The 144179-nt window shown below is 42.8% G+C and overlaps 1 protein-coding gene and 2 non-coding genes across 3 annotated transcripts; 2 read left to right on the forward strand and 1 right to left on the reverse strand.

The window, feature by feature from the left end:
• Nucleotides 1–5863: 5863 nt before the first annotated feature.
• Nucleotides 5864–79502, reverse strand: DBX2 (developing brain homeobox 2). Its single transcript, XM_038765269.1, is given in 9 exon segments — nucleotides 5864–6440; nucleotides 15907–16094; nucleotides 27671–27766; nucleotides 55764–55777; nucleotides 55779–56339; nucleotides 57938–58101; nucleotides 62319–62497; nucleotides 78295–78314; nucleotides 79378–79502. Coding segments are annotated over 9 exon segments (1677 nt in total). The 3' UTR covers nucleotides 5864–6110.
• LOC119924443 lies at nucleotides 19571–19708 on the forward strand. Its single transcript, XR_005449156.1, has one exon. It is a non-coding gene; the product is annotated as a small nucleolar RNA SNORA7 (small nucleolar RNA).
• Nucleotides 79503–99625: 20123 nt separating the features above from the next.
• On the forward strand, nucleotides 99626–99763 carry LOC119924600. Its single transcript, XR_005449305.1, has one exon. It is a non-coding gene; the product is annotated as a small nucleolar RNA SNORA7 (small nucleolar RNA).
• Nucleotides 99764–144179: the final 44416 nt, after the last annotated feature.

The following is a 144179-nucleotide window of genomic DNA, read 5'->3' on the forward strand; positions in this document are numbered from 1 at the left end:
ATACTTAGGTCAGGGGCAGTTTCTCTAAATCTATAGCCCCTTCCTAAACCAGAACAGAATAGTTGATGCGTAATCTTGGGAATCAATAAATTCTACACCTTCCCAGGAACCAGAAAGGAGGAATATGTCACATAGGTAAGAGCAGTGTACACTTGAGAAATCTTTAGCAAAGTTACAGGGAAGAGTGAATAGCTGTAGATTGTTGGGTTGAACAAAGGAGAAACCACCCAAAGACCCATCCTCAAGGCAAGGAAGGGGAGTTCACTGGCTGTTCATCTGATTTTAAAGGAACTATGAGGTGCATCTGACTTAATCTTGCTCCGATGAAGTTAACTAACTGCCTGAAGGTTTTTCTGTAGGGTGAGACTGGAGGGAATGTGTTCTCCTTTGGTGAGCTTTGCTACTTCACACTTTAACAGTATGTGTTAGAAAAGGAGAATTTGTTGCTTTTTAATCTCTTCTTCTCCAAGTGTTAAATGGGAGTTACTATTTCACAGTAACATTGCAAGGAAAAATGAGTCTATAAAACACACTGGTCCTCCATGTACAACATATTCTGTAATTGTGGCATGTATTAATAGCTTTGTCTTGTTTGTTGGACTGTATACTACAATTCAGTCTCTGCTCAATGGCTCTTAATCCAGGCAAAGAATGAATTTATCACCAGGCAGAATTCTATTACCAATTGATTATATAAATCAGACATTCATTACCGCTTGACTGTGTGACTAGAAAGATAGGTATCAAACCCCCGGAAATTACTTTTGGCTTAAGCACTGCAGTATTCTCTTTCTACCTTGCTATTGCTTGCGTTCTTCATCCGTGGAAAGAAGATTAATGCTGCCAATCCTATCTCATAGAAACAGCGTTATCAATTGCCAATTAGTAAATGGAAATACCAAATGCTATTTAAATTCACAGAAGTTGCATGTGTCATCTCAAAGCATCTGTAATATTTTAATCCGAAGTATGGTTTTTCCTAGCTCTCAAAATCCTCCTAGGTCAAATGCTTTTGTAAGATCCGTTATTGAAAAAAATACACGGACTGAGTTCCAGCAAAGAGAATCAAAGGTTGTGGTCCAGTTATACTTTTATCACTTAGTGGCAGTGTGATTGGAGGCAAATATTTCTGTGTTCAATATCAAACCTCATATAAAAATACTGATTTGTCATGAACTTCATGAGCTCTTTTAAAGATCATTAAATTCATTGCAGATTTTTGCCGGGGGCAGGAGGAAAATCATTGCCTTTCCTCCCCACGCCCTGTGCAGTAGTGTGGCCTTGCACAGAAGACTCTCTGTTTGTGTTAGGCCTGCTATGAGAGCCAGTGGGCCTTGTCAGGGTCATGAACCATTCCCAGGGGTCATGCTAACAGGCCTGTAGCAGCTGTAACATCATTATCCAGGAGGAGTTGAGGAGAGAGGAAGGGGGAAGAGAGCCATGTACTATTCACCCTCCCAGAAGACATACGGGAGATGTGTTTTTTTGAAATGGGACAAATATAAACCGACTGTTTCATTTCAACAGACTTAGAGGAGCAGCGTGGCTCAGTGGAAAGAGTACGTTCTTTGGAGTCAGGGGTCATGGGTTCAAATCCCGGCCCAGCCAATCGTCAGCTGTGTGACTTTGGGCAAGTCACGTCACTTCTCTGGGCCTCAGTTACCTCATCTGTAAAATGGGGATTGAGACTCTGAGCCCCCATGGGACAACCTGATCACCTTGTAACCTCCCCAGCGCTTAGAACAGTGCTTTGCACATAGTAAGTGCTTAATAAATGTCATTATTATTATTGTTAAGAGACTAAGGCACTGTCATTCCATTTAAGCCAACTTAAGACAAAATACATTATAAAGATAAGCACTCCTTCAAAAACATGGAGAGGGTGACACCTAACTTGACAGTATATGGTCCAGTGGTCAGGCAATTTGAAGAGTGGCTTGGCAGGAATCTTATTTTCAGGCTGAACAAAACCATTTTCTAGTGCAAAGCCCAAACTGCCTTCCATAAGTACAATTTCTGATAGTAATAACATGATGCTAGAGGTAAAGGGAAAAACAAAATCAATGGCCTTTCTGATTTTTGGGGTATATGATAAATTTTGTAATGTCCCCCTAGTAATTTTTCTTAGATTAATAACATAATAGAAAAGTACATTCCTTTTTCTTTTTGCTTCTCACCCTTCAAAATGAAGCATAGAGGCAGCTTGGCCTAGTGAATACAGCACAGGCCTGAGAGTCAGAAGGACCTGGGCTCTAATCCTGGCTCTGCCCCTTGTGGGCTCCGTGACCTTGGGGAAATCACTTCACTTCTCTGTGCCTCAGTTACCTCAGCCGTAAAATGGGGATTAAGACTGAGCTCTATGTGGGACAGGGACTGAGTCCAACCCAATTATCTTGTATCTAGAGAAGCAGCGTGGTGCAGTGGAAAGAGCCCGGGCTTGGGAGTTGGAGGTCATGGGTTCGAATTCTGGCTCTGCCACTTGCCTACTGTGTGACTTTGGGCAAGTCACTGAACTTCTCTGTACCTCAGTTACCTCATCTGTAAAATGGGAATTAGGACTGTGAGCCCCACCTGGGATGACCTGATAATCTTGTATCTACCCTAGCGCTTAGAACAGTGCTTGGCACATAGTAAGCACTTAACAAATACCATTATTGTTATTATTATTATTATTATTATTATTATTATCTAGAGAAACAGCATGGTGTAGTGGACAGAGCAAAGGCCTAGGATTCAGAAGGTCATGTGTTCTAATTCCAGCTCCGCCACTTGTCTGCTGTGTAACCTTGGGCAAGTCACTTCACTTCTACCTCATCTGTAAAATGGGGATTGAGACTGTGAGCCCCACGTGAGTCAGAGACTATGTTCAACCCAATTTTCTTGTACTCAACCCAGAGCTTAATACAGGGCCTGGCACAGAGTAAGCACTTAACAAATGCCATAATAATAATTATTGTCTATCCTAATGTTTAGTACGGCGCCTGGCACATAGTAGGCCCTTATGAAATACTACCATTGCTATTATTATCACTATCATTTTTTCTTGGATCCCACAGAGATATTTCTAAAGAGAAGCTAAATTATATAAATGACTGTGAGAAAAGTAATTTTAACAATACTATTTCAGGTTCATTAAAATTCATAAAATATTCATTAGATATTATTTATAAATGAAAATAACCTAATACAAAGGAAACTAGTCCAGTCAAAAAATATAACTTGAAGACTAGTTGAGAGCCATTATGACAAAAAATACCTCTGGGACATTTTGTTTTGGTAAAATAAGGTAGAGGCACTTCAAGAACTACTGATTTTTTTTATGGTATTTGTTAAGCACTTACTATGTGCGAAGCACTGTTCTAAGCGCTGAATTTCTTGAGTTTAGGCCAATCCAAATAGACAGTGGTCACCGGTGTGGACTACTACCATATTATAAATCAAGGCAAGAAAAGATGCACTCCAGAAGCCAGATAAAAATAATAACACTGAATTGTTTTTGTCCCAAAATATAAGCCAAATCTGAAATTCCTAGGCATTATTCATTTTCTGATTATCTATCAATGTCAGTCAATGGTATTTATTGAGCACTTACTGTGTGCAGAGCACTGTACTAAATGCTTAGGAGAGTACAATATAACAAACTCGGTAGACACGTTCTCTGCCCACAAGGAGCTTACAGTCTAGAGGACTTAATTTAAACATAATGATTTTTATGTTTATTCTACATTGAATTATTTCATTAGGCTAGTTCAGCCCTTACCCTACCCTGACATCTGGTTTCTGCTGTAAATCAGACAGAAAACTATTAGAACATGCACATATGTTTACAAGGGGAAACTAGTTGTTACAGTATCACATATCTACTTGATGTTCAAAAATTAGTGTCTTTAGACAACAGATAATTATTTTAATGGAAGGAATGAACTGGTCTGATTGAAACTGCCAAGAAAACACATTTCCTGCTACTGTGTGGTGTGTGTGTGAGTGTGTGTGTATTTGTGCTCTGTTACCTGGCATGTTTAAGAGATTCATTCAACCGTATTTATTGAGCGCTAACTGTGTGAAGAGCCCACGGTAAGCACTTAAACACGTGAGGTGACTGCTAGTTCAAAAATACTAATTAGTAAATGGTTATTGTTACCAAAAAAAGGGGTTATATACATTTATACAGAGTTAAAGTAATATTTGCTCCCTTAATTCATCCTCCCCCCAGCCCCACAACTCTTGTGTACAGATCTGGAAATTTATTTACTTATATAAATGCCTGCCTCCCTCTCTAAACTTGTAAGCTTGTTGTGGGTAGGGAATGTGTCTGTTATATTGCTATATCGTACTCTCCCAAGTGTTTAGTACAGTGCACTGCACACAGCAAGTGCTTAGTAAATACAATTGACTGACTGAGGAGGAGCATTATTGGATGTTGTGCAGAAGAACCTGGGGTGCAGAAGAAAAGAGACGTCTTCGGAGTGAACTCTAGCCTTGTTTATATTTAAGTCTAATGGTATTTATTTTAGTGGCCACTAGACGCAATGTGCTGTACTAAACATATGGCCAAGAACAACAAAAGCACAGGACACATTCTAGCCCATGGTGTCCTTTCACTCTAATAAGTGTTAGACTGTACCTTGTGGAATGTAAATCGAGACTGGTGATCAAATTAGGCAGTAAGTTTGCTGCTGAAGCTGTTGGAAATAAATTACTCTGAGTTAATCATATTTACAGAGCAGCAAATTAGAATAGGAAGGTGGGATTAGATAACTCACTGGTAAGCAGATAGACGTGTTTGCCAATTAAATTAAAAGAGAGTTTTGTAAATAATAATAATAATAATGTCATTTATTAAACACTTACTATGTGCAAAGCACTGTTCTAAGCGCTGGGGAGGTTACAAGGTGATCAGGTTGTCCCACTGGGGGCTCACAGTTTTAATCCCCATTTTACAGATGAGGTAACTGAGGCCCAGTGAAGTGAAGTGACTTGCCCAAAGTCACACAGCTGACAAGTGGCAGAGCTGGGTTTTGAACCCATGACCTCTGACTCCAAAGCCCATGCTGTTTCCACTGAGCCACGCTGCTTCTCCCAGTGGGGCTGTTTTCCCAGGGATGAAGGACTCATGCATTATAAATTCCTTCTTCGCAAGGGAAAGAATTCATCATGTTTGTTCCCCATATCAACATTGGTTTGGGGGTTGTGGGGGGGTGATTGACCCAAAATACCAGTTAATGGAGATTTCCAGTTGGCAAAGTAATGAAAACCAGAGTTTTTACTGAGTGTCTTCATGGATGTTTCTGTGTCTCTTTATATATGTGAGAATGTGTACATATATATTTATATAAGCTTATATACATAGATGTATATGTGTGTGTACGGATTTTGTGGTTAGTGATAGGTGTAGGAACTCATGTTTGCTTCAGGGAGAGTGATGTTCACTGAAATGTCAACAAAACATTCCTTTTGCAAACATACAGCTTAGCTCAGTGGAAAGAGCACGGGCTTTGGAGTCAGAGGTCATGTGTTCAAATCCCTGCTCTGCCACTTGTCTGCTGTGTGACCTTGGGCAAGTCACTTAACTTTTCTGTGCCCCAGTAACCTCATCTGTAAAATGGGGATTAAGACTGTGAGCCTCCCATGGGACAACCTGATCACCTTGTAACCTCCCCAGAGCTCAGAACAGTGCTTTGCACACAGTAAGCGCTTAATAAATGCCATCATTATTATTATACATCAAAATTAGGAAGCTGCACATATGCAGCTTCATACATATATATGAATATATATATATGAATATATATGTATGAATATATATATATATATGTTCATACACACGTACACGCACAGATAATGAAATTTAAATATGCCTTCTTCACTTCATTTATTGTTCCGAACAGTTTCAATTTCAGTTAAAAATTCAGGTCGAGACCGGAAGAAAAATGGATAAAATGAATGCTAACGAATGTTCTTAACGCATTAGTTCCTGTATCATTTTAATGGTGTTAGGTTTTAAACAAACAAAATAATTTTATTTAGAGTGCTGCAACATTGTTAGTTTGAGAAGAGTACCCACTTCAAGTCTGTATACTTTAAGCAAAGTACAGAACTTTGTTATTCTTTTAAATGGCTGTAGTAATTCCCTTGTCTCCAGTGCCCTCTTCAGAGTACAGATATAAAGCACTTTGAAGTGAGTTTTCTTGTCGAGAGGGCTGCATTGAATCCTCGAGATTCAGTCTTTCTGAAGTTTCTGGTGAATTCTCCCTCCATTTTGAATTTGACTCTTGTTGAGACACTTCCCATACTGTTGGGCACGGAGAGGTAAAACTCAAGGCAGACCTTGAGACATGTTTCTCTTGAAGGCCTTCTTCCTGGATACATTTATTGGAAAGCACTTCTTTCTCTTTGGAGTTTCGCCATTTCATCCGTCTGTTTTGAAACCAAATTTTCACCTGATAAAAATAGTTAAACACCATCATCAGCCTTTGTCCATTCTCAACATTAATTCTTCCAGTTTTTACAAAACACCATTGTGATTCTTTTCGATTTGATGTTGGACTTTTCACATTTTATTTTCTAAAAATCTTGGGCTAAGAAGATTAGTGGCTTGTTTTGTTTCTCCATGTCTGGCTTTTGCTTAATCCTCGGTTTTTGCAATAAAGTAGAAATGATCCCCAGACCTTTATTATGCCACTAAGAATATCATTTTCAGTGTTGATTTATGGAATGATTTAGTGAACAGTGGTAATGAAGATATGGCTACAATTCTTGAGACAATAATAATAACAATAATGATGGTATTTGTTAAGTGCCTACTATGTGTAAAGCACCGTTCTAAGCACTACTCTATTGAAATGTGAAGAATGATGACAAAGTCCTAGATTGTCCAAAAAGATGGAGTTCAATTTGGAATCAACCGATCAGTAGTACTAGGGAAGCAGCACGATTTAGTGGAAAGAACATAGGCATGGGAGTCAAAGGACATAGGTTCAAATCCTGGCTTTGCCACTTGTCTGCTGTGTGACCTTGGGCAAGCCACTTAACTTCTCTGTGCCTCAGCTACCTCATCTGTAAAATGGGGATTAAGACTGTGAGTCCTAAGTGGGACAACCTGGTTATCTTGTCTCTATCACAGTGCTTAGAACAGTGCTTGGCACACAGTAAATGCTTAACAAATAATAATGATAATAATAATAATAATTGAATGCTTAACAAATACCATAATAATAATGTTCGAATTATTGTTATTATTATTGAATGATATGAGTGAATATTGCGTGAAGAACACTGTACTAAGCATTTTGGGGAGTAATAATACCAATAATCGTGGTATTTAAGTGCTTACTCTGTACCAAGCATTTATAATTTTACTTTCCCAAACGCTTAGTCCAGTGCTCTGCACAAAGAGAGCACTTAACAAATGCTAATCATTGATTAACTGTACCAAGCTCTGAGGTTGATACAAGTTAGGTCAGACAGAGTCCCCGTCTCACATGGGTGGGGCTCACAGTATGAGTAGAAGGGGGAACAATATTTAATTCCCTTTACACAGATGAGAAAACAGCACAGAACTTAAGTGACTTTCCCAGAGACATGCAGCAGGCAAGTGGCAGAGCCAGGATTAGAATTTCATTCATTCATTCATTCAAGCACATTTACTGAGTGCTTACTGTGTGCAGAGCACTGTACTAAGTGCTTGGGAAGTACAATTTGGCAACATATAGAGACGGTCCCTACCCAACAGCAGGCTCACAGTCTAGAAGGGGGAGACAGACAACAAAACAAAACATATTAACAAAATAAAATAAATAGAATAAATATGTACAAGTAAAATAAATAGAGTAATAACTATGTACAAACATATATACAGGTGCTGTGGGGAGGGTAAGGAGGTAAGGCGAGGGGGAGGGGGAGGGGGAGGACGGGGAGAGGAAGGAGGGGGCTCAGTCTGGGAAGGCCTCCTGGAGGAGGTGAGCTCTCAGTAGGGCAGTCTTAGTCCTCTGACACCTGGGCCTGGACTCTGTTCATAAGGAGTTGGTAGACATGAACCCTGATAATGAGGGACTTTCATCTAGAGGGAGTCTAGTCTAGAGGGAGAGACAGATATTAAAATGAAATACACATAAGGGAAATGGCAGAGTAATGGCACCACAGAAGTGCTGTGGTGCTGGGTTGTGGGAGGTCTATACTGAAGTGCAAAGATGGCTCAGAAGGAAAGGCGAATACTTTCCAGTACTTCCAAGTGCTTAGTACAGTGCTCTGCACACATTTAGTGCTCAATAAATATGATTGAATGAATGAATGAATGAATGAATGAATAGCATGAGGAGAAGGGGGCTTAGTCATGTAAGGCCTCTTGGAAGACAAATGATTTTAGTACTGCTTTGAAGATGTCACCTACAGAGAAGGGAATTCCAGGCCAGAGGGAGGACATGGGCAAGGAGTCAGCAGTGAGACAAACATTAAGATACAGTGAGTATCTTTGGTGTGTTAGGGTCAAAGTGCGTGGGCTAGGTTGCAAGAGGAAACTGGCAAGGCAAGGTAGGAATGGGGTAATTGACTGAGTGCCTTAAAGGCAAGGGAAAGGAGTTTTTGTTTGCTCCAGCGATGGATGGGTAACCATTGGAGGCTTTTGAGGAGTGGGGAGATGTGGATTGAATGTGCTTTCAGAAAAAAATGAACTGGGCATTAGAGTAAAGTGTATGGACTGGAGAGAGGAGAGAAAGGAGGCAGGGAGGTTAGTGAGGAGGCTGATGCAGCAATAATAATAATAATAATAATAATAATGGCATTTATTAAGCACTTACTATGTGCAAAGCACTGTTCTAAGCACGGGCGATGTTGCAAGGTGATCATGTTGTCCCACGGGGGGCTCACAGTCTTAATCCCCTTTTTACAGATGAGGTAACTGAGGCACAGAGAAGTTAAGTGACTTGCCCAAAGTCACACAGCTGACAATTGGCAGAGCCAGGATTTGAACACGTGACCTCTGACTCCAAAGCCCGGGCTCTTTCCACTGAGTCATGTTGTGCTTGGCACATAGAAAGTGCTTAACAAATACCATCATTATTATTGTTATGTAATAGGTGCTTGGATCAGCATGGTAGGAGTAGGATAGAGAGGAAAGGTCTGTTCCTACAGATGTTGTAAAAGTAGAACTGATAGGATTTGGTGACATGTGGACATATGTGGGTTGAATGTAAGAGATGAGTTCAGCATAATGTCCAGGGTTTGTAAGACTAAGGGTGGTGGTGTTGTCTACAGTGATGGGAAAGTCATGGGGAGGACAGAATTTGGGTGGGAATTGAGGGGCTCTGTTTTGGATCTATTAAGTTTGATGCTCATTCATTCAATTGTATTTGTTGAGTGCTTACAATGTGCAGAGCACTGTACTAAGTGCTTGGGAAGTACAAATCGGCAACATATAGAGACGGTCCCTACCCAACAATGGGTTCACAGTCTAGAAGGGGGGAGGCAGACCAAAAAAAAAAAAGTAGATAGATGTCAATACCATCAGAATAAATATAATTATAGCTATATAAACATCATTAATAAAATAAATATAGTAAATATGTACAAATAAAATATAGTAAATATGTACAAATAAAATAAATATAGTAATAGATATGTACAAATATATACAAGTGCTGTGAGGAAGGGAAGGGGGTAGGGCAGGGGGAATGGAGAGGGGACGAGGAGGAGGAGAGGAAAAAACCGGGGGGCAGTCAGGGAAGGCCTCTTGGAGGAGGTGAGATCTCAGGGCTTTGAAGGAAGGAAGAGAGCTAGCTTGGCGGGTGTGTGGAGGGAGGGCATTCCAGGCCAGGGGGAGGACGTGGGCCGGGGGTCGATGGCGGGAAAGGCAAGAACGAGGTACGGTGAGGAGATTAGCGGCAGAGGAGTGGAGGGTGCAGGGTGGGCTGTAGAAGGAGAGAAGGGAGGTGAGGTAGGAGGGGGCGAGGGGATGGACAGCCTTGAACCTGAGAGTAAGGAGTGTTTGCTTGATTTGTGGGTTGACAGGCAGTCACTGGAGATTTTTGAGGAGTGGAGTGACATGCCCAGAGCGTTTCTGTACAAAGGTAATCCGGGCAGCAGAGTGAAGCAGAGTGGCTCAGTGGAAAGAGCACGGGCTTTGGAGTCAGAGGTCATGGGTTTGAATTCTGTCTCTGCCAGTTGTCAACTGTGTGACTTTGGGCAAGTCACTTACCTTCTCTGTGCCTCAGTTACCTCATCTGTAAAATGGGGATGAAGACTACGAGCCCCACCTGGGACAACCTGATCACCTGTAACCTCCCCAGCATTCAGAACAGTGCTTTGCACAAAAATGCCATTATTATTATTATTAAGTAAAGACTGAAGCGGGGAGAGACAGGAAGATGGGAGATCAGAAAGGAGGCTGATGCAGTAATCCAGTCGGGATAGGATGAGTGATTGTACTAACATGGTAGCAGTTTGGATGGAGAGGAAAGGGCGGATCTTGGTCATGTTGTGGAGGTGAGACTGGCAGGTTCTGGTGATGGACTGGATGTGTGAGGTGAATGAGAGAGCGGGGTCAATGATGACACCAAGGTTGCAGGCTTATGAGACGGGAAGGAGGTGTTGGATGAATATCCATATACAGATTCCTGAAGGCAGGAGGAAATGTGAGTTGGCAGAAAAAGAGAGGTACAGGTTAGAGAGAGAGATTTGGTAATCGTCCACGTAGAAATGGTAAAGCTGTAATACTGAATGAGTTCTCCTTCAAGGGAGTAGGTGACATTGGAAAATAGAAGGGGATACTTCAAAAGCAGCATCATGGCCTAGTGGGAAGAGCATGGGCCTAGGATTCACAGGACCTTGGTTCTAATTCTGGCTCTGCTACTTTCTGCTGTGTGACCTTGGGCAAGTCACTTAACTTCTCTGTGCCTCAGTTACCTCATTTGTAAAGTGTGGATTAAGACTTAAGACTGTGAACCCCATGTGGGACAGTGACTGCGCCCAACCCAGTTACCTTGGATCTACCCCAGTGCTTAGTACAGAGCCTGGCACATAGTAAGTACTTAAAAATACTATTATTAGTAGTAATAGTAACCTTCACTTCACTGAAGGTTAAATGATGTTTCCCAGAGAAATGGGGTGGTCCACAGTACTGAAGGTAGCTGAGAGGTCAAGGAGGATTAAGAAAGTGTAGAGACTATTGGATTTGGCAAGAAGGAGATCTTTGACAACCTTAGAGAGGGCAGAAGACAACAGACTTGAGGACATAATTTATCTTCAGAGACTTTAACATGGGACCTACTTCCCTTTGTAAGAGCTGTTTGTTCCCCACAGACCAAAAGCAGCATGGTGTAGTGGATAGAGCAAGGGACTGGGAATCAAAATTACATTCTCAGTCTCCTTCATGGGCTCCTCCTCTTCCTCCCAACACCTTACTGTAGGGGTTCCTCAAGGTCAGTTCTTGGTCCCCTTCTGTTCTCTATCTACACTGACTCCCTTGGTGAACTCATTCACTCCCACGGTTTCAATTATCATCCCTACGCTGATGAAACCCAAATCTACATCTTCACCCCTGTTCTCTCTCCCTCCATCTAGGCTCGTATCTCCTCCTGCCTTCGGGATATCTCCATCTGGATGTCTGCCCACCATCTAAAGCTCAACATGTCCATGTCCTTATCTTCCCTCCCAAACCCTGTCTTCTCCCTGACTTTCCCGTCACTGTAGAAGGCACTACCATTCTTCTGGTCTCACAAGCCCGCAACCTTGATGTCATCCTGGACTCCGCTCCCTCATTCACCCTACACAGCCAATCCGTCACCAAAACCTGCTGGTCTCACCTTCACAGCATCTCCAAGATCCACCCTTTCCTCTCCATCCAAACCGCTACCTTGTTGGTTCAGTCACTCATCCTATCCTGACTGGATTACTGCATCAGCCTTCTTTCTGATCTCCCATTCTCCTGTTTCTCCCCACTTCAGTCTATTCTTCAGTCTGCTGCCTGGATTATCTTTGTACAGAAATGGTCTAGGCATGTCACTCCCCTCCTCAAAAATCTCTAGTGGTTGCCTGTTAACCTTAGCATGAAGCAAAAACTCCTCACTTTCGGCCTCAAATCTCTCCATTACCTTGCCCCCTCCTACCTCGCCCCCTTCTTTCTCTCCTTCTACAGCCCAGCCCACACATTCCATTCCTTTGTCACTAACCTCCTCACTGGGCCTCGTTCTCGCCTGTCCCTCCATCAATCCCTGGCCCACGTCCTACCTCTGGCCTGGAATGCCCTCCCTCCACACATCCACCTAACTAGCTCTCTTCCTCCCTTCAAAGCCCTAATGAGAGCTCACCTTCTCCAGGAGACCTTCCGAGACTGAGCCCCCACCTTTTCCTCTCCTCCTCCTCTGCCCTATCCCCTTCCCCTCCCCACACCACTTGTGCAAATTTGTACATATTTATTACTCTATTTAATTAATGATGTATATATAGCTATAATTCTATTTTAATGGTATTGACACCTGTCTACTTGTTTTCTTTTGTTGTCTCTCTCCCCCTTCTAGACTGTGAGCCCATTGTTGGATAGGGACCATCTCTCTATGTTGCTGATTTGCACTTCCCAAGCACTTAGTACAGTACTCTGCACACAGTAAGTGCTCAATAAATACGATTGAATGAATGAATGAATGAATGAAAATGTCATGGGTTCTAATCCCAGCTCTGCCATTTGTCTGCTGCTTAGCCTTGAGCTAGTCACTTCATTTCTCTGTGCCTCAGTTACCTCATCTATAAAATGGGGATTAAAACTGTGTGCCCCCTGTGGGACAGGAACTGTGTCTAACCTGATTTGGTTGTATCCACCCCAGTGCTTAGTATAGTGCCTGGCACATAGTAAGCACTTAACAAATACAACAATTATCATTCAAAGTCTTACTGAAGGCACATCTCCTCCAAGAAATCTTCCCTGATAAAGCCCTCCTCTCCTCTTCTCCCACTCCCTTCTGCATCACCCTGACTTGCTTCCTTCATTCATCCTCCCTCCCATCCCCGCAGCATATATGTATTCATCTGTAACTTATTTATTCATTTATTTATATAACTTAATATCTGTCTCCCCTCCTCTAGACTGTGAGCTCATTGTGGGCAGGGAATGTGTCTGTTGTTGTGTTGTACTCTCCCAAGGGCTTAGTACAGTGCTTTGAACACAGTAAGCACTCAATAAATACGAGTGAATGAATTGAATGAACTAGCACACTTCCCCCTCTTCAAACTACTGAAAACTCACCTCATCCCGGAGGACTTCCCAGATTAAGCCCGCCTTTTTCTCTGCTCCTCCTCCCCTCCCTATCTCCCCGACTCCCTCCCTCTGGTCTACGCCCCTCTCCTCCCCACAGCACTTGCATATATATGTACACATTTATTATTCTATTCATTTTATTAATTATGTGTATATATTTATAATTCTATTTATTTATATCGATGCTATTGATGCCTGTCTACTTGTTTTGTTTTGTTTTGTTGTCTGTCTCCCCGCTTCTAGACTGTGAGCCCGTTGTTGGGTAGAGATGTCTCTATTTGTTGCAGAACTGTACTTTCCAGTTGTGTGCTCTGCACACAATAAGCACTCAATAAATACAAGTGAATGAATTGAATGAATGATTGATTGACTTGCACTGCATCTAACAAATTTAAATTTAGAAGAATGACATTAAGAGGTAAGTCATCATAGGAACACTGATTTTGATAATGGAATGCTGATGATGGGGACTCCCATCAGGAACAATGGACTAGCCTCAGTTGGTGAAGTTGGAACAGTTGGAAGAGTTGGAACAGTTTTTTTCACATTGATGATAAAAACTGTGGTATTTCTTAAGTGCTATGTGCCAAGCTCTGTGATATATGTGATGCAATCAGATTTGACACAGTCTCTGTCCCACATGGGGCTCACAGAAGGAGAACGTATATTTAATTTCTATTTACAGATGAGGAACTGAGACTCAGGGAAGTTAAGTGACTTGCCCAAGATCACACCGCAGGCAAGTGATGGAGCCAGGATTAGAACACAGCCCTTTCCATGAAGTTTCCTTGGTGGTTACTTGGTTACTTACTACACTATTTTCATACTCCTCTTAGCTTCGTACATATGCAGTAATCATATTCACTTAAGACCATACAGAAAGAAAATTATTATAGTATGTAGGACTGGGAAAGCACAGACTCTACTATAAAGCACAGGATGGAAGACTCTTTCCATTGGAAAACAGATTTTCAAATTACCACTCTTGGCCTCCCAGTTGATTGATTAAGACTAAACAAAGTAGTTGCATCTGACTACAGGATGCTATTTTATATTTCCTTTACACATGATCTTCCTGCTGAATACAGTGTGAGGAATAGAGAATGAGAGCAAAGGTCAATGGGATTAGGTTGTGTGAAGAAAAATGCTTAACATTTGCACAGAAGAATACTTGAGGTTTTCCGTGGTATTTATTAAGTGTTTTCTACCTGCCAGGTATTGTAATAAGTGCTGGAGTAGATAAAAGGTAATCAGGTTGGACAAAATTCATGTCCCACATGGGGTGCACAATCTTAATCCCCATTTTACAGATGAGGTAACTGAGGTACAGAGAAGTTAAGTGACTTGCCCCAGATCACACAGCGGACAAGTGGCAGAGCCAGGATTAGAACCCAGGTCCTCTGATTCCCAGGCCCATGCTCTTCCCATTATGCCATGCTGCATCTCCTGAACGATTCCCTTCTAATTTCCATCTTCACCCATTCCCTTGGAGAACTCATTCACTCCTACAGCTTTGTCTAGCATTATACATGGATGATTACCAAAGCTCTCTCTCCAGCCTGGACCTCTCAGTCTTAATCCCCATTTTACAGATGAGGGAACTGAGTCACAAGAAGTTAGGTGACTTGTCCAAGGTCACACAGAAGACAAATGGTGGGGCTGGGATTAGAACCCAAGTTCTTCTGACTTTCAGGCCCATTGCTACATTAATCCTTCCTTCAAACACACAAATAATCTGTGGACATTTAGCAGCTAGTCAGCAGAACTGTGTCAATTCCCACTATGTGCAGAGAGTACTCTGTACTAGGTGATGGGAAACGCATCTCTTTTCCTAAGGAAGTTACAACCTTACAGGGCAGACAGTTTTATATATAATAGTTTAGGAAAGGGCTTATAGATGCAAATATTGGAGGAAGCATGGCCTCACGGGAAGAATTGAGGGCTGGGAATCAGAATAATAATAACAATTATTATAATTATCATTATTATTATGGTTCTTGTTAAGCACTTACTATGTGCCAAGCACTGTTCAGGTTGGACACAGTCCCTGTCCCACATGGGATTCACACTCTGAATCTCCATTTTACAGATGAGGTAACTGAGGCCCAGAGAAGTTAAGTGATTTGTCCAAGGTCACACAGCAGACATGTGGTGGAGCCAGGATTAGAACCCAGGTTCTTCTGATTTCCAGGCCCGTGTTCAATCCACTAAGCCACACTGGAGGTTCTAGTCCCAGATGGCTCTAAGAAACCTGTTCACCCTATGTCTTAGAATATAAGACAGAATCTGTCACTGATCTGATTCTATTATGCCTACCTCAATCCTTAACAGATAATTCATTCTCCATAATTATCATTAATCATTTAAAAATAATAAACATAATGCATAAATTAATCAAAAGCAAACACAGGTACATACACTGGGGCTGAATCAGTGGAGATCTCATGGCAGAAGTGATGGGTGATTAATCAGGAAATGCATCAGGGGTGATGGGTGATTAGTCGGGAAATGCCTCAGGGATGGAACAGATATAGAACAGTGCTTTGAACACAGTAAGCGCTTAACAAATGCCATCATTATTATTATTATTTAGAAGGGCAGTGAAGGAAAGGAGGGATGTGACTGGACAAAGCTGAAGGGGAAGGGTTCTTCTTAAATACCTGCGACTCCTTCAATCCCAAAGTGATGGCCAATTTCTTTCGGTCTGTTTTGCTTATATACTTCTGCTTCTGAAACATTTTCTCCAGGGCTTTTCTCTGGTCTTCAGAAAAGACAGCTCTTCTTAAAATCCCCCTTCGTGCTTTGGATGTAGAGTCTGGTGTCAGGAGAGGCAGCATGCTCTCTTCCCCTATTGGAAATTAAAAATAAAAAAATGAATTTACTGCTGCCTACAGTCAATACCCAAAGTATTATATTCTGACTTACAACCAGTCTTGTCCATTTTAAGTTAAAAAAATCAAATAATTTATATTGAACAAATCCCCATATTACTCCCCAAAATAGATGATTGAGTCAATTATTAAACAATTTGGGTTTAAAAAGCCGTCCATGTTTTTCCTGGGAAACTGCTTCAGAACATGCTTTGATTTGGTTGACGATGGCTGGAATTGAAAGTGTTCAGAACAAAATACAAATCAGGCCCATTTAACCTAAGACTAGCATTAATAATATAAGCATAAAAGGCCAAATTCTCTCTCCTACTTCCTTTATAGCTCTGACATTTTGTAGGTATGGTCAAAATCAATCGACCAATCAGTAGTATTTATTCAGCACCGAATGTGTGTAGAGTACTGTGCTAAACTTTTTGAAGAGTATAATATACTAAACAAGCATGTTCCTAGCCCGTGAGGAGTTATAAACTAGCAGATGTGTTCATGTGTCCCCTTGTCTTGTTTTATGCTGTCTAGTCATCTCCGATCCATAGCGGCTCCGTGGACACATCTCTCCCAGGACGTCCCACCTCTATCTGCAATCATTCTGGTAGTGTAACCTAGAGTTTTCTTTGTAAAAATATGGAAATAGTTTATCATTGCCTCCTTCCATTCAGTAAACTTGAGTCTCCACCCTCGAATCTCTCCCACGCCGCTGCTGCCCAGCACAGAAGAGATTTGACTTGTAGCAGATTGCCTTCCACTCACTAGCCACTGGCCAAGCTAGGAAGGGAATGGGTAGCCCTCTGTTTGACTCTCCTTCCAGTAACCGAGCCTGGTAGAATCCTGGAAAGCTCCAGGTGCGATCCTAAGAGTGCGGGTTCATGTGTCCTACCTCTGGGTAGATGATGCAGTGAGAGTGAAATCAACTTCAAATGTATCATAAAAAAGATAACAGACTAAAAGTTGTTTTTCCCATTAAAAAAGCCCAATTCGATTCTTGATTTAGTGATTTTTATAATCATGATCACCAGAAGGCACAAACAAAGGCATGGAAGAAGGCCATGGTAAACCATTTTATTTTTACCAAGAAAAGTCACACTGCCAGAATGATTACAGGGGGAGAGTGGGGCATTCTGAGAGGCATATGTCCATGGAGTCGCGATGACTCGACAGCATAAGACAAGACAAAGCAAAGCAGAATATTCTGGGAAATCTTGTACAGGAGGCCAAGGTAAATCAGCTCCAGCAAGTAGCATTAATACCTAGTACAGAATAGCCAACCACCAGGCAAGGAGGACCCCACCCCATTAGCAGAAGGTGCCGGAGAACTTGGCTTCCCTCCCAAAATGAAGGTGAAATACAGAGAGGAGTAGAACTAGGTAGGAGTAAATACTTGTCCCAAGCAACCCCGCCCAACACCCTTGCCGAAGGGAAAGAAGGGTCCCTCTTGATGAGCAATATGAACTCAATCCACAGCTTAGCTCCCCTCCAAAGAGGGAAGAAAGAAAGAGAGGAGTAAGACCAAGTACAGGATGCTTTTTTAAAAAATGGTATTTGTTAAGTGCTTACTACGTGCAAGACACTCTACTAAGCACTACGATAGATACAAGGTAATTAGGTTGGACACAGTCCCTGCATGGGGCTTACAGTCTTAATCCCCATTTGACAGATGAGGGAACTGAGGCCCAGAGAAATGAAGTAACTTACCCAATGTCACACAGCAGACAAGTGACTTTTGCCCCCTTTTTCCTCTCCTCCTCCCCATCCCCCGCACTACCTCCTTCCCCTCCCCACAGCATCAGTATATATGTTTGTATGGATTTATTACTCTATTTTACTTGTACATATTTACTATTCTATTTATTTTGTTAATGATGTGCATCTAGCTTTATTTCTATTTGTTCTGACGACTTGACACCTGTCCACATGTTTTGTTTTGCTGTCTGTCTCCCCCTTCTAGACTGTGAAACCACTGTTGGGTAGGGACCGTCTCTATATGTTGCCAACTTGTACTTCCCAAGCACTTAGTACAGTGCTCTGCACATAGGAAGCACTCAATAAATCTGATTGAATGCATGAATGAGTGAATGAAAGTGACTGAGCTGAGATTAGAACCTAGGTCTTTTTTACTCCGAGACCCATACTCTATCCACTAGGCCAAATTGACCCCTCTCCATGAGCAGTAGGAGCTGAACCTTTCCTCTCTTATAAAGGGTGGTGGGTTCCCCTTCCAGGGAGGAGGGACAAAGAGAAACAGACAAGATGAACCAAAGGAGTAAGGAGTGCTAAGGATGAAGCTCATTTGGGGCAGGGAATGTGTCTAGTTATTGTTGCATTCTACCCTCCCAAGCACTTAGTACAGTGCTCTGCACACAGTAAGCGCTCAACAAATAGGAATGAATGAATGAATAATAAAGAATAATAGTAATAATTATGGTATTTATTAAGTGCCTACTTCGTTCATTCATTCAATCGTATTTATTGAGCGCTTACTGTGTGCAGAGCACTGTACTAAGCAGTTGGGAAGTACAAGTTGGCAACACTGAGAATTGCATACGTAGCCTGCAACGGGGACACATTAAGCTGCCTCCCGGAGTCACAGCTGCGAAACCTTTTCCCCTTGGAAAGACAAACCTTGGCAGGTCGTTGAAGATCGAACGGGTAGTTTTCTGGAACTTTCCAGCCAGTGTAGGGCAGGGGGGGGCTCTTGGAGCTGAGCTGGCCCTGCTGCCTTCTGAATTGCCCGCTGTGTTTCATGTGGTCATGTGACTCATTGCCAATAAAGGGGGCACTGTGATTCATTCAGTCACATTTATGGAGTGTTTGCTGTGTGCAGAGCACCCTACTAAGTGTTTGGGAGAGTACAATATAACAACAAACAGACATGTTCCCTGCCCACAACAATACTAATAATAATAATGGTATTTGTTCGCACTATTCACCATCTAGAGGGGGATGGCAACTGTGATAGCAACTTGTGATTTCTGAGGTTCTCCCATCACACCACAGTTAGCGCTTTTTGTTTCTCTCCAGCTAACCTACTCACTGCAGCTCGTTCTCATCTCTTCCACCTGTGACCTCTTCCCCTTCCCTGAAATTCCCTCTCCCTCCAAATATGCCAGAGCACAACTCTCAGGACATTCTTCCTCTAGGTGCTATGGGATCTCCTCCAAAGACAAGCCAGTGCTGGTCACATTCTTAAACCCTGAAAATGCTAATAATAATGATAATAATAATTATGGTACTTATTAAGCACTTACTATGTATCAGGCACTGTTCTAAGTGTTGGAGTAGATACAAGTTATTTAGATTGGACACAATCCCTGTCCCACGTGGGGCTCACATTCTTAATCCCCATTTCACAGATGAGGTAACTGAGGCACAGAGAAGTTAAGTGTCTTGCCCAAGGTCACACAGCAGACAGATGGTGGAGCCAGGATTAGAACCCAAGCCCCTCTCAGGGTCGCCCCTGGAGAGTTTCTAGTACTCTACTAGTCCCGACTGTGGGAGGGAGAGTCAAGCAGAGGAATATCCATTCCATTCCTAGCGTGGGCAGTGGCTAGCAAGTAGAAGGCAATCTGCTACATGTCAAAGCTCACCTGTGCTGAGCAGCCGCGGCATGGAAGAGAGTCGAGGGCAGAGACTCAAGTTTACTGTGAGGAAGCAGGCAATGGTAAACCACTTCCATATTTTTACCAAGAAAACTCTATGGGTACACTACCAGAATGACTGCAGATGGAGGTGGGATGTTCTGGGAGAGATATGCCCATGACATCGCTATGGGTCAAACATGACTTAACAGCGTAAGATAACAACAACAACTCTTCCAAGAGCTTACTATAGTATATTGCCTCGAGTGGATGCTCAATGTTCCATGATCAATGCTCAATGCTCAGTGCTCCATATTACTACCACTTATTCAGCCTATGTAGGAACTCTGGAATATCTGTGAATATGGGTGCAAACCAGTGCATAAGGATTACGCGAAGGTTAGGTAAGGATTATGCAAAGACAGGGACATATGTCTGCTCCCATATATGACTCTATGAAACACAGAAGACAGCTAAATTGCAGGCTTCCTCAGAGACCATTCAAAGCAGGTGAAACTATTCTCCCAAGCTTTAGTACAGTGCTCTGCATTCAGTAAAAAGCACTAAGTGATGGGAATTCTTGTTTGAGAAGAGAATCCAGGAGCTATAAAGGTTGTTCCTATTCTTTGCAAGTTCTCACTGATGTATGATTGTGTTCTCCAGAGCTGCAAGTGGAGAATTCAGCTCATTATATTTTATGTCTTTCCACTTAACCTTACCCTAAGAATCACAGCTCAGCCAAACATATTTTCTGGCATTTCAGGATGGCATCATGACCACTGGCTCCAATCCAGGCACAAAAACTATGGAAAAGCTTCGGTTTCTTTGGAAGGAGAGAGGGCAAAGCCATTTTATACATAGCAGAACAATGTGGAAATTCCTTCCAGTTATAAAAGTATAGCAACTCTTAGGCACCGCCTCATAACCAAACCGAATGACTTCATTTTGTCATCCTAATCCTCATTAACCTCTTGGCTGTCTTTAACATTGCGGACCACTCCTTTCTCTTTGAAACACTTTAAAATCTTGGATATATCAGAAAAACTGGAGCAGCAGCGTGGCTCAGTGGAAAGAGCATGGGTTTTGGAGTCAGAGGTCATGGGTTCAAATCCTGACTCTGCCAATTGTCAGCTGTGTGACTTTGGGCAAGTCAGTTAACTTCTCTGTGCCCCAGTTACCTCATCTGGAAAATGGGGATTAAGACTGTGAGCCCCCCGTGGGACAACCTGATCACCTTGTAACCTCCCCAGCGCTTAGAACAGTGCTTTGCACATAGTAAGCGCTTAATAATGCCATTAAAAAAAACACTATCTCCTGGTTCTCCTTCTATGTCTCCTTCTATGACTGTTCCTTCTTAGTCTTCTTTATTTCTATCTCTCACCCCTTGACTTTGGGGTCCCACAAGGCTTCGTTCTGGGTCTCCTACTCTTTACATCCTAAAGTCACTCTCTATTTTTTAATGGTATTTGTTAAGTGTTTACTATTTGCCAGGAACTGTACTAATCACTGGGGTAGATACAAGCTTATCAGGTTGTACACAGTCCATGTCCCATATGCGGCTCACAATCTTAATCACCATTTTATGGATGAGGTAACAGACAAAGAGAAATTAAGTGATTTGTCCAAGGTCACATAGCAGAGTAATGGCAGAGCCAAGGTTTAGGATCCAGGTTCTCTATTTCCCAGATCTGTGCTCTTCTACTGGCCACACTGCTTCTCAGGAAGCTAGTCTTAGGGAACTATTCCATTCTTTAGCTAACACCTCCACATCAACAATGACCAAATCTCCCTCCCTAAGCCCAAATCCCCATCTGATTTCCAATCCCCAATTTTCTCTTGTCTCCTGCACATCATTTGGAAAGCAGCATGGCCTAATGGAAAGAGCATGGATCTTGGAATCAGAGGACCTAGGTTCTAATTCCGGCTCTGTTGCGAATCTGCTCTGTAAACTTAGGCGACTCAATCATTCAATGATATTTATTGAGTCCTTACTGTGTGCACAGCACTGTCTTACGTTCTTGGGAGAGTACTCTGCAACAGAACTGGTAGATCTGTTACCTGCCTACAATGAGCTTACAGTTGAGAGGACCGTGTCCATCCTGATTATCTTGTGTATATCCCAGAGCTAGGTACAGTGCTTGGCACAAAATAAGCCTTTAACAAATACTCTAATAATAAAACATATACTCCTTAGGGGGGCTTCAGATTATTTTGGTCTGACTGGGAACAAAGAACCAAGACCCTGTTCCCAGGGTCTTCCCAGAGTGGCTTCCACTCACTCTCTGAACTCCTGTTTAGAGCTATCATCTTGGAAAATCTATTGTCTTGGGTCTATGGCTTCTTTAAAAATACTCTGTGGTTGATCGCATGCTCTTGCTATACCATTTATATGACCATCGCACCCTCCAGTATTAGATGTATTTAGTGTGACTTGAACATAATTTGCCTCAAAGTTCAACTCCCTCACTTGACAAGCCTTATTAGTCTGGATGCAGCCCACACAGGTTCTATTGTCTATCAGGAGACAAAGGGTTGCAAAGCTTTTGGACTCAGCTAATCAACAGCCTTCTCCCTATTCCAAGCAGTTTCAAAGATTTTGTCACTTTCCAAATTCCATCCCTCCGGCTGCTGGCTCTGAAATAGAACACAACCAGGCAGGTGGTGAATGAGGAATAACTCACCAAGGTCTCTCCCCCCGCCCAATACACGCACCAAGCATTACTGAGACAAGGTCACAAAGAAAGGTCTGTACCTGACAAAGGACCTACCTTCCAGGGGTAAGTAAAATGCCCCACCCCTGCAATCTCCATCCAAATCCTAGATGCAGCCAAAACCTCTTGTGAAAGTCCCTATGCCTAAGCATCTGCAACAGTAGGTCTTCTGGTTCTAATATACTAGTGGGGCTTACATTCTTGATGAAGTCCATGTTAAGAAAAAATAAATCAATCTAATCCCAGTTCGATCACTCTCCTGCTATATGACATTGGTCAAGTCATTTAACTTATCTATGCTTCGATTTCCTATCTGTAAAAAAGAGATTCAATGTCTGTTCTCTCAATCTTACTTAGACTATGCTCCCCATTTTGGACAGGGACTCTGTCTGACCCGATTAAATTGTACCTACTTCGAGTTTTTGGTTCAATGCTTGGCACATATTAAGTGCTTAACTGCATCACAACTTTTTTTTATTGGTATCTGCTAGGCACTTTACTATATGCCAGGCACTGTACTAAGCACTGGGGTAGATACAAGCTACTCAGGTTGGACACAGTCCATGCCCCACATGGGGCTCACAGTCTTAATCCCCATTTAACAGATGAGGTAACTGAGGCCCAGAGAATGAAGTGACTTGTCCAAGGTCAGAGAGCAGACAGGTGGCAGAGCTGGTATTAGAACCCAGATCCTTCAGACACCTAGGCCCGTGCTCTATCCACTAGACCATGCTACTTATCATTATTATTATTATTACATTTACTGAACACTTCCTCATGGATAGCACTATAATAAAGTCATGTTATAATATGTACACATTGACCAAAGCTACCTGTGTACACTTCCATTCATTCAATCACATTTGTTGAGTGCTTACTGTGTGCAAAGCACTATACTAAGTGCTTGTGAGAGTACACTATGGCAACAAACAGACAAATTCCCTGCCCATATGTTCACATTCTAGAGGAGACAGACATAATTAAATAATAAATAAATTATTAATTTAATAAATAAATTAAATAATAAATAAATAAATACAATAAACATTTAAATATAATTTAATACTATTTTACTATACTATATATAATCCTATGAATAATATAGGATACTACTACTATATATAATACTATAAAATTTAAATAAAATTTAAATATATTTTAATATAAATACAATAAATATAAATAAATAATAAGTACATAAATAAATTACAGATATATGCATGTGTGCTGTGGGGGTTGGAGGGAGGATGAATGAAGGGAACAAGTCAGGGTGGCACAGAAGGGAGTGGGAGAAGAGGAGAGGAAGGCTTAATCAGAGAAGGCTTCTTGGAGGAGATGTACCTTCAATAAGGCTTTGAAGTGGGGGAGATCAATTATCTGTCTGATATGAGGAGGGAGGGTATTCCAAGACAGAGGTAGGATGTGGGCGAGAGGTCAGCGGCAAGATAGATAAGGTCGAGGTACAGTGAGAAGGTTAGTATTAGAGGAATGAAGTGTGCAGGCTGGGTTGTAGTAGGAGAGTAGTGATGTGAGGTAGGAGGGGGCAACGTGATTAAGTGCTTTAAAGCAAATGGTAAGGAGTTTTTGTTTGTTGTGGAGGTGGATGGGAAACCACTGGAGTTTCTTGAGGAGGAGGGAGATATGGTCTGAATGCCCACTGTTGGGTAGGGACCGTCTCTATATGTTGCCAACTTGTACTTCCCAAGAGCTTAGTACAGTGCTCTGAACACAGTAAGCGCTCAATAAATACGATTGAATGAATGAATGAATGAATGTTTTTGAAGGAAAATAATTCGGGCAGCAGAATGGAATACGGACCGGAGTGGGGAGAAACAGGAGACAGGGAGGTCAGCAAGTAGGATGATACAATAATGTGGTAGCAGGTAGGATGGAGAGGAAAAGGTGGATTTTAGCGATGTGGTGAAAGTGAGACTGACAAGATTTAGTGACGGCTTGAATATGTGGGTTGAATGAGGGAGAGGAGTCAAGGTTAATGCCAAGGTTATGGGCTTGAGAGACAGGAAGGATGGTAGTGCCATCATCAGTGATGGGAAAGTGAGCAGGAGGACAAAGTTTGAGGGGGAAGATATGATGGTCAGAGGGAGTCCAACCAAATAGAGATGTCTTGAAGGCAGGAGGAAATGTGAGACTGCAGAGGGAGAGAGATCAGGGCTGGAGATGTAGATTTGGGTGTCATCAGCATCCCAACCTCTCCTTCCAACACTGTATAATGCACTAACCTAGATGATGCATGTTGTTTTAAGAATGTTCCCTAACACCCTAACAATGTTCTATCCAAAACATACAGTGAAAATACATGAAAGAAGTGAGTGATGAAAAAGAGAACACAAGGTGTTTAGAAGAAGAGAGGTGGAATTTTATGCTATGGAGTTCTGTTACTTGAAGGATAGAGTTTTAAATAAATATGGTATTTGTTAAGCGCTTACTATGTGCCAAGCACTGTTCTAAGCACTATGGTAAATACAAGGTAATCAGGTTGTCCCATGTGGGGCTCACAGACTCAATCCCCATTTTACGGATGAAGTAACTGAGGCACAGAGGAGTTAAGTGATTTGCTGAAGGTCACATAGCAGACAGGTGGCAGAGCCGGGAATAGAACCCACAAACTCTGACTCCCAAGCCCTGTTTGGGAGTGTTTGGGAGTGGGCAAGAGCCCACTAAACAGCCTGGCCTAGTGCACTGAAAGTAAAATTATAAAGACAGATGTAAAAGTGAATCCTATTGCGTGATGGAAAAATTTAAAAATAACCATCTATGGGAAAGATCTCTTAGACAAATTAAGTACCTTAAGTGAAAACTTCATTTTTGTGCAGTTGAGTTCATTTTAATAAATCGTCTCTTTCACAATTTTGTCTAAAAGTTAATATTTGCACAGGAGGGATTTATTGACATAATTCCACAAAGTGACCTTTTTGTCATTTTCTTGCTAATAAAAATAAATGTTCTGAAAGGCAAAATAAGTAGTCTTTTTGGAAATTGCACCTAATAAGGAGAAATGCCATATTTTATTAGCTAGGAGGGCGGCGTCTTGAAAGCAGTATGAAATGCCAACTTTGAAAATGACATGCAAAGCAAGTCTGGTCTTCTCTAACCTATATCTGCATGACACTTACTTATACATATACACATGTATGTGCACAGAAAGAGAGCATTCATCCAGAGAGAGATAACTCCACAAATTACAGTAGCAGATTATTCAAAAGACCAAACTGAGCAACTGAACTGGACATAATAATCAATAGTAGACGATGAGTCCTGTGGAACAGATCCCTTTTTATTACCATTTGAGAAGATGTCGCAAACAGTAACCAGGAAACTTCTGAAAACCCCTTTAATTGCTATGTTCACTAAATTAAACGAAAGGCAAAACTTTTTATATAAGTAAAACACGAGTAGTGCGAAGAGTCTTCTTTAAAAAATAAAATAAACAGTATATCTAATGGCCAGAGAATCTAGCATGCAAGATCAAAGTTACTATTGCCCTAAAGTAAGTGAAGTCAATTTGCAATTCTCATTCTCAGAACACATTCACAAAGATTGAATTCTACTTTGCTATTAGCACTTATTCAGTACCAAATATTGGAATTTTTGACATTACTATTAAAGTCCTTCCCTCCAGCTCTATGGTGTATGGAGATAAATGTCTTCTTAATCAGTGCACTAATCTTCACTTGCCTTCAGGGGAGACCACCTTGAAGGAGCGAGTAAAAGGTTTAGTCATGGTTTCTATTTTTTCGTTTGAATTCAATACATTCTAGTTAAATGGACAATTAATAGGTCACTTCCAAAATACTAGTGTATCAGTCCTGGTTAATAAACAATCCCCAGAGTCGATAATGGGCCCAATGTATTCAGCAAATCCCTGTACACACTCAGCTCATCCACTAAATCCCTTTTCAGGTAGACAGGGTTATATGGGAAGATGAGCTAGAATGAGTCTATAAAAGTCAGTTTCATTCACTGCTTTATTTTTCAGTCGAGTGCTTTAAACAGTGTCCAGAAATTCACTTGGAATGTGAGACAGGAGAAAAGACTGGCACATAGAGCGTTGCTTTATGACCATACAAAAGGGCGACTGACCCTTGACAGAGTCTTTTCAAGGAGAAATGGTTCCTAAAGTTCATCTGCACAGTGAAAAATTGTGGTGAGGTCGCGTGTGGATGACTAAAGTGAAAGTGATGATTGGTCATGGAGCTGTCATCCATTGTGCCGGAGCCAGGACCATGTTGAACGCTCTGTGGGAAAGTCTCAGCCCCATTAAGCAATGCTCAGAAACTTGCAGCTCATTAAACTGCCAGAATTTGCTGCCTCACTTGTCAAGAATCATTCAATTTAGCAACTGCTCTCCTGAAACATTCATAAAACCCTTGTGCCTAGTCAGATCTAACTGTGGTAGCAGTTCTTGCACTTTGAAATAACTGGACCTTCATTTCACTTTTGTTTGGGCTGCAACAGCAGCTTGGAATGAGGTCATAGTTTTGAGACGTCGAAAATGAGCACAGCATCAAATCTCCTCCTTAATTCCAAACATCAAAATACTCTAAAACAGAATCTTTAATGATCTGAACAGCTCTCAAGATCAAGGTTAACTTTAGCAGAAATTTTGAAATTGGGTACAGAGTTAGATTGGGGGTTTCGAGGTTCTGTTTTTAGAGCATGAGGCAATTGTTATTCAGAATATTTCTCAATATTTCTAGAAACATCTTTTTTAATATACTACTGCTTTGTTATGTTGGATTTTTTTCCTTTTTAGAAACTAGGGGAGTTCAGGGGAGTTCACCTCCTGTTAGAACTTTTTTTTCATAAATTACTAATAGATTTCTGAATCATTATTATGTCAATTCCAGTTTTTGCCAATATCTAGAATATAACTTTCCTGGCTTTGCAATATTTCCACTTCTCTTTTTCAAATGAGTATCGCTCAGATTTTTTTTAAAAAAGGGTTAAATTGATGCTTCAGCGATCTTTTTCTACCACATTGAAAACAAGTAACTTTCCAGAGTTAGCTTGGTGTGAATGGCTCAATGCCATTAGAAGCCCCTCACAATTGCAACAGCGTGCTTAAATTTGATCAATCTTTGCAAACCTCCTGAATAGGATTGCTGTGATTTTCCTGAGGAATCAGCTCCTTGCCATTGAATTACCAATTAGTTTTCCAGAACACATTAAATCCTGCTGCTTTGGTTTACAGAATAACTCAAGCATCACTGATGAAGCATAAAAACTTACTTGGAAAAGCAGTGGGGGAGGCAAGGCGCTGACAGAACCCACGGCAGCATGCTGAGTAGAATGGCAGGGCTCTCAGAAAAAAAGGTTTGGAAGGAGCTGCAGATAAAGCATTGATCTCATTGATTATCCATTTCTTTCAGATGATATTCATAAGCACCCATTTTCCTAAATGTCTCCAACTGAAGAACTTCTCTCGGGAAACAATTATTCTAATAGCCATTATTCAGTAGCAAGATAGACTCAACCAAATAGTTCGTTCAGATTTCTGGGACTTTGTTGATGGATTCAAATGCATTAGGAAAGTCACCCAATAAACTCCATTTTTCATGGAGACAGAAGTGTGTGGATTAAATATACATTCTTGTTGAGCACCCTGGACATTTTGCTAAGTGAAAAACAGATATGAATGTGTTTAGTATGTAGATCATCTCTGTTTCTTTCACATTACTGAATTCCACATTTCTGAGAAACTTGAAAACATTTGGAGCCCCAAGTCACAGACTGGGATCTGTTTGTTTTCATAAGCAACTAAATAAGTTAAAAGGCGCATTCTTTGACCACACTTCTGATTATATTTATGTTTTCTAGCACCAATCAAATGAGTTTACAAAGACATTTTGTTCTAATTAGTTTTTCCTTCTGGTGAAAATATAAAAAAAGTTTTGGAAGGAGCATGTACGCATTTGAAAAGACTTACTGAAAGTACCGAATAATAACAATAGCATTTGTTAAGTGCTTACTATGTGCTAAACACTGTTCTAAGAACTACAGTAGATACACGTTCATCAGGTTGGACACAGTCCCTGTCCCATGTGGGGCTCACAGTCTTAATCCCCATTTTATAGACGAGGTAACTGAGGCACAGAGAAGTAAAGTGACTTGCCCAAGGTCACACAGCAGCCAAGTGGCGGAGCCGGCATTAGAACCGAAATCCTTCTGACTCCCAGGCTTGTGTTGTAAACCACACAGATAGTTTCATGAGAGCTTTAAAATATAATTTTCTTAACTTTTCAACAAATGAGACAAGGTGTTTCTCATTATGGGGTTGTTTTTTTTTTTGTAGTATTAGGGGATGGGAAATAAATCAAACTACTTTCTCCTACTATCAAAGAATTTTAAAAGCAGTCAGTAAGGTTGATGGGCACTGGGATCTCATCCCTATTTTATGGATGAGAAACCAAGAGAAGAAAGTCTTCTTTTCTTATCCTCTTTGACCGTATCAGGTTCAGTGTTGGTAACATATTGAAGGTCTTAAACTCCCAGGTCAGTATGTAATCAACTGACTGGTAGGCTATCTAGTGATGAATTTGGGATTTTTAAATTGACTAATGCTTCTCAGTACACAAGGATCTCAGCTATTTTTTTTCCTTTAATGAATGCATGCAAATAAACATATACCTTCATTATTTACATTCTCCTCAAAAGCCTTAAATGGAAAGTAAATAGATGGAGGGAGATTAAGTATCTTCCTTAAAATTTCTCTACAACTCAGTCAGTATAACACAGAATCCTTGAATTCTAGCAAAGTCTAGGTGATATGGATTTGAATTAAGCCATTTTTAAAAAAGTATTTAAGGCCTCCAGAATATGAATGAATATAAATGGGACTAAAAGTTCATTGTGGGCAGAGAATATGTCTGTTATATTGTTATAGTGAACTCTCCCAAGCACTTAGTACAGTGCTCTGCACACTGTAAGTGCTCAATAAAAACAATTAATTGATTGATAAAAGTTGCCCTCAGATTTTTAGTGCTGGTGAGAAACATTCATATGTATATCAAAGCAGAGTTCAGTCAATTGCATCCATGTTGTACCATATATAATGGCTAAGATTTAACAGTATTAACTCAAAAATTAACATTACATGGAAAATCTAAATTTAAACTCCTATGCTGGCCTAAGTCAAGAAAAATGAATAGGAAAATAAAGAAAATTAAACAAAGTGTTTGAAAATCTGCTTTGGCATTGATCCAAACTGCATTAGGGACTGACCACATATGCTGAAAGTGCAGATGTGGAAGCCTTCTCACCACTGAGGTGCATCAGGAAAGAGCCATGAAAATTAAAGAGCTGAATTTTTCCTGTTCTTTCCACAGGCCAAATTTCCTAGCCTCTCCCCACCAGCTCTTGAACTGTCAACTGAAATGCTAAAAGTGACGCTAAGAAAACTGAATAACAGATTTCTGGTGGGGAAAAGGAAAACTGACGAAATGAAGTTGGAACAGAATATACTAGATATTTTCTAAATGCCGAGGTATACAAAATTAGAGTTGTTGGTTTTAACCATTTTTTTTAATTTAAATATCTACTGGATCACATTTTCAAACAGACCGGAGCTCCAAAAGCATGCTTAAACTTCAGAGTGAAATCTCTCCATCACAGGAGTTAACATCCCAGCTTGGTTCATTCCAAATTCTGGTACACAAATATACCTTGTTTGAACTGATTTACGTGGAAATCACTGTGAAATCCCAATTAAGTGCTCCATTTCCTTCAAAGGCTTTGACTCTGACATGAGTCAAGTGGCAATCTAGTTAAACATGTGATTATGGGTATGTTGAAAGGTCAGAAACTAATAAAAGTATACATCAAAAAACTACTTTCAAATTGACATTAAAAATTGAATGTTCAGAAATTAGTAAACCATTCATCCTTTCAAAGAATCTTTCTGACAAAACAAAACAGCAAAATCTGTGTAGCAGGAAGTGAGAAGTTCACATTAAATTAATAGTTCTGAGGTGACACTTCAGGCTAGAGGGAGCCAAGAGGTGTCCATGTAGACATCACTTTCACACTGTATCATTCATGTTTTCATGTTTCCATATTGTTACTACTGCTCTTATTTCTTTTAAGCAATCTAGCTAGATAGAGAGTGTCTATTCACCAGTGTAGCAGGACACAAGTACAATTGGCAAAACTGTCTCCAATGCTCTTTAAAGTAACTATGCAGTTGTCAAGAGCAAAATTTAATGTTTTGTTGTCCTGAGGCTTATCATTAATGACCCCCAAACTTGTAGCCAATCAATAGCAGACTTAGACTTTGAACGAAGTCCACAATTTTCCATCTCGAAGACATTACTTTCCCCCAAAGCTATATACTATCTAAACAGGAAAACAGAATCCTTTGCTTTCAAATACTTTAGAAGGTATGGTGCTTTCAGCCCTTAGAACAGTGCTTTGCACATAGTAAGTGCTTAACAAATACCATCATTGTTATTTTAATTTTAACACAATTGTTTGCCAAAATTCTGACCATCACTGGAGTTTTCATAAATCACATATAAATATGTTCCCCAAATAGTAATGTCTAATTTCTTATGATATTATTTTTCCTCATTCATCCCAGAAAAAAACTTATCTCCGTATTCATGTGACATTAGAATGAGTTATTTCATTACTACAAGAGAAAGAATTACTAATTGCTTTGTGCTGGTATTCTAAAAGAAGAATAAGAAAGACAAGCCCAAACAACTTCAAGCAGGATACAGAAGCAATTTGGGGGTCCAAAACATAAAAGGAATTGAGAGAAACTGGAAGGGGTACAGTATAGGACAACCAAAATAAATAAATGGATGGAAAACAGTATCCATGAGGAAATATTAAAGGGTTATTTAGTCAGAACAAGAGAAATTCAAGGCTCCCCATTCCAAATTGCCTTTAAGCATAAGGAGAGTTTGTTACATAATACTTGTGGTATTTGTTAGGTGCTTATTATGTGCCAGAAACTATATTAAATGCTGGGGTGGATAGAAGCAAATCAGGTTGGACACAGTCCATGTCCCACGTGGGGCTCATAGTCCAAATCCCCATTTTACAGATGAGAGAACTGAGGCACAGAGAAGTTAAATTCATTCATCCAATCGTATTTATTGAGTGCTTACTGTGTGCAGAGCACTATACTAAGAGCTTGGGAAGTACAAGTCAGCAACATATAGAGATGGTCCCTACCCAACAACGGGCTCACAGTACAGAAGGGGGAGACAGACAACAAAACAAAACATGTAGACAGGTGTCAAAATTGTCAGAACAAATAGAATTATAGCTATATGCACATCATTAACAAAATAAATAGAATAGTAAATATGTACAAATAAAATAAATAGAATAATAAATCTGTACAAATATATACAAGTGGTATGGGTAAGGGAAGGCGGTAGGGCAGGGAGGCTGGGGGGGAGGAGATGAAAAAGGGGGCTCAGTTTGGGAAGGCCTCCTGGAGGAGGTGAGCTCTCAGTAGGGCTTTGAAAGGAGGAAGGGAGATAGCTTGGCGGATATGTGGAGGGAGGGCATTCCAGGCCAGGGGAAGGATGTGGGCCAGGGGTCTGTGGCGGGACAGGCGAGAACGAATCACAGTGAGGAGGTTAGCAGCAGAGGAGCAGGGGGGGGGGGGGCTGGGCTGGAGAAGGAGTGAAGGGACGTGAGGTAGGAGGGGCCGAGGTGATGGGGAACCTTGAAGCTGAGAGTGAGGAGTTTTTGCTGAATTCGTAGGTTGACAGGCAACCAATGGAGATTTTTGAGGAGGGGAGTGACATGCCCAAAGCGTTTCTGTACGAAGATAATCCGGGCAGCAGAGTGAAGTATAGACTGAAGTGGGGAGAGACAGGAGGATGAGACATCAGAGAGGAGGCTGATACAGTAACCCAGTTGGGATAGGATGAGAGATTGAACCAGCAAGGTAGCGGTTTGGATGGAGAGGAAAGGGTGGATCTTGGCGATGTTGCGGAGCTGAGACCGGCAGGTTTTGGTGACGGCTTGGATGTGAGGGGTGAATGAGAGAGCGGAGTCGAAGATGACACCAAGGTTGCAGGCTTGTGAGATGGGAAGGATGGTAGTGCCATCTACAGTGACAGGAAAGTCAGGGAGAGGGCAGGGTTTGGGAGGGAAGATAAGGAGTTCAGTCTTAGACATATTGAGTTTTAGATGGCAGGCAGACATCCAGATGGAGATGCCCTGAAGGCAGGAGGAGATATGAGCCTGGAGGGAGGGAGAGAGAGCAGGGGCAGGGATGCAGATTTGGATGTCTTCAGCGTAGAGTTGATAGTTGAAGCCGTGCAAGTGAATGAGTTCACCAAGGGAGTGAGTGTAGATAGAGAACAGAAGGGGACCAAGAACTGACCCTTGAGGAACCCCTACAGTAAGGGGATGGGAGGGGGAGGAGGAGCCCACAAAGGAGACTGAGAATGAATGACCAAAGAGATAAGAGGAGAACCAGGAGAGGACAGAGTTTGTGAAGCCAAGGTTGGATAGCGTGTTGAGGAGAAGGAGGTGATCCACAGTGTCGAAGGCAGTTGAGAGGTCGAGGAGGATTAGGATAGAGTATGAGCCATTGGATTTGGCAAGAAGGAAGTAATCGGAGACCTTTCAGGGGTCAGTTTCAGTGGAGTGCAGAGGATGGAAGCCAGATTGGAGGGGGTCAAGGAGAGAGTTGGCATTGAGGTATTCGAGGCAGCAATTGTAGACTACTTTTTCTAGAATTTTGGAAAGGAAGGGTAGGAGGGAGATAGGGCAATAACTAAAAGGGGAGATGGGGTCAAGAGAGGGGTTTTTTGGGTTGGGGGGGACGTGGGCATGTTTGAAGGCAGAGGGGAAGGAACCAGTGGAGAGTGAGCAGTTGAAGATGGTAGTTAAGGAGGGGAGGAGGGACAGGGCAAGAGATTTCATAAGATGAGAGGGAATGGGGTCTGAAGCACATGTGAATGGAGTAGCACTTGAGAGAAGGGAGGAGATCTCATCTGAAGATACAGCTGGGAAGGATGGGAGAGTAGTGCAGAGGGTTCAGAGCAGGGGTATAGAGAAGGGGGAGGGGTGACTTTGGGGAGCTCAGACCTGATGGAGTTAATTTTACTAATGAAGTAGGAAGTCAGATTGTTAGGGGCGAGGGATGGAGGAGGGGGAGGAACAGGAGGCCTCAGAAGGGAGTTAAATGTTCGGAACAGCTGACAGGAATGATGGGCATGGGTGTCAATAAGGGAGGAGAAATAGTTTTGCCTGACAGAGAGGGCAGAGTTAAGGCAGGAAAGGATAAACTTGAAGTGAACAAGGTTGGCTTGGTGTTTAGACTTTCGCCAACAGCGTTCAACACGAGAATAAGAGCGAAGGAGGCGGACAGTGGCAGTGATCCAAGGCTGTGGGTTAGTGGTACGAGAGCAATGAAGGGAAAGGGGAGCAAGAAAGTTGAGTTGAGTAGAGAGGGTGGAATTGAGAGCAGTAATCTGGTCATCAAGATTGGGTAGAGGGGATAGGGAAGCAAGGTGGGATATGATGTGCTGAGAAAGATGGATAGGGTCGAGAGGGCAGAGTCTCTGTGGGGTAGTAATATAGATTTACAGGGGGGAGGAGTGTGAGTGAGGAGGCAGGTGAGAAGGTTATGATCAGAGAGAGGAATTTCAGAGTTGGTGAGGGCGGAGATGGTGCAGGAGTAGGAGATGATGAGGTCGAGGGTGTGACCAAGTTGATGAGTGGGCGAGGTGGGGTGGAGCAGGAGGTTGGCAGCATCAAGGAGAGATAGATGGCGGGCAGCAGAGGAGTCACCAGTGACATCCATGTGGATGTTGAAGTCTCCGAGGGTCAATGTGGGCATGGAAAAGGAGAGAAGGAAGGTGAGAAAGGGGTCAAAATTGTGAAAAAAAGTTGGAGGTGGGGCCAGGGGGGTGGTAGATGACAGCTACAAAAATCTGGAGGGTGTGGTAGAGGCGAATAATATGCGCTTCAAAAGAGGGGAAGGAAAGGGAAGGGGGAGGAGCGATAGTACGAAAGCGATATTGGGGCGCGATTAGCCCAAGGTCACACAGCAAACAAGTGGTGGAGTCAGAATTAGAACCCAGGTCCTTCTGACACACAGGTCTGTGCTCTATCCACTAAGCCACGCTGCTTCTGATGGTCAATGGAAACTTGCTGTAACCTGTGATGTTAGATCTGGGTTTCCAGGAGGAGGGATTTGAGATAGACATAAGGAAGAACTTTGTGACAGGAAAAGTTCCAAACTATCTTCACCTACGGATGTATTAAGATTAGGGCAGACAATTTGTCTTCTTGGATAATTTAGATACTGTCCTCATTAATGGTGTTCTAAATTGCTTGTGTTACTCTCTCCCAGGTGCTTAGCACACTGTTTTGCATTGGTAAGAGCTCAATAGATACCATTGAATAATGGACAATGATTTCAAGGGACCACTTATCATTATCATACTAGAATACCACCTAAAAACATTACAAAGGAAAATTTACACTATAAAGGAAGATGGAAATGTTATGTTTTCTTCTTACCAGATGGTTAAGTCAATGACTTTTTAAATGAGATGAGGAAATTGGGACTTCCTGGTGCAGTAGAACAAGCCAATTTTTCACTGCCCGCTCTTCAATTTCAAACCAAGGGAAGCAAGTTGGGTGATTTCATCTTCATTTTCATTTATGCACATCAGAAAACCACAATACTCAGCAGTTTTCTCCCAAGAATACTTTAGAGTTGGGGCCATTTAATAAGGATCCTGCAAGCCAGGATCTTAATTATATTGGCACAGCCCTTGAGACCATTAGTTCAGTTCAAAGCTTATTTGCTCCAGATTTGGCCTTAATCAGAAATACAGGTTCATTACTTGATTGCTGAGGTAATCTGAGGTTGTCGGAGCAACGAACTCTGAATCTGACTACATTTCTCACGATTCAAAAATTTCTATGCCACCAATTGTACACATTTCATACTTCTGCGTTGATCCTGTTCACATTTTTCAATCGAGTCCAAGGGAAAACTGTTTTCCTTGAATGTGACAGTCCAACCCATCTTAAATGGGAGTCATGAATTCTGTGTTCCATTCAGCCACAAAAAAAGTTTATGGCAGGACTTGTTAATGTCCCACTTCTGAGTGGGTGGGAGCAGGGAATAAACAGCAGTGATGACACCCAGTAACAGCAGCAGCAGGGAAACAAGTGGAGCAAGGAATTGATAGCCTCTCTATCCACTCCCTTTCTTTGCTCAGCAATAGCCACCTTCGGGCCAAGTAAAGGAGTAGCTACTTTCTAGCCATTTCTCATAGACTAGGACCTGGTCACTGAGACAGTGAGAGCTTTCCTGACAATCCCAGGCTGGAGAAACCACCCCAGGTTTCCACCATCAGGATACCAATGCCACAGTCAGGTTGGGAAATCCCCACCCCAACACCGTCTAGACAGTAAGCTCACTATGAGCAGGGAGTCTGTTTATTGTTATATCGTACTCTCCCTAATGCTTAGTACAGTGTTCTGCACACAGTAAGCACTCAATAAATAAGATTGCCCAACTGACTGATTCTGTACCCAGACCTTTGCAGCAGGACTCTGACTGTCAGTGCCTGGAAGCAGTGGAAAGTTGGTATGGTGGAGAAAGAAAGAAATTAGTGGAGAAAGACTCTCCTTAACTACCATTCTTAGCTCCTCTCTCTCTCTTCTTTACTTTATTCCACTCTCCAGTGTGCTCCTTTCCCATTCCCATCCCTATTTCCCCTATTTCCTGTCCCCACTTCTTCTTTTTCTCATCTTCCTCTTCCCTGCCTCTTCCTCCCTCCACCCTTCCATCCCCTTTTTTTTGTATTTTTTCTCCTCTCTTTTTCCTTTTTTGCCCTCTCTCTTTCCTTTCAGCCTACTGGCCTTGCCAAAGCCCATTACCACAGCAAGATGAAGAAATATAACAAGAATGGTGAAGAATACCATGCTTTACCTTACTGCTATTTTGTTCCCTCCATAAAACTATCTCCACAGTATTGCTAGTTCCATAAATACTAAAATTAAAATGGCTTGGATGTGCAAAAAAATGACTAAGAGAAAAAGTTAAAACATTTAGGAGATGATTTTAGAATATAAAAGACCATGGTGAATATCTTCTAAGCAACTATTAGAGGTGTTGCCTGCTTGCTCTATAAATTTTCAAAGAACGCCTTTCACTGTCAGGTCAGGGATAAACCAGATACCAAGTACTTGGAGTTTAGGGCTACTCCATCTTAGCAATAAACCCATACAAAATTAGTTTTCACTGTTTACAGCAAGGCTAACTGTGAGCAAAGAGGCCACAGATAAACCACAGAGATACCAAAGAGGCCAAAGAAACCACAGAAAAGCTACAGGATCAGTGAGGCATGCCCTGCTAGGCTAGACAGATGTGAGGTAGAGTGGACTCCCCTTCATCTCTGTCTCTCATGCTCTCTCCTTTCTCTCTCTCTTTTCCCCTCCAGCTGTGCACTGACAGTTCTAAGAGGACTGTGAATGAGTCTGTGTTTGTCCTGTTTTTATGAAGTGTACTATGTGCCTTGTAGGAGTCTGAAACATCTGGTTGGAGGGGTCGCTTTCTCTCACTCTTCCCCCTCCCTACTTCTTTCATCTATTTAAAAAATGTATTGGATTGCTAATTCTTCTATGAACAAGTACTAGGAATTAGTAGTTTTTAAAAAGTGAGCTTGAATAGAAATGTGTAATCAAATAAATACACAGTCTAGCCACAAGAATAGATTAACATGCCTATACTATAGAAATAAAATAGGGGAATGAGAAGAAAGCTCACTGAGATGTATCTAACTGTCAAGAACTATAAATGGATGGATGTTGGATTATAGCAACCTCGCACTAGGAGTCATAGATAGAAATAAGGAAGAAAATATAATTAAGTTTAATAATTCCAATGTTTACTTCTGGATATTAGCAGAAGCTTAAGTTGTTAAGGCCAATTTCCAGTGCTAAACCTTTTTAGACATTTTCTTCTTTTAGAGTTGTGGAATTTAAGAAATAGACTAGTTCATATAATTTTGTATCTTTTTGTTTGTGACAACAAAGAGAAGGACTGGTGACTCTTAGCTACTACATCTTTGTCCCATTGACCATGTTTGCCCAAAAATACCTTTGAAAAGATTTATCTTTGCTTTCCTGAAAAGCAGTGTGCCCTAATGGAGAGAGCATGCACCGGGGGGGGCGAGGGGGAGGAGGGGGCTGGGGAAGGAGAACTCCTTGTGAACAGGGAATGTGTATACCAACTTTGTATACCAAGTGTATGCATTTACCAAGTGCTTAATATAGTATTATATATACGGTAAGTGCTCACTATATGCCATTGATTAATTGATTGATCCATTGATTGCCTGCTAGTTGACTTTAGGCAAGTTGCTTTACCTCTGTGCCTCAGTTTCCTCCTCTATAAAATGGATGTAAGAACTCTGTTCTCCCTTCCATTTGGACTGTGGGCTCCATGTGGGATAGGGTGGGTTCTTATATTGTATCTACTTCAGTGCTTAGCACAGGGCTTGGTACATCATAAGTGCTTATTAAATATCATAATTTTCATTGAGATAATTCTGGGGTTAAAAAAGGCAAGCCTAGCACTAAATCCATCTAACAATGATGGAGATTGTCATGTGCATAAAAAGCTGTAAGGGGTCAGGTCTTACCAGGCTGTCTCTGAATCCAGGCATGAAATCCTGAAATCAGGTAATAATAATAATGATAATAGTAGCATTTGTTAAGTGCTTACTATGTGTCAGGCACTGTACTAATCACTGGGGTGAATACAAGCAAATCAGGTTGGACACAGTCCCTGTCCCATGTGGGGCTCACAGTCTCAATCTCCACTTTACAAATGAGGTAACTGAGGAACAGAAAAGTGAAGTGACTTGCAGAAAAGTAGCAGAGTGGGGATTAGAATTCCCAGGCCAGTGCTCTATCCACTATGTCATGCTGCTTCTCAGTTTGGTCTCTTTGATCAGCATAGCAGTTTGATCATCATCATCATCATCAACAATCGCATTTATTGAGCGCTTACTATGTGCAGAGCACTGTACTAAGCGCTTGGGAAGTACAAATTGGCAACATATAGAGACAATCCCTACCCAACAGTGGGAGATAAGAGTGAGCCCCAGACCAGTCTCCCATCACCACCCCACTAGCTAGTCAATTAAAAATATTTATTGAACGCTTATTGTGTGCAGAGCCCTATATTAAGTGCTTGGGAGAGTCCAGTACAACAGGGTTGTTAGATAATGATTTTATAGTCTAAAGCCCTGGTGTACCCAAATTGAGATTGGAGAAAATGAGGAAGATAGGGAAGGAAGGGAAGGGCACCTCAACTGTAAGTCCACTATGGGCAGGGATTGTCTCTCCTTATTGCTGTATTGTACTTTCCAAGCACTTAGTAACATGCTCTGCACACAGTAAACGCTCAATAAATACGATTGAATGAATGAATACAAGCCCAGAGGACAAGCAGGCTGACACCTGGCGAGTTGATGGAATTGGGTGTGGGTGGCGGGAAAGATAGGACTATCAGCCCACCCAGGGAACAGCTCTCAATCAGGTGCTCTCTGGTCCCTATTGAAAAACAATTCCAATGATAATTAATGTTAATTATGGTATTTAATAATTGTGGTATTTTTTAATAATGATATTTATAAAGCACTTACTATGTGCAAAGCACTGCTCTAAGCACTGAGGAGGTTACAAGGTGATCAGGTTGTCCCACGGGGGGCTCACAGTCTTAATCTCCATTTTACAGATGAGGTAACTGAGGCACAGAGAGAAGTTAAGTGACTTGCCCAAAGTCACACAGCTGACCATTGGCAGAGCCAGGATTTGAACCCATGACCTCTGACTCCAAAGCCTGTGTTCTTTACACGAAGCCATGCTGCTTCTCATAGCGCCTACTATGTGCAAAGCACTGTTCTAAGCTCTGGGCACTGTTCTAAGCTCTGGGCACTGTTCTAAGTGCTGGGGTAGGTATAAGGTAATCAGGTTGGACACAGTCCCTGTCCCACGTGGGGCTCACAGTCTTAATCCCCATTTTGCAGGTGAGGAAACTGAGGCACAGAGAAGTTAAGTGACTTGCGCAAGGTCACAAAGCAGATACATGGCAATACCAGGATTAGAACCCAGGTCTTTCTGACTCCCAAGCCCCTGCTCTATCCACTAGGCCATGCTAAACCCACTTGTCTACCCAGCCCCGGCAATGTTGAATTGCTGCACTGCAACACCAAGGTCTAATAGCAACTTTCCTATTGTTAATAAGTTTAATACTATTAGCACCTTCAGATCCCTGGACCTTTTTCAACTTACACTTAGATTTGCCTTTGGCAAAAATGGGTACAAGGAAAAATTCTTTTTGAAAATTATGGATTTTTATGGCACAAAAGTTTTTCAAATAAGACTAATCACCTCATTATGTCTTTCAGAAAAGACAAACAAAATCAAATTTTCAATTGGACACAATCTGAGCTATCCGAGGAGTAGGCATCCCAAACATACACCCTCTTTCTGGTCTGGCTGTTGGCCATCCAGAATGCCCAGGTGGTTAACCAACATCCAATCAATAAAGTAGAAGGAAAGATAAGGCCGAGAATGCCCTTCCTCCTCCCTTGATGGCAGTCCCAGTTCTTTGTTTCAGGCTGAAGGAATCACTGTCTAAGTAGGAGGGAGTAATGTTTAATCCCCATTTTACAGATGAGGAAGCTGAGGAACGGAGGTTTGTGATTTGCCTAAAATCACTTGGCAGGCAAGTGGCAGAGCGAGGATTAGAACCCAGGTTCTCCAACTCCCAGGCCTGTGCTCTTTCCTCTAGGCAATGCTGCTTTCCTTAGGACACAATGCTGCCCAAATGCTGCAGTGGCCTTTCTTACCTGGAGCAGGTGAGGTGTTGCTAACCCATTGAGTCATGAACTAATAATTTGTTGAGATTGCTCTCTAGTCTTGTCCTAATGTACCACTTTATAATGACTCTGGGCAAGTCACAACGTCTCTGTGTCTTAGTTTCCTCATCTGTAAATTGGGGATTAAAAATCTGCCCTCCCTCCTACTTAGTCTTTTAGACCCTTGCAGGATGGGGACTGCATGATCTAATTACCTTGTAACCATCACAGCACTTAGGTCAGTGCTTTGCACATAATAAATGCCTAATAAATGTCATTATTGTTGCTATTATTCACCCATGACACTTATGGATATACGCTCGCTAAATTGCACATTCATTTGTTTACTTTGATTATTCCTCAATACTTTCCATGTCGGTCTCCCCTACCGTGAGCTCCTTCTGGGCAAGGATTGTGTCACTAGCTTGTTTTGTACTTTGAGAGCCTTTCGAAGAGTGGGTTCATTATATCCAGTGGGTGCTCAATAAAAACTACTACTGCTACCATTACCCCTACTATTTCCTACCATCCTCAAAGAATGAGATGTAAACTCTTTCAGCAGGGATTGTGTCTCCCAGGGGCAAGGAATGTGTCTACCCATTCTGTCATATTGTACTCTTTAGAGCACTTTGTACAGTACTTGGCACACAGTAAGTGTTCAAAAATATGATTATTGGTTGCTTGACTAAATCTGCCCTACTCTCCTAAGCACTTAATACTGTGTTCTGTCACGGAAAGCTCTCAACAAATACTAATAGTTTGCTTGATAATTAATAAAAATAAAGATTATGGTATTTGTTAAGAGCTTACTATGTGCTTGGCACTTTACTAAGCACTGGGGTAGATGCAAGCAAATCAGGTTGGACACAGTCCTTGCCCCATATGGGGCTCAGAATTTAATCCCCATCATCTGAGTCTGTATGTGTGTGTGACATTTATTTATGCATCTGAGTGAGAAGTGTATGCATGTTGGGGGGGGTGCACAGGCACACACATGTGAGGGAATGACTGGCAACCCCTTCTTCATGGTCATGCATTTGTAAAACATGTCTTTTGCTACAGTGTGACATTTGGTAGATGTGGTGTCTGCCATTTTTTTGTTCTTTCAGCTTGGTGTCATGATCTTCCTAGGGTCTCTAATCCAGATTTATTTGTTTTGGTGACTATTAAGCTAATCGAACAAAACGAAATGGAAGAATTTGAGTTCTCTGCAGCTTTATATAAGTGCTGCCAGAGTACAAATGAACAACTAAAGAAATGGCTCACACATAGCTCCTCCTCTAGATTGTAAACTCATTGTGGGCAGGGAATGTGTCTGTTTATCACAATATTGTACCCTCACCAGTGCTTAGTACAGTGCTGTGCACATCGTAGCACTCAATAAATATGATTGACTGACACAGGAAAGAGTTGAATGTCTTTAATCCAGAGAAGAGACATCCTCTCCCCTCTCAAGTCTTCTTGCAGTATACTCAGAAGTCTAGCTAACTTTCACTCTTCCAGGTAATTCTTAATTATTAAATGACATCTCAGGGTTCTGGTCCAGTCAGTGAGATTGTTTCCAATCATTTGGATGTCCTTCATGAGTGATAGATGACCACGATGGCCAGTAAAAGCACATTTGGCTGAATTAAAGGTTCTAAAAAGAACATTTTGTTCTTTAGAGAGCTTGGTCAAAATTAAGATATTATGGTTCTGGAAATCACTCAAGCTTGACTAGGCTTAATCTTCTGGGGGTTTATGTTTAAACTCAAAAAGAATTTCAATGCTTTGAAAACATTCTCCTTTCAGAAACCTGTTTCATACATTCCTAAATGATAGCTGGTTGTCAAAGAGGATACTGTTATTAAAGATGAAACTGGTTACAGTATCTTCATGCAAATATATTTAATCAAGAATTTACTAGGTGCTGAAGACCCTGAAAAGTGAGAAGTGTCAAAATGGAAACATTGCTTAATGTAGGAAAAAATGGAAATGAATGAGAAAAAATGCTCTAGTAAAATATGTTATAGATTAAGGCAGAAATATAACCTCTTAATGATTCTAAGTAGCTTTCCAAATATCTTTATTAATACTAAACAGTAGTAAACGTGCTTTTCATTAGTATTTACCCCTTCAGGAGTATTTTGTTTGTGCTTTAAATCTGCATGAGAATAAAATAGTCTCAACTAACTTTATAAACTCCCATATCCTTATACTGGAAGTAAATAATCGGTAACAATCAGAGATGCGTTTATTCTAAATCTTTTAAGAGACTCAAGACATACTAGATACAAAGAGTGTTAAAAGCTGTAAATCAAATCCCCTTAAACTGTAATGAAGGGAATTAAAAATCAGGCAAGGAGACATCACTGATGACATGTAACACAAAAATGCAGGCAATAACTAAGCTGTAGTGTGATGAAATGTCATCTGCTGCTCTGTCCAGATGTTGTATCAAAAACACTGAGTGAGGAAAAGGACACAACCAGTTACCTCGTACCACTGAAAAAGAATAATATCCTTCAGTTGGAAAGATATGTGCTGACAATATACATTGAGATAGCATTTTATGTCAAACACCCCAAAGCACTCTACAAACATGTTAGAAATGCACAGAATGGAGGTCACTCTACCCACCTCTTTAAAAAATTGCAAGCAATAAAGTAAAACACTCGAAGCATTGTAATAATAATTGCGGTATTTGGTAAGCGCTTACTACCTGCCAAGCACTGTTCTAAGCGCTGGGGGAGATAGAAGACAATCAGGTCCCGCACGGAGCTCACAGTCTAAGTAGGAGGGAGAACAGGTAGTGAATCCCCATTTTGCAAATGAGGAAACTGAGGTAAAGATTAATTAAATAATTTAAGTTAGAGAAGCAGCATGGCTCAGTGGAAAGATCTCGGGCTTTGGAGTCAGAGGTCATGGGTTCAAATTCTGACTCCACCAATTGTCAGCTGTGTGACTTTGGGCAAGTCACTTAACTTCTCTGTGTCTCAGTTCCCTCATCTGTAAAATGGGGATTAAGACTGTGAGCCCCCCCGTGGGACAACCTGATCATCTCGTAACCTCCCCAGCACTTAGAACAGTGCTTTGCACATAGTAAGCACTTAATAAATGCCATCATTAATTCATTAATTCAATGACTAGCTCAGCAGGTATGTGGCAGAGTCAGGATTAGAACCCAAGACCTCTGACTCCTAGGCCTTTGTTCTTTCTGCTAGGCCACACTGCTTCCAGGGGGTGCAACAACAGCGTATTATTCATTCAAACCAGGATGAGATCTGTCCCTGGAGACTGGATTTGTTCAATGTGTTTCCTGCTTATCGTCTGACATTTACTGAGCACTTACTCTGTGCAGAGCACTGTACTAAGGACTGGTCCAGTCCCATCTCCGGGTGAGATAGCTCTTTCTGCCATATTTCTGCCAGGGGACATTTTTTCCGTCCCAGTCTAACCATAATTTGGAACAAGGAGGACAAATTGGGCAATATGAAAATGTGTTCATGAGTGAAAACCAAACCTTTTCCATTACACAGTTTCCCGCACGGATTGATTATGGAAACATTTAATTTTTTTTTGCTAGTTTGCACTCAAAAGAACTCCCTATTGCCTACAAAAGTCCCTGTAAAGTGGAAAATAACATCTTTAGTTTATTTTACTCCTTTCACTACTCATTAAAGGGGGTGGGGGAAAGGAGCTGCACCCAAAGTGTTTGGCTGAATTGTTTTAAAACATAGATATGTGGAGCACAGTTTAAGAGCCACTGTGGATAAGTCACCATTTTTAATAAAGAACAAATGTAGATTTGTGGCGCACTAAACAAATCTAACGAGGTGACAGAAAAATAAAAGGAAGTATGAATACAGTTCTAAGTTGTTCCAAAATAACTTTATAAGAAGCAAAGTTCATCTTTCCAAGATAGCAGTGACTTTCTGCTGATTTGTTTTCCCTGAATACAATTTGAACAACCAAGTGGCATCATGCATAACAATAGTGGCTTAATAAATAGCAAAAGATACACTCAGGAAATTTCCTTTTATGTGAAACATTTCCTAACTTCCTTTTATGATGGAAAATCGTTTTAAAACCCATTCTTTATGAATTTCAATGCCTCTGTAGAAAAGTGATGGATGTTTTCAGTCTGCTTTTGATTGATTAAGATTAACCTTCTGTATTCACAATTTTTTAATCACACTGCTTTTTTGAATCACGTAAAATTCTGCATTGCCTTTATTATATCACAATTTGAGATGTTGATGTCAGAAGTGAATATTTTAGGGTATCTATACATATCCAAAATAGCAGAAAATTGACTGTATTTCCTCTTGTTCCCATAATTTGCTACATTCAGATGGCCATCACCATTAAAACGAAAAGGGGTGATTGGAAAGAAAATTTTGTTTTCTTGTTAAATGAATATCGACACTCCCTTGCAGATTGAATGAGGAATTGTTCATTAAAAGAATTGGTAAGAGAACTTCCCTTTCTGCATTTCTTAAAGAATGTGAAAGCTAACATAAATACCCTCTAGACTGAGAGCTCGCTGTGAGCAAGGATTGTCTATCTTTATTGCTCTATTGTACTTTCCCAAGTGCTTAGTACAGTGCTCTGCACACAGTAAGTGCTCAATAAACATGATTGAATGAATGAATGCTGCTGATCATTCTCATTGGGTAACTATTGACTATTTTCACTATTTTCTGTTATTCTTCCTCATAAAATTAAATTGGGCAGTCCATGAAGAAAACGATTTGGATAGACTCCTAAAATTGGCTGACAATGTTTCCTCTCAAGAGTATAATTAAAGCAATTAATACAAACCCACAAGATGGTACAGATGTTCTGGTTAACTGATTTGTTTCAATGACAAGATTAATTTGTATAGAAATCCCCTAGGGTATGGGGTGGATCTTCTTTTTATTTTGTTCAATATTAAGGAAAATACTGTTAACACTAAACAAGTAGCAACAGAGGTAAGAGAAAGTTGAAAGGAGGTAGATGACATACTCAAATCCTTGCATTGCAATGCTTTGTGCACCCAGTCAAGTTAGGACTTAGTTACAGGGTGACTCTCATTTTCCCGAATTTAGAGTTCAGGTAATAGTCATGGGGTTCAGCAATCACTTTTACACTGACTACAACATTTACTTAAATATTAACTCTGATGGGTGGACCCAATTTTTAACTGAGTTGAAAGACTTCCATATTCACACAAAGTTTCAGAAAATGATAATTTGATTCCACCCCCATTAGACTGTGAGTGGATTGTCTCTCCTTATTGCTGTGTTGTATCTTCCAAGCACTTAGTACAGTGGTCTGCACCCAGTGAGCACTCAATAAATTCGATTGAATGAATAAATGAATTCACTCAAATGCCATTAGTGAGATTTTCAAGACGCAATTTTTCCTTTGGAATTTAGGAATAAATTAATTTACTCTGCTATTAAGAATAACAGGATACATATTGTACAACAGAGAAGCAGTGTGGCTCAGTGGAAAAAGCCCGGGCTTTGGAGCCAGAGGTCATCGGTTCAAATCCCGGCTCCGCCAATTGACAGCTGTGTGACTTTGGGCAAGTCACTTAACTTCTCTGGGCCTCAGTTCCCTCATCTGTAAAATGGGGATTAAGATTATGAGCCCCACGTGGGACAACTTGACAGCACTTGGAACAGTGCTTTGCACATAGTAAGCACTTAATACCATCATTATTATTATTATTATTATTAGGGGAAGTGTTCTCATAAAACCTATGTCTTTCTTTAGTTTTGAAACTCATTTAAGGGTGTTGGTATTTTTTTAATTCATTCATGCATTCAATCATATTTATTGAGCATTTACTATGTGCAGAGCACTGTACTAAGCACTTGGGAAGTACAGCTTTTAATGCTTTGGATTATTTCACTTTGAAGGTTTAAAAATTTAAGGTGTTTCACAAACTCAAAATAACACTATGAACTATTAATTGCAAATCCCAACGTTAATCCTAGTGGGCTTCCGTTAAATATTTATAATATTTTGGGACATCAAATAAATACACAAAATGCATTTTAAAACAGAATAATGTTGGCATAAATGTTGGTTTCCATAGCTTCTATTTTTTTCCAAGAAACAGTATTAAATGCCTGAACTTTGAATTTAAGTAAATAAAAAATGACAGGCTTTCTGAAAACAAATATATTACTACAAAGTATTGATTATACACCAGATATGCATTTCAATGTGGTACAATTAAATCAATACATACACAAAATCATAGTGAACTTCCTTTATAGTAAGTTGAATATTTTCATCATTACTTCAATTTTTTAAAACCTTTTACCCCAAAAAAGGCAAGGCCAAACTAGAAGAAACTAATTGGGAGCTGGGGGGAAGAGCATAAGGATGCAGATGTTTGGAATAGGTAATGGTTTGTCAAAATCATTGCATAATTAAATCAACCTCCAAAAGTATGCTAGACAATGATCTGAGGAAATGAATCAGCTCTAAATAATAATAATAATAATAATAATAATAATAATAATAATAATGGCATTTATTAAGCTCTTACTATGTGCAAGGCACTGTTCTAAGCGCTGGGGAGGTTGCAAGGTGATCAGGTTGTCCCACGGGGGGCTCACAGTCTTAATCCCCATTTTACAGATGAGGTAACTGACACACAGAGAAGTGACTTTTTTTAATGGCATTTATTAAGTGCTTACTATGTGCACAGCACTGTTCTAAGCGCTGGGGGGGGGGATACAAGGTGATCAAGCTGTCCCACGTGGAGCTCACAGTCTTAATCCCCATTTTACAGATGAGGTAACTGAGGCACAGAGAAGTTAAGTGACTTGCCCAAAGTCACACAGCTGACAATTGGCGAGCCAGAATTTGAACCCGTGACCTCTGACTCCAAAGCCCGTGCTCTTTCCACTGAGCCACGCTGCTTCTCTAAAACAACCTAAGTATTTGTTCTGCAAAATAACTTGCATGTAATTCACCTGTTTTATAACCCTGAAGCTCGATCTGAGCCGTGATGCTCTGGAGAGCAACTCGTGTGTCCGGCCCATTTTCAGCGAAAGCCAAATGCTGCGTCAGTGGGCTCGAGGTTTCCCTTTATGATAATACCCATCATACTAATTGGGGTATTTGGTAAGAGCTTACTTTGTACCAGACACTGTACTAAGCACTGGGGTGGATGCAAACAAATCAGGTTGGGCACAGTCACTGTCCCATGTGGGGCCCACAGTCTCAATCCCCCTTTTAGAGGAGTTTAGCACTGTGCACTGTGTTTCCGACTGGACTATTGCACTGCACTTACATACCACTGCATTGCACTTCGCTACACTAAACAGAGTGGTTTAGTGGAAAGAGCACAGACTTGGGAGTCAGAGGACGTGGGTTCGAATCCCGGCTCTGCCACTTGTCAGCTGTGTGACTTGGGCAAGCCACTTCACTTCTCTGGGCCTCAGTTACCTCATCTGTAAAATGAGAATTACGTGAGCCCCACGTGGGACAACCTGATTACCTTGTATCTACCCCAGCGCTTAGAACGGTGCTTGGCACATAGTAAGCGCTTAACAAATACCATCATCACCATCCTAGAGAAGCAGCGTGGCTCAGTGGAAAGAGCCTGGGCTTTGGAGTCAGAGGTCATGGGTTCAAATCCCGGTTCTGCCAACTGTCAGCTGTGTGACTTTGGGCAAGTCACTTCACTTCTCTGTGCCTCAGTTACCTCATCTGTAAAATGGGGATTAAAATTGTGAGCCCCCCGTGGGACAGCCTGATCACCTTGTGTGTGTCCCCAGCGCTTAGAACAATGCTTTGCACATAGTAAGCGCTTAATAAATACCATTATTATTATTATTATTATTCTAATTATTATTATTATGATTATTGTTATTGTTATCTCCCTGTGCCTAGATCTCGCCTGCCTTGCTGCTAACCTCTAGTCCACATCCTCCCCACGGCCTAGAACGCCCTCCCTCCTCAAATCCACCAGACATTGACTCTCTCCCCCTCTTCAAAGCCCTACTGAAGGAGCACCTCCTCCAGGAGGACTTCCCAGACTAAGCCCCACTTTTCCTCTGCTCCCACTCCCTTCCACCTTGCTCCCTTTGCTCTTCCCCCCTCTCCCCACCCCACAGCACTTATGTATAGATCTGTCATTTTATTCATTTATATTGATATCTGTTTATAATCATCATAATAATAATGATGGTACTTGTTAAGCGCTTACTATATGCCAAGCACTGTTCTAAGTGCTGGGGTAGAAACAAGGTTATTCATTCATTCATTCATTCAATCATATTTATTGAACACTTACTGTGTGCAGAGCACTGTACTAAGGTATTTAGGTTGTCCCATGTAATAATAATAATAATAACATCTATTAAGTGCTTACTATGTGCAAAGCACTGTTCTAAGCACTGGGGAGGTTACAAGGTGATCAGGTTGTCCCACAGTCTTCATCCCCATTTTACAGATGAGGGAACTGAGGCCCAGAGAAATTAATTGACTTGCCCAAAGTAACACAGCTAATGAGTGGTGGAGCTGGGATTTGAACCCATGAGCTCTGACTCCAAAGCCCGTGCTCTTCCCATTGAGCCACGCTGAGCTCACAGTCTTAATTCCTATTTTCCAGATGAGGTAACTGAGGCACAGAGAAGGGAAGTGATTTGCCCAAAGTCATACAGCTAAATGGCGGAGCCGGGATTAGAACCCACGACCTCTGACTCTCAAACCCGTGCTCTTTCTACTGAGCCACTCTGCTTGATGTCTGTCTCCCCCACTCTCCTAGACTGTGAGCCCGTTGTGGGCAGGAATTGTCACTCTTTATTACTGTATTGTACTTTCCCAAGTTTAGCACAATGTTATGCCCACAGTAAGTGTTCAATAAATACATTTGAATGAACGAATACGATGGCACTGTACTGCTTTGCCCAATACTGCGCCTAAATGATGGTCAGGGCCAAGGGAACTCGTGGTGCCCAAATTGTGCCCCGGGAGCAAGACCAGCCAGGGGTTACGGCAGTGAAACATCGTGGCTGAGTGTCAAAAGCTCGGGCTTGGGGGTCAGAGGACGTGGGTTCTAATCCCGACTCCGCCACTTGTCCCCTGTGTGACCTGGGGCACGCCTCTTAACTTCTCTGAGCCTCAGTTCCCTCATTTGTGAAATGGGGTTGAAGACTCTGAGCCCCACGTGGGACAGCCTGATTACCTTGTATCTACCTCAGTGCTTTGCACAGAGTAAGCGCTTAACAAATGCCATAATTATTAGAGAAGCAGCATGGCTCAGTGGAAAGAGTGCGGGCTTGGGAGTCAGAGGTAATGGGTTCTAATCCTGTCTCCGCCACTTGGCAGCTGTGTGACTTTGGGCAAGTCACTTAACTTCACTGTGCCTCAGTTACCTCATCTGTAAAATGGGGAATAAGATTATGAGCCCCATGTGGGATAACCTGATTACCTTGTATGTCCTCCAGCACCATCATTATTATCCTAACAATTACTACCATAATAATGATAAGTATGGTATTTATTTAGCGTTTAGTATGATACTATTATTACCGTTTCATGTCGTTTCAAACTCCAGGGGTCCTGCCGACCTTGGCTTCCCCTCCTTTTCTCTCCCCCCCACCACAACCAGGGAAGACCCCTCTTTTCCTCTGAGGATGTCAGTGTGGGGGCCGTTGGGAGCAACCAGACATTCCCGCAGGTGGCTGGAAGCTTCTTAAGCACCTTCACCACAGAAGAGACCCCTTCATTCATTCTTTCAATTGCATTTATTAATAATGATGGTTTTTTTTTAAGTGCTTTCTACATGCTGAGCACTGTTCTAAGCGCTGGGGGAGATACAGGGTAATCAAGTTGACCCATGTGGGGCTCACAGTCTTAATCCCCATTTTACAGATGAGGTAACTGAGGCCCAGAGAAGTAAAGTGACTTGCCCTAGGTCACCCAGCAGACAAGTGGCAGAGTCAGGATTAGAACCTACATCCTCTGATTCCCAAGCCCATGTTCTTTAAGCGCTTACTGTGTGTAGAGCACTGCCCTAAGCGCTTGGGAAAGTTCAATACGGCAATCTTCTAGACTGTGAGCCCACTGTTGGGTAGGGACTGTCTCTATATGTTGCCAACTTGTACTTCCCAAGCGCTTAGTACAGTGTTCTGCACACAGTAAGCACTCAATAAATACGATTGATTGATTGATTGATTGAATAGGGACAATCCCTGTCCACAATGCGATCGTCCTCTAATAATAGTAATAATAATTGTGGTATTTTTTAAGTGTTTAGTCGGTGCCAGGCTGGGGAGCATACAAGCAAATCGGGTTAGACACAGTCCCTGTCCCACGTGGGACATAATCTCAATAAATACGATGAAATGAATGAAAAATTTCCCTTAGATGAGGGAACTGAGGCATGGAGAAGTGAAGTGACTTGCCTAAGCCCACACAGCAAGCAAGTGGTGAAGCAAGATGAGGGAACTGAGGCCCAGAGAAATGAAGTGACTCTCCCAAGGTCACACAGCAGGCAAGTAGTGAAGTCAGGATTAGAACTCAGGACCTTTTGACTGCTAGGCCCGTACTCTGTCACTACACCACGTGGTTTCTCATAGACTGTGAGCTCGTAGTGGGCAGGGATTGTCTCTATTGTTGTAGTGTATTTTCCCTAAGTGTTTAGGACAGTACTCTGCATACAGTAAGCGCTCAATAAATGGGGAAGCAGCACGGCTCATCGCGATTGTAATCCCGGCTCCACCACTTGTCAGCTGTGTGACTTTGGGCAAGTCACTTCACTTCTTTCTTCATTCATTCATTCCTTCAATCGTATTTATTGAGCGCTTACTGTGTGCAGAGCACTGTACTAAGCGCTTGGGGAGTACAATTTGGCAACATACAGAGACGGTCCCTACCCAACAGCGGGCTCACAGTCTAGAAGGGGGAGACAGACAACATAACAAAACATATTAACAAAATAAAATAAATAGAATAGTAAATAGAATAGTAAATGCCTCAGTTACCTCATCTGTAAAATATAGAATAAGACAGTGAGCCCCACTCGGGACAATTTGATAACCTTGTATCTACCCCAGCGCTTAGAAATAATAATAATAATAATAATAATAATAATAATAATGGCATTAGTTAAGTGCTTACTATGTGCAAAGCACTGTTCTAAGTGCTGAATAATAATATTGGTATTTGTTAAATGCTTTCTACGTGCCAAGCACTGTTCTAAGCGCTGGAGTAGATACAGGGTAATCAGGTTGTCCCAAGTGGGGCTCACAGTCTTCATTTCTGGACTGTGAGCCCGTTGTTGGGTAGGGACCGTCTCTATGTGCTGCCAACTTGTACTTCCCGAGCGCTTAGTACAGTGTTCTGCACACAATAAGCTCTCAATAAATACGGTCGAATGAATGAATGAATCCCCATTTTACAGACGAGGTAACTGAAGCACAGAGAAATAGGCGGGATTAGAACCCACGACCTCTGACTCCCAAACCCGGGCTCAGTGTTTGGCACATAATAAGCGCTTAATAAATACCATCATCATCATTAATGGGATGGAATGAAGAGAGGGAGTGTGCCTTGCCTTCGGGGATGCAAAGGAAAATCCAGCCTCGCCCAGGGAGGAACCGAGCTCTTCTTCCCGGCGGACGCATTAGGGAGGGCGGGAGGGAGCGGGAAGGCCAGGACGGGCCTGGTAAGGGATATTTTCCGCCTCGGTTGAACTTCTCCTCTCCCGCAGGGAAGAATTCATTCATTCAATCGTATTTATTGAGCACTTACTGTGTGCAGAGCACTGTACTAAGCGCTTGGAAAGTACAATTCGGCAACAGATAGAGACAATCCCTACCCAACAACGGGGTCGCGGTCCAGAAAGCCCCTTCCTTCCTCTCCCCCTCGTCCCCCACTCCATCCCCCCCCCATCTTACCTCCTTCCCTTCCCCACAGCACCTGTATATATGTATTTTGTTTGTACATATTTATTACTCTATTTATTTATTTATTTTACTTGTACATATCTATTCTATTTTATTTTGTTAGTATGTTTGGTTTTGTTCTCTGTCTCCCCCTTTTAGACTGTGAGCCCACTGTTGGGTAGGGACTGTCTCTATATGTTGCCAATTTGTACTTCCCAAGCGCTTAGTACAGTGCTCTGCACATAGTAAGCGCTCAATAAATACGATTGATTGATTGATTGATTTGGTTACAGTGTACTAAGATACTAAAAAAACCCAGCTAGTGTGAAAGCACATACGACACTGTAACAGGTATCACAGCACATGTTTTCTTAAATGGGGGGTAATAATAATAATTGTGGTATTTGTTAAGTGCTTACGATGTACCAGGCACTGTTCTAAGCACTGGGAAGGATACAAGCAATTCAGGTTGGACCCTACCTCTGTCCCACGTGGGACTCACGATCTTAATCCTCATTTTACAGATGAAGTAACTGAGGCACAGAGAGGTAAAGTGGCTTGCTCAAAGCCACAGAGCAGACACACAGCGGAGTCGGGATAATAATGATGGTATTTGTTAAGCTCTATGTGCCAAGTACTGTTCTAAGCGCTGATAATTATTATTATGGTATTTGTTAAACGCTTACTATGGGCCAAGCTCCGTTCCGAGCGCTAGGGTAAATACAAGGTAACTGGCTTGGCTCCACGGGGGGCTCACAGTCTTAATCCCCATTTTACAGATGAGGTCACTGAGGCCCAGAGAAGTTACGTGACTTGCCCAAGGTCACAGAGCAGACGAGTGGTGGAGTCGGGATTAGAACCCATGACCTCTGACTCCCAAGCCCGTACTCTGGATTCTAATAATAATAATAATAATAATAATAATAACAATAATGGTATTTGTTAAGTGCTTACTACATGCAAAGCACTGTTCTAAGCGCTGGGGAGGATACAAGGTAACTGGCTTGGTTCCACATGGGGCTCACAGTCTTAATCCCCCTTTTACAGATGGGGTCACTGAGGCCCAGAGAAGTTACGTGACTTGCCCAAGGTCACAGAGCAGACGAGTGGTGGAGTCGGGATTAGAACCCATGACCTCTGACTCCCAAGCCCGTGATCTGGATTCTAATAATAATAATAATAATAATAATAATAATAATAATAATAATAATAGCAATAATGGTATTTGTTAAGTGCTTACTACGTGCAAAGCACTGTTCTAAGCGCTGGGGAGGATACAAGGTAACTGGCTTGGTTCCACGTGGAGCTCACAGTCTTATTCCTCTTTTACAGATGGGGTCACTGAGGCCCAGAGAAGTTACGTGACTTGCCCAAGGTCACACAGCAGACTATGTTGCCGATTTGTACCCTCCCAAGCGCTTAGGCACATTGAAGCACTTAACAAATACCACAATTATTATTATTACCCCCCATTTAGGAAAACATGTGCTGTAATACTCACCTGTTACAGTGTCATATGTGCTTTCACACTAGCTGTTTTTTTTTTTCTAATATCTTAGTACACTGTAACCAAAAGGTTTAGGTTATCTGGACTGCGAGCCCGTTGTTGGGTAGGAATTGTCTCTATCTGTTGGCGAGTTGTACTTTCCAAGCGCTTAGAGAAGCAGCTTGTCTCAGGGGATAGAGCCCGGCTTGGGAGTCAGAGGTCATGGTTTCAAATCCCGACTCTGCCACTTGTCAGCTGTGTGACTTTGGACAAGTCACTTAACTCCTCTATGCCTCAGTTACCCCATCTGTAAAATGGGGATTAAGACTGTGAGCCCCACGCGGGACAACCTGATCACCTTGTATCCTCCCCAGCGCTTAGAACACTGTTTTGCACATGAGAAGCAGCATGGCTCAGTGGAAAAGAGCATGGGATTTGGAGTCAGAGGTCATGGGTTCAAATCCCGGCTCCGCCAATTGCCAGCTGTGTGACTTTGGGCAAGTCACAACTTCTCTGCACCTCAGTTACCTCATCTGTAAAATGGGGGTTAAGACTGTGAGCCCCCCGAGGGACAACTTGATCACCTTGTAACCCGCCCCCAGCGCTTAGAACAGTGCTTTGCCATAGTAAGCGCTTAATAAATGCCATTATTATTATTATTATTATTGTACATAGTAAACGCTTAACTAATGCCATTATTGTTATTATTATTAGGACAGTGGTCTGTGCACAGTAAGTGCTCAATAGATGCAGTATGCTAAGCGCTTGGGAGAGTACAGTAAAATAAAAATGATGGCATTTATTAAGTGCTTACTATGTGCAAAGCACTGTTCTAAGCACTGGGGAGGTTACAAGGTGATCAGGTTGTCCCACATGGGGGGCTCACAGTCTTAATCCCCATTTTACAGATGAGGTAACTGAGGCACAGAGAAGTTAAGTGACTTGCCCAAGTCACACAGCTGACAGTTGGCGGAGCAGGGATTTGAACCCCTGACCTCTGATTCCAAAGCCCGTGCTCCATTCATTTATTTTATTTGTACATATTTATTCTATTTATTTCATTTTGTTTTCGTTTTGTTCTACGCCTCTGTTTTCTAGCCTGTGAGCCCACCGTTGGGTAGGGACCGTCTCTATATGTTGCCAACTTGTACTTACTACAGCGCTCTGCACACAGTAAGCGCTCAATAAATGCGATTGAATGAATGGATAATAATGATGGCATTTTGTTAAGCGGTTACTATGTGCAAAGCACTGTTCTAGGCGCTGGAATACGACTGAGTGAATGAAGGCCTTCATTCCCCCTTCTAGACTGTGAGCCCACCTTTGGGTAGGGGCCGTCTCTATATGTTGCCAACTTGTACTTCCCGAGCGCTCTGCACACAGTAAGCGCTCAATAAATACGATTGAATGAATGAATAATAACGATGGCAATTTGTTTAAGCGGTTACTATGTGCAAAGCACTGTTCTAGGCGCTGGAATACGATTGAATGAATGAAGGCCTTCATTCCCCCTTCCAGACTGTGAGCCCACTGTTGGGTAGGGACCGTCTCTATATGTTGCCAACTTATACTTACTACAGTGCTCTGCACACAGTAAGCGCTCAATAAATACGATTGAATGAATGGATAATAATTATGGCATTTTGTTAAGCGGTTACTATGTGCAAAGCACTGTTGTAGGCGCTGGAATACGACTGAATGAATGAAGGCCTTCATTCCCATTCCCATTCTTCTAGACTGTGAGCCCGTCTTCTAGACTGTGAGCCCGTTGTTGGGTAGGGACCGTCTCTATTTGTGGCCGAATTGGACTTTCCAAGCGCTTAGTACAGTGCTCTGCCCACAGTAAGCGCTCAATAAATACGACTGAATGAATACCCCCTTCTAGACTGTGAGCCCACCGTTGGGTAGGGACCGTCTCTATATGTTGCCAACTTGTACGCTCTGCACACAGTAAGCGCTCAATAAATAGGATTGATTGATTGATTGATTGATTGAAGGCGAGAAGACCCAGGAGGGCTGGTGTCCCGGGGGTGAAAGAATCAATATCGATCAATCGTATTTATTGAGTCTAGAAGGAAGAGGGGGAGGCTCACCTGGGGCTGCAGGAGGGAAGCCGCCGGGTCGGTGCCCGTCTGGGGTGCGATGCCCATCCGGGGGGGTGCGATGCCCATCCGGGGGGGTGCGATGCCCACCCGAGGGGGTGCGATGCCCATCGGAGAGCCTCCCGCTGGCCCCGGGGGCGGGCAGCAGATGCAGAGCCCAGCGGGCGGCGAAGGGCGGGCTCCCCGAGGGGCCTGCGGTGGGCACGGGGGGCACGGGGGGCACGGGGGGGCGCGGCGGGCGCGGGGGCAGCCCCGCCGCCGGCCCGCAGCAAGTTGTCGATGAGGAAGCTCTTGCCCAAGGTCCCGAAGCCCGGGGCGGCCGGCAGGTCGAGCAGCGCCGAAGAGGCGCCCACCAGCGCCCAGCGGGCCCCCGCGGGGGCAGCGCCGGGGCCGGGGCCGGGGCCGGGGCCCGGGCCCGAGGAGGACACCCAGCGGGGCAGCATCGTCGCTCGGCCGCCTCCGGGGAGACCTCCGGGGAGACCTCGCGCCGGGGGGGCCCCGCGCCGGGATGGGACAGGGCACCACTTGGGCCCCGGGAGGGCAGAAGCGGCTCGGAGCGGTGGGACTCTTTATTTGGGGCTGGTCGGGCCGGGACGGGTCGGGCCGGGGCGTCTTCTACACAGGCGGGAGGGAGGAGCGAGGCCTGCCCTGCTCCCACCGGACAGGGGACAGATCTCTGCTCTAAAGCACTCTCTCTCTCTCCCCTTCTCTCTCCCTCTTCCTCCCTCTCTCCCTACCTCTTTCTTCCTCTCACACTTTCTCTCTCCCTTTCCCTTTTTCCCCACCCCCTCTCTCTCCCCCCACTCTCTCCCTCTCTCTCTCTTCCCCTTTCTCTACCCCCGACCCCCTCTCTCTACCTTTCTTCCTCACACTTTCTCTCTCCCTCTCTCTCCCCCCTTCTCTACCCCCACCCCCTCTCTCTTCCTCTTTCTTCCTCTCACACTTTCTTTCTCCCTCTCTCTCCCCTTTCTCTACCCCCACCCCTCTCTCTACCTCTTTCTTCCTCTCACACTTTCCCTCCCTCTCTCCCTCCCTCCACTCTCTACCTCTTTCTTCCTCTCTTTCTCTCCCCCTCTCTCTCCCTCTCCCCCTTTCTAGCCTCCCTCTCTCTCCCCCTCTCTCTACCTCTTTCTCTCACACTTTCTCCCTCTTTCCCTCCCTCTCTTTCTCTCTCTACCTCCTCCCTCTCAACCTCTTCCTCCCTCTCACTTTCTCTCTCCTTCTCTCTTTCCCTCTTTCTCCTTCTCTCTTTCCCTCTCCCTACCTCTCTCTCCCTCCCTCTTCCTCTGTCTCTCCCTCTCTCTCCCTCTCTTTCCTTTCCCTCCCTCCACTCCCCTTTTCCCCTTCTCCTCCCCTTTACCTTTTCTCCTTTTTTTCCTGCCGAGCTGGAAGTTGTGCCCAAGCCATTCATTCCGGCCAGCCGGACTCCAAAATGACAGTCCTTCCCGAGCAGCAACAATGCAGCGTGGGCCGTGGGCCCCCCGACCCTCAGGTTTGGGAAGGGAGGGAGGGGGGCCCAGACCTCCTCTGTCCCCCAACTCCCCCCCCCCCGCCTGTCCCCTTCACCAGGCCCTCTTTTCACGCCCCCCCCAAAGCCCGCTCCACTCCTCCCCGATGGCCAGCGCTTAGTACAATGCTCTGCACACAGTAAGCGCTCAATAAGTACGATTGAATGAATAACCTGGCTTCAACTCCGCTCCCTCCCTGGAGTCCTCTGGGATTTAATGGACAAATATCAACCACGAACTCTCTCTCATCCGCTGCGGGGTGGGACACGGAACGACCCTTAGGTGAAATTCCAGGGCCTGAAACCCTCCCGGCCGGGCCCCATATGTATATACACATATAGATGTGTATGTATCTATAGTTTTATAATTCTATTTATCTATTTTAATGATATTGACACCTGTCTACTTGTTTTGTTGTCTGTCTCCCCTTTCTATACTGTCAGCCCCTTGTTGGGTAGGGACTGTCTCTGTTGCCGAATTGTACTTTCCAAGTGCTTAGTACAGTGCTCTGTACATAGTAAGCGCTCAATAAATACGATTGAATGAATGAATGAATGGTCCCTACCACGGAAGGGATGGTTTTTAGGGGACAGTTTTAGAAGAACGTGCTAACCGGGCACTGGTCTGATGGAGAAACCTAAATGATGTCCACTTTACATAATCCTTTGCTGGATTTGCTGGGACGGCAAATAGGACAGCTCTGAAGGACGACTTCGTTCCACCCTTCCAAAAAAGCTAACTCTCATAGCAATCGGGGCAAGGGGGGGCTCCAAGCCCTGGTCCTTTCGTTTCTCTATTTCGAGGAATTTGGGATCGATCTGCTTTCAATTTTATGTCAGACATTTCAAGGAGAAACATCAAAACTCAACTCCCCCTCCTTTTTTTCCTCCTCCACACCATTCACACACAGAAAGTTTTCCATAATAGAGATGAGGTACGTTATTTTGGAAGGATTGGATCCCCTTGATTTGAATCCACAGGTTAAAAATGTCCTTGGACAATCTAGTAATAATCTGCAAAATACAGACCAGTATGGCAAATAAAAATGTTAGTATTTTTAGCCCCCTCTAGATTGTAAGCTCCTTGTGGGCTGGGAATGTGTCTGTTATTTTGTCATATTCTGTACTCTCCCAAGCACTTAGTACAGCACTCTGCACACAGTAAGCACTCAATAAATACAACTGACTGACTGACAGACTTTGAAGGAGTTTCTTTAAAGAGCCAATACCGAGGGCTGTCAAGCGTGACTTCACCATTATCAGCACTTCACATTGTCATGCTGCTCTTCAGTTTTGTTGAGCATACAGCATTCAGACTAAAGGCATTTCAAGATGTGTGAAAACCTTGAGATACATATCTACTTATGATGTGGTTTGGCAGCACAAGGCCACCTATCTATGAATGTGATCTCTGCCAGGGTCATTCTACCTCCCATCTCTACAAAACCTGCCAGAACATTACCCATCCCATCTTTAAAGGCCTCATTACATCCCACCATTTCCAGGAAGCCTTCCCTAATCGATTACCAGCACTCCAAGTTACTTTAAGCCGACATCTACAGGCATCCTCAACATATGCATACCTATATAAAGTTATTTAAGTACTTACTATGTGCTAAGCAATGGGGTAGATATAGTATAATCAATTCAGACATAGTCCCTGTTCTACATAGGGTTCACAATCTAAGAGTGAGGGAGAACTCATATTTAATCCCAATTCTTCCATATCACAATTGTTCAGCTCTCACATTCATCTACCACCAAATCCTACTGTTTATTCTCTAAGTTGACAAATGTACCACCTGAAGTTCAGTATCAACAGACCAATTTTCAACAGATCCAATCGTTGATCTCTAGCTGTAATCTCTAGCATCTAATTTTAATTCTGATTGAAGCCTAATCTACTCCAAGGTCAACATTATCCTTAAACCCAGCCATAACTCTGACCCCTAACTCTACTACAGGTTTTTCAATAATTGAAGGATTTTTTTTAAGAAACATTTATGATTTGAATTCACAAGGGTTGAACTTCAGTGAAAGTTGCTCCCACATCTTAACAATAAATCAGTGCAGACTACTTATGGTCTTTAAGCAAACACAAAACTATTACCTCCACAAACAATTTTACTTCTATCCCTAAATATTCTATGTCAAGGATTGTACGTACTAACGGAGAAGTATGTACTGTGAAGAAGCGGTATGGCTCAGTGGAAAAGAGAATGGGCTTTGGAGTCAGAGGTTATGGGTTCAAATTCCAGCTCTGCCAATTGTCAACTGTGTGACTTTGGGCAAGTCACTTAACTTCTCTGTTTGCCTCAGTTACCTCATCTGTAAAATGGGGATTAAGACTGTGGGACAACCTGATTGGGACAACCTGATCACCTTCATCATCATCATCAATCATATTTATTGAGCGCTTACTAAGTGCAGAGCACTGTACTAAGCACTTGGGAAGTACAAATTGGTAACATATAGAGACAGTCCCTACCCAACAGTGAGCTCACAGTCTAAAAGGGGGAGACAGAGAACAAAACCAAACATACTAACAAAATAAAATAAATAGAATAGATATGTACAAGTAGAATAAATAGAGTAATAAATATGTGCAAACATATATACAGGTGCTGTGGGGAAGGGAAGGAGGTAAGATGGGGGATGGAGAGGGGGACGAGGGGGAGAGGAAGGAAGGGGCTCAGTCTGGGAAGGCCTCCTGGAGGAGGTGAGCTCTCAGAAGGGCCTTGAAGGAAGGAAGAGAGCTAGCTTGGCGGATGGGCAGAGGGAGGGCATTCCAGGCCCAGGGGATGACGTGGGCCGGGGGTCGATGGCGGGACAGGCGAGAACGAGGTACGGTGAGGAGATTAGCGGTGGAGGAGTGGAGGGTGCGGGGTGGGCTGTAGAAGGAAAGAAGGGAGGTGAGGTAGGAGGGGGTGAGGTGATGGAGAGCCTTGAAGCCAAGGGTGAGGAGTTTCTGCCTGATGCACAGATTGATTGGTAGCCACTGGAGATTTTTGAGGAGGGGAGTAATATGCCCAGAGCGTTTCTGGACAAAGATAATCCGGGCAGCAGCATGAAGTATGGATTGAAGTGGAGAGAGACACGAGGATGGGAGAACAGAGAGAAGGCTGATGCAGTAGTCCAGACGGGATAGGATGAGAGCTTGAATGAGCAGGGTAGAGGTATGGATGGAGAGGAAAGGGCGGATCTTGGCAATGTTGCGGAGCTGAGACCGGCAGGTTTTGGTGATGGCTTGGATGTGAGAGGTGAATGAGAGAGCGGAGTCGAGGATGACACCAAGGTTGCGGGCTTGTGAGACGGGAAGGATGGTAGTGCCGTCAACAGAGATGGGAAAGTCAGGGAGAGGGTAAGGTTTGGGAGGGAAGACAAGGAGTTCAGTCTTCGACATGTTGAGCTTTAGGTGGCGGGCAGACATCGCTCGGGGGGTCGCGTAACTATCACCTTGTATCACCTTGTAACCTCCCCAGTGCTTAGAACAGTGCTTTGCACATAGTAAGCGCCTAATAAATGTCATCATCATTATTATTATTATTATTATTACTAATGCTACTGTACCCTCCGAAATGCTTAGATGGTGCTCTGTATCCAGTAGGCACCCAATTAATACTATTTATGAAACAGTTTTCATAAAAGTCCTTATTTCTCCTTAGAAAGATTATCACTATTTTCAAGGTATGAAAAATGGACCCAGAGAGTGAGGGCATTTTAATTGTTTGAAGAGCAACCTCATTTTCAGAAAGATAGGCACCCAATAAATACTATTTATGAAACGGTTTTCATAGAAGTCCTTATTTTTCCTTAGAAAGATTATTATCACTATTTTCAAGGTATGAAAAATAGACCTAGAGAGTGAGGGCATTTTAATTGTTTGAAGAGCAACCTTATTTTCAGAAAGAATGTGTGTGTTCTAAGTATTAGTAATTAGGAATAGTAATTATTAATAGAACCATTCCATTTCCCAGTGCTTCACTATCACTGAGTCCTTGACCCCAAACCTAAAATTGGCATTCTGGGTTGACAGCATTTATCACCGTGCTGTCGGTTTTAGCCTGCCTGACCATCCACTGCTGTCCGGTGTCCTACTTTTCCTGCACAGGCCTTTTATGGCCAAGCACATTTAGGTTTTTGTGGATTACTTGGCCATGCCTCATGTGTTGCTCTATGTGCTTTGAATCTCATCTTGCAGCTCTATTTTGCCATCTTTCTCCCTCACTCCCTCTCTTTTCTCTCTCCTTTTTCTAGCATTCTCTCTATCTCTCCCTTTCCTCCTTTCCTCTCCTCTCCATGTCTTCTCTCTCCCTCCCTCTCTTTCTTCCTCTCTGTCTCTTCTCTGTCTCTCTCTCCCTCCCTCTTTCCCTCCCTCTCTCTCTCTCCCTCTCCATCTCTTCTCTCTCCCTCTCTCCCTCCCTCTCTCTGACTTTCCATTCTGTTTTTGGGAGATGTCCCAGTTCTCTTTCCAGGCCATTCATAGTCTCTTTTCTCCACTGGCCCACAGATGATTTCTAACTGTTGCGCTCCCTCCACTGTCAGCCCTAAAGTTCAATTTGACAGCTTTGGTAAGTGTGGAGAGATATCCAGTGCACCCTTCTTGTTTCCCTGTTTCCTACTTCACAGGACACTAGACCCCAAATGCCTAGGTGTTTACTGAAATGTTTCTAGGGTCCTTAGTTTGACCTGATTCTAATGCTGCTTGGTACACATTACCACTTGTATTGCACAGGGCTTTATATGAATGGTTGGTCCAACTCCTCCAAGCAATTCCAGAATTGTCTCTGCTCGGAGCCTCGGTGCCCATACCAATAAGGGCAAACTAATCTGGACTTCTCTCAGTTAGGGGACTGCCAGAAACCTTAATTGCTCTGATTTCAATTTAGAACCTTTTTCCTCTCCCTTCAGGAGTATGTTCTTTCTCTGATGGGAATTGCTTCTTACAGAACACATTCATTAAGCATTTTAAGCACACAGACAGCTTGAGTCCTAACTCTTTCTCACTCTTTCCCTCAACATTCCGAGCCCCTGGTTACCTTTTCTTTCTCTGGCTTTGATGTTTTCAGAGCCAACAATGTCATGTTGTAGTAACATCTTAAAATGACAAAATTAATCCTTGACACTTGGATCACCCAATTTTCCTTGTGCTGGGCGACCCCCACACCATACACACACACACACCCCCCGAAAAAAGGCAGGAAAATAAGGCCAGTCTCTAGGAATAAACAATGATTTGATACACTTTAGTCATGTATACAAATTGTGAAGCTTCTTTTACTCATTCAGGTTCTATTGAATAGTACTCTAGTGGCCTGAAAGAGTAATCATGCTTCCAAAACTTGTAAAGTTCTAGCAAAGGCAAAAAAACTGTGCTTCATGCAGGTTTCAAAGTGTCACCCAGACCTACATATTCAGACAACCAATTGATCGTTCAAAGGTATTTAATGAATGTCATGAAACACTGAACTAGGCACTTGAGGTGGCAGAATGAAGATAAAAATGACAATCCCTACCTTCAGGGAGTTGACAATATAAGGATGGAGCTAGGCTGGCATCAGTGATTTATAAATAGTGAGAGCAGGAAAAAAAATAAACCTACAACTGACTATGAGCTCGTTGTGGTGGGGAGTCTCTCTGTCTTTATTGCTATATTGTAGTTTTCCAAGCCCTTAGTACAGTGCTCTGCACACATTAAGCACTCAATAAATACAATTGAATGCATGAATGAACTGAACTCACTCACCCGGTCTCGACAGAATCGCTACCAGGTCATAGAGCCCAGTGACTGACCCTTCAGTGGAGTCTTCTAAACCACATCGCTCATCGATTTATGCAACTCTATGAGGTCTCTATCATTGGGAGAGAAGGTTGTAAGTTAATACATCAAAACGTAGACCCTTCTCATCATCTAATAATTATAAGTCTTTAAGGTCTATATAAGTAAATAAAGATCTTTGAAGGGGAGATACACTGTTCTTTTCCATTTATAAATTAGCCTTTGGGTAGAGTGAATAATTCAGCAAGAAAAAATTATATGTTTTCAGACAATTTCCCATACTGATGAGCAGAGTGTGTTAAGATGTACATAGTTCCCTGGGCAAGCATGAATAAAAATGTCTATTAGTAACTAAGCATTCTCATCGTTAACCTCCTTTATTTTGGATGGGACCAAACAGACTAAACTCTGGACTTTTAGACTGTGAGCCCACTGTTGGGTAGGGACTGTCACTATATGTTGCCAACTTGTACTTCCCAAGTGCTTAGTACAGTGCTCTGCTCACAGTAAGTGCTCAATAAATACGATTGATTGATTGGACTTTCCCCGGACCCTTGAAAATGAATATTGTAGGGAGGAAATTTTTCAAACTGTGTTCTCCTTCCCCTTCCTCTCTGGGGTATGCCAAACACAGCCTTGAGCTAAGGTATGAAGGAAGGAATTCCAGGTAAGAGGTGAGGGGACTTTGGGTTGCTGCCTTTCCCTCTTCTTGCCCTCTTCTCTGCATCCCCCTGAACACATGGCCTTCTCCTGAGCCAAGCGTTCTGGGGAAAGTGGATGAGAAGACTCTGGCTTCCTGTCTTCCCCTCTCTTTGTCTTTCTCTCACCCTCCCTCAAACAGAGCCTGAAGTAGAGAGCCAAGGATTCTGGAAAAGCCGGTGAGAGAACTCTGGATGGGGTGTCTTCCTCTCTTCACCCACCTCTCTCCAACCCCCTGAACAAAGCCTTGGCCTGAGGTATGGAGCCAGGAACACTGGGGAAGCCGTTGAGAGAGCTCTGTGTGGCTGTCTTCCTTTCTCCTTGCCCTCCTCTCTCCATCCCCCAAAATGTTGCTGTGTTTTTTCGAGGTGCTTCTGTTTGCAGACGTGGCGGGGAACAGCCCTGTCACCCGCTCCTCATGCGAACAGTTCATGTGGTTCAAGTGAGCCGAGCTGGGAGTGAGGCCTGGCCTCGCTCGTTTCCGACGTTTGGAAAACTGGCTTGCCCGAAGCTCAATAAATACGATTGATATGTTGCCAACTTGTACTTCCCAAGCGCTTAGTACAGTTCTCTGCACACAGTAAGCACTCAGTAAATACGATTGATTGATGGATTGGCGGAGCCGGGAACTTGGGGAGCTGTGATCTGCCATTTGGAGAGGTATTCACTGTACATTAGTCTCATCTGTTTCGTCGCCAACCCCTTGCCCAAGTCCTCCCCTGGCCTACACTCCTAAAACTCCCTCCTCTTTCATATTCCTTATCAGATAGAGAAGATTGTCGGGGAGGTCAAACCCAGAAGTTGCAGCAGTTAAATAGTATGCCGGCAGTCTCTGCTTACTACATAATAATAGTAATCATGGCATTTGTTAAGCGCTTACTATGTGCCAAGCAGTGTTCTAAGCACCGGGGTTGGTACAAGGTAATCAGGTTGTAATCACTTCCCCCCTTGAGTGAGCCTGTTGTTGGGTAGGGATCATCTCTGTATGCTGCCAACTTGTACTTCCCAAGCACTTAGTACAGTGCTCCGCACACAGTAAGCGCTCAATAAATACGATTGAATGAATGAATAAATACGATTGAATGAGTGAATATTCCACAGACCACCACTCTCCCTTCCTTCAAAGCCTTGGTAAAGTCCCATCTCCATGATGCCTTCCCCAACAAAGTCCTCATTTTCCCTCCTCCCTTTTTCATCACCTACACACTGGGATCTGTACTCTTTACCCCACCCACAGCCCATATCCCTGATTTATTTTAATGTGTCTGCCCCTCTAGACTGTAAGCACTTTGTGGGCAGGGAATGTGTCTACCACTCTATTGAATTGTACTCGCCCTGGCTGTTAGTACAACACTCTGTGCACGGAAGCTCTGAAGAGATACCACTGGTTGGTTTTCTCGCCGAAAGGCCCAGACCTGCCGTAGGTGAGGCTGGTATATGTTTTCCCTTCCACAGGTCAGTGAGATTTTCAAAAAGTAGATATAAAGTGCCAGGGAGAAAAGTAAGGATGCTTAGAGAAAAAATAAATCGCACAGGCTATTGTAAAATTATGTGACCAGAGACTGCGATGGCATCACAGTCTTTTAGACTGTGAGCCCACTGTTGGGTAGGGACTGTCTCTATATGTTGCCAATTTGTACTTCCCAAGCGCTTAGTACAGTGCTCTGCACATAGTAAGCGCTCAATAAGTACGATTGATGATGATGATGAAGAAGGTAAGCGCAGGCTGGGGGTTGGACTCCCAGCTTCTCCTCGGGTGCCTGCTGCCGCAGTTGGAACACGTGCTCACCCCATGAGAAAGGAACCCCGTTCAGCTCAGAGCTCAGCACAGAATTGGAGAGGCGTGCCCCAGAAACCCTTCAGCTCAGACTCTCAAACCCTAGACCCTTCAGCTTGAGGGTCTTTGGAAGCAGTGGAGCCTAATGGAAAGAGGCTTGGGAGTCAAAGGACCTGAGTTCTAACTGAGGCTCTGCCATTTCCTCAAAAATCTCCAGTGGCTACCAATCAATCTGCGCATCAGGCAGAAACTCCTCACCCTGGGCTTCAAGGCTCTCCATCACCTCGCCCCCTCCTACCTTACCTCCCTTCTCTCCTTCTACAGCCCACCCTGCACCCTCCACTCCTTTGCCTCTAATCTCCTCACCGTGCCTCGTTCTCTCCTGTCCACGTCATCCCCCAGGCCTGGAATGCCCTCCCTCTGCCCATCCACCAAGCTAGCTCTCTTCCTCCCTTCAAGGCCCTACTGAGAGCTCACCTCCTCCAGGAGGCCTTCCCAGACTGAGCCCCTTCCTTCCTCTCCCCCTCATCCCCCTCTCCATCAATCAATCAATCAATCAATCAATCGTATTTATTGAGCGCTTACTATGTGCAGAGCACTGTACTAAGCGCTTGGGAAGTACAAATTGGCAACACATAGAGACAGTCCCTACCCAACAGTGGGCTCACAGTCTAAAAGGGGGAGACAGAGAACAGAACCAAACATACCAACAGAATAAAGTAAATAGAATAGAAATGTACAAGTAAAATAAATAGAGTAATAAATATGTTATTACTCAACAAATACGACTGAGTGAATGAATAGCATTGATGAATTTTAGGGAAGAAGCCTCACCTCACGGAAAGAGCGTGGGTCTCGGCTCTTCTCCTGGTTCATCGTAATGGCATTTATTAAGCACTTACTATGTGCAAAGCCCTGCTCCAAGCGCTGGGGAGGTTCCAAGGTGATCAGGTTGTCCCACGGGGGGCTCACAGTCTTCATCCCCATTTTTGCAGATGAGGGAACTGAGGCCCCCCATCTTACCTCCTTCCCTTCCCCACAGCACCTGTATATATGTATATATGTTTGTACATATTTATTACTCTATTTATTTTACTTGTACATATCTATTCTATTTATTTTATTTTGTTAGTATGTTTGGTTTTGTTCTCTGTCTCCCCCTTTTAGACTGTGAGCCCACTGTTGGGTAGGGACTGTCTCTGTATGTTCCCAACTTGTACTTCCCAAGCGCTTAGTACAGTGCTCTGCACACAGTAAGTGCTCAATAAATACGATTGATTGATTGATTGATTTGTCCGATAAGCAATCTTTCTTGGGTAATTCTCTTCATTTGCCTGAGCCACCTTGTCCTCATCTGTAAAATGAGAAATAAATCCTACTCCCTCCCACTTAGACTATGTGGGAGAGAGACTGTGTTTCACCTGTTTATCTTATATCGACCATGCTTGCTTAGTTCAACGTTTGGTACATAGTAAGTGTTTAACAAATGCTACCATTATGATTATTGTTATGTACGTGTTTAACCAATACTATGATTATTATCATATGACTGTTTCAACAAATATCATGATCATTTTTAGCATCACTCTTCAAAAGGAAAGAATTTCCGTCAAGGGCACAGATCGGAAAGAAGTGTGAAGACTACCAACAACATGGAATCGTAGGGAACGTGTTCCAGTGCAAAAGCCTAGGTAAGCATGAAATTTGTGGCATCAGTGATTTGTAAATATTGGGAGAAGGAAAAAAAATAAACCTACAACTGACTGTGAGCTCATTGTGGCAGGGATTTTCTCTCTTTACTGCTGTATTGTAGTTTCCCAAGCCCTTAGTACAATGCTCTGCACACAGTAAGCATTCAATAAATACAATTGAATGTCTTCAAAGCTCTCTATCACCTTGCACCTTCTGACCTCACCTCCCTTCTCTCCTTCTATATCCCAGCCCTCACACTCCACTCCTCTGGTGCTAACCTTCTCATTGTGCTTTGTTCTTGCCTGTCCCACCATTGACCCCTGGCCCATGTCCTACCTCTGGCCTGGAATGCCCTTCCTTTTCAAATACACCAAACTTGCACACTTCCCACCGTTCAAAGCTCTAATGAAAGCTCACCTCCTCCAGGAGGCCTTCCCAGACTGAGCCCCCCTTTTCCTCTGCTCCTCCTCCCCTCCCCATCACCCCAACTCCCTCCCTCTGCTCTACCCCCTTCCCCACCCCACTACACTTGTGTATATATGTACATATTTATTATTCTATTTATGTTATTAATGATGCATATATATATCTATAATTCTATCTATTTATATTGATCCTATTGATGACTGTCTACTTGTTTTGTTTTGTTGTCTGTCTCCCCCCTTCTAGACCATGAGTCTGTTGTTGGGCAGGGACTGTCTCTATCTGTTGCCGAATTGTACTTTCCAAGAGCTTAGTACAGTGCTGTGCACACAGTAAGTGCTCAATAAATACGATTGATTGAATGAATGAATGAAGATAATGAGGTCAGATGCAATTCCTGTCTCACCTGGGGCTCACGTTCTAAAAGGGAGGCAGAGCAGGCTTTCATTCCCATTTGACAGCTATGGAGATTTGAGGCACAGGGAACTAAAGTACCTTGCTCAAGGCCACATAGCAGACAAGCAGAAGAGCAGGGATTAGAACCCAAGTCTCCTGGCTCCAGGGTCCATGCTCTTTCCACTAAAATGTAAGCTCCTTGAGGTCTACCTATATTGTACTCTCTCAAGTTCTAAGTACAAAGCTCTGAAGCAGCGTGGCTCAGTGGAAAGAGCCCAGGCTTTGGAGTCAGAGGTCATGGGCTCAAATCCCCGCTCCACCAATTGTCAGCTGTGTGACTTTGGGCAAGTCACTTAACTTCTCTGGACCTCAGTTACCTCATCTGTAAAATGGGTGTGAAGACTGTGAGCACCCCCTCCCCGTGGGACAACCTGATCACCTTGTAACCTCCCCAGCCCTTAGAACAGTGCTTTGCACATAGTAAGTGGTTAATAAATGCCATCATTATTATTATTATTGTAAAAGCACTTAATAAATGCCATCGATTGATTTATTGCTTATTATAGACCGGTGGACTTCAACTGGAAGTAAGTTCTAAGCATGTGAATTATGAAAACGATGAGGGCTGGAGGCAAGAGAGGTGAAAACAAGTGAGAAAACTCCCTTGGGAATAAGGGAGGAGTAGAGGGTGAAGGTGGGAATATGTAAGAAGGAGAGAACAGGTAAAGCCTTGAAGCCAGTGGTCAGGCCTTTTTACTTGATGCAGAAGGACACAGATAGTCCTTGCAGGTTCTCGAGAAAGGGAGAGTCCTGTACTGAATGATGTTTTACAGAGATATCCCAGGCCACTGAATATAATATAGACTGAGCAGGAAAGGGTTTGGAGTCATGGAGACGAAGTGGCCAAGTGGATAGACTCAGGCATAGAGAAAATGGGGGAGACAGGAGGAACTGAGGAAAGAGAGGGAGAGAAGGAAGCACAGAGGAGAGGATCGGGTGATTCAGTGAGGAAAAGAGTTGGTGGGGGACAAAGTTAGGAACCCCACCTGGGTTGGGGACTTTGTCCAACCTAATTATCTTGCATCTACCTCAGTGTTTAGTACAGTGCCTGGTACATAGAAAGTGCTTAACAAGTAGCACATAAACACACACCCACAAAAAAAACAATGAATCATATTTATTGACTGCTTACTGTGTGCAGAGCATTAAGCACTTGGGAGAGTGCAATATAAAAATAACAGAGTTAGTAAACATATTTCGCGCTTACTATGTGCCAAGCACTGTTCTAAGCACTGGGGTAGATACAAGGTAATCAGGTTGTAATCATTCCCCCCTTCTAGACTGTGAGCCTGTTGTTGGGTAGGGACCATCTCTATATGCTGCCAACTTGTACTTCCCAAGCACTTAGTACAGTGCTTTGCACACAGTAAGCGCTCAATAAATACGATTGAATGAAAGAATGAATATTTCCTTCCCACAGTGAGCTTACAGTCTGGAGGGGGAGACAGATATTAATATAAATAAATTACAGATATGTACATATGTACTGGAGTGGGGAGAGACAGGAGGCAGGGAGGTCGGCAAAGGGGCTGATACAGTAATTAAAGCAGGATGGGATAAGTGCTTCGATTGACATTAGAGCAGATTAATCTGCTACCCTGTTACAATCTCCTAATCGTGGTTTGGAGATTGAGGTGGACACAGGGAGCAAGAGACCGGCCTTTGTTGCTTCTGTCTCCAGAATAGTTATTGGAGTCAAAATAGGGACAGTGATCACAGTCTTGAATCCACTACTGCGGGTAAAGAGGCTAATATTGTGGCAACATCCCTGTCAGCCGGTTACAACGGACAAAAGTGTGAGCCAATCATTCATTCATTCAATTGTATTTATTGAGTGCTTACTGTGTGCAGAGCACTGTATTAAGCACTTGGAAAGTCCAATTGAAACAGACTTTTCCTTTTCCCTTTTATATGTAAGGAATATATAGGAGTCAGAGGTCATGGGTTCAAATCCCGGCACCGCCAACTGTCAGCTGTGTGACTTTGGGCAAGTCACTTAACTTCTCTGTGCCTCTTACCTCATCTGTAAAATGGGGATTAAAACTGTGAGCCTCCTGTGGGACAACCTGATCACCTTGCAACCTCCCCAGCGCTTAGAATAGTGCTTTGCACATAGTATGCGCTTAACAAATACCATCATTATTATTTTTGTTATATACTGGAATATATGTAACAAAGTGATCATATTTTTGTGCATATAGAAATATATTTTAAATCAATATCCTTTTGTATGATACAATACGTTAAGTGTGAGGGTCTATGATTGTTACAGTGATCAGAAATTAGAAAGTTAAACAGCTCAAAGAGGAGACTTTATCTGACATATTTATAAATTCAATTTCCAGATAGGGAGGGGAAATTTAGACTGATAATAGCCCAACCTTTTTGGTAAGTAGGAAGTTGGCTTCCATAAACATGCATTGGTACTGGTCTTTCAAAAATCCTGCACTGCTACTTAACCACATAACTGCAATAGTTTGAAGTTTTTACTCTCTAGTCCCTGTTTTTTTCTTGTTTCAATTTCTACTCATTTCAGTTCTGATGAGCTCCCTGTGGTGGTAGTAAAAGTATTAGTAGTATTCATTAAGTACTTACTGTGTGCAGAGCACTGTACTAAGTGCTGGGAAAGAATACACAGTTAGGAATAAGACATGGTCCCTGTCCCTGCATAGCATTTCTGGGAAAAAAGAGACTCCCAAATCAAATTTTCATATTGGTTATATGATGTCAGATTCTTTAATACAATTTTTAAATGTGGTTTATGCATTCTTTATTCAATCTCACAAATCTTGTCCTTCTAAAAGATGTTAAGTGCAGTCTAGCTCTGCAGCTAAGGACCCAGAAGAATGAGATTTTTCCTTCTTCAAATTTTATTATTTTTTTTAGCATTAAAATGGAGTGTGAAAAGTATTATACCCATTAATGGGAAATTAGGTAAGTAAATGAGACACTATCCTAAAAGAAAATGTCATTTTGGCAAATTATCATTATGATCATCATCCACAATTTATATTTTCTAATCCTCCCCAAAGTGGTCGGCATGGGCTGTAAAAAAAAAATAAAAATGTACCTCGTCCTTATATAGTTTCTTATGTAAGATGCAAAAAACTCACAAATAGCAGGCTATGCAAAGTCATAAAAGCTATTTTGGATTATTAGTCATCATTACTATGCACACTGAATTTTACAGCCTGCAAAATCCTTGCTCTTTGCAGTGAAGACCTGAATTCTGGTCCAGATGAAGTCACTTGATCTATTCTTAGAGACACACAGTGAAAAGCTCTTGGCTGTGGCCATTAAGTCAGAAAAAAAGGGCTTGGTTACATTTGTCATAGACATCTGTGGCTGCAGTCTTAAAAAACATTCAATTTTAAGAGATTAATTGGAAATGGGAGATAGCCATTAGAAAGCTGAGGCCTTAATTAGGTGTCCGTATAAAGTTCTTCTGGGCTTACATTGGGGGGGATTTGAATAAAACGAGGCAGAAACATAGCTGTTCCCCTCCCTTATTTCAAGCCCTCAGAAGAGGGATGTTTCATGTCTCCAAACAAGCGAAAATAGAAGGAGGGGATGAGGAAAGAAAGGGGAGGAAGGAAAGTGAATTAGCTAGATTCTAATCCCGGCTCCACCACTTTTTTGCTATGTGATTTTAGCCAATTCACTTTACTTCTCTGTGGCTCAGTTCCCTCATCCACAAAATGATGATTCATTCATTCAGTCATATTTATTGAGCACTTACTGTGTTCCCTAGTACTTAGACTGCGAGCCCCATGTGAGATCTTATTATCATGTACCTATCCCAGAGTTTAGTACAGTGCTTGGCACATAGTAAGCACTTAACAAATAGCACAAATTATTATTAAGAATAGTAATAATAATAATTGTGGTATTTGGTAAACACTATGTGTCAAGCACCGTTCTAAGCACTGGAGAAGATACAAGATAATCAGATTAGACACAGTTCCAGTCCCTCAGAGTGCTCATTTTACATATGAGGGAAGTGAGGCATAGAGAAGTTAAGTGAGTTTTCCAAGGTCAGGTAGCAGACACACAGTGGAAGCAGGATTAGAACCCAGGTTCTCTGACTCCCAAGCCCAGACTCTTTCCACTAAGCAACACTGCTCCTCAAAATGGGTGGGATAGCAGTAGGGGAACTGGGAGGTGACACAGGTAGTAGTAGTCATAATAGTAGTATTAGTATCAGCACTTAAAACAGTGCTTAGAACAGTGCTCAGTACTTAGAACGGTGCTTTGCACATAGTAAGCACTTAATAAATGCCATTATTAGTAGTAGTAGTAGTAGCAGCATAATTATAGATGAGTGAGAGGATTGGAGACAGACACATCGGGAGCAATGAGACAATAAAACATTAAAACAAACTAGAAAACAAGGACAAATACACAACACAACAATTGAAAAAATTCAGCATTCTGTTGTGGGCACGGGGGCAGAATCAATCAATCAATAGTATCTATTGAGAGCTTACTGGACACAGAGCACTGTACTAAGTGCTTGGGAGAGTACAATAAGATAGAGTTGGTAGATATGATCCTTACCCACCAGGGACTTTAAGTCTAGAGAGAAATTCAGACTCCTTATGACTCAGAATCTATAGTATACTCATAGACATAGCAACAGATGGAGAAGCACCATGGTCTAATGGAAAGATAATGGGCCTGGAAGTTAGAGGACCTAGGTTCTAACCCCAGCTCTACCATTTGGGTGCTGCATGACCTTGGGCAAATGACATAAATTTTCTGTAGTTCTCTCATCTGCAAAATGGAGATTCAATACATGTTTGCTTTCCTACTTGTAGGGCTTGATGACCTTCTCTCTATCCCAGTACCTAGTACAGGGCTTGGCACATAATTATTAATAATAATGGAATATGTTAAGCACTTACTATGTGCAAAGCACTGTTCTAAGCAATGAGGGGATACAAGGTGATCAGGTTGCCTCGTGGGACTCACAGTCTTTATCCCCATTTTACAGATGAGGTAACTGAGGCACAGAGAGGTTAAGCCACTTGCCCAAAGTCACACAGCTGACAAGTGGTGGAGCCGGAATTAGAACCCATGACCTCTGACTCCCAAGCCCGTGCTCTTTCCACTGAGCCACGCTGCTTCTACAATGATGATATTTGTTAAGTGCTCACTACGTGCCAACCACTGTTTTAAGCACTGGGGTAGATACAAGGTAATCAGGTTGTCCCCACGTGGGGCTCACAGTCTCAATCCCCATTTTACAGAAGAGGTAACTGTGGCATAGAGAAGTTAAGTGACTTGCCCAAAGTCACACAGTTGATAATGGCAGAGCTGGGATTAGAACCCATGACCTCTGACTCCCAAGCCTGTGCCCTTTCCACTAAGCCACACTGCAAATAATAAACACTTAACAAAAAACAAAATTATTGCTATTATTATAAACATTATCATTAACAATAAGAATAATAATACTTGTTAAGCACTCACTGTGTGCCAAGCACTGTCCTCAGCGCTGAGGTAGATACGAGGTAATCAGGTTGGACAAAATCCCAGCCCCACATGGGGCTAACCCTTTTTCCCCTCCTCCTCCCCCTCTCCCCCACCCTACCTCCTTCCCCTCCCCACAGCACCTGTATATATGTTTGTACAGATTTATTACTCTATTTATTTTACTTGTACATATTTACTATTCTATTTATTTGGTTAATGCTGTGTATCTAGCTTTATTTCTATTTATTCTGATGACTTGACACCTGTCCACATGTTTTGTTTTGTTGTCTGTCTCCCCCTTCTAGACCGTGAGCCCATTGCTGGGTAGGGACCATCTCTATATGTTGCCACCTTGTACTTCCCAAGCACTTAGTACAGTGCTCTGCACACAGTAAGCGCTCAATAAATACGATTGAATGAATGAATGAATGGATTTCTCGAGGTTTTATGGAGGCTTCATGCCACAGGTATTATGGTAGTCAGAAGGACTTGGGCTCTAATCTTGGCTCCGCCACTTGTCTTCTGTGTGTCCTTGGGCAAGTCACTTCACTTCTCTGTGCCTCAGTTCCCTCTTTTGTGAAATGGGGATTAAGACTAGGAGCCCATGTGGGACAGAGACTGTGTGCAATCTAATTGCTTTGCATCTACCCCAGTGCTTAGTAAGCACAGTGTTTGACTCATAGTAAGTGTTTAACAAATACCACAATTATTATTATTGTTTCCTGCTTGGGTGTAGGAAAGTAGGATGGGATGGAGCCTCCTTAACGGTGTGGAAAAGAGTGGGCGCTGGTTCCCAGAAAGCAGTGTGACTGGCTTACAGGGCAGGCCAAGGGCAGGGACCTAGGTGAGTAGGGAGGAAAGCCATTTTCCTCAATGGAGAGAGTGGTCAAGAGCACTCAGGGAGGTGACACTGCAGTTACTGGATGTTTCACTGGGCAACCATGAAGAGTGTGGATAGCAGAGAAAAAAGGAGAGAGCTACAGACACAGAAACACAGAGATTGACATGGAGAGAAGCAGAGAGAAGTTTAGGGAGAGAGAAGCAGAGACTACCAATTCTAACATGCACTGAATGCTTACAATATAATAATTATAATAATAACAGTAATAGTATTCATTAAGTGCTTATTATGTGCCAAGCACTGTACTAAGTACTAGGGTTGATTCAAGATATCCAGGTTGGATACAGTCCCTGTCCTATATGGGGCTCACTGTCTAAATAAAGCGAGGTGTACTGTTCTAAGCATTTGGTAAAGTCTAATACAACCGAGTTGGTAGACACGATTCCTGCCCACAAGGAGCTTACAGTCCAGAGGGAGAGACAAAGATTAAACTAATTTAGGGAAAGAGGAAATGGCATAAAGTGCTGTGGGGCTGAAGGTGGAGTGAATAGACTGTAAACTCATCGTGGGCAGGGCATGTCTGTTTAGTGTTGCATTGTACTTTCCCAAGGGCTTACTACAATGCTCTGCACACAGTAAGTACTCAATAAATATGATCTAATGAATGAATCCATTAATTACTATCAAATGCTAAAGGTATACAGATCTGAGTGCCTAGTCAACACAAAGGTTAGGGCTTCTAGGGGAAATGAGGGCTTAGTCAGGAAAGACCTTTGGGAGATGTGATTTTAGGAGGGTTTTGAAGGTGGGAAGAGAGGTGATATGAAGGGGAAGGGAATTCCAGGCCAAATGGAGCGCATGCCCAAGGCAGTGAGATAGATGAGATCAAAGTACAATGAGTACGTTGGTCTTAGAGGAGGAAAGTGTGTGGGCTTGGTTGTAGTAGGAGATTGGCCACTTATGGTAGGAGGGGGTGAGCTAAATGAGTACATTAAAACTGGGTAACTATAAATTCATTTTCTATTTGATTAGTTTGGGATAAAATTAAGCTTAAATTTCAAAAAATTAAAAAATTCAAGTTTTATTTTAGGGGTCTTTGTTTTCTAAAAATGATTCTCTATTCCAGGTGGAGTGAGAGGGTGGCACCAATGCCACTTAGTTCAGGTGTGGACCACACCCAACCTAAGCATTTAGTCTAGTCAAAAGAGAAATGGGCCTGGGAATCAGAGAATCTGGATTCTAAACCTGGTTCCCCTGTTTGCCACCTGGGTAAATTGGACAAATCATTCAACTTCTCTGAGCCCAGATTCCTCCTCTGTAAAATGGGGATTTAATACTTGTTCTCCCTTTGACTATGAGCCCCACTTGGGATGTGTCCAAACCACTTATCTTTCAATAGGTTATCTTCAAGTTCTGAGGGATGTCCTCTCTTCCAATCAATCAATCAATCAATCATATTTATTGAGTGCTTACTGTGTGCAGAGCACTGTACTAAGCGCTTGGGAAGTACAAGTTGGCAACATATAGAGACAGTCCCTACCCAACAGTGGGCTCACAGTCTAAAAGGGGGAGACAGAGAACAAAACTAAACATACTAACAAAATAAAATAGAATAGATATGCACAAATAAAATAAATAAATAAATAAATAAATAAATAGAGTAATAAATATGTACAAACATATATACATATATACAGGTGCTGTGGGGAAGGGAAGGAGGCAAGATGGGGAGGATGGAGAGGGGGACAAGGAGGAGAGTTTAGTGGGATTTGGGAAACAACAATTTTGTGTTCAACCAGAACGAACCCCTTATGGATTTAAAGGGAAATATCACAAGACTTCAAAGATGCCACCATAACTACCATATTCAATTTAGTGAAGGAGACAGATGCTAAAGTAGTGATAAAATATATTAAGTGCCTACTGTGTGCAGGGAACTGTATATAATGTTGGGAAAAGGTATACAAGTGAGAATTAGATATAGACCCTGTCACTTCAGGGGCTCAAAATCTACAAATAAATAAAATAAATTACAACTAAGGGAAGTAACGGAGTGTAAAGATATGTAATAAGTGCTACCAGGGCAGCAGGGTGAGTAGGGGAGAAACAGAGAAGCAGCATGGCTAGAGAAGCAGCGTGGCTCAGTGGAAAGAGCACAGGCTTTGGAGTCAGAGGTCATGGGTTCAAATCCTGGCTCCACCACTTATCAGCTGTGTGACTTTGGGCAAGTCACTTAACTTCTCTGAGCCTCAGTTATCTCATCTGGAAAATGGGGATTAAGACTGTGAATCTCACGTGGGACAACCTGATCACCTTGTAATCTCCCCAGTGCTTAGAACAGTGTTTTGCACATAGTAAGCGCTTTATAAATGCCATTATTATTATTAGGGGACTGAGTATCCAAGTGCTTAGGAGAACCAGAAGTGCTGAAGTGGAAGAGGCTATGCAGAGATAAATCAGGAAAGACATCATGAAGTGTCCCTGGGCTGCACTGAGTTATAAACAAAGACACCTCTGTACTTTTCCCCTGGTGTAAGACCAAAGATACTTTCTTAAGCACATTCATCTATTGCTTTTCATCCCTTACCTCAGGTTTATGTGGCTTCTTCTAGTTTATCTCCATTTGCAGGCATTTCACCATGTGGAAGAGCTTAGTGTCATCTGCAAATTTGGAGATCTCACCACACACTCCATATCCCAGATCCCTTCTGAATGCTAAACAAAACTGCTGCTAGCATCATACCTGTAGGACTCCATTACTTCTACTTTTCCATTCCAAAGACAGACAACTTATTCCTAACTTTTGTTTCCTATGTCTTAGTCAGATTTCTAACTATAAATGTGCATTCCCTTCAAATCCATGGTTAGTCTATTTTTTTCAGTAGCTTCTTGTGTGAAAGCCTGTCAAATGTTTTTAAAATTTAATGATGCTATGTCTACTGATCCATTTGATTACTTCAAAAAAGGAGCAGATTGTTGAGTCATTTGTCCATTTTAAAACTATGTTGCCTTTCCTCAAAAAAGTTTGGTTTTATCAAACCCCTGGGCCTGATTTACCAAATTTTCAGGTACAGAAGTGAGACTCACTGGTCAATAATTCCTCAAAATTCATGCAATCGTGTTATTGAGCACTTGCTGTGTGCAGAACACTGTACTAAGTGCTTGGAAAGTACAAATCGGCAACAAATGGAGACAATCCCTACTCATCAATTGGCTCACAGTCTAGAAGGATAATAATTATGGTATTTGTTAAGTGCTTACTATATGCCAGCACTGTTGTAAGCACTGAGGTAGATATAAAGCAATCAGTTTCTCCCAGGAGGGGCTCACAGTCTTAATCCCCATTTTACAGATGACATACTTGAGGCAAGTCAAGAGGTTACATGTCAAGGTCACATGGCAGACCTCTAGACCCCTTCTAATGGATGGAAGTTCATTCATTCATTCAATTGTATTTATTGAGCACTTACTGTGTGCAGAGCACTGTACTAAGCACTTGGGAAGTACAAACTGGCAACATCTAGAGACGGTCCCTACCCAACAGTGGGCTCACAGTCTAGAAGGGGGAGACAGACAGCAAAACAAAACATATTAACAAAATAAAATAAAGAGAATAAATATGTACAAATAACCTAAATGGAGTAATAAATATGTACAAACATATATACATATATACAGGTTGTGTGGGAGGGGAAGGAGGTAAGGCAGGAGGGATGGGGAAGGGGAGGAGGGGGAGAGAAAGGAGGGGGCTCAGTCTGGGAAGGCCTCCTGGAGGAGGTGAGCTCTCAGTAGGGCTTTGAAGGGAGTTATATTAACAGTCCACTTCCCCTTTAGAAAAGTGACCATTTGTAACAATAGGCAAAACATTCTTACCAGGAGTTCCATAATTATTCCTGAATTATACCAGAAATCCTGCATGGATGTAATCTTGCCCTAATGATTTGCTTATTGAAAATCTCTTTCTAGAAATTTTAACTTTGCTGAAATAACTTTTAAAAACTATATCCTAGTAGATTGTACTTCTAGTCCCTTTTTCTATTTAGTGATTCTTAATTTGCATACTATAACCTTTTTGGCAATTTGAATGCAGAGTCCTGCTTTTCAAAGTTGGAGAGCTGTTCTGACATCCTTTGAAACAGTAACAGCAGATTAGTTTCTTTTTAAAATGTTCAAGTATAAATAGAGAAAGAGGGGGAGGGAAAGGGAGACAGAGTTAGCCTTCAGATTTAAAGAAGGCACTTCTGCTGGTGATATCCTCCCATCCTGTACCATGCCACTGCTGCTAACCCACTGGAGAATTACACTACTCCCCTCAGAATTTAATCTCCTGACACTTGAGAGGTTTGTGACAAAATTTCCAAAAACTATTTTCATCCTTCCCATCCTCTCTCCCTTCCTTTTACCTTGTCTGCCTCCTCCTCTCCCTCCTTCTCCACCACAAGAATTATTATTAATAATAATAATAATGGTATTTGTTAAGCACTTATTATGTGACAAGCACCGTTCTAAGCACTGGGATAGATATAAAATCATAAGGTTGGACGTAGTCCCTGTCCCTCATAGGGCTCCCAATCTTAATCCCCATTTTTCAGATGACGTACCTGAGGCCCAGAGAAGTGAAGTGACTTGCCCAAGGTCACCCAGCAGACAAATGGCAGAGTCAGGATTAGAACCCAGGTCCTTCTGACTCCCAGGACCGTGCTCTATCCACTAGGCCATGCTGCTTCTCCTCTGTCTTTTATGTTGCAATTGTTGCAGTATTTCATGCATGTTGACAATGATACATTCAGTCTCTCTGCTGGACTCCCAGTAAAATATCACTCTGGAGTTGTTTCCTTTATATGCATATGTGTGAATGTTGCTGAAAAGACCTATGTGCTTTTGACAGTGCCTCAGTGCATACTTCCTCGGTGTGCATGTAGAGTTTAGTATTTGACCCATTGGAGTCTTTGCCACCTGCAGTTCTGTTGCTGCTTTTTAAAACTTCTTTTTGGCAATTTGAGCTCCTCCATGTCTGTGCTGGAGGAGACCTGGTCATCACCCGACTGTAGCATGCCAAATGGTTTGTCTTCTGCTGTCATCGCTAAATAGTCTGCTCCCTCAATACATTGATTGAGATTGTGCTACACTCTGTCTTTAGAACGTTTGTTCTATTCTCCCAGGTTGTATGCCCCATTTCAGTTCACCATAGCGCACCTGCTAAGAAATATCTGCATCAGTTACTTTCCTCACATAGTGTAACTGGGTTATAATGAGCTTGGCTTCAATACTGGTGAAATGACTGCATTCCGGGACTTCATTTTGCTTTATCAAGTCTTGTCATCTCATTCTGAAAATGACTCGTAAGTGACACTGATGAAAATGCTCAAGAAACAGATCCCACCATATTTTAGTCCGGGAATTTAGTGTTGGAAAGCTTTATTTTATATAGGGTCTGTCTACAGGTTCCCCTATCCTATTACTGCTTATCTTTAACGTCTACAAGCTATTTAAAATAATTTTCCTCATCCAAGACAACTCCTCTCTTTTAGTGCAGAAAACTGAGAGTTGATTACATAATCATTGTCACATATTTCCACACCAGCCCTGGGCAACTAGAAGTGAATAATTCCCTAGGAAGGCAAACAGTGTGGCAAAACACATTCTGCCCCTCACAACCTAATTTGGTTGTATCCACCCCAGCGCTTAGTACAGTGTCTGGCACATAGTAAGCACTTAACAAATACCACAGTTATTATTCAAAGCCTTACTGAAGGCACATCTCCCCCAAGAAGCCTTCCCTAAGCCCTCCTCTCCTCTTCTCCCTCTTCTCCCACTCCCTTCTCCATCACCCTGACTTGTTCCCTTCATTCATCCTCTCTCCCATGTCCTCAACACATATATGTACATCTGTAAGTTATTTATTTATTTATGTAAATCAATATCTGTCTCCCCCTTCTAGACTGAGAGCTCATTATGGGCAGGGAATGTGTCTGTTATTGTACTGTACTCTCCCAAGTGCTTAGTACAGTGCTATGCACACAGTAAGCGCTCAGTTAGTGAATGAGTTGAATGAACTAGCACACTTCCCTCCTTCAAAGCCCTACTGAAAGCTCACCTCCTCAGAAGGCCTTCCCAGATGAAGGCCCCCTTTTCCTCTGCTCCTCCTCTTCTCCCCATCGCCCCAACTCCCTCCTTCAGCTCTACTCTCCTCCCGGCCCCCCAGCACTTTCGCATATATGTACATATTTATTATTCTATTTATTTTATTAATGATGTGTATATATCTATAATTCTATTTATTTATATTGATGCTATCAATGCCTGTCTACTTGTTTTGTTTTTTGTCTGTCTCCCCACATCTAGACTGTGAGCCCGTTGTTGGGTAGGGCTTGTCTCAATTTGTTGCTGAATTTTACTTTCCAAGCATTTAGTACAGTGCTCTGAAGCAGTAAGTACTCAATAAATATGATTGATTGATTGATTCAATCATATTTATTGAGTGCTTATTGTGTGCAAAGCTATACAAGTCCTGAGGATGGGATTTGGTTGATCAAATGGGGTGGGGGGATTACTAAGGGAAGGCTTCCTGGAGGAAGTGGCTTTTAGGAAGGCTGTGAGGATAAGGAGAGCTGAAGTCTGGTAGATTTGAAAAGGAAGGGGGTTCTAGACATGAGCAAAGGACTGAAGGAGGGACCGTCGAGAGCGAAGTACACTTAGAAAATAAGTTTGGGAGGAGCATATGAAGAGGAAAGGAGCCAGTTGAAAGCCTAGAAGTAAATAGTTTGGAGTTTCTCCTTGACGTGGTAATCCAGGATTACCAATGTGTATCAATGTGTAACCACTGAAGGTTGTTGAGAAGTAGAGATGCGTACTAGACAATGATTGAGAAGCAGTTTGGCATACTGGACAGAGCACAAGCCTAGGAGTCAGAAGGTCATGGGTTCTAATCCCAGCTTGGCCACTTGCCTGCTGTGTGACCTTGGGCAAGTCACTTCAATTATCTCGGCCTCAGTTACCTCATCTGTAAAATGGGGATTGAGACTGTGAGCCCCACATGGAATAGGGACTGTGTCCAACCCGGTTTGCTTGTATCAACCCCAACACTTAGTACAGTGCCTGGCATGTAGTTAAGTGCTTAACAAATACCATTATTATTATTGTTATCATTAATAGTAATAATGACAGTATTTGTTAAGTACTTACTATGTGCAAAGCACTATTCTAAGCGCTGAGGGGGATACAAGGTGATTAGGTTGTCCCACATGGTGCTCACAGTCTTAATCCCCATCTTACAGATGAGGAAACTGAGGCATAGAGAAGTTAAGTGGCTTGCCCAAGGTCACACAGCTGACAAGTGGCTGAGCTGGGATTCAAACCCATGACCTCTGACTTCCAAGCCTGTGCTCTTTCCACTGAGCCACGCTGCTTCTCAATCTACCTCCACGCTGCTTATCATTATTATTTCTTTGTTCCCTTTAAAGGAATAATAGTGTTCATTAAGCAGTTACTAAGTGTCAAGCATTGTACTGTTAGGGTTCCTAGAAGATAAGTAGATTGGTTCTGATTCCATACTGAATTAAGTATAAAAAGTAAAAGGAAATGATATCTTAGCCCTATTTTACAGATGAGAAAATTGAGGCACAGAGAGATTAAGTGATTTGCCCTGGCTCACACAATCAGCCACAACAGAATGCACATCTCTTGATTCCCAAACACAAGCTCTTTCAATTAATCCACCCTGCCTATCTATAGACATTTTAAACTGTTACAAGTTGTCTTTCGGACTCTTGTTGCATTCTGATTGACCTCGTCAAATTATTCCTTTGCTTATTTTTCTTCTCCCTCAATATTGTCATTATTTCTTGGGTTTCATTTAATAATTATTCGGAGTATTTATTAAGCACAGACTATGTGCCAAGCAAGCACTTTGCTAAGCTCAGCGTGGCTCAGCAGAAAGAGCCCGGGCTTGGGAGTTAGAGGTCGTGGGTTCTAATACCAGCTCTGCCACTCATCAGCTGTGTGACTTTGGGCAAATCACTTAACTTCTCTGTGCCTCAGTTACCTCATCTGTAAAATGGGGATTAAGCCTATGAGCCCCATGTGGGACAACCTGATTACCTTGTATATACCCCAGCAGTGCTTGGCACGTAGTAAGTGCTTAACAAACATCAACATTAAATTAAATTAAATTGAACTCTGGGTTAGGTTCAATATAAGCAGATTGGACACAGTCCCTGTCCCCTGTGGGCTTCACAGTCTGTACTCTAGCACTATCTGAAATAATCATATTCATTTTCCAGGTATCCCATTTTTTTCCAAATCCTTGGGTATGTGTTTTGTTCTTCTCAGTAAGGAGAAGATATAAATATTTCTGATTCTTCCTTGAGATAAATCCCTTTTCTATTTGAATGGCAGAAACCTTGGGGCCATTTCAGCTATGACAACACTCTTACCATCCTGTTAAAATTTTCCACTTAACAACCTAACTGTATCACCCACCTTTAACTGCGGTAAACAATATGAATACCTGCCATGTGGCAGCTTCTCTATACATTTCTTTTCAACCTTAAAAAATCGTTTCCATCTCTGGTTTCTAAATAAGTTGAACCTAGTTCTGATTTTCCTTATCAATAATAAGTCTGCAGGTGATTATCCTATTGGCAAACTGGGATTAATAATATGTTCCTGTTTACTTGTTTTGATGTCTTTCTCCCCCCTTCTAGACTGTAAGCCTGGTGTGGGCAGGGATCTTTCTCTCTTTATTGCTGAACTGAACTTTCCAAGTGCTTAGTTCAGTGTTCTGCACGCAGTAAGTGCTCAGTAAATACGATTGAATGAATGAATCCCTCCTGCCCCTTTTCTTTTGCAAATTATCTCTTCACTATTTGAATCCTATTGTGATCATGGACTTGCCAGTCAACCAGTCTATCAACTAATCAACACTATTTACTAACTATATGCTGTGCCTTCAGCATTGTATTAAGCATTTAGAACAGTACACTATAAGAAGAAGACATAAATCTCTGGCTGCCAGGAGTTTATAATCTAATGGATTAGATTGTTATTACTGGGCTCCTTCCTAAAACCCTGAAAAAAACTATAACCCTAATGTGTTCTGCTATAGGTTTTCAGGAGACTGGCAGAACCTGAAAATCCCTAGCCATTTTACCTAACATGGAATAACTGGACATATTTTTCTACACCGATATGACCATCAAGTATTCTTGCTAACCTGGTAGGTCTCAGGGTAATAGGCACCTCTATATCAATCAATGACATTTGAGTGAAGAGAACTATACTGAGCACTTGAGAGAGTACAACAGAGTTAGCTGAAACATTCACTGCCCATAACAAGTTTACAATCTAGAGAACAAGCATTGGAAAGGTAGTCCCTATAATATGCATGTTTGTGATTAAATCACCAATATATGACAATTATCTCTGTGACCTAACCCAATTAAATTTCATTCATCCCTTTTTTTTAAGTATTAGTGTGATGTGTGGCACCTGCTATATGTTAGATATGTTATAAAATTCAGACTCCAAGTTAGCATATACTTCTTTACATGTCTTTGTCTGCAGAAAGCAATGTTCTCCAGGAAGCGAAACGCACCTTAATATCATATCATTTTTTAGTTGAAATAATAACCTTTGAGATTGTGGAGGTTGTGGTGAGCCCACAGCAAGCTGCTTTTTTAGTTACTGTTTGTGATCCCCATACACTTGTGAACAGCAGCAACAAGAAAGAAACTCAGAGGCACTAATGCACTTTACCTGGGGCAGGTGATGGCAGGCCTGTGGGGGTGGAACATAGAGGGAGGTGTGGTTTTCTCTCCCTGTTCTACTCGGTAATGGCCCTGGACCAACCAGTGACTCCTACATGGAGCTACAGCTGTGATGCCTAAGACAGATCAAAGGCCGTCATTTTGAATCCTGAGGGCACAGCTGGGGGCATGAGGAGATTCAGAAAGAAGAAGCATTGGCAGAAGAGGTTCCTTTGACCACAGACTCGTACTGGACCCTTGGTGAAATGAGTGAGTGAGTGTGTATGTGTCACTTCCTTGCACCCTGCTAAAACTAAGTAAAAAACTTTCCAAAGTAACCTTGGTGATAAGAGGTGTGGTTTGACTTCTGCTATGTGTCACCAAGGCTCCCCTGGTCCAGGAAGGTCCTGGTTGGTGTGAACTGTGGAGTCTCGACAGAGGTATCATACAAGTTTTTCTTTAAACAATTCCTAATGTTATGATTAGTTCCTATAAGGAACCCATGATGCAAAATTACCTGATTTTTTGTTTGTATCCACTCCAAAATAAGAGCTACACAATCCTACTTTTTTTGAATGTCATGTCTCTCATTGCTAATTGCCCCCTTAGGTAACCAATGACCTTCATTCTAATTCAAATTTCTGCACAAATTTGCTCTTAGCCTTGGTTTGAAACAACTGTGCACTTTGTGACTTTTTGATTCATATCTAAGTACTCTAGGGCTTTTGTAGTCCAACAATAGTGGCAGAGTGGACAGAGACTGGAATAAAGGTAAAAATAAAGCTCTAGGTAGGAAAGGGAGAAAAGAACAGAAAGGAAGAAGTTACAGGAACAAAGGAAAAATACATAAAATTTAAGGAAAGGTGAGCCTGATTAAAGGATTGTCTTCTCAGGTTATATAACCCAAACTTTCAGTTCAAGACTTACATATCACCAATATACTTGTGAACAATCATCCACAGCCATTTTACCTAACATGGAATATCAGGACATATTTTTCCAGACCTTGGTGACCATCAAGTATTCTTGGTAACATGTTATGTCTCAGGGAAATAGGCACCTCTGTATCAATCAATCATTATGGAGATATGAAACAAATTTTTCTCTTAAAACATACCATGTATTTTACATACCCTTTTATCCATACACTAACTCACATACAACCATTTTCCTTCTTCCTCCATTGGTAAATTGTTTTAGTGACTCTCTCTGAACTAGATTGTAAACTCCTTGTGGGCAGGAATTATGTTTTCACCTCTCCTGTATCCTCCCAATTGTTTAGTGTAGTGCTCTGTGTACAGTTGACACTCAATAAGCATTATTGTTTGAGCAGGAGCAAAGAACTTTGAGTATCATACCATCATCATCATCATCATCAATCGTATTTGAGGGCTTACTATGTGCAGAGCACTGTACTAAGCGCTTGGGAAGTACAAATTGGCAACATATAGAGACAGTCCCTACCCAACAGTGGGCTCACAGTCTAAAAGGGGGAGACAGAGAACAAAACCAAACATACTAACAAAATAAAATAAATAGAATAGATATGTACAAATAAATTAGAGTAAAAAAAAATATGTACAAACATATATACATATATACCGGTTCTGTGGGGAAGGGAGGGAGGTAAGATGGGGGGATGGAGAGGGGGACGAGGGGGAGAGGAAGGAAGGGGCTCAGTCTGGGAAGGCCTCCTGGAGGAGGTGAGCTCTCAGCAGGGCCTTGAAGGGAGGAAGAGAGCTAGTTTGGCGGATGGGCAAAGGGAGGGCATTCCAGGCCCGGGGGATGACGTGGGCCGGGGGTCGATGGCGGGACAGGTGAGAGCGAGGTACGGTGAGGAGATCAGCGGTGGAGGAGCAGAGGGTGCGGGGTGGGCTGTAGAAGGAGAGAAGCAGCATGGTGTAGTGGATAGAGCCTAGGCCCAGGAGTCAGAAGGTCACGGGTTTTAATTCTGACTGCCAGTTTTCTGCTGTGTGACCTTAGGCTAGTCACTTCACTTTTCTGTGCCTCAGTTACCTCATCTGTAAAATGAGGGTTGAGACTGTGAGCCTCATATGGGACAACAGGGACTAAGTACAACCTGGTTTGCTTCCATCCACCCCAGCTATAATAATAGCATAATAATGCTATTATTATTATTAAATGATTCATTCAATTGTATTTATTGAGCAACACTGTGTGCAAAGTACTGTACTAAGCTCTTGAGAGAGCATAATATAACAAACACATTCCCTGCCCACAATGAGCTTACAGTCTACAAAAAAAAAAATTATGGTATTTAAGTGCTTACTATGTGCCAAGCACTATTCTAAGCACTAGGGTAGATACAAGGTAATCAGGTTGTCCCACGTGGGGCTCACAGTCTTAATCCCCATTATACAGATGAGGCAACTGAGGCACAGAGAAGTTAAGTAGCTTGCCTAAGGTCACACAGCAGACAAATACAGAGCAGGGATTAGAACCCATGTCTTCTGAATCCCAAGCCCATGCTCTTTCCAGTAAGCCACAAATCTAGAGAGTGTACAGTCTAGAGATGGTTGAAGTCACTATCCACGTCATTTATGTAGCTGCTAGTGAGTGAAAGGCACTGAACTAAGCACCTTAGAAAGTACTGCAGAGCAAGACACACAATCATTGCCCTCCAGGTATTTACAATCAAAAGAACAAACACATGGGAAGGAGCATCAGAGATAAAGTAGATTATTCCCAAGGATCAGCAGGGAAACTGTTGTTGCTTTTTTCCCCCCCTGAATTTTAGAATAATCTGTTTATCTTCTCAGTACAGTTTTATTCATATTTTAACCTGTCCTGCCCTGAGAAGCCCTCTCCTCTGAAGTTCACTTCTGGTCGTCTGATCCATTGGCATGGTTTCAGAAAGTTACCTAAAAGCAAAGCCAGATGAAAAACTCTCCAATCTCATAGTCTCCTATGATCTTTGAAGCAGCAGATGGACTTGATTTTGACCCTCCGCTGGAGCTGATACCCTGAACCTGCTTCATTCAAACTGCACCAGCCCAGCATTATACCGGTCCCAGGAAAGTCATCAACTGGCACCAGTTCAGAATCAGCCCATGAGTTGGTGATGGCAATTTGTCCATTATTACAAAATTCTACAACAGCTGGTTGAGACTCTCAGCTCTGAGGAAGCCCATCATCTGGAGAAATCAGGAGCAGGGAGTGAGGATCCAGGTCAGGCTACTATATAACCTCTTTGTGGATATTGGTTTTTGTTAGTTTTTTTAAATGGAATTAAGTGCTCACTATGTGCCAGGCACTGTACTAAGTGCTGGGGTAGATACAAGGTTGTCAGGTTGGTCACAGTCCCTGTCCCACGTGGGGCTCACAGTCTTTATCCCCCTTTTACAGATAAGGTAACTGAGGCACAGAGAAATGAAGTGACTTCCCCAAGATCACCCAGCAAAGTGGTGGATCTGAGATTAGGCCCATGCCCTATCCGCTAGACCAGGTTGTTTAGAAATGTCACCATTTTTATTACTGCCCTGTCTTCACACCAAGCCATGTAGGAGAAAATGTCACTTGTGCCTGAGACTTGATCAGTTTAAGCTCTGTTATATAATATTTCCAGCCAGGTCCAAACAAGCCAAAGAATAGCTCAAGACTGGGAGACAGTGGAGAAGACCCCTAATCCAACTGGCATCTTGGAGTAGGGAGTCATCAATCCATGGAAGAATTGATGGGGAGAACCATTTGAGAGAGGAACAAGGACATGAAGCTTTGCCACAAAGGAACAGAAGCAGATTGGTCTTGAGGGGCATTCAAACATAAACTGAATGCCATAGAAAGTTGAAGCTCCTTGTGGGCAAGGGACATGCCTCATAATACTGTTGTACCTCACAAATGCTTAGTACAGAACATCACATTTAGTAGCTACTCAATACCATTACAGTGCCTGGCACTTAGTAAGTAACAAATACTATTATTAATAATAATAATAAATGTAAATTGGAATTGGAATTTTTTTAGAGTAACAAATAGACTTCGGGAATTTGCATTTTCTTCCTATGGAAACTGGGAATGTAATTTCTCACCAGTGAAATGAACTGTCCTGCAGAGGCAGAAATTAAAGTGTGCTAGATGGGCTTGAGAGGTCTCTTGCAGACCCTCCAAGGCCCTTGGCTGAAACATCGTTTCTAAATGGAAATTAATTTAGCCAGTAGTATTTATTGATCACTGGCCAGTGACCTTCATGCCCTTGGGCAAGTCACTTAACTTCTCTATACCTGTTTCCACATCCTGACTTTGTCCTAAATCACCCTCCAGCAGACTCTCCCCACCTTCAAAGCCTTATTGAAGCTACATCTCTTTCAAAAGGCATTCCCTGACTAAGCTCTCATTTCATCTTCTCCCACTGCCATATACCCCCTTTATTCATTCCCTCTTCAGCCCAAATCAATCAATTGTATTTGAGGCACTGACTATGTGCAGAGCACTGTACTAAGCACTTGGAAGAGTATAGTGCAACAGACACATTCCCTGCCCACAATGACCTTACAGTCTAGAGGAGCTTAGCCCCTCAGCACTTCTATACATATGTCATTTATGTATATTAATATATAACTCCCCCTCTAAACTGTAAACTGTGTGAGAGGGATAGTTTCTACCAACTCTATTACATTGTACTCTCCCAAGTGCTTAGTACAGTGCTCTGCATGCAGTAATACAATTGATTCACTCAATTGTAAAATGGGAATTCAAAACCTGATATCCAACCTATTTAGTCTGTGAGCCCCATGTGGGACAGGAACTGTGTCTGAAAGGAATAATTTGTATCTACCCCAGAGATAAGAATAGTGCTCTGACAGATAGTGAGCATTTAATAATATAGATAAAATACAATAAAAATAATAATATATAAATAACCTTCTGTGTGCAGAAAACCAATGTGCCTAATTTACATTTTGTGGAATTCATTTTTCCCTTCTTAGAAATACTGAACATGATTTTTAAGCTGTATATTTCTCTAACCAAAAGCATTCTATAAAGTACATCTTATGTGGCTCTTTTAACCAGTGCTTATTCTGCAAACCTTTCAGCAAACTATACTTTAAACTACAGTTCAAGTTTTTTTCTAATGGAAATGCAAATCCATATTGTAAGTACCCTCATCAAAGTGCAAGCTTAGAGATATTGGTAAGCATCACATCTGAAATGCCTGAATCCAAAGAAAGAAAAGCACCTACTTTGTTCACTCAGAAATAATAAAAATTTCTAGAGAATTTTTTTTTCTAAGTAGTTCTTTCAACAATAATAGAAAATCCTTCCTGTGTAGAACTGGTTGATGAAACTTTCCTTCTCTTTTATACTTAAGTGATGGCTGTATGTTGTTCTTTTTAATACAGACCAATGCCAGAACACTTCTTACTCTTTCTTTTCATCAAGTCTTAACCAGTGATTTTCTCCTAAACTATCTCCAACCCTAAGATACCTGAAGGTCCAAAGATTTATCTGTACAAACAGCCTGATTTCTTGTGAATGCTGCCAAGTAGGAACTGTGTCATCTGCTTCATTCCATCAGAAAGACTCTCAGTGCCGTGGGCTGAAGGCAGGTTCCAACTGTTAAGTCATTTTGCTTGGGCTGAATTTAAAGTCAGACTGCTGGAACTAAAGAAAGCTGCTCTGAATGATTGCTCAGCCAAAGATGTTACATTCTTAAGTATAATACCTTCGCTTTTTTATTTTTGTTGGGAGTTATGTTTTATTTCAAGAGTTCCTGAAAATCAAGGACAGCAAATAACGCTTAACGGCAACCAATATAAGATAATAGTTCTTGTTTTGGGACATTCACTTAGCAGTGATTTATTAAGGCAGCCTGAATAAGCCTGATTAAGATGCATAAACAGTTCTGAACAGTAAACAACCATGTCTAAGGATGAAAAAATGGTACCCACATGCTGTGCATGGAAATTGCCCTTAACAACATAGTCTATTGTGGGCCAAATGGGAAGCCAAAGGTTGCTTGTAATCAAATTTGAAGTTTCCCATCACTTGTAAAAGCAACACTTCCTTAGGCAAACGTTTCAATTTGTTGTTGCTAAAAAGTGCTTCCTGGCTCAACCCGTACAAAAACTCAGGATTCTTTTGCCTGTCAGGGGGATAAAAAAAAAAATTTAGAATTTAAAAATATTTAAATCAGTTGAGCAGGGGATGGGGTGGGGGGGTGTAAGGTAGAAATAAAAATTGAATACTAAATAGGAATAAATAAAAAAATATCAGTGAACTTAAGATGATTCCTGTTAGGTTTTTATTATAGCAGAATGATTCTCTTTCTAATATTACGACAGTAAAAAGTAACTCTGCAATGTACTCCTTGCTAAATCAAAAACCAAACTGTTCCTTTCGAGAGGCAATAAGAGACAGAATCTAGTTCTGCTTTCAGCCAGAAGTTGTACTCGGGCTGGTTAAATTAGGTATTTCACCACCAAAAGAAAAGACTGACTGAGTTTCTCACCTGAACCATTGCGTTACAATTCTATCATGGATTTATTTGTGAAACTACTGTGGGCAGGGAATGTGTCCATTTACTGTTATATTGTGCTCTCCCAAGTGCTTAGAACAGTGCTTTGCTGACAGTAAGCGCTCAATTAATGTGATTGAATGAATGAAACAAATACTGAATATTCCAGTAAAGGGATAAAAACATTAGTGGTAAGATCATTCAAAAACCAGTCATGGGATTACAAAGATACTTGGGGTTGGGAAAATTTGAAAACTCCTTTGAAAGTAGAATTCTTATTTTATTTGTATCAATTCAATAGTATTTATTGGGCACTTACTGTGTGCAGAGTACCGTACTAAGCGGTTGGTATCTTTATATATGCATATAAAATTAGTTCACACCTTTGGCTTTTCCATTAATTTTGTTGCAAGAGGCAGCTCAGGACCAGCAACAACTATTTTCCACTTTTCAAATTAAATTTACCATCATAACATTTAGCATACTAGGTGGCAACCTATTTATTTAAATAATTTTTATATGGAAGATTCCAGTTTTTACCTAAATCTGCAAGGTTGGGCATGAATCTTACATTCATTAATTGGATAGTATGTATTTAGCACTTACTGTAAGCAGAGTACTGTGTTTCACCCCACTATTGGTGTAGAAAGCCTTAGGATAGCTGGCTCAAAAAGTCCACAGGGGATGTGATGGAGGAAATATAGATCTATATGGCTGCTCTAGCAGCTGGACCAATCAGTTATTTCACCTGTTGATACAATCACCTGGTAAACTAATATCTGTTGTGCCCCAGATTAGTAAAATACTTTTCAGATATGCTGTGTTGAATGAGGATGAATTATACAAGCTCTAGTGGAAAGCAGCTGGGCCTGGGAATCCAAGGCCCTGGGTTCTAATCATTCAACTGTATTTATTGAGAGCTTAATGGCATTTGTTATGCACTTACTATGTGTAAAGCACTGTTCTAAGCGCTGGGGGGGATACAAGGTGATCAGGTTGTCCCACATGGGGCTCACAGTCTTTATCCCTATCCTACAGATGAGGTAACTGAGGCTCAGAGAAGTCAAGTGACTTGCCCAAGGTCACACAGCAGACATATGGTGGAGCTGGGATTCGAACCCATGACCTCTGACTCCAAAGCCCAGGCTCTTTCCACTGAGCCGGCTTGGGAGAGTACAATATAACAGACACAAGCCCTGTGTTCTAATGCTGATTCTGCCACTTGCCTGCTATGTGACCAGGGGCAAGTCCCAGAGAAGCAGTACAGCTTAGTGAATAGAGTATGGGCCTGGGAGTTGGAAGGACTTGGGTTCTAATCCTGACTCAGCCACAAGTCTGCTGTGTGACCTTGGGCAAGTCGCTTCACTTCTCTGTGCCTCAGTTCCCTCATCTGTAAAATGGGGATAAAGAGTGTGAGCCCCATGCGGGCAGAGACTGTCCAACCTGACTGATTTATATCTACCCCAGAGCTTAGAACGCTACTTGATGTATAGTAAACACTTAACAAATACCATATCTTTTGGATTGAGATTGTGAGCCCCTTTGAGGACAGGGACTGTGTCCAACCCGATTTTCCTTGTATCCACCCCAGTGCTAGCACATAGTAATCAATCAATCAATCAATCGTATTTATTGAGCGCTTACTATGTGCAGAGCACTGTACTAAGCGCTTGGGAAGTACAAATTGGCATCACATAGAGACAGTCCCTACCCAACAGTGGGCTCACAGTCTAAAAGGGGGAGACAGAGAACAGAACCAAACACACCAACAAAATAAAATAAGTAGGATAGAAATGTACAAGTAAAATAAATAAATAAATAAATAGAGTAATAAATATGTACAACCATATATACATATATACAGGTACTGTGGGGAAGGGAAGGAGGTAAGACGGGGGGATGGAGAGGGGGACGAGGGGGAGAGGAAAGAAGGGGCTCAGTCTGGGAAGGCTTCCTGGAGGAGGTGAGCTCTCAGCAGGGCCTTGAAGGGAGGAAGAGAGCTAGCTTGGCGGATGGGCAGAGGGAGGGCATTCCAGGCCCGGGGGATGACGTGGGCCGGGGGTCGATGGCGGGACAGGTGAGAGCGAGGTACAGTGAGGAGATTAGTGGTGGAGGAGCGGAGGGTGCGGGCTGGGCTGTAGAAGGAGAGAAGGGAGGTGAGGTAGGAGGGGGCGAGGTGATGGACAGCCTTGAAGCCCAGGGTGAGGAGTTTCTGCCTGATGCGCAGATTGATCGGTAGCCATTGGAGGTTTTTGAGGAGGGGAGTAATATGTCCAGAGCGTTTCTGGACAAAGATAATCCGGGCAGCAGCATGAAGTATGGATTGAAGTGGAGAGAGACACGAGGATGGGAGATCAGAGAGAAGGCTAGTGCAGTAGTCCAGACGGGATAGGATGAGAGCTTGAATTAGCAGGGTAGCGGTTTGGATGGAGAGGAAAGGGCGGATCTTGGCAATGTTGCGGAGCTGAGACCGGCAGGTTTTGGTGACGGCTTGGATGTGAGGGGTGAATGAGAGAGTGGAGTCGAGGATGACACCAAGGTTGCGGGCTTGTGAGACGGGAAGGATGGTAGTGCCGTCAACAGAGATGGGAAAGTCAGGGAGAGGACAAGGTTTGGGAGGGAAGACAAGGAGCTCAGTCTTCGACATGTAAGCACTTAAGCAGTGAAGCTCAGTGGAAAGAGCCCAGGCTTTGGAGTCAGAGGTCATGGGTTCAAATCCCAGCTCTGCCAACTGTCAGCTGTGTGACTTTGGGCAAGTCAACTTCTCTGCGCCTCAGTTACCTCATCTGTAAAATGGGGATTAAGACTGAGAGTCCCACGTGGGACAACCTAATCACCTCGTATCCTCCCCAGAGCTTAGAAAAGTGCTTTGCACACAGTAAGTGCTTAACAAATACTATTATTATTATTATTACAACATTACCATTAGTAGACACTTTCTCTGCCCTCAAGAGCTTACCATCTAGATATTGTCTTACAAATGTGCCCAAATTCCCTAACAACATTCTTGCCAAAACGGGTAGTAAAAACATGTATTATGCCAGAAATGAGAGCATTTAGACTAAGCTAGAATCACTATTGATTTTCTATGCAGAAAGGTAGTCTGCTAAAATGACATCTCTTCTCACTGTCAGTCATCTGGATTTCTCTTCTCCCATTCTAGAGAACGTGTTTATTCTGGCATTTTGCATCAAGGGGTATGGAGGTTTGGGGTCTTGCTACATATTCCTTTTCACAGCGTTAGATTTCGTTACATTATAAGAGGGCAACCTGGTGGCAAGTCTACTATTTTTTACTTTTCACGGTATTTGTTAAGCGCTTACTATGTGCCATACACTGTACAATCTACATCTCTGCCCCTGCTCTCTCCCCCTCCCTCCAGGCTCGCATCTCCTCCTGCCTTCAGGACATCTCCATCTGGATGTCTGCCTGCCACCTAAAACTCAGCATGTCCAAGACTGAACTCCTTGTCTTCCCTCCCAAACCCTGCCCTCTCCCTGACTTTCCCATCACTGTTGACGGCACTACCATCTTTCCCGTCTCACAAGCCTGCAACCTTAGGGTCATCCTCGACTCCACTCTCTCATTCACCCCTCACATCCAAGCCGTCACCAAAACCTGCCGGTCTCAGCTCCAAGATCCACCCTTTCCTCTCCATCCAAACTGCTACCCTGCTCGTTCAAGCTCTCATCCTATCCCATCTGGACTACTGTATCAGCCTCCTCTCTGATCTCTCATCCTCCTGTCTCTCCCCACTTCAATCCATACTTCACGCCGCTGCCCGGGTTGTCTTTGTCCAGAAGCGCTCTGGGCATGTTACTCCCCTCCTCAAAAATCTCCAGTGGCTACCAATCAATCTGCGCATCAGGCAGAAACTCCTCACCCTTGGCTTCAAGGCTGCCCATCCCCTCGCCCCCTCCTACCTCAGCTCCCTTCTCTCCTTCTCCAGCCCAGCCCGCACTCTCCGCTCCTCTGCCACTAATCTCCTCACCGTGCCTCGTTCTCACCTTTCCCGCGTCGACCCCCGGCCCACGACATCCCCCGGGCCTGGAATGCCCTCCCTCCCCACATCCGCCAAGCTAGCTCTCTTCCTCCCTTCAAGGCCCTACTGAGAGCTCACCTACTCCAGGAGGCCTTCCCACACTGAGTCCCCTCTTTCCTTTCCCCCTCCTCCCCCTCCCCGTCCCCCCCTTACATCCTTCCCCCCCCAGCACCTGTATATATTTTTGTACATATTTAGTACTCTATTTTCCTTGTACATATTTACTATTCTATTTATATTATTTTGTTAATATGTTTGGTTGTCTGTCTCCCCCTTCTAGACTGTGAGCCCGCTGTTGGGTAGGGACCTTCTCTATATGTTGCCAACTTGTACTTCCCAGGTGCTTAGTACAGTGCTCTGCACACAGTAAGCACTTAAATATGATTGAATAAATGAATCTAAAACTCAATATGTCCAAGACGGAGCTCCTTATTTTCCCTCCCAAACCCTGCCCTCTCCCTGACTTTCCCGTCACTATAGAAGGCACTACCATCCTTCCCGTCTCACAAGCCCTCAACCTTGGTATCATCCTTGACTCCACTCTCGTTCACCCCACACATCCAATCTGTTACCAAAACCTGCCGGTCTCACCTCCACAGCATCACCAAGATCTGCCCTTTCCTCTCCAACCAAACCACTACCTTGCTGGTTCAATCTCTCATCCTATCCCGACTGGATTACTGCATCAGCCTCCTTTCTGATCTCCCATCCTCCTGTCTCTCCCCACTTCAGTCTATACTTCACTCTGTTGCCTGGATTATCTTTGTAAAGAAATGCTCTGGGCATGTCACTCCCCTCCTCAAAAATCTCCAGTGGTTGCCTATAAACCTTCGAATCAAGCAAAAATTCCTCACCCTTGGCTTCAAGGCTCTCCATCACCTCCACCCTCCTACCTCCCCTCCATTCTCTCCTTCTATAGCCCAGCCCACACACTCTGCTCCTCTGCTGCTAACCTCCTCACTATGCCTCATTCTCGCCTGTCCCACCATCGACCACTGGCCCACAACCTACCTCTGGCCTGGAATGCCCTCCCTCCATGCATCCACCAAACTAGTTCTTTTCCTCCCTTCAAAGCTCTACTGAGAGCTCACCACCTCCAGGATGCCTTCCCAGACTGAGCCCCCACCTTTTTCCTCTCCTCCTCGTCCCCTCTTCATCCCTCCCCGCCCTTCCCCCTTCCCCTTCCCACAGCACTTGTGTATACTTGTACATATTTATTACTCTATTTTATTAATAATGTGTATATAGCTATAATTCTATTAATTCTGCTGCTATTGACACCTGTCTACTTGTTTTGGGGTTTTTTTTTGTCTGCCTCCTCTTCTAGACTGTGAGCCCATTGTTGGGTAGGAACTATCTCTATATGTTGCTGATTTGTACTTCCCAAGCACTTAGTACAGTGCTCTGCACACAGTAAGCACTCAATTAATATGATTGAATGAATGAAATAATTAAATTATGAATAGGGGAAAGCAACAGAGTATAAAAAGACATACATAAATTTTGTGAGATGGGGTGGGGTGAGTACCCAAGTGGTTAAAGTCAAATGCCTAGGTAATTCAGGAGGTAAAGAAAATAGGATGGAGATGAGACTTCATTTTTTCTAGTCCCTCTCCCTTCTGCATCTCCCATGCACCTGGATTTGGACTCTTTAACACTTAGTGGTCACCCCACCCTCAGCCCCACAGCACCTATGAACATATACATGATTTATTTCAAGGGATGTCTCCCCTTCTAGATTGTAAGCTCCTTGTGGGCAGGGAACATGTCTACCAACCCTGTCATAACATTGTCTTCCAAACCCTTAGTGCAGCACTCTGCACAGAATAAATGTTAGATAAATTCCATTGATTGAGAGATGAAATGATTCTAAACTACTGCAGATGTTAGCATAAGCAGTGTTACCTAGTGGATAGAGCCCAGGGTTCTAATCCCGACTCTGTCACTTGTCTGCAGTGACAAGTCACCTTGGCCAAGTCATCTAAATTCTTGGTGCCTCAGTTACCTCAATGGTAAAATGGGGATTAAGATTTGTCCACGTCACACAGAAGACAAGTGGCAGAGCTGGTTTTAGAATCAAAGTCCTTCTGACTTCCAGGGCCAGAATCTATCCATTAGGACATGCTGCTTCTCAAAGAAGTTAAGTGACTTGCTCAAGTTCACACAGCAGGCTAATGGGCACCTTCAGAGCATCTAGGTGACTACTGGTCCTCTCCACCATTTGCATCCTCCTGCGATTGGGTGATTGGGCCCCGCTGCCCTCCTACAAGATCGTCTCCTCCGCTTTTCAAGATTGTCACTTCCTTGTTGCCCCACAGCCTTACCATGAAGCCTTGATACAAGGGATCATCATCTATACTCAACCAGTTTCCATAGGATATTTGTATTCTCCTACACTATTCATCACTTTAGCAACTGACCTTCCTCCTTACATTCTGTTTTGCAAACCTGGCTTTTTGCTTTCCATTCTTAAGCAAGCCCGCTTTTCTGCCTTTCTGCCCTATAGCCCTAATAGGGTCATGCAGGATACAGCACCTATAGACCCCAGCTCCCTTGGTTTCACACCATTTGATTTTTATTGCACACACTGCCTCATGGGGGCAAATGCATCAAAATACTAAGTGTATTAAAATACTGCATTGAATACTAAGTGTTAGAGATGGGTAGGGAGATTATATGACCTCGAATGTTGAGGATTAAATTGGGGAACGTTGTGATATTTGAAAGTTAGATTTTATGGGGGGCTTATGTGTCTACCCCTGGGTTTTAAGTTCCTGTGGGCAGGAACTGTCTTCAATTTGTATGCGTTTTGTATGTTTCCAAATGCCTAGATCAGTGCTGTATTTAGAAATGTTCTGTGTCTCCTCCACAGCACAGTACTTGTGAAAACTACTGTTACAGACATGAAACGGTTCTTCTGTTTCCAGCTATATCTATTCTGCCCACACTGTAGTAAATAGAGCTGTTTTTACTTGCATCACCCTAAGGGTGATGGATGGATTTAACCTGCTGTTGGATGAGGCTCTTGAAATAAAAATTGGAATTGAACAAATAAGGAAACACTTTATGTAACATCAGGGCTGTGGACTGGCAGGTGAAATGGAGAACTGAGACCTCAGAAACTGCTGCTGAGAAAAGTAGCTCTAGAGAGTTGGAATTATTTAAAGCAGATGTCTACATTGATCAAATCTGGAAAATCGGCTCAAATTTGCTTCCCTTTGCATTGGCATCTCGGCCTTTGAATTATAATGACAGTGCCTGATGAATACATTATACTAACCCAAAAGGGATGTTTGAGTTCAGAAATGCCAGGCCAGGCATTAGGGATTTGGAAAAAATCAACATCCATTATGTCACCCCCTAGAAGACAAAAGGGCGAAGGAATGAGTGATGGAGAGGATCTAGTTGGTGGAGACGCAGGAGATTGAGTGCTCAGTTGGAATCTTCACTGCCAGTCTGGAGAGAGGCCTACTGTTAGAGGAAAGAGGTATATACTAATCCCTCTAGACTGTAAGCTTGTTGTGGGCAGGGAACATGTTTACCAACTTGGCAATATTGTACTCTCCCAAGCACTTAGTACAGTGCTCTGCTCTCAGTAAACATTTAATAAATACAATAGATTGAGGTGCAGCTGGACTTGGGGGCTTGAGAGTGTGAGGGAATGAGAAGGACTGGGATGAGAGGGTGAAGCAAGAGTTAGGAGGATGGAAGTTGGGTGTGGCCTAATGGATAGAGCATGGGCCTGGGAGTATGAAGGATCTGGGTTCCAATCCCAGCTCTTCCACTTGTCTGCTGAGTGACCTTGGGCAAGTCACTTCACTTCTCTGGCTCTCAGTTCCCTCATCTGTAAAATGGGGATTGAGAGCATGAGCCCCATGTGGGACAGGGACTATGTCCGACCCGATTTCCTAATATCTACCCCAGCTCTTAGAACAGTGCTTGACACATAGGAAGCGCTTAACAAATATCATCATTATCATTAGTATTCTCTGTATTTCAGTTACCTCATCTGTAAAATGGGGATTAATACTATGAGCTCCATGTGGAAAAGGGACTGTGTCCAATCTGATTAATTTGTAACCATCCCAGCACTTAGTACGGTGTTTTACACATAGGCGCTTAACAAATACCACAATTACTATTACTGTTATTACGGGCACAATAATTTTGATTCCTGAGAAGGGATATTTACAGTACTGTTAGCAGATCTCAGCAATTGCCCTAGAAGCAGCGTGCCTCAGTGGAACAAGCACAGGCTTGGGAGTCAGAAGTCATGGGTGGCTATTGAGAAGCAGCATGGCTCAGTGGAAAGAGTATGGACTTTGCAGTCAGAGGTCATAGGTTCAAATCCTGGCTCCAGCAATTAGCTGTGTGACTTTGGGCAAGTCACTTAACTTCTCTGTGCCTCAGTTACCTCATCTGTAAAATGGGGATTAAGACTGTGAGCCCCCCATGGGACAACCTAATTACCTTGTAACCTCCCCAGCACTTAGAACAGTGCTTTGCACGTGGTAAGTGCTTAATAAATGCCATTATTATTATTATTATTAATCCCAACTGTACCACTTGTCAGCTGTGTGACTTTGGGCAAGTCACTTCCCTTCTCTGTGCTTCAGTTCCCTCATCTGTAAAATGGGGATTAAGACTGTGAGCCCCACATGGGACAACCTGATCACTTTGTATCCCCCCCAGCGCTTAGAACAGTGCTTTGCACATAGTAAGTGCTTAAGAAATACTATCATTACTATTATAATTATTATTATTATTGCCATCTCCACTGATTGGCTGGGAATCACATGTGCAGCCAATAGCCATTTGAGGGCTGCCAAGGAGGTAGTCCCTAGGATAACCTGTACATGTGTATGTACACAGGCACAAGCATACACACCCACACAGAGATCATTTCTACGTTAGAAGAATTTGCTGTCCCAGTCAATGATTCACTGCTCAGGGTCACTCCTGGAGAGTTTCCAGTACTCTACCAGTCTTGACTATGGGAGGGAGAGTCAAACAGAGGCCTGTCCCTTCCATTCCTAGCTTGGGCAGTGGCTAGCAAGTGGAAGGCCATCTGCTACAAGTCAAAACTCACCTCTGCTGGGCAGCAGAGGCATGGGAGAGAGTCGAGGGCAGAGACTCAAATTTATTGCGCAGAAGGAGGCAATGGCAAACTACTGCCGGATTTTTATCAAGGTGGCTACACTACCAGAACGATTGCGGGTGGAGGCAGGGCGTTCTGGGAGAGATGTGTCCATGGCATCTCTATGGGTCGGACAAGACTCGACAGCATAGCACAACAACAATCAATGATTCAGAGCACACCGAAGTGGCCAGAGGTTGCCTTAGCAAAGCTGGGTCTCTTCACAGTACTCCAACTAAACGTTCAATCCAGCCAGGATACTGCAGTGAGATATACTCCTATTTTGGAGACAACGATAGTCATCCTGCAGCTGGAATTGCCACTTCTCTGGATTTGCAGATTGCTGAGAAAGAATAGAGGAAAGAAATAGAGAAACTAGAAAGGTATTAGTTTTAAAGATTTAGATGTAATGGGAAAAATGAAATGAAAATTATGCATCATGAAAGGCTAGCAAGATTCACATTGGAAAATTTCATGCTGAAAGTCCAAAAACCTGGACATTTATCTTCAGAAATATATGTAATAAAAACTCACTAATAAAATCAGGGTTTCTTTGACATATACTTTGCTCTACAATTTATTAAAGTTTAACATTGGAAAAATCAATCTTATGCTCCCAGGCTGCAGAAGCAATGGTGTTTCAAAGACTCCTCAGGGTAATCGGATTATCATCCAACTAATCCCAGAAGATATTAAAAAATGACTTTGCGCTGCCATCTTTGGACACCATTCAACTTTATCTAATGGAAGGCCAATAAATGTGAACTATTATCTAGTGCTTCCCCTTAGATCTTCTTTTGTGACTGTTTCATTGAATTGCCACTCTCCCTAATGCTTTGTTGGCACAGAACCTTGAGCGCATTTGGGTAGGGCGCCACTGTATAAAACTATAGTACTTCCAAATCTAGAAGACCATATGGACTTTTTGTCGCTGTATCTTAGAGAAAACATAGTAATAGAACTGGTGAAGAGAGAGAGAGGACAGCCAGTATAATTAGGGGAATGGAAAAGCTTCCTTATAAGGGTAGTCTGGATGAATTGACACTTCTATATGATATTTGTTAAGCACTTACTTTGTGCCAGTCTCTGTTCTGAATGCTGAGATAGACATAAACTAATCAGGTTGGACACAGTCCATGTCCCACAAGGGGCTCACAGACTTAATCCCTATTTTACAGATCAAGTAAAAGAAAAGTGGAGTGATTAGCCAAAGTTCACACAGCAGAAAAGTGGCAGAGCTGGGATCAGAAGCCAGGCCCTTCTGACTCCCACACAGCATGGTAGAGTGGATAGAGACTGGGCCTGAGAGTCAGAAGGTCATGGGTTCTAATCCTGGCTCCACCACCTGTCTGCTGTGTGACTTTGGGCAACTCACTTCACTTGGTCTCAGTTGTCTATAAAATGGGGGTTGAGACTGTGAGCCCCGCATGGGACAGGGACTTTGTCCAACTCGATTTGCTTGTATTCACCCCAGTGCTTTGTACAGTTTCTGGCACATAGTAAGTGCTTCACATACTATCATTATTACTTCTGTCTAAAAAGATGCAGGCTGATAGGAGTCATGATTGAAGTCTACAAACCATGACATGTTGTTCCAGAGAGAACATGGAATTTTTATTCATCCAATACCACAACACCAATGCTTACTCAGTGAAGCTTGAAGGGGATAGGTTCCAAACAAAAGGAAGCATTTTTTTTTCCATTAAGTAGATAGTAAGCATATGGAATTTTTTAGTAGCATAGGTTGTGCCGGTAGAAATAGTAGTTCAAGAGGGGTTTGAATAAATCCATTTATCAGTCCATCAGTCGGTCATTGGCATTCTTTGAGCATCTACTATGTGCAGAGCACTGTACTAATGATCAAACTCTAGAGGACCCATGGAAAGTTAGAGATATTGAGATGAAAGTTAGGATATTAAATACTTGGATGGGCCTCAGAGAAGGAACCATCAAGCCGTGTAGTCTAGTGGAAAGAGGCTATGGGTTCTAATCCTGACTCTGCCACGTGTGTACTGTGTGATCTTGGACAAGTCACTTAACTTCTCTGTGACTTAGTTCCCTCATCTGTAAAATGGGGATTAGGGCTGTGAGCCCCATGTGGGACAAGGACTTTGTCCGACCTCATTATCTAGTATCTATCCCAGTGCTTAGAACAGTATTTGGCACATAGTAAGTGCTTAACAAATACTATAATAATACAACTATAGCAGCGTGGCTCAGTGGAAAGAGAATGGGCTTTGGAGTAGTGGTCATGGGTTGAAATCCTGACTCTGCTGATTGTCAGCTGTGTGACTTTGGGCGAGTCACTTAACTTCTCTGGGCCTCAGTTACCTCATCTGTAAAATGGGGATTAAGATTGTGAGCCTCACATGGGACAACCTGATCACCTTGTAACCTCCCTAGTGCTTAGAACAGTGCTTTTCACATAGTAAGCGCTTAATAAATGCCACTATTATTATTAATATACAATATAACAATAATAATTATTATTATTATGGCTCGGTCATAGACAGAATCCGGGAATGGGTAGATTATTGTTCTCACTCACTAATAACCTTCCCCATGACTTATGTTGTTATATTCTTAGAACTCTAGTTCCAAATTTTAGTTTCACTCTAGCACAGCTAGAACATCACCAAGGTTGTGCCTTAACAGGCAATGAGAATGGAAAGTGTAGACAACTACTACTAATAATAACGGTGGTATTTGTTAAGCGCTTACTTTGTGTCGGGCACTGTAATAAGCACTGAGGTGGATACAAGCCAATCAGGTTGGACATAGTCCCTGTCCCATAGTCTCAATCCCCATTTTACAGATGAGGCAACTGAGGCCCAGAGAAGTGAAGTGACTTGCCCAAGATCACACAGCAGACAGGTGGAAAATCTGGGATTAGAACCCAGGACCTCCTGATGCCCAGGCCTGTACTCTAGCCACTTCACCAACTAGCTGAATTGAACTATTCAGATCAAAATTTGACAATCCAGGAAAAAGGAGAATTTTTTTGGGGTAGGTTTATCTGAACTGTTCAACTCAGTGTATTGCTTCAGCTCAGCTGTCTTCATTGATCAAATTCACCAAATACCATGGTACTATTCAGAAGAATATTCTGAGATCCAAGGTCCTCATAATGAGTCACAAACAGGATATAACATGCTTTTCTTTTAGTAGAAGCCCCCACCTGAAGAATTCTGGACCCAAGACAAGCCACAGATGGCAGCCAGATTGGTACAGTCCTCCTCCCACCCACCCTTCCAAACCATTAGTCAATCCATGTGCAGAGCACCTGTACTAAACACTTGGGAGAGTACAATATAACAGAGTTGGTAGACATGTTCCTTACCACAAGGAGTTTCCAGGACCTTTGGAATCAAAAGTCAACATGACTTTTGAGACAACAGAGAGAAAAGCCCCCTGGGGTGAGATGGAGTCACTTGTAGCTGGAAGAGGAGGAAGGAAGGAGATTTGAGTGTTGCCAGAGAAATCTCAGATCCGTGATAATCATTTCTCTCTCACCAAGCAACGTCAGAGATAAAGGGGAAGGTTAGTGTGGGTTAACTTGGTTTAGATGTTATTGGTGATCATTTCAGCTTAAAACTAGGATTTCAAGTTCTCTCATTCTGTGAAGGTCTGAATCTGCATGGCCAGACACTTATAACTTATTTCTGGGTGGATGGTCAGTTAATCATCCTAAAACCCTTCAGGTGTTGCAGTGAATCTCTCCTTTAATATTCTGTGATAGTTTCCCTCTATGTTCAGCATTAAACCATGCATGTTTCTAGATGTAAGTATGCTCACTGTGGGCAGGGGACATGTCTACTAACCCTGATATGTTGTACTTTCCCAAACACTTAGTACATGTGCAACACATGTTAAATGCTAAATAAATATGGTTGATTGATTGAAAGGGTGAGTGGGGGGAGATTTACACCAATCTGGATTGATTGAGTTTCTCTTGCCTGTTTGTGGGTGTAGTTCAGTTATAGCCACTGGAGCTTTATTGCCTTCTTTATCAGTAGTTGATGGAAAGATTTAATTCCTATCTGCTTTAGGTGGTGTCAATCTTTTTAGCTCTAGGCTGATAGTACAAAATAACACAGCGCCAGTTTCAGTTCAGAGGGAACCCAAATTCTCCTAGGGTAGCAGCATAACATAAGGGATAGAGCGCAGGCCTAGGAGACAAAAGGTTTTGGGTTCTAATCCTGATTCTGCCGCTTATCTGCTGTGTGGCCTTGGGCAAGTCACTTCACTTCTCTGGGCTTCAGTTACCTCATCTGTAAAATGGGGATTAAGACTGTGAGCCCCAGGTAAAACAGGGACTGTGTCTAAACCAATTTGTACATATCCACCCCAGGCTTAGTACAGTGCCAGGCACATAGTAGGGCTTAACAAATGCTATTATTATTATTATTATTATTATTATTATTATTATTAGTCTAATACTTTTTGTCATTCAGCAAGGTCTCTCTGAGAATGCAAGGGTTTATGGGAAGGTGTTTCTTTTCTGAATATGATTTGTAATTGGTCTAGACATACATGATTGACAGTTGAATCCCCAAAGAGTACTGCCACCCTATGTTTCCCACCCTAATATCTGTTGCTGTATTTACCTTGTGCTTAATGTGTGTGGAATACTTTACTACGTGACACATTCATGCTCACAAGGAGCTTAGACTCTAATGGAATGGGGAGATGTAAAGAATATTTACAAATAAAGTAAAATATTGAATAGCATATACAAAAGTATTCATGATGATTTAAAATGCACAAGTACTAAAAAGCCTTATTCCCATTTTATAGAGGAGAAAGCTGAGGCTCACCCTGGGACAGACTGGGATTTGAACCAGGGTCTCAATCAATCAGTCATATTTATTGAGTGCTTACTGTTTGCAGAATACTGTACTACACATGGGAGAGTACAATATAACAGAGTTGGTAGACACGTTCCTTACCCACAAGGAGCTTGCAGTCTCCTTTCTCTCCATCAGATACTCTCTCCCCAAGGCAAGCTGCCCATCTCTCTTTATATTTGCCTTCTAGTGTGGCTTTGGGTCATTCACACCTGGAGGCCTCACTATCTGACTTTTCAAAACAGCGTGCCTTAGTGGAAAGAGCACAGGCTTGGGAGTCACCTGTCTGCTGTGTGACCTTAGGCAAGTCACTTAACTTCTCTGTGCCTATTGCCTCATCTGTAAAATAGGGATTAATTCATTAACGATGGCATTCATTAAGCACTTACTATGTGCAAAGCACTGTTCTAAGCGCTGGGGAGGTTACAAGGTGATCAGGTTGTCCCACGGGGGGCTCACAGTGTTAATCCCCATTTTACAGATGAGGGAACTGAGGCACAGAGAAGGGAAGTGACTTGCCCAAAGTTACACAGCTGACTCAGTGGAAAGAGCATGGGCTTTGGAGTCAGAGGTCATGGGTTCGAATCCCGGCTCCACCACAAGTCTGCTGTGTGACCTTGGGCAAGTCACTTAACTTCTCTGAGCCTCAGTTACCTCATCTGTAAAAATGGGGATTAGGACTGTGAGCCCCACGTGGGACAACTTGATCACATTGTATCCCCCCCAGCTCTTAGAGCAGTGCTTTGCACATAGTAAGCGCTTAACAAATGCCATCATTATTAATTGGCAGAGCTGGGATTTGAACCCATGACCTCTGACTCAAAAATCCGTGCTCTTTCCACTGAGCCACGCGACTTCTCCAGTGGGATTAAAGTGTGAACCCCATGTGGGACAACCTGATTACCCTGTTTCTATGCCGGCGTTTAGAACAGTGCTCAGCACATAGTAAGCGCTTAACTATCTTTTTTTTTTTTCCTTCACAACCATGGTAAGAATCTGGCAGTGAGAGGTTCCAGTGCCACAGCTACTTCAGTTGCAAAGCCACCTTTCCTGTCAGAGGGATTTGGGAGAAGGTCAAAAGAAGGGGTTATTTAGTCTGAATTGTCCAGATAATCGCCACTTTAGATAAGAACAGATAAAGCTCATTATTTCAGATCTGCCTTTGGCTGAATGAGGTGGCCAGCTCATTACTTCGAATTTTGGACCTGACTGATTCATATTAGCTATCGACACTGTGTAGTGCCCCAATAGTGAAGTTCTCAGTTTTCCACTTCTTTCTGGGCTGAGTTGGATTTAATGTTAATGATAATATTTATTAAGCGCTTACTACGTGCAAAGCACTGTTCTAAGAGCTGGGGAGGTTACAAGGTGATCAGGTTGTCCCACGGGGGGCTCCCAATCTCAATCCCCATTTTACAGATGAGGTAACTGAGGCCCAGAGAAGTGAAGTGACTTGGCCAAAGTCACGCAGCTGACAATTGGCGGAGCCGGGATTTGAACCCATGACCTCTGACTCCAAAGCCCGTGCTCTTTGTACGTTTCTATCCTATTTATTTTATTTTGTTGGTATGTTTGGTTCTGTTCTCTGTCTCCCCCTTTTAGACTGTGAGCCCACTGTTGGGTAGGGACTGTCTCTATGTGTTGCCAATTTGTACTTCCCAAGCGCTTAGTACAGTGCTCTGCACATAGTAAGCGCTCAATAAATGCGATTGATTGATTGATTGATCCATGCTGCTTCTTGTAAAATAGGAACTGAGCCACAGCGCTTAGAACAGTGCCAGAGTTTAGAACCGTGCTTGGCACACAGTAAACCAAGGAGGCCTCCAGGAGACCTTCCCAGACTGTGACCCCCTTTTTCCTCTGCTCCTTCTCCCCTCCCCATCGCCCCGACTCCCTCCCTCTCTTCTACCCACCTCCCCGCCCCACAGCACTTGTGTATATATGTACATATTTATTATTCTATTAATTTTATTAATGACGTGTATATATCTATAATTTTATTTATTTATATTGATGCTATTGATGCCTATATGTTTTGTTTTGTTGTCTGTCTCTGCCCTTTTAGACCGTGAGCCCGTTGTTGGGTAGGGATTGTCTCTATTAGTTGTCGAATTGTACTTTCCAAGCGCTTAGTACAGTGCTGTAATCAATAAATCAATCAATCGTATTTATTGAGCGCTTACTGTGTGCAGAGCACTGTACTAAGCGCTTGGAAAGTACAAGTTGGCAACATATAGAGACAGTCCCTACCCAACAGTGGGCTCATAGTCTAAAAGGGGGAGACAGAGAACAAAACCAAACATACTAGCAAAATAAAGTAAATAGAATAGATGTGTGCAAGGAAAATAAATAAATAGAGTAATAAATATGTACAAACATATATACATATATACAGGTGCTGTGGGGAAGGGAAGGAGGTAAGATGAGGGGGATGGAGGGGGGAGAGGAAGGAAGGTGTGTACTGTGTGTACTGTGCTATACACACAGTAAGCGCTCAATAAATGCGATGGAATGAGTAAGTGCATAACAAATACCATAAAAAATATGCAAAAGGAAAACAATAATATAGGTCACCTTTAGAGGTTCCCTCCCGTTAAAGTAGCCAGTTGAGTATTAAAATGAAGGGTTTATTTAGTTTTTGTTTTATTTTGGAGCTTGTCCCAAGCTTCTGTTAGAGCCACTCAATTGCCAAAATTTTTCATTAGCCTCCGGGGAACACTATTTGGGGAGGATACCAGAAGTGCAATGATTAATCCACCCTTTAGAAAGCCAAATTACCTTTTCATCTTCTTGTTTTAGAAACAAAAACAAAACCACTAATGCTTGATTGACGCAAGTGAGAACTCTTTTGTTTCGCACAATGCAGTGTTTTTATTGAGTAATTTGCCCAGCGTGGGGGAGGGAAACCGGCTTTGAAGAGGGAGGCAAGGGGTCTGGTGCATATGAAAAGCAAAACTGTGGAAGCTCCCGTTTCATCTCATAAAAGCCATTCTGGACAAGAAAGCTTAGTGAGACCGGGTGAGGTTAGCGACCTTTACCAGAGCACTGAAATGGAGATCATGTTTCCTCTCCCCCTAAAATCCGTCTGAACAGGAGCCTAACCCCAAAATATAACGTCCACGTAGAAAAGAAACATAAGAATTTTTATAATGATCCGTAAGACAGAGAGATTTGACCTTGCCGTTCCCAAACACACTTTGTAGCAGGATTAACTTGCCTTAAGTGAACACAACCGGATAGGAATGCTTTGGGTTCTGGTGTTTTTTAATCATGATATTGGAGAGTTGATGCAGTGACAAAAGCATTGCACTTTTTTAAACAATTGAAGGAGGACAGAAAATGAAGGTAGAGACTTTGGAAGCTGAAAGACTAGCCTAACAGAATAGTTTCTCATTTCACGAAATGCAGAGATTTCTCTAAATTCACCACTGCTCAGGCAAAGGGGCTCTAAGTGGCTGTCTCAGTGCCTATAAAACAGAGAAAGTATATAGGCACCAGCAAAGATACTGCTGTCAGCAATTAGCACTGATTTTCTGCCCTATCTCTGTCAGTTGATTTAAAATGTGCCGTCCTGAGTTTAACTGGAATTTCAGGAAACAGTAAAAAAAGGGGAAAAACAAAGCCAAGATACCAGTAAATGAATCTTGCCTACAAAGGATGAAATGCGAGATTACAAATGAGCACTCCCTTTAGTTAGCCTGCTAAATTGGTGTGCAGAGCTGGAAAAAGAGAACAATGAACACCTCCTGACACCAGGCTGTTTGTCTGGTGAGTATCCCTCAGTGCAAATGTTAGTACTGTGTGAGTATTTATTGTGTTTCTATAAAGTCCTAATGAGCTCCTTGGGTGAGAGTGAAACCCTTTGCTTTTTCACACTGTGCTCAAGACCCCTAAACTTCACGGGGTCAGACCTAAAGAAAGGGTAATGGACCATGAGGTCCCGCTTAATAGACCCGATATTAACACAGCAGCAAGAATGTCACCAAATGCAAAGTTTAGGGCATGCATTGAATGAAGTATTTGTTACACTTAAATAATAAACAAAGGTTATAACAGAGTAGTAGCACTCTATCAATGTCATCATTGCAGGACTTTGAAAATCTCCCAAGTATGAAATCATTCTGTAATCCCACCTTCTGTTAAAATAAGTCAAATCTGCCTAGCCACTATAAATTGAGGAATTACAGCAGAAATTCCAGTAGACCAGTAGATGGAGTTAGATATGGAATTCTTTTAGGGTATCCAAAAGCTTTTTATCTGGAAAATCTCCCAGCAAGCTTAGAAAGGAATTTCATTTGATTTGTACAGATACATTCCTCTAATGTAGGTTGGTCATCTCAGAAGAATAAGACAGTGAGATTCCTCTCACCCACCCACCCCCAAATATACCTAATATAACTTTCTCTATGAGGGTCAGGACTCTGATAATTTGAATTAGTTTATGCTGAGAATGTTATGAAACAGGACAACATCAATAGATACCTCTCTCTTTCTCTAGCATCCTTTGCATAGATGACCTTTTGGTCAGAATGTCTCCCATGTCACCTGTACCTATGCTGTTCACTGAATGGAATCCATAATCGTACAGAGGCAAGAAAGGCATCTGAATCTGGAAAACCAGGACCAGGAAAATCAAGCAACAACCCTAGCCTTGGAGACTCGTGCTTCTCACTGCCATCAAAGTCAGGGAAAGGAGGACCAGGAAAATGGGTTAAGAAATTATTTGTGGACTACCTAATTAGTCTTTTACTGATTCATTCATTCATTCAATCGTATTTATTGAGCACTTACTATGTGCAGAGCACTGTACTAAGCGCTTGGGAAGTACAAGTTGGCCTATCCAAGGGCGTCAAGCTGCTTTTTTACACAGTCATTTGCCAGCCTTAGAAACGAGGCTTCCCTGCAGTGTGTTTGAAAAAACAGAAAGTCATGTTTCAAGTAGGTAAGAGACCATGACATTTATATATCAAGATCAATGGTATTTATTAAGCACCAAGATCAATGGTATTTATTAAGCACTAACTGTGTGCAGAGCACTGTACTAAGTGTGTGGGAGAGTACAGTACAACAGAGTAGATGATCCCTGCCCACAAGGATCTTACAGTCTACAGGGAGAGACAGTCATTAATATAAATTTAAAAATTATTGCTACATAGTGCTGTAGGACTGAAGTTGGGAGACTATTAAGTGCTTAAAGGGTAAAGACCCTTTCAGATCATTTAAATAACTCAAGCTTCTTGCATAGAACCAAATAAAAATAAGCCAATTTTATCTCTTGGACCTTGTTTGTGCTCCATATTTTAATCCAGAGGCCTATTTGCTTTGGCATTCTAATGACCTCTTTTCCCAGGGAAAATCTGGCTAGAAAAATTGTTTTCCAGATGATTTTTTTTTGGTTGAAATATCAATTTGGGAATTGATATGAGCTGAGGACATTTTTCTTCATTTGGAGTAATTAAAACAGCACTGCATGTTTAATCTATAGAGCCGCTAATGACACTGATCTATTTTTATATTCCCATATATCATTTCTCTGTGATGCATTGAGTCCTCCACTTTACCCTTTTGTCATCATCACACCTTGCACACCACTCACTCCAGTCCCCAAAAGTTCTGCATTTCTGTTTTTGTATCTAAATTTGGGGCTTTTTTTCTTGAATACCTCACTCAAAGACTCTTTGTTTGACAAAGTCCCCCTTTCTGCCCATTCTAATTTTATTTTACTCTGTCCTAATCCTTTTCAAACATTTGGCTAGCTTTGACACTGCAGTGCACTCCTTTCTACTGGAAACATTTTTTTCTAACACAGTCCTCTTCTGGCTTTCTTGTAACCCGTCTTGTCTGATTCTTTTAAGCCTCTTCCCTGGTTCTTTCTCTGTCTCCCATTCCCAAATTATGTGCATTCCTCGAGGTCCTGTTCTGGGTTTACTTCTGATCTTCATTTACATCCATTTTTTTAAGGGAATTAGTTAAGCACTTGCTGTGTGTCAGGTACTGTTCTAAGCTCTAGGTTTAGATAAAAGGCAATCAGGTTGGACCCAGTCCCTGTCCCACATGGGGCTCACAGTCTTAATCCCCATTTTACAGATGAGGGAACTGAGGCACAGAGAAGTTAAGTGATTTGCCCAAGGTCACACAGCAGACAAGTGGCATAGCTGGGACTAGAACCCAGATCCTTCTAACTCCCAGGCCAGAGCTCTATCCACTAGGCAACACTGCTTCATTATTCCAGTAGGTAGCTCATCTACTCCCACAGTTCATCTCTACGCAGAAGATTCCCCAAAGGCCCTTTCTCCGTCTCGGAAAAATTGCACGTCCTTCTTCTAAGACATCGTTACATAATATGAATAGCATTAATTAAGCTCTTCCTTTGTGTAGACCGCTGTACTAAGTGCTTGATAAACCATATTATTATAATTAATGTATTATTGTATTATCAACTATAATGATATATTGATAACACTATATAGTAATGATTTATAAGAATTATATTATCATTATCAATTATATTATTGAGAGATTGCCTGTTTACTTGTTTTGATGTCTGTCTCCCCACTTCTAGACTGTGAGCCCATTGTGGGCAGGGATTGTCTCCATTTGTTGCTGAATTGTACTTTCCAAGCACTTAGTACAGTGCTGTGCACACAGTAAGAGCCCAATAAGTGCGACTGAATGAACTATAATACAAAAGATGGTTAACATGATCCATGGCCCGCAAGGAATTTACAATCCAGTGGGGGAGACAGACCTAAGTTACAGATAAGGGAAGTGGCAGAGTGAAAGGATAAGTACATTAAGTGTTGTGGGGGTGAGGCTGGTTTGAAACTGTTTTAGGGATTATAATAACAATAATAATAACTGTAGTATTTGTTGAATGCTTACTATTTGCCAGGTACTAAACTAAGCTTTGGGGATGATACAAGTAAATGGACATAGTCCCTCTCCCACATTCAGGTCACCGTCTTAATCTCCATTTTACAGGTGAAGCAACTGAGGCACAGAGAAGTGAAGTGACTTACCCAAGGTCACACAGCAGACAAATGGCATCACTAGGATTAGAACCAGGTCCATCCGACTCCCAGTCCCGTACTCTATCCACTAGGCCATGCTGCTTCTCCAAGTGCATAGGTGACATGGAAGGGAGAGCAAATAGTGTGGGGAAATGAGGGGGGGGTCTATCAGGAAAGGACTTTGGGAGGAGGTGTGGATTTTGAAAGGATCTGAAGATCTTACTCCTTCTTGCCAAATTCAATGGCCTCTACTCCATCTCAATCCTTGTCTACCTCTCAGCTGCCTGTGACATTGTGGATCATCCCTTTGCCTGCATGCATTATCCAACCTTGGCTTCACTGACACCGTTTTAATAATATTACTACTAATAATAATGATGGCATTTGTTAGCACTTACTATGTGTGAAGCACTGTTCTAAGTGCTGGGGGGGATACAAGGTGATCAGGTTGTCCCACGTGGGGCTCACAATCTTAATCCCCATTTTGCACATGAGGTTATTGAGGCTCAGAGAAGTTAAGTGACTTGCCCAAGGTCACACAGCAGATCTGTGGCTGAGCCGGGATTAGAACCCATGACTCCGACTCTTTCCGCTGAGCCATGCTGCTTCTCAACTAGTTTTCTCCTGGTTCCCCTCATCTCTCTGGTTGTTCATTCTCAATCTCTTTCACAGGTTCCTCGTCAGTCTCCCACTCCCTAACTATGGGTGTCCCTAAGGGGTCAGTTCTCTGTCCCCTTGTATTCTGCATTTACACTCACTCCCCTGGAGAAGTCATTCGTCCCCAAGGCTTCAACTAATAATAACAATAATAATAATAATGATGGTATTTGTTAAGCACTTACTGTGTGCCAGGAACTATACAAAGTGCTAGGGTAGATACAAGCAAATTGAGCTGGACACATTCCCTGTCCCACGTGGGGCTCACAGTCTCAATCCCCATTTTACAGATGAAGTGACTGAAGCACGGAGAAGTGATTTGCTCAAGTTCACACTGCAGACAAATAGCGGAGCTAGGATTAGAACCCATGACCTTCTGACTCCCAGCTCCATGCTCTATCGACTTCGCCATGCTGCTTCTCCATTTCTCTAAACTATCATCTCTATGTGGATGATTCCCAAATCTACATCTGCAGCCCTAATCTCTCCCCTTTTCTTCAGCCTCGTATTTCCTCCTGGCTTCAGGACATCTCTACTTGGATGTCCCACCTGCACCTCATACTTAACATGATGAAAACTGAACTTCTTATAATAATAATTATGGTATTTGTGAAGTGCTTACTGTTTGCAAAGCACCGTTCTAAATGCTGGGGTAGATACAAGGTCATCATGATGTCCCATATGGGGCTCACAGTCTTAATCCCCATTTTACAGATGAGGTAACTGAGGCACAGAGAAGCTAAGTGACTTGCCCAAAGTCACACAACTGACAAGTGGCGAAGCAGGGATTAGAACCCAAACCCCATCCTCCTCCTGACTTTCCTGGCACTATAGACAACACCACCATCGTCCCTGCCTTACAAGCCCATAACCTTGGCATAATCCTCTACTCATCTCTCTCATTCACCACACATATTACATCTGTCACCCAATCCTGTCTGTTCAACCTTCACAACATTGCTAAAATTCTCCCTTTCCTCTCCATCCAACTGCTACCCCCTTAATCCATGCACTTATCCTCTCCCTCCTTGATTACTGCATCAGTCTCCTTGTTGACCTCCCTGCTTCTGGTCTCTCCCCACTCCAGTCCATACTTCACTCTGCTGCCTGGAATGTTTTTCTGCAAAACTGCTCAATCCATGCCACTTCTAAAGAACTTCCACTGTTTGCCCAATGACCTCCGCATTAAACAGAAATTCCTTATCATAAGCTTTAAAGCAATCAGTCACCTTGCCCCCTCCTACTTTGCCTCCCTGATTTCCTAGTATAACCCAATCCATGCACTTGGCTTCTCTGTCAACCTATTCACTCTACCTTGATCTTGTCTATCTCTCTGCCAACCTCTCTCCCATGTCCTGTTTCTGGTCTGGAATAACTTCTCCCTTCATACCTGACATTGGGTCATTCTCTCCCCCTTCAAAACTTAACTAAAAGTCCACCTCCTCCAAGAGGCCTTCCATGATTAATTCCTCATTTCCTCTTATCCAACTCCTTTCTGCATTGCCCTTGCACCCTTTATTCACCCAACCCCCAGCCCCACTGCAATTATGTGCATATCTGTAATTTATTTATATCAATGTGTGTCCCACTGAAAACTCAGTGTGGGCAGGAATGCGTTTACTAACTTTGATACTGTATTCTCTCAAATACTTAGTACAGCACTCTGCAATCAGTAAGCACTCAGTAAATAAGATTGATGTTTCAGACTGTTGAAGTTCAAGTAAATACACTAAGAAGGAGGAAGAACTAGACTGTAAGCACTTAGTACAGTGTTCTGCACACAGTAAGCGCTCAATAAATACAATTGATGATGATGATGTAAGCACTTCTAGATTGTATGATCCTTGTGGGCAGTGAAGATGTCTTTCAATTCTGTTAGATTCTACTCTCCCAAGAGCTTAGTACAGTGCTATGCACACAATAAGCACTCAATAAATGCCATTGATTGGTTGAACAATAAGTCCAGAAGGGTAATAATAATAATGGCATTACTATTTGCAAATCACTGTTCTAAGCACTGGGGGGGATAAAAGGTGATCAGGTTATCCCATGTGGGGCTCACAGTCTTAATCCCCATTTTACAAATGAGGTAACTGAGGCACAGAGAAGTTAAGTGAATTGGCCAAAGTCACACAGCTGACAAGTGGTGGGGTCAGGATTAGAACCCATGACCTCTGACTGAGCCATGCTGCTTCTCCAAAAATTCAGTACTGAAAATCCAGATCTGTGAGTCACCCACCTAGACATGGACAATTGTAACTCTATAAATGGACAAACTCCTCCTTGGAAATCACATTTCCTCCAGGAACTCTTCCTTGATCAACTCCTAATCTCCCCAGGTTATATCTCTCCAAGCTCTACCAGTTCCACACTGCTGTGCCTCTTAAACACTTGTGCTCTCACAGTCGATCTATCAGACAATCGGTGGTAGTTACCGAAAGTTCAAAACACTGTACTTAAAGATTGAGAGAACAATACAATAGAGTTGACGCTTATCCTATCCCAACTTGATTCCTGCATCTGGCTCCTTGCTGACCTCCCAGCCTCCTGTCTCTCCCCACTCCAGTCCATACTTTACTCTGCTGCACAGGTTAATTATCGACTGAAGTGTTCAGCTCATGTCTTCTCACTCCTCAAGAACCTCTAGTGGCTTGCCCATCCTCCTCCTCATTAGACAGAAGCTCTTTCCATTGGATTTAAGCCCTCAATCAGCTCACCCTATCCTACTTAACCTCACTGGTCTACTATAATCCAACCTGCACACGCTGCTCCTCTAGCTGCTGCTGCTTACTTACTGTGCTCTGATCTCACTACTGACCCCTTTCCCATGTCATCCCCCTAAACTGGAACCCCTCTTCCCTCCCTATACACCAGACCACCACTTTCTCCACCTTTAAAGCATTATTAAAGTCACATCTCCTCTAAGAGGGTTTCCCCAATTAAGCCCTCTTTTCCCCTGTTTGCCCTCCCTTCTGGGTCATCTATGCACTTGGATCTGTGGGACCTTTGATCATTTGATATTCACCCCATCCCTGATCCCAGAGTACTTAAGTACATATCCTGTCTCTCCCTTCTAGACTGTGAGCCCGCTGTTGGGTAGGGGGAGTAAGCATTCAATAAATATGATTGATTGAATGAATGAATATCCTTTAATTGTATCGTTGTGGGCAAGGAGTGTGACTGTTTATGGTTGTATCATACCTTTCTATGATTGAATGAATGAATTCTTATTAACGTCTGTCTCCACCTCTAGACTGTAAACTCATTATGGGCAAGAAACATATATGCTAATTCTGTTGTACTCTCTTAGTACAGTGCTCTAAATATTGTAAGTACTCAATAAATACCATTGATTGATTGAGTGATCTATCTCTGTCCTCAAGGTGTTTACAGTTTGGAGGTGCTTAGAGAGTTTAGTTCCTCCTCTTCCTTAGCTTATTTAAACCGGAGGAGACAGAATTTAAAATAACTTACTGGATCTAAGGATATGCACATCAGTGCTGTGGGGCTGGAGGTGGGGTGAGTATCAAAGTGCTTAATAATAACAATAATGATTATGGTATTTGTTAGGCACTTACTATGTGCCAGGCACTGTACTAAACTCTGGGGTGGATGGAGCAAATTGGGTTGGACACAGTCACTGTCTCATGTAGGGCTCACAGTCTCAATCTCCACTTTACAGATGATGTAACTGGGGCACAGAGAAGTGAAGTGACTTGCCCAACTTCGCACAGCAGACAAATGGCAGAGCTGGAGTTAGAACCCGTGAACTTTTTGACTCCTAGTACCATGCTCTCTCCACTATGTCATACTGCTTCACAGTTTAAGGGTTATAGACCTGAGTGCAAAGGTGCTACAGAAGAGGTGGGGGTGAATGGAGTGGGGAAATGAAAAGTCAGGGAAAGCCTCTTGAAGAAGATGTGATTTTAGGAGGATTTTGAAGATGGGGAGGGAGGTAGTCTGTCAGACATGAAAGGGGAGGGAATTATAGACCAGAAGCAGGACATGAACGTGAGAGAGATAAGATTGAGGCACAGTGAGGAGATTGGGATTAGAGGAGAAAGCAGCATGGCCTAGTAGAAAGGGCATGGGCCTGGGAATCAGAGGACCTGAGTTCTAAAAACAGCTCCACCATTTGCCTGCTCTGTGACTCGGGCAAGCCAATTGACTTCTCTGGGCCTCAGTTCTCTTATCTGCAAAATGAGAACTCAATACCTGTTCTCCCTCCTACTTAGGCTATGAGCCCCATGTGGGACCTGAGTATCTTGTATCTGCCTCAACACTTAGTTAATTGTTTGACACAGGTAAGCACTTAACAAAAACAACTCTGATGATGATGTGCAGAAGGAGGAGGAACAAGATCAAATATCCCCAGTATTCCAGCAGAATGAGGACAGGACGGTGTACTAGCATCTATTGCCTCCCAAAGATGAAAGTCTCAACTTTCTGGAGCCTCAGGTAGAGGCAGAGAGGGTGGACTGTTCAATGGGGATGGCTGCCCTTTGTGCTGATGGCATTTGCTGGTGGGATTTGGAAATAGGTAGCCTAGTATACCCCTCTCAGGGTCACACCTGGAGAGTTTCCAATACTCTACCATTCTCGACTACGGGAGGGAGAATCAAGCAGAGGCATATCCATTCCATACTTAGCTTGAGCAATGGCTAGAAAGTGGAAAGCAATCTGCTACAAGTCAAAACTCATCTGTGCTGGGCAGCAGAGGCACGGGAGAGAGTTGAGGGCGGAGACTCAGGTTGACTGCACATAAGGAGATAGTGGTAAACCACTTCCATATTTTTACCAAGAAAACTCTATGGTTACACTACCAGAACAATTGCAGATGGAAGTGGGACATTTTGGGAGAGATGTGTCCGTGGCCTCACTATGGGTCAGAGATGACTCAACAGCATAAAACAAGATAGCCTAGTATAATCTGACCAATAAGTTGATCCAGTCAGTCAGTCTATCAGTGTTATTTATTGAGCATTTACTGCGTGCAGAGCCCTGTATTAAACACTGGGAAAGAACAATACAACAGAGTTGGTAGACACATTTCCTGACCACAGGGGGCTTAAAGTCTAGAGGGGGAGACAGGCCTTAAAATATGGATATGCACTTAAGTGCTGTGGTGTGGAGGGTGGGACGAATCCCCACGCTCTTGGGTCAAAAGGGACCTTTCAGGGAGTGGGTAAGCAAACGGAAGTAATAGTTATGAAATCTGTTAAGCATTTACTATGAGCCAAGCATTGTACTAAGCATCGGGGATGGTGCAAGATAGGTAGTAATCAATCAATCAAACATGTTTATTGAACAGTTACTGTGTGCAGAGCACTGTATTAAGCACTTGGGAGAGTACAATATGACAATATAACAGAGTTGGTAGACACGTTCCCAGCCCACAGAGAGGTTAGTAGCAGTAATAGTATTCATTAAGTGCTTACTGTCTGCAGAACACTGTCCTAAGCACTGGGTGAGAATGCAAAGATGAGAATTAAACATGTTCCTTATAGGATTTAGATGACAGCTGCCTGTCTTTCTGTTATAATAAAGGGTTCCTACACCCAGAAAGTTGGCCTAGGTGTTCATGGAGAAGTTCCTTAGGCAGATTGACTAAAAGGGTTAGGATGCAAAGGTCTCAAAAGGAAAATGATTAAAGTTTACAAAACTAAGAGGGGGTCCTCTAGAGTAATATTAATAATTATGGTCTTTGTTAAGTTCTTACTATGTGCCAGACACTCTATTAGGCACTGGGGTGGATACGAATAAATCGAGTTGGATTCAGTCCCTGTTCCATGTCGGGTTCAAAACCTCAATCCCACTGTTGGGTAGGGACCGTCTCTATATGTTGCCAACTTGTACTTCCCAAGCGCTTAGTACAGTGCTCTGCACACAGTAAGCGCTCAATAAATACAATTGAATGAATTTTACAGATGAGGTAAGTGAGACCCAGCAAAGTGAAGTGACTTGCCCAAGGTCACACAGCAGACAAGTGTTAGAGCTGGGATTAGAATCCATGACCTTCTGATTCCCAGGCCTGGTTTCTACCCATTACGCCATGGGGTTCCTATTTACCGCTCATAGTACTGGGGCCCAGAGGAAGGAAAGCAGGGAGGGAGGGATGAGGAAGGGGAAAGGAAATCCAAAGAAGCTTGAAGTTTCAGAACAGGCTTTCATGTAGCACGTGGGAGCCATTTGGAATCTGTCCCCCAAGGTAGCTGCGCAGGCAAAAAGTATCAATATGTCCAAAAGTTTGGATAAGCTTAGGGGGATAAGTTTAGGATGAATTGTTAAAGGATGTGTTAGGGACAAGTTGGAATATTTATAAATTGAATATGGATTTCAAGGAGAGAAACAGCTATACGTTACTCCTTCATACTGTTTCTGGCACTGTTATGCAGCAGAACCCGGAATACAGCCCAACTGGATAGTTCTGAAAACAGTATGGCTTTGATTTTGCTCTTTTTAGCCTTCAATTTAAAAGTTTTTATACTTTAAAACTACATTTTCTTCTTTCCCATGGACCTGGGGGATAATGAAAACATTTTTATAATAACAATATGGGAATAAAAGATAAGAAATGTTTCTAATTAGAATTTTTTTTACAACCCATGGAAAAAAGTTTAACCAAAATTTTCCAAATCCCTCCCCCACACAGGGCTCACAGTCCAAAGGAAGGGGAACAAACAATCAATCCCCATTTCACAGATGAGGAAACTTAACACAGAGAAGTAAGTTCACAAAGTCACACAGTAGATAATAATAATGATAATGATAATGATGATGGTATTTGTTAAGCACTTAATATGTGCTGAGCACTGTTCTGAGCTGGCAGATAAATGATAAAGCTGGGATTAAAACACAGGTCTTCAGATTCCAGGCCCCTGCTTTTTCCATTAGGTCACAGTGTTCTGACAATAACATGACATCAGTTACAAGAGGTGAGCAGACAGATTTAAACTGGGCTTCTTTTGATACCACTTCAAAACAGAAAGGAAGCCTTATTTCATTTTTATAATTACGGAATGTGAGCAGAGAACGTTCACTTCCCCACAACCTTATATTGTGGGATAAATATTCAAGTGGCAGCTCATTGACTTCCTAAGAAAAGAGAACTAACTGCATGTCCCCTGGTTTTATGGCATCTGAATTATACTTTTCATTGAAGAGAAAAATGACAAGCTAATATTACTTCTGTCTCTAAAATGAGATATTAGTTAAGCATGCCAACACCTCTCCTAAATTAATATCAGAGACAGTGTCCTTTATATTCACAGCAAATACTTTACTATATTTACATTTACTTCTACTGTTACTTTTAACAGTCCCCAATAAATTAGAATATGCACTAGAGAAGCAGCATGGCTTAATAGAGCATGTGTCAAACAAGTGCTTACCATGTGTCAAACACTTAACTAAGTGTTAAGGCAGATACAAGATACTCAGGTCCCACATGGGGCTCATAGCCTAAGTAGGAGGGAGAACAGGTATTGAGTTCTCATTTTGCAGATAAGAGAACTGAGGCCCAGAGAAGTTAAGTGGTTTGCCCAAGTCACAGAGCAGGCAAATGGTGGAGCTGTTTTTAGAACTCAGGTCCTCTGATTCCCAGGCCCATGCCCTTTCTCCTCTAATCCCAATCTCCTCACTGTGCCTCAATCCTATCTCTCTCATGTTCATGTCCTGCTTCTAGTCTAGAATTCCCTCCCCTTTCATGTCTGACAGACTACCTCCTTCCCCATCTTCAAAATCCTCCTAAAAATCACATCTTCTTCAAGAGGCTTTCCCTGACTTTTCATTTCTCCACTCCATTCACCCCCACCTCTTCTGTAGCACCTTTGCACTCGGGTCTATAACCCTTAAACTGTGAAGCAGTATGACATAGTGGCGAGAGCACGGGCCTGGGAGTTAGAAGGACCTGGGTTCTAATCCCTACTTTGACAAATGATTGCTGTGTGACCTTGGGCTAGTCACTTCACTTCTTTGGGTCTGTTACCTCATCTGTAAAAATAGGGATAAGAGGGTGAGCACCACAGGTGTCCAACCTGATTAACTTGTATCCTCCCGAGCGCTTAGAACAGTGCTTGACATATAGTACGCACTTAACAAGTACTTAACAAGAGCTCACCTCCTCCAGGAAGCCTTCCCTGACTGAGCCCTCACTTTTTCCCCTCCTTCTTCTCCCCTCCCTATCGCCCCCCCACCTCTGCTATGCCCCCTTCCCCTCCCCGCAGCCCTTGTATATATTTATACATATTAATTACTCGATTTATTTTATTTGTACATATTTACTATATTTTATTAATAATGTGTATATAGCTATAATTCTATTTTTTCTGATGGTATTGACACCTATCTACTTGTTTTGTTTTGTTGTCTGTCTCCCCCTTCTAGACTGTGAGCCCGTTGTTGGGTAGGGACTGTCTTTATATGTTGCCGACTTGTACTTCCCAAGCTCTTAGTACAGTGCTCTGCACACAGTAAGCGCTCAATAAATACGATTGATTGAATTGAATGAATGAATGAACAAGTACCATAATTAAAGCAGCGTGGCCCGGTGGAAAGAGCACGGGCTTTGGGAGTTAGAGGCCATAGGTTCGAATCCCGACTTCGCCACTTGTCAGCTGTGTGACTTTGGGCAAGTCACCTAACTTCTCTGGGCCTCAGTTACGTCATCTGTAAAATGGAGATTAAGACTGTGAGCCCCATCATCATCATCAATCATATTTATTGAGCGCTTACTATGTGCAGAGCACTGTACTAAGCGCTTGGGAAGTACAAATTGGCAACATATAGAGACAGTCCCTACCCAACAGTGGGCTCACAGTCTAAAAGAGTGGGCTCACCGTCACAGTGGGACAACCTCACTACCTTGTATCCCCCCAGCGCTTAGAACAGTGCATGGCACATAATAAGGGCTTAACAAATGCCATTATTATTATTATTATTATTATTATTATTATTATTATTATTATATAAAACTCAGGTCTGAGCATTTGGAAGAGGCAGTAACATGTTTGCCCATTGCAGGCAAATATCTTTAGTAGTTTCCACTACGATGTACTGAATGAAATTATAATATTCTTTAATTGCACTTAATTTCCCGTTTTTGTTAGTTTTTTGTTAGTATAGGGTATATGAGAGCTTCCTGATGCTGACTTTTGGTTAGCTGCAACCTGAAAATTGAGTCAGTGCTGCCCCTAGCAGGCTGCTGCAAGTGACTAGCCCTAGTTCGACCACGAGCGATTAAATTCTTCGGGCCCATCAGCCTGATGGGCGGAATATTTGTCAAAGGAACTGGGAATTCTGAAGACAGTCAGTGCCTGAGTGATAGTTTCTTTCATGTCCACAGATCCATGGATGCAAATTGAAAACGGTCTAAGAAACTCCTAGTTCCAGCTGCATAATATCTTAAAGAATAATGCATTTTACAACACAGTCATAAACACCACTGGGAAAGTCACTGAAAGGGTCTCTTGCTTGCTAATGTTATTTACAAAAAGGCATTTGCCTACAAGGAAACTTTACACGTTATCTTGCAGTTTGATCAATGTAGTTGCAGTAAATATTTATTTTATTTGTACATATTTATTCTATTTATTTTTTATTTTTAGTCTATTTTTTTAAGAAGTAGCGTGGCTCAGTGGAAAAGAGCACGGGCTTTGGAGTCAGAGGTCATGGGTTCAAATCCTGGCTCTGCCAGTTGTCAGCTGTGTGGCTTTGGGCAAGTCACTTAACTTCTCTGGGCCTCAGTTCCCTCAACTGTAAAATGGGGATTAAGACTGTAAGCCCCCCGTGGGACAACCGGATCACCTTGTAACCTCCCTAGCGTTTAGAACAGTGCCTTGCACATAGTAAGTGCTCAATCAATCAATCAATCAATCGTATTTATTGAGCTCAAGGCCCTACTGAGCCCTACTGAGAGCTCAAGGCCCTATTGAGAGCTCACCTCCTCCAGGAGGCCTTCCCAGACTGAGCCCCTTCCTTCCTCTCCCCCTCGTCCCCCTCTCCATCCCCCTCATCTTACCTCCTTCCCTTCCCCACAGCACCTGTATATATGTATATATGTTTGTACATATTTATTACTCTATTTTACTTGTACATATCTATTCTATTTTGTTTATTTTGTTAGTATGTTTGGTTTTGTTCTCTGTCTCCCCCTTCTAGACTGTGAGCCCGTTGTTGGGTAGGGACTATCACTATATGTTGCCAACTTGTACTTCCCAAGCACTTAGTACAGTGCTCTGCACACAGTAAGTGCTCAATAAATACGATTGATTGATTGATTGCAGAGCACTGTACTAAGCTCTTGGGAAGTACAAGTTGGGGGAAGTACAAGTTGGATGAATGAATGAACATCCAACAAATGTGTTTCAGGTATTTAAGAATGTAGGTGCAAACTGTCAACTGTCACCAACTTGCTGTGATTGTCAGGGGTCAGGTCAGACAGTTGTGTGCAGTTGGAACTATGGATCCCACATTGTCCTCTTAAGCCTCACGTACACCCATAGGTGAATATTCCCACCACTTGCCTCCAGTATGACCTTGGATAAGTAATTTTTATTTTTCTGTCCTTCAGTTTCTCTGTTGAGGAAGAGAGAACAGGTATTTTATCCCCATTTTACAGATGAGGAAACTGTTCTCTCTCCCTTGAACTGTGGAGCCATGTGATGGACAGGACTATGTCTGATCTGATTATCTCCACTTTGGTAATGGTATTCGTTAAGCTCTTACTATGTGTCAAACACTATTCAAAAAACTGGGGCAGATGTAAATTAATCAGACTGGACACAGGCCCTGTCCCACATGGGGCTCACAGTCTAACTAGGAGGGAAGACAGGTATTGAATCCCCATTTTACAGATGAGGAAACTGAGGCCCAGAGAAATTAAGTGACTTGCCCAAGGTCACACAGCAGGCAGGTGGCAGAGCCAAAATTAGAACCCAGGTCCTCTGGCTCCCAGGCCTGTGCTCTCTTCATTAGGACAAGTCACTTCTCTATGCTATCACAGAGCACAGTGCTTGCTATATAATAAGTACTTTGTGGCTTAGTGGAAAGAGCACAGGCTTGGGAGCCAGAGGATGTGGGTTCTAATTTTGGCTCTATCATTTGCTATGTGACCTTGGGCAAGTCACTTAACTTCTCTGTGCCTCAGTTACCTCATCTGTAAAAATGGGGATTAAGACTGTGAGCCCCAAGTGGGACAACCAGATTACCTGGTATCTACCCCAGTGCTTAGAACAGTGCTTGGCACATAGTAAGTGCTTACCAAATACCATCATTATTATTATTATTATAACTTTATATGTGCCACTACATAAGCTTGTAATGGGCAGAGAACATGTCTATCAACTCTATTGTACTGCATAGTCCCAAGCACTTAGTACAATGCCCTGACGAAGTAAAGTACTCAATAAATACCATGGATTGATTGACTGTTTGATATCTATCTATCTATCTATATATATATATATGTATATACATATGGATATGTATCTATAGCTATCTATACATATAGAAGCAGCATGGCTTAGAGGAAAGAGCACGGGCTTTGGAGTCAGAGTTCATGGGTTCAAATCCCGGCTCTGCCAATTATCAGCTGTGTGACTTTGGGCAAGTCACTTAACTTCTCTGTGTCTGTTACCTCATCTGCAAAATGGGGAATAAGATTGTGAGCCCCCAGTGGGACAACCTGATAATAATAGTAATAATAATAATAATGGTATTTGTTAAGCGCTTACTACGTGCAAAGCACTGTTCTAAGCACTGAACCTGATCACCTTGTAACCTCCCCAGCGCTTAAAACAGTGCTTTGCACATAGTAAGTGCTTAGTAAATGCCATTATTGTTATTATTATTATTATTATTATATGTATTTAGATATATATACATATATACATACTGATATTAGAAATCTATTAAATTATGCTGGGTGTTCATTGCTTAATGAAAAAAAAAAAGGAATCCTGTTTGGATTAGGTTTGTTCAGTAGGAGCAATGATTCAGTAAAATACACCAGCCTATGTCTTTACCAGAATGTAGATTGGGAGAAGTCGCAAGCAGTGTGGCTCAGTGGAAACAGCCTGGGCATTGGAGTCAAAGGTCATGGGTTCAAATCCCGGCTCCACCAATTGTCAGCTGTGTGACTTTGGGCAAGTCACTTAACTTCTCTGTGCCTCAGTTACCTCATCTGTAAAATGGGGATTGACTGTGAGCCACCTGTGTGACAATCTGATCACCTTGTTACCTCCCTAGCACTTAGAGCAGTGCTTTGCACATAGTAGGCACTTAATAAAAATGCCATTATTATTGTTAGTGGAAAGAGCACGGGCTTGGGAGTCAGAGGATGTGGATTCTAATCCCGGCTCTGCCACTTGTCTGCTGTGTGACCTTGGGTAAGCCACTTCACTATACTTCAGCTACCTCATCTGTGAAATGGGGATTAAGACTGTGAGCGCCACATGGAAGAACGTGATTACCTTGTAGCTATCACAGTGCTTAGAACAGTGCTTGGCACATAGTAAGTGCTTAACAAATACCGTAATTATTATTATCATAATTAGGAAAGGAATCTTACAGGACCTCTGTCTAACCTCAGTTTTGGAACCTTCTTTAGTGGGCACCAGAACAAGGGCATGGAAAAGCCTTGTCAGCTGGCAGAGGACAGGGGGAATAAAGGTCAATATCTCCCTTCCCTTTTTTATTCTTCAATTTCTAGGCTCATTTGAACAGCACAAACTTACTAAAGGCCAAATTCCTCACTCAAATACTCCCACACATTTCCCACTGATTTCTCAAGAGCAGAACAGCCACAGGGGAAAATCTAATTGGTCAAAAGTGAATAAGGTGGGTCATTTTTTTTAATGTGTGTGTGTGTGTGCCTGTGTGTTCAATGAATGAGGTTTTTTTCAAGGCATCCAAAAAGATCAAGTGAGGTATACTTTTTTCTATCAAAATGAAAGCAAGTCTCTGGATTTTTAGGCAAGAACTCCTTTCTAACCATAAGAATGTTAAGTGAATGTAGAACCCAGCACTGTGCTCAGAGTGGGAATGGAGTGGGATGAGGAAAGAAGAAAAGCTGTGGTATTCAAAAATAAATGCATTCTAAGTAGCCTCAATTGGCTACCCCAACTTCAGTGTATCACTAAGGGCCTGAGGCAGAGAGGAAATCCACTCACCTCACTCTCATTCTGCCACTATTATGGAAAATTCATGCCCATGAGATACATATGATACTTCTATTAACATTTGTCTCCCCCTCTAGACTCTAATCTCGTTGTGAGCAGGGAATGTCTGTTTATTGTCATATGGTAATAATAATTAATAATAATAATTATGGTATTTGCCAAGTACTTACTATATGCCAAGCACCTGTATTAAGCTCCGGGGTGAATACAGCAAATTGGGTTGGATACAGTCCCTGTCCCATGCGGATCTCAGAGTCTCAATCCCCATTTTAAAGAAGAGGTACACTCCACCGAAACTACCCTCTCAAAGGTCACCAATGACCTCCTTCCTGCCAAATCCAATGGCTCCTATTCCATCCTAATCATCCTCGACCTCTCAGCTGCCACCCCCTTCTCCTCAACATGCTATCCAACCTCGACATCAGAGACTCCGTCCTCTCCTGGTTCTCCTTTTATCTCTCCAGCCATTAATTCTCAGTCTCCTTTGCAGGCTCCTCCTCCCCCTCCCATTCCCTTACTGTAGGGGTTCCTCAAGGGTCAGTTCTTGGTCCCCTTCTGTTCTCTATCTACACTTACTCCCTTGGTGAACTCATTCGCTCCCACGGCTTCAACTATCATATCTACGCTGATGACACCCAAATCTACATCTCTGCCCCTGCTCTCTCTCCCTCCCTCCAGGCTCATGTCTCCTCTTGCCTTCAGGACATCTCCATCTGGATGTCTGCCCACCGTCTAAAACTCAGTATGTCCTATACTGAACTCCTTATCTTCCCTCCCAAACCCTGCCCTCTCCCTGACCTTCCTGTCACTGTAGATGGCACTACCACCCTTCCCATCTCACAACCCCACAACCTTGGTGTCATCTTTGAATCCACTCTCTCGTTCACCCCACACATCCAATCTGTCACCAAAACCTGCCAGTCTCACTTCCATAACATTGCCAAGATCTACCATCTACCATACTTCCCGTCTCACAACCCCACAACCTTGGTGTCATCCTTGAATCCACTCTCTCGTTCACCCCACACATCCAATCTGTCACCAAAACCTGCTAGTCTCACTTCCATAACATTGCCAAGATCTACCATCTACCATCCTTCCCGTCTCACAACCCCACAACCTTGGTGTCATCCTCGAATCCACTCTCTCGTTCACCCCACACATCCAATCTGTCACCAAAACCTGCCAGTCTCACCTCCATAACATTGCCAAGATCCACCCTTTCCTCTCCATCCAAACAGCTACCTTGCTGGTTCAATCTCTCATCCTATCCCTACTGGATTACTGCATCAGCCTCCTCTCTGATCTCCCATCCTCCTGCCTTTCCCTACTTCAGTCTATACTTCACTCTGCTGCCCGGATTATCTTTGTGCAGAAACGTTCTGGGCATGTTACTCCCCTCCTCAAAAATCTCCAGTGGCTGCCTGTCAACCTACGAATCGGGCAAAAACTCCTCACTCTCGGCTTCAAGGTTCTCAATCACCTTGCCCCCTCCTACCTTGCCTCCCTTCTCTCCTTCTACAACCCAGCCCGCACACTACTGCTATTACTACTACTAGCCTTATTGAAGGAACATCTCATCCAAGAGGCCTTCCCAGAATAAGCCCCACTTTTCCTCATCTCCCCCTCCCTTCTGCATTGGCCTGACTTTCTACCTTTGCTCTTCCCCCTTTCCAGCCACACAACTTATGTACATATCTGTAATTTTATTTATTTGTACTGATTCATTCATTCATTCAATTGTATTTATTGAGCACTTACTGTGTGCAGGGCACTGTACTAAGCACTTGGGGAGTACAAATCAGCAACATATAGAGATGGTCCCTGTCTTCCCCACTCTAGACTGTAAGCCCATTGTGGGTAGGGAATGTGACTGTTTATTGTTGTAGTATATTCTCCCAAGCACTTAGTACAGTGCTCTACACATAGTAAGCACTCAATAAATACAATTGAATGAACTAATGAATGAATGCTGTTACTACTACTACTACCTGTATCTTAAGAGCCTCAGATAAGGACCTTGAGGACAGGGATTGTGGGTTTTTTTCCCTCTTTTATCCTTTTTGAACTCTTCCAAGAAAGTGCTTAATAAATATTAATAATTGCTATGAGTACTTTCTTATTGTCATTAGAGTTCCAGAGAGAACAGGGAGCTACCCACTGCTTAGACCGGTTTCCTCTGTCTCATTAAGCACCACAGGACCAAGCCTGCTTTCCTAACTCTTCCATCCCTGAGAAGCACATGACAGTCTGTAGCCAACAACTGCTGGACAGGAGCCTTTAATTGTGATATTTGTTCAGCACTTACTATGTGCTCGGCATTGTACTAAGCACTAGAATACTAGACATCCAAAGATATCCATTAAAAATCCATGTGACAGGTATTTGGTAAGCAGTTACTGTGTGTCAAGCCTGTTCTAAGTGCTGGGGTAGATAGAAGTTAATCAAATTGCACACAGTCCCAGAAACACATGAGGCCACCATCTTACTGCATCAGCCTCCTCTCTGATCTCCCATCCTCCTGTCTCTCCCCACTTCAGTCTACACTTCACTCTGCTGCCCGGATCATATTTGTGCAGAAACACTCTGGGCATGTTACTTCCCTCCTCAAAAATCTCCAGTGGCTGCCTGTCAACCTATGCATCAAGCAAAATCTCCTCACTCTCGGCTTCAGGACTCTCCATCACCTCACCCCCTCCTACCTCACCTCCCTTCTCTCCTTCTCCAGCCCAGCCCGCACCCTCTGCTCCTCTGTGGCTAACCTCCTCACTGTACCTCGTTTTAGCCTATCCTGACGTGGACCCCTGGCCCATGTCCTTCTCCTGGCCTGGAATGCCCTCCCTCCACAAATCCACCAACCTAGCTCTCTTCCTCCCTTCAAAGCCCTACTGAGAGCTCACCTCCTCCAAGAGGCCTTCCCAGACTGAGCCCCCTTCTGCCTCTCTTCCTCCCCATCCCCCCGTCTTACCGCCTTCCCCTCCCCACAGCACTTGCATATATATTTGTACAGATTTATTACTCAATTTATTTTACTTGTACATATATACTATTCTATTTATTTTGTTAATGAAGTGCATATAGCTTTAATTCTATTTGTTCTGACGACTTTGACACCTGTCTACATGTTTTGTTTTGTTGTCTGTCTCCCCTTTCTAGACTGTGACCCTGTTGCTGGGTAGGGACTATATATGTTGCCAACTTGTACTTCCCAAGCGCTTAGTACAGTGCTCTGCACACAGTAAGTGCTCAATAAATACAATTGAATGAATGAATGAATAGGAGGAAGAACAGGTATTGAATCCCTGTTTTACAGATAAGGAAACTGAGGAGTTAAGCCACTTGCCCACCACCTCACGACAAGCAATTGGCAGGGCCAGGATTAGAATGCACATCCTCTGCTGTCAGGCCAGTGTTTTTTTCCACTAGGCCACGCTACTTCTAGGCTGTACTGTTTAGCTTTTAGATTTCTTTTTAATTGTTGCTCTTTCAAATTTCAACTAGTTTTTGTTGTGCTTGCATGACATTTTGCTCTCATTATTTTCCCTCCCCATCTTAGATAGGGGTCCCTTGTAGACCAGGACTACATCATCATGTGATTTTATTGTATTTATTGCAGAATGAAGTCCAGTGTTTTGCACAATGTAAGTTTTTAATAAGCCAGAGTAACAGTAAATGCAAGTCAGCAGAGCAGGTATAGTACTAGGGTATGTGATTGCATTTGGTTGCAGCCTTCTTAAATGATGCATTGATCTATTTGTGCTCTTCACCTCCTCCACCTCCAGCCTGCCTGGATTCTGGGGAGTTTCCTAAGGCCTGGTCAGGTCAGAAAAGGAGAACTCTGTCAGTCAGGAAGATGGACTGAAATCAAGGTTCCTAGTATGGACTTGGAGGCAGGGAGTGTTTTAGGTTGCTGCCAAAATGTTGATCTTGCCTCCATGACTCATATCATGTTAATAGTATATTAGTCTTGCACCAAAGAGATTTAGTCCCTAATAATAATAATAATGGTAATTGATAAGTGCTTATTATGTGCCAGGCATTGTACCAACTGCTGTGGTGGATGCAAGCAAATTGGGCTGGACACAGTCCCTGTCCCACATGGGGTTCCTAGTCTCAAGCCCCATTTTACAAATGAGATAGCCAAGGCCCATGGAAGTGAAGGGACTTGCCCAAGGACACACAGCAGACAAGTGGCGGAGCAGGGATTAATACTCATGACCTTCTTACTCCCATGCCCATGCTCTAGCCAAATGCATTTTGAAGGTAAAGCCATCTTTAGAAATCCTCCCTTCCTTGTACAAGCAAGTTCATTGTGTTGCTCACATATGACATCTAAAACCCAGACTGTTTTGCGTAGGGACCATCTCAGATCTTTTGCCTTATTTTCAGAATTCTGGTTCGTGTAAACAAAATCCAAACTTAACCATACACCCCTGGAAGCAGTAGCTGGGCCCTCTACCCCACCATACACAAGCTCTGAGTCACAAACACAACTGCTTCAATATGCATCTGAGTCCTCACCCCCAAAGCACCCCTGACCTTCTCCCTCCCACAGCACCTATGTCTCTATCTTCAAACTTGATTGCTTCCTCCTACCTGTAATTTACTTTGGCCTCTGCCTCCCCAATTAGATTATAAATGCCTTGAGGATAGGGATTGGATCTACTAATGGTGAAATAGCTTTCCAAGAGCTTAGTACAGGGCTCTGCAAAGAATAAGTGATCAACAAATACTATTGACTGGTTGATGGACTGATTGCCTGGTTCTGATTTCCCAAGGCCTGACAATGTGCCAGCTTCTACCTCTTCCTTCTTGGACTGTACTGGGATTGCCAACTTGTACTTCGCTTAGTACTTGTGCTTAGTACAGTACTCTGCGCACAGTAAGTGCTCAATAAATGCGATTGAATGAACGAATGAATGAATGGACAAAGCGCTTGGGAAGTACAAGTTGGCAACAGCCTTCCCAGACTGAGCCCCCTCCTTCCTCCCTCCCTCCCCCGCCTTACCTCCTTCCCCTCCCTACAGCACCTGTATATATGTTTGTACGTATTTATTACTCTATTTTACTTGTATATATTTATTCTATTTATTTTATTTGGTTAATATGTTTTGTTGTCTGTCTCCCCCTTCCAGACTGTGAGCCCACTGTTGGGTAGGAACCATCTCTATATGTTGCCAACTTGTACTTCCCAAGCGCCTAGTACAGTGCTCTGCACACAGTAAGCGCTCAATAAATACAATTGAATGAATGAATGGACTAAGCACTTGGAAAGTACAAGTTGGCAACAGCCTTCCCAGACTGAGCCCCTTCCTTCCTCTTCCCCTGCCCCCTGGCCTTACCTCCTTCCCCTCCCTGCAGCACCTGTATATATGTTTGTACGTATTTATTACTCTATTTATTTATTTATTTTACTTGTACAAATTTATTCTGTTTGGTTAATAATTGTTGTTGTGTGTCTCCCCCTTCCAGACTGTGAGCCCACTGTTGGGTAGGGACTGCCTCTATATGTTGCCAACTTGTACTTCCCAAGCGCTTAGTCCAGTGCTCTGCACTCAGTAGTCGCTCAATAAATATGACTGACTGAATGAATGAATGACTGAGCCCCCGCCTTACCTCCTTCCTCTCTCCACAGCACGTGTATATATGTTTGTACATATTTATTATTCTATTTTACTTGTACATACTTATTCTATTTGGTTAATATGTGCTGTTGTCTGTCTCCCCCTTCCAGACTGTGAGCCCACTATTGGGTAGGGACCGTCTCTATATGTTGCCAACTTGTACTTCCCAAGCGCTTAGTACAGTGCTCTGCACACAGTAAGCGCTCAATAAATACGATTGAATGAATGAATGAACGAAAGGAGCTGTAGTGGTGGTGGGTAGAGATGGAGGGTAGGGGGTGGTGAGACAGGAAAGATCTGAGGCCTCAAAAACCTTCTGATTCCCATCTGGAGATTTGGGTGGTCTTGATTCTGTTTTTTTGTTTGGGGTTGTGGGGAGGTGGGGGCTCAATGGTATTTGTTAAGTGCTTACTATGTGCCAGACACTGTACTAAGTGTTGGCCTCTGCTCACTACCCCTTTTTACCTCAGACTTGATGACAGCAGAAAACTTGGTGAGTTCTACAAAATGCAAAAAAAGAAAATAAATCTTGACCAGGACTAAGGAAGCGTGTTGCTAAAATGGCTAAATCCCTACAGCTTCTTGATAATAATAATAATAATGCTGGTATTTAAGTGCTCACTATGTGCCAAGCACTGTTCTAAGGACGGGGTAGATACAAGGGAATCAGGTTGTCCCACGAGGGGCTCACAGTCTTAATCCCCATTTTACAGATGAGGTAACTGAGGCCCAGAGAAGTTAAGTGACTTGCCCAAAGTCACACGGCTGACAAGTGGCGGAGCTGGGATTAGAACCCACGACCTCTGACTCCCAAGCCCATGCTCTTCCTGCTAAGCCACACTGCTTCTAATACAGCTTCTTGATACCTTGTGAGCAAATGTTTGCCAAATAATGCTCTTCGTGTTCAATGATTCAATCCATCAGTGATACAAATTGTTGAAAATTAAGTGTAAAATGTCCACGATGATTGCTGTTGAAGCTATTCTGTCAGTCACTCATATTTATTGGGCACTTACTGTGTGCAGAGCACTGTGCTAAGCACTTAGGAAAGTATCAAGAAGCAGCTTGGTGTAGAGGAATCAGCATGATCCTGGAAGTCAGAAGGTCATAGGATCTAATGCCTGCTTCACCACTTGTCTGCTGTGTGACCTTGGGCAAGTCACTTCATGTCTCTGGGCCTCACTTACCTCATTCATTCATTCATTTATTCAATCGTATTTATTGAGCACTTACTGTTTGCAGAGCACTGTACTAAGCGCTTGGGAAGTACAAGTCGGTAACATATAGAGACAGTCCCTACCCAACAACGGGCTCGCAGTCTAGAAGGGGGAGACAGACAACAAAACGAAACATGTAGACAGGTGTCAAAATCGTCAGAACAAATAGAATTAAAACTATATGCACATCATTAATAAAATAAATAGTAAATATGCACAAGTAATAGAGTAATAAATCTGTACAAACATATCTACAGGTGCTGTTGGGAGGGGAAGGAGGTAGGGCAGGGGGGATGGGGAGGGGGAGGCAAAAGGGGGTTCAGTCTGGGAAGGCCTCCTGGAGGAGGTGAGCTCTCAGTAGGGCTTTGAAGGGAGGAAGGGAACTAGCTTGGCGGATGTGTGGAGGGAGGGCATTCCAGGCCAGGGGAAAGACGTGGGCTGGGGGTCGACAGCGGGACAGGCGAGAATGAGGCACAGTGAGGAGGTTAGCAACAGAGGAGTGGAGGGTGCGGGCTGGGCTGGAGAAGGAGAGAAGGGAGGTGAGGTAGGAAGGGGCGAGGTGATGGAGAGTCTTGAAGCCAAGAGTGAGGAGTTTTTGCTTGATGCATAGGTTGACAGGCAGCCACTGGAGATTTTTGAGGAGGGGAGTAACATGCCCAGAGCGTTTCTGCACAAAGATGATCCGGACAGCAGAGTGAAGTATAGACTGAAGTGGAGAGAGACAGGAGGATGGGAGATCAGAGAGGAGACTGATGCAGTAAGACTGTGGCCTCGTGTTTCTGGGACTGTGTGCAATTGGATTAACTTCTATCTACCCCAGCACTTAGAACAGTCTTGACACATAGTAAGTGCTTACCAAATACCATAATTATATTTTATTATTATTATTATTATTATTATTATTATTATTATCATTTGATCTTTTGGCTGTCTAATGGCTGTCACATGGACTTTTAATAAATGTCTTTGGATGTCTAGTATCCCAGTCTTAGTACAGTGCCGAGCACATAGTAAGTGCTGAACAAATATCACAGTTAAAGGTTTGAGTCCAGCAGCTGTTGGCTACAGACTGACACATGCTTCTCAGGAATGGAAGAGTTAGGAAAGCAGGCTTGGTCCTGTGATGCTCAATGAGAGGGAGGAAACTAGTCTAAGCAGTGGGTAGCTTCCTTTTCTCTCTGGAACCCTAGTTACCATAAGAAAATACTCATAGCAATTATTAATATTTATTAAGCACTTTCTTGGAAGAGTTCAAAAATGGTAAAAGAGGGAAAAAAACCCACAATCCCTGTCCTCAAGGTCCTTATCTGAGGCTCTTAATATACAGGTAGTAGTAGTAGTAACAGCATTCATTCATTAATTTATTCAGTTGTATTTATTTAGTGCTTACTGTGTGTAGAGCACTGCACTAAGTGCTTGAGAGAATACACTATAACAATAAACAGTCACATTCCCTACCCACAACAGGCTTACAGTCTAGAGTTAGGAAGACAGGGGCCATCTCTATATGTTGCCAATTTGTACTCCCCAAGCACTTAGTACAGTGCTCTGCACACAGTAAGTGCTCAATAAATATGAATGAATGAATCAGTACAAATAAATAAAATTATAGATACGAACATAAGTGTTGTGTGACTGGAAGAGGGGAGGAGCACAGGTAGAAAGTCAGGGCAATGCAGAAGGTAGTGGGAGATGAGGCTGCATCAGCCCTCTGATCTCCCATCCTCGTGTCTCTTTCCACTTCAATCCATACTTCATGCTGCTGCCCGGATTATCTTTGTCTAGAAACGCTCTGGGTATATTACTCCCCTCCTCAAAAATCTCCAGTGGCTACCAATCAATCTGCGCATCAGGCAGAAACTCTTCACCCTCCGCTTCAAGGCTCTCCATCACCTCGCCCCCTCCTACCTCACCTCCCTTTTCTCCTTCTACAGCCCAGCCCGCACCCTCCGCTCCTCCGCCGCTAATCTCCTCACCGTACCTCATTCTTGCCTGTCCCACCATCGACCCCCGGCCCACGTCATCCCCCGGGCCTGGAATGCCCTCCCTCTGCCCATCCGCCAAGCTAGCTCTCTTCCTCCCTTCAAAGCCCTGCTGAGAGCTCACCTCCTCCAGGAGGCCTTCCCAGGCCGAGCCCCTTCCTTCCCTTCCCCCTCGTCCCCCTCTCCATCCCCCCATCTTACCTCCTTCCCTTCCCCACAGCACCTGTATATATGTGTATATGTTTGTACATATTTATTACTCTATTTATTTATTTATTTATTTTACTTGTACATATCTATCCTATTTATTTTATTTTGTTAGTATGTTTGGTTTTGTTCTCAGTCTCCCCCTTTTAGACTGTGAGCCCACTGTTGGGTAGGGGCTGTCTCCATATGTTGCCAATTTGTACTTCCCAAGCGCTTAGTACAGTGCTCTGCACATAGTAAGCGCTCAATAAATACGATTGATGATGATGAGGAGGAGGAGGAAAATTGGGGCTTATTCGGGAAGGCCTCTTGGATGAGATGTTCCTTCAATAAGGCTTGTGGTAGTAATAGTAGTAGTAGTAGCATTGATTGAACACCTGTTTGATTCAGCACACTCTCCTAGGTGCTTGGAAAGTACAGAATAAAGAAGTGACACATTCTCTGCCTAAAAGGAACTTATGCATGCCTCCTTTCTCCTCCTTAGGATTCTCCTCCCTCAGGTTTGTCACTCCAAGCCCTGGTTCACCTTAAGGCCCTTCTAACAAGCTATCTCCAAGAGGCGTTCCCTAATCAAGTCCCAGCTTCCTTCTCATTCATTCATTCAATCAATCGTATTTATTGAGCACTTACTGTGTGCAGAGCACCGTATTAAGCGCTTGGGAAGTACAAGTTGGCAACATATAGAGATGGTCCCTACCCAACAGCGGGCTCACAGTCTAGAAGTGGGAAACAGACAACAAAACAAAACATATTAACAAAATAAATAGAATAAATATGTACAAGTAAAATAAATGGAGTAATAAATATGTACAAACATATATACATATATACAGGTGCTGTGGGGAGGGGAAGGAGGTAAAGTGGGGGAGATGAGGAGGGGGAGAAGGGGGTGAGGAAGGAGGGGGCTCATTCTGGGAACACCTCCTGGAGGAGGTGAGCTCTCAGTAGGGCTTTAAAGGGAGGAAAAGAGCTAGCTTGGTGGATGTGCTGAGGGAGGGCATTCCAGGCCAGGGGAAGGACGTGGGCCCGGGGTCGACAGCGGGACAGGCGAGAACGAGACACAGTGAGGAGATTAGCGGCAGGCGAGCGGAGGGTGCGGGCTGGGCTGTAGAAGGACAGCAGGGAGGTGAGGTAGGAGGGGGCGAGGTGATGGACAGCCTCGAAGCCGAGGGTGAGGAGATTTTGCCTGATGCATAGGTTGATTGGTAGCCACTGGAAAGTTTTGAGGAGGGGAGTAACATGCCCAGAGCGTTTCTGCACAAAGACGATCCGGGCAGCGGCGTGAAGTATGGATTGAAGTGGGGCTAGCTCATGCTAGCCCATCAGCCATCTTAGCATTCACATGTGTAGCTATTCATTTACTGAATTGCATGTTTTTATTTCCTTTGTTTATAATTCTTTTTTTACCCGCTATTGGGTAGGGACCATCTCTATATGTTATCAACTTGTACTTCCCAAGCGCTTAGTACCGTGCTCTGCACACAGTAAGCGTTCAATAAATATGATTGAATGAATGAATAATGATGATGGCATTTATTAAATGCTTACAATGTGCCAAGCACTGAGCTAAAAGTTGGAGAAGATAAAGATAATCAGCTCAGACACTGTTTTCTGTCAAACATGAAATTTCACAGTCTAAGAGGGGAGAAGAGAGGGTATTTTATCTCTATTTTACAGATGAAGAATTGAAGCAAGGAGATGTTAAGTGACTCATCCTAGGTCACACACTGAAGAAAAGTGAGGAGCAAGTGTTGAAACTCCTATCTTTTTTCCACTAGGCTACACTACCTGTTCTTTTTCTCATATTACAATTTGTATCTGTTGGTTTCCTCTATTAATTTACAGGTTCCTAAGGGCAAAGACTGTACCTTTGACTGTTTTTTAATGTTCCAAATATTCCCGTACAGTGATGCTCAGTACATGTTGCACTGATGAGGATGATTCCATTTAAAATTTTCGATTTCTAATTACCTACTCACTATACTTCGATCTCATTTATCTTGTCACCAACCTCTTGCCCATATCCTGCCTCTGACCTGGAAAGCCCTGCCCCCATATCTGACAGACAATTACTCCTCCCCTCCCCTTCAAAGCCTTATTGGAGACAAATCTCCAAGAGGCCTTCCTTGACCAAGCCCTCCTTTCCTCTTCTCTCACTCCCTTCTGTGTTGCCCTGACTTGCTCCCTTTATTTTTATCTCCTCCCAGCCCACAGTACTTATATCATATCTGTGATTTATTAATTTATTTACATTAATGTCTGTCTCCCCCTCTAGCTTATAAGCACCATTAGCTTATAAGACCCTTGAGGGTGAAGATTGTGTTAATGTACTGTACTCACACAGCAAGCATACAATAAATAACTTTGATTTTTTTTGATTGTTTGCTGAGCTGTATGTTGGTCAAAAGACACATAATAATAATAATAATAATAATAATAATAATGGCATTTATTAAGCACTTACTATGTGCAAAGCACTGTTCTAAGTGATCAGGTTGACCCATGGGGGGCTCTCAGTCTTAATCCCCATTTTACAGATGTGGTCACTGTGGCACAGAGAAGTTAAATGACTTGCCCAAAGTCACATAGCTGACAATTGGCGGAGTCGGGATTTGAACCCATGACCTCTGACTCCAAAGCCTGCACTCTTTCCACTGAGCCACACTGCATATCTGTAAAATGGGATTAAGATTGTGAGCCCCATGTGGGGTGACCTGTTGACCTTGTATCTATCCCAGTGCTTAGAACAGTGCTTGGCACATAGTAGGTGCTTAACAAATACCATTATCATTATTATTATTATTATTATTATTATTATATATTGGGAGCAAGAGGAATAATAAAAATACTACTGGTAGTAGTAGTAGCATCAGCAACATGCCACAGTGGCTAAAGCACAGGTTTGGGAGTCAGGTGGTCATAGGTTCTAATTAAGTGCTCAGAACAGTGCTTTGCACATAATAAGTGCCTAATAAACGCTATTAAAAAATTCTGGTTCCACTACTTGTCTGCTGCGTGGCTTTGGGCAAGTCACTTCACTTCTCTGTGCCTCAGTTATCTCATCTGTAAAATGGGATTAAGACTGTGAGCCCCATGTGGGACAGGGACTGTGTCCAACCCAATTTTCTTTCATCCAGTCCAGTGCTCAGTACAGTGTCTGGCACATAGTAAGCTCTTAACGAATTCCCGAATTACTAATATCATTATTATTTCACAAGCACTTATTGGGTTTGGATCACTGTCTAGGTGCTTGAAGTACAGAATAATCAAGTGACACATTCCCTGCCCTCAAGGAGCTTCAATAATAATAATAATAATGGCATTTATTAAGCACTTACTATATGCAAAGCACTGTTCTAAGCACTGGGGAGGTTACAAGGTGATCAGGTTGTCCCACGGGAGGCTCACAGTCTTCATCCCCATTTTACAGATGAGGGAACTGAGGCCCAGAGAAGTTAAGTGACTTGCCCACAGTCACAGAGCTGACAATTGGCGGGGAGGGGATTTGAACCCATGACCTTTGACTCCAAAGCCCGGGCTTTTTTCCACTGAGCCACACTGCTATCTCTATGCTATCTCTATGCTCAATGCTAACAGAGTGCTGAGAGTAGGAGTATGGGAAGAGGAACAGATAAATCAATGTATGGAGGAAGTAAATCCATACCTACTTAAGAACTAAGGATGGCTGTTGGGTTGAAAAGGTGTGGTGGTGGGAATTAATCAAGGAAGGCCTCCTGGAGGAGGTGAGATTTCTGTCTGTCTCCCCCTCTAGACTATAACCTTATTATGGGCAGGGAATGTGCTTGTTTATTGTTATATTGTACTCTCCCAAGCCCTTAGTACAGTGCTCTGCACACAGTAAGCACTCAATAAATACAATTGACTGATGATTATGCAGTCCCGTCGAAGAAGGCCTCTTGGAAATGTACTTTTTGAATAGATTTTGAAGGTGGGGATAGTGAACATCTGTCTGATATGTAGAGGGAGGGAGTTCTAGAGGCAGGACTTGCGAGAAGGGTTGGTGTTGAGAGACTAAACTGCGGTACAGTGAGAAGGTTGAAATTAGAAGAGTGGAGTGTGTGGGCTGGGTTGTAATAGGAAATCAGCAAAATAGGAAGAGGCAAGGTGATTGAGTTCAGCCTATGGTAAGGACTTCTGTTAGATGCAGAGGTGGATGGCAACAACTAAAGTTTCCTGAGAAGTGGGGATGCATGGACTAAACTGTTTTGTAGAAAAATGATCTGGGCAGCAGAGCGAAGAATGGACTAGAAAGAGGAGAGACCGGAGGCAGGGAGGTATGTCAGGGCCCAAGGCTGGACTCCATCTTGTTTGGTCAAACCCCCATTTTGCTTAAGGTGGGCACAGCATATATATCACAGGTCTTTCCATTAGCAGGCTGTTGGGAAACTCCTGGCCACAGCTGCTGTCAATGAAGAGAGCCATTGAAGGTGGGCAGATACCTCCTACATGGAATCTGCACTGCCTTCTGTCCCCGGATGAGGATTTAAGTAGCTCTGGGTGGGTAAACCTGATAAATTCATGTGTGATATTTTGAGTGCTAGCGTATTAGATAAGCAAGGTGAGCCTGGCTGTTATGCTATTATAATGAATTCTATTAGTGTGTATTAGATGATCTTGAGGAACCCGCTTATTGGACCCTGCTTCTGCCTTCCCTTGATTTTTGGTTTTGCTTGTGTGTGATTGGGACCAAATGAAGAAATCTAGATTCTTGTTTTAAATGTGTTACAGCTCATTCTGTCTAGCCCTGGCTCATACCACTGGGGGTAAGTGGGATTCCAAAATCCAAGTCCAAGTTCCTGATGACAGGAGGTCAGTAAGGTCCATACCTTAATGCAGCAGTCAAGATGGGCTAGGATAAGTGCTTGGATTAATGTGGAGCAGTTTGGTTGGAGAGGAAAGAGTGGTTTAAAGTGATGTTGTGAAGGTTGAACTGACAGAGTTTAGTGATTGAACATGTGGGTTGAATGAGAGAGAAGACAAGGATAACACTAAGGTTATGGGATTGAGAGAGACAGGAAGGAGGGTGATGCCATTTGCAGTTTTAGGAAAGTCATGGAGAGGATAGGGTTTGGGGGGAAGATAAGGAGTTATGTTTTGGACATGTTAAGTGTGAGGTGTTAGTGGGACATCCAAGGAGAGATGTCCTGAAGGCAGGAGGAAATGTGAGACTGTACAGGAGGAGAGATATTAGGCTGGAGATGTAAATTTGGGAATCATCTGCATTAAGATGGTTGTTGGCTTAATGGGAGCAAATGAGTTCTTAAAGGGAGTGTGTGTAGATGGAGAATAGATGAAGACTCAGAACTAAACCTTGAGGGACTGTCACAGTTAGGGGATGGGAGCAGAGGAGGAGCCCTTGAAAGAGCCTGAGAATGACCAGTCAGAGAGGAGAAGCAGGAGAGGACAGTGTCAGTGATGCTAATATGTCCAGGAGAAGGGGGGTGGTTGACACCTTTGAAGGCCACTGAGAGATCGAGGAGAATTAGGATGGAGTAGAGGCCAATAGATTTGAGAAGGAGGAGATTACTGGTGATCTTTGAGAGGGCTGTTTCTGTGGAGTGAAGGGGGTGAAAGCTATTTTGGAGTAACTCTAGGAGAGAATTGGAAGAGAGAAAGTGGAGACGGGTGTAGAAAACTCACTCAAGGAGTTTGGAGAGGGATAGAAGGAGGCAGATGGAGCAGTAACTGGAGGTAGCCATGGAGTTAAGAGTGTGTTGTGTTTTTTTAATAGAGTCATGAGCATGTTTTAAAGCAGTGGAGAATAGTAATAGTAACTGGCATTTTAAAGTGCTTACTATATGCCAGTCACTGTTCTAAGGGCTGGGGTGAATATGAGCAAAATTGAATTCATTCATTCATTCATTCAATCGTATTTATTGAGCACTTACTGTGTGCAGAGCACTGTACTAAGCTACTAAGCGCATGGGAAGTACAAGTTGGCAACATATAAAGACAGTAAATACCAATGATTGATTGATTGATGGGAATTAGTTGAGAATGGGGACCTGAAGGTGATGGGCATTTGTTTATATATTTGCTGTTGTTAAGGAGTGATTGGGGATTGTTTTTGGGCCAGAGGGAGTCCCAGACCAGTAACAGCATGAATGAGGGGGCAGAGGCCGGAGAGTTGAAAGTGAGGTACAGGTAGAAGGGGATGGGCCTTGGGAGGAGCAAAGAGGACAAACTGGAGAAGAGCTGCTGAAGACAGCTGATATGTAAGGCAGTGACTGGACTGCACTAAGCACTGGGGGAGTCGGGTTGGACATAGTCCATATCCCACATGGGGCTCATGGTCTTAATCCCCATTTACTGTGAATTGGACACAGTCCCCGTTCCATATGGGGCTCACAGTCTTCATCCCCATTTTACAGATGAGGTAACTGAGGCACAGAGAAGTGAAGTGACTTGCCCAAGGTCACATGGCAGACAAGTGGCAGAATGAGGATTAGAACCCAGGTCCTTTTGACTCTCTGGCCTGGTGCTCTAGCCATTAGACCACACTGCTTAGTGGAAGCCATGGAAGAGTGAACATTTGAAGATGGTAGCTGGGGAGGGAAGAAGGAAAATGGCAAGAATTTTGATAAGGTATAGAGGAATGGATTTTGAAAGGTGGGAGGTCTCCTTTTGAGATTCATTCATTCTTTGTCATATTTGTTGAATGCTTACTGTGTGCAGAGCACTATTTTAAGAGCTTGGGAAATACAAATCAGCAACATATGGAGATGGTCCCTCCCCAACAACAGGCTCACAGTCTAGAAGGGGGAGACAGATAACAAAACAAAACATGTAGACAGGTGTCAAAATCGTCAGAACAAATGGAATTATAGCTATATGCACATCATTAACAAAATAAATAGAATAGTAAATATGTACAAGTAAAATAAATAGGGTAATAAATCCGTACAAATATATACAAGTGCTGTGGGGAGGGGAAGGAGGTAGGGTCGGGGGGATGGGGAGGAGGAGAGGAAAAAGGGGGCTCAGTCTGGGAAGGCCTCCTGGAGGAGGTGAACTCTCAGTAGGGCTTTGAAGGGAGGAAGAGAGCTGAGAGAGGAGGGAGAGAGACTATTCTGAGCAGAACATTCTACTGTGTACTGGGAAAATACAAAAGAACCTTCTCACTGTGCCTCCATCTCTCATCTCACCGATGACCCTTGGCCCATGTCCTGCCTCTGCCCTGAAAAGCCCTCCATCCTCAAATGCTATAGACAATTACTCTGTGCCTATTCAAGGTCTTTTATTGAAGGTGCATCTCCTCCAAGAGGCCTCCGCAGGCTAAGGCCCACCTTTCCTCATCTCCCGCTCCCTTCTGTGTCACTCTGACTTGTTCCCTTTGCTCTCCATGCCAGCTCCACTGCAATTATGTACATATCTGTAATTTTATTATTTGCATTCACATCTGTCTCCCCATCTCTAAACTAGGAGCTCGTTGTGTGAAGGGAATGTGTTTGTTTATTGTTGTATTGTACTCTCCCAAGTGCTTACTACAGTGCTCTGAACACAGGAAGCACTTAATAAATATGAATGACTAATAGACATGATCTCTGCTTCAAGGAGCTTTACAATGTAACAGGAAACAGAGAGAGAGAGAGAGAGAGAGAGAGAGAAATAAATTGCAAGGTAGGAGGAAGAAGGAAAGAGAACAGGTATGGGAGTTCATGCTTAAGCAGTAGGGCTTGTGAGATATGCACAAAAGTACTGTGGTAAGGTAGTGAATACTTAATGCTTAGGCAAGGTGAAAGTGCTTAGCAGGAAGAAGGGAGAATTCATTCATTCAATCGTATTTATTGAGCACTTACTGTGTGCAGAGCACTGTACTAAGCACTTGGGAAGTACAAGTTGGCAACATATAAAGGCGGTCCCTACCCAACAACGGGCTCATAGTCTAGAAGGGGGAGACAGACAACAAAACAAAACACGTGAACAGGTGTCAAGTCATCGGAACAAATAGAAGTAAAGCTAGATGCACATCATTAACAAAATAAATAGAACAGTAAATGTACAAGTAAAATAAATAGAGTAATAAATCTGTACAAACATATATACAGCGCTGAGTACAGTGCTCTGCACACAGTAAGCAGTCAATAAATACGATTAATGATGATATACAGGTGCTGCAGGGAGGGGAAGAAGGTTGGGTGGGGGGATGGGGAGGAGGAGAGCCCACTGTAGGGTAGGGACTGTCTATGTTGCCAATTTGTACTTCCCAAGCGCTTAGTACAGTGCTCTGCACATAGTAAGCGCTCAATAAATACGATTGATGAGGAGGAGGAGGAGAGGAAAAAGGGGGCTCAGTCTGGGAAGGCCTCTTGGAGGAGGTGAGCTCTCAGTAGGGCTTTGAAGGGAGGAAGAGGAGAATATAAAAATGAGAAATTTATTGTAAAGATTTGTTGGGAAAGAGAGAGTTTAAGAATTTGCCTCATCTCAAAGAGAGAGAAAGGAAAACTCCCCACATTAAGAACATCCTCTTTGATCAATTAGAGAAATAACAAAGGCGGCGGGTAAAAACATAATAAATGGATAGGAAGAGAGAACACCTGGGGAAAAAATCATCATCATCATCAATCGTATTTATTGAGCGCTTACTATGTGCAGAGCACTGTACTAAGGGCTAGGGAAGTACAAATTGGCAAAAAAAATGAAAGCGTTATTATCCTGTAGTGAGTACACAATGTGTACGAATGAAAAATTTAAAACCCAGAAGATAAGGTTCTGTTCCCAGGGAGTTCGTGGCTATATCAGGCACAACTTGAGCGAGTTCAGCCCCATAATTATCAGAGGAAAATGTTTAGTTTGTTCAATTAGGGATGGGATGCGGTGCAAACCTTCCACCTGGTGGCGCCACAGTGCTATTCCAGGGCCCAGGCTGTCGGGGAGGGATTGGAACCAGCTTCTTATTGAGTCAAATATAGACTCACATGTCTCTTAAACAAATATCCTGCCAAACAGCAGAGAAGGCCAACAATAGGCAATTGTGCAGGTCTCAGTCAGGAAAGGAGAGAAAGTATTTTCTGGCTAGTCAAGAAAAGAAAAAACTATGTGGGATTTAAGAGGACTTTGACTAACAGGGCGGGCGGATGAATGGATGGATGAAAGCCAAGGTGAGGCTGTTATTTACATGGATTGTTTGACAGAGGGTCCACTGAACTTTTTTCTGTGGCTTGAACCTGATCTTACAAAAACAAACCCCCTCCCTAAAACCTCCCACCAACAGGTGTCCGCCTCAATGAAAGTCAGAAGTTTGGGTGGCTTTGCTGCCCTAAAATGAAAGCAAGTTAAGCAATCAAATAGGTAAATAACACTAATAATAATTGTGGCATTTAAGTGCCTACGATGTGCCAAGAGCTGAGGTAGATACAAAGTAATCAGGTTGGACACAACCCCGGTCCCAAATGTGGCTTGCAGTCTTAATCCCCATTTTACAGATGAGGTAACTGAGGCCCAGAGAAGTGAAGTGACTTGCCAAAGGTCACACAGCAAACATGCAGTGGAGCTGGGATGAGAACCTATCTCCTCTGACTCCTGGGCTCGTGCTCTTTCCACTACACCATGCTGCTTCCCAGGTGAATAACTTGTACTTCCCAAGTGCTTAGTACAGTGCTCTGCACACAGTGA

The sequence above is a fragment of the Tachyglossus aculeatus genome, chromosome 2 (assembly GCF_015852505.1).
Source record: "Tachyglossus aculeatus isolate mTacAcu1 chromosome 2, mTacAcu1.pri, whole genome shotgun sequence".
NCBI classification, from domain to species: domain Eukaryota; kingdom Metazoa; phylum Chordata; class Mammalia; order Monotremata; family Tachyglossidae; genus Tachyglossus; species Tachyglossus aculeatus.